This window comes from Cavia porcellus, unplaced genomic scaffold (genome assembly GCF_034190915.1).
Source record: "Cavia porcellus strain 051 isolate PalLab524CR breed Dunkin Hartley unplaced genomic scaffold, mCavPor4.1 scaffold_22, whole genome shotgun sequence".
Classification (NCBI taxonomy): Eukaryota; Metazoa; Chordata; class Mammalia; order Rodentia; family Caviidae; genus Cavia; species Cavia porcellus.
Genome location: NW_026947505.1, coordinates 38,666,272 through 38,810,450, shown reverse-complemented (window position 1 = coordinate 38,810,450; position 144,179 = coordinate 38,666,272). Strand labels below are relative to the sequence as shown.

Genomic DNA, 144,179 nt, shown 5'->3' with positions numbered 1-144,179 from the left:
CAGGAGCTGCACTCCCTATAACATCGTTAACTAAAACATCCACTTCTGTGACTCAGATTCTAATCTTTCCAGCTCACTTCTTCTAGTACTATACCAGTAAGACTTTACTTGAGACTTCCAGCTCATCTCTGCTCCTCTCTTTTCAATGTCCCTCTCTCCATTTATTTCCAAATTCTGTCCTCACTCAGCAATACTATATTATTCCCTTGAGTACTTCATTGGTACTCTTGTCCATCAATCTCACCATTGTATTCTCTAAGTAAATCTGTGATTTGGGTTAAATATAAATCTATTCACTGTATACCTATTTCTGGCCCACTGAATGTGACCTGGGAAAATGAGCTAATGCTGTTGGTGGTGAGAAGACTGTCTAACTCTAAATGTCTCCTCGCAAGTGTTAAGTGAACCCTCAGCCTGAATTTTCTCACTTCCTCTCCAGGTGCCTCTTTACCTCCCTTAGTGTCTGGAAGCTGCTATCATTTTCAATCTTAGCAGAGGACTTAATTCCCCTCACTGAAAAACCAGGATGTAGAGAAGTTCCCAGGTTTTCTTTACCATCAGTTTGACTGTCCTGTATTTATATCAAAGAGATTGTTTGGTAATGTATAATTCTAATCCAGCCAGTTAGTCTGGCCAGTCCTGGAAGCTGCCTTTGATTTTTCTCTTGCTCTCACAATTAACATTCACCCAGGACATTCAGGTTAGCAGATACCTACAAATAAACTTTCAAATCCAAAATTTTTACCTCCTGTGCTACTGCTGATCTAAGCACTTTGAGACTCACTTGAGCTTTGATTTAAACTCCTGGATGGTTGAAATTCAGTTTGCTTCTCATGAACTCTGGTATACTAGTAGTGCCTTAACGTTTCTTTTAGGGCTTGTGCAGGAAGCCTTGTGGTCTTTAGGTCCCTGCCTTCCTGTTCTGTTACCCTAAAGTCACCTCTAGTCTATTACTCCTGGAGTGCTTCACCAGCAGGTTCATATCCAGCAGAACCATGAGGAAAAAGGCTGGTGGCCAGAATTCCTGGTCCATGCGTGTGTCCCTCTCTATCAAATTTTCAGGAATCCATAATTACTTCTGATAATGTCCCCCTGCAACTTTTTCCTGAATACAGACTAATAAATTGTCTACTTTCCAAAAAACATCTCATATTCCTTCCTCTTACTAGATAAGATAGGAGAGGTTGTGGAGAGATCATCATCAGTGCTCAGTACATATCTGTACTGGCCTTATTGCTTCTAAAGACATTTCTCTCCAGCCCACCTCCATGCAGCAGATACACAGAAGGACACTCTATCATGGAAGTTGAACATATTACTCCCCTCCTTACACGATTAAATAGCTTCCCATCACATGTCAAGCCACAGTCCTTACCATGTCCTTTGCAGTTTTGCACTACCTGGCCTCAGTAACCTTTACCTAGCCCCAGCTCTGGGTCTTCCCTGTGCTGCATTTGCAGTTGTACTATTTCTTAGTCATAGCAAATGTACCCATATCTGACCTTTTTCCTTGTTCATTTTTGTGCATAAAAATCTCCCCTTTTTCTCATTTCCCTTTGCCTCTTTTTAGTCCTATTCCTGCTAATCTGTTCCCTGTTTTGCCATCTCTTGCACACATACCCAGAAATCACATCCTCTCCATGATCTTATCAGGTGCCATCTTTTCTCTCATCCACACCACACAATGAAGTGTTTGCTTTCTAATTGTCCTCTGTTGTCCTTATCAACACAATACTCTGTAAAGCAGGCCTGTCTGTCATGTTCACTGTCCTATTCCAGTCCACAGACCACAGTAGTACCTAAAAAGAAATCTGTAGAGTGAAAGAATGATTGAATTTAAATGTTGATGCACTGTTTTACTTTATACAAAAGATGGTCAAAATATATCATGGATGTTTAATTTTTAATTACAATAAAAGATACATGGCCATTAATCCCTGTTGAAATGCTCCCCTTAGATTCAAACACACTTACCCCATATTGTTCTTGCAATTTTCTGAAACATTTCTGGAAGTATGATATGAAATACAGGGAATGCTTCTGCTGAGTGCCAGCCGATTGAAAGCACTGTAAAATCATTTAAATGTGTTCTCTTTGCCTTACTCGCCAGGTCTGACACTGCACGACTCCTGGATTTTCTCTGAAGTGAAAATGGTCGTTGTAAGATAAACATTTCAAATCAGTTCAGGAATAGATATGAGAGTGCAGCTAAAGGTACTCAGGAAACAGGACTTCCAGAACTTTAACAGAAAGTGGCAAGAACCATGGGATAACTATGTTTGAAGTTAGAGGGATTGTTTTGAGGGTGATTAGTTGAAATATGTCTTTTACTATAATAAAGTTTCAACAATTTAAATATTCTCCACTTCGTTCAATATCTTGTAAAGTCTAAAAAATAAAAGAACATCAAAGGAAAAACTTAAACATGCCATTGTTACTATCCTTATGATGCATGACAGCATTCATAATGTCCTATACAGGGAAACAGAAATCTTTGCAAATTTCACCTCAATTGATGTCTTTCCTTGCAAAGTTGAGGTTTAAGATATGAAAGGGTGCGAGGTCATTTATGAGTCTATTTGTATGTAATGAATTTCTATACATGAATAAAACTCTAGTTTTTTGAAGTATACTGTTGAATATGTGTCAGTAGAACACATATTTTATATTTTAACTATAAACTACATGCTGTTTTATATAAATATGCAGTTTGTTTTCCTATAGGATGATGTTTAACGTTGTTTCATATTTGTATAAAAAACTTGTAAAATTTAAGAATACTGAGAATAAAATTGAACTATTAATGTTGTAGCTTTTCAAAAAATAACTCAATTGAATTAGTAGCCACAAAGAATAAGCAATAAGCAAAATGTAACACAGGCAAAAAAAAAAAAAAAAGAACAATATTCATCAACAACAGACAAATCCTTGAATTCCTGAAATTAGCAACATCTAACAAATTTCAGGGCATGTAAAAATCTGCAAACATACACACAGTCTGAGTTCCCAGTAAATTTATGTAAAATCATTGACCTGTATCCAAGGGTGGCCCCTTTAACACACTCAATGCAGGTGCCATCAGATAAGAACATTGTACTATTTTATTAAAGTGTATTTAATTGAAAACTCAATAACCCTCACACATCCTTAATCAGGGACGACATCCTGGGAGGTATTTACATGAGTGATCTTAAAACTCTGGCTTTTGACTTGTTAGTGAGATCTTTTGCAAATAGATTTTTCAGGATCCTGTTTATTCTCCTCTTAACAGAATTCTTGTCAACAACCTCTTTGTTGCCTCCATATTTTTGACTATATTAAGTATGCGAGAGTTGTCTTCCTCTCTCCCTTTAAATTGGAAAAGTACCCCCTGGAGTTATTGGTGTCCCGAGTATTTTCTGGATGGACTCTGAATTGCTGACTATATTCCTTGGGAACTGCAGACTCCTGGGGCAGCGAGGGGCTCCCTGTTAGTGCTGTGAATTCTGTCTCCCCTCTCTTCTTATTTCCCAAAGTGTTACTCTGGGAGAATTCTCTGAAATTATGTATCCAAGAGACAATAATCTTGTTTTCAAAAATAATATGATTCCAAACAACATGTACAAAACAAAGAGAATGACCCCTAACCGCAGACTGGGGCATGCACTGTTTACTTCAGGGTTGCTGTCATCTTTCAGCGGTTACTCAGCCCATTCCCCTGTAATATGTGAGAGCCTGTAATTTGGAATGGTTGAGCAGAGCCTTGATTTATCTTCATTTACTTAACTTGAAGTGTATTGAGAATACACAGGCTAATATTTAAGGGCAATGTTTTTAGTAGACGTGCTCTTAGGTGGTCCAGTCACTTACTAATTCTGAACATTATTGCTTGTGCAAGGATGCTGGCAGGTAAGAGTTTCAGATGCAGCACCCCCAGCAAGCTGCTTCCTCTAGCTCTATCCTCCCTGAAGTGGGGAGAGGGTGCTGCTGCATGGGCTGCTTCATCTTGCAGATAAAGGGCAGTGAGGTATCGTTATAACCACTTCCACGGAAAGACGCATCTGACCTTTTCCAGGGTGCAGAGCATCAAACCACACTTCCCACCGCCCAAACAGGAGAGATCTTTTGTCTAGCTGTTTGTTGATCTGCTTGCTTTACTCTGAGCCTCTCTGGCCTTGCTGTCTACACAGGTGGTGGCTCCTGCGTAAACCCAGGGCTGATCAGAATCCAGTTCTGTTATGCACCCACATCAATATGCTCTTATTCTTCACAGGGGAAGTGCAATAAGGAAAAGAAAAAAATCACATGAAATCAGAGGTGTACTTTAATGGAAGAGCAACAGAAAGAGTATCAGGCCATTTAGGGCCAACCGAGGAAAGAACTAGTCACTTAGATTCCAATGAGAATAACTGAGTATGGTCCCTGGAGTTGTTCAGTGAACAGTCTGGTTAACTGCATGTGTTGGTCCAGACTGGAGCAGAGATTTTGCTGGAGGAACGCTGCTGAAAGTTCATAATTCATAAGGAAAGTAAGGAAGACGGCAGAATTAATAGGAATTAAGCAAGTTAGGAGGGGGAAGAGACATATATCAGATGGAGCCAACCTATTTGAAATTTCACAGCCAGGAAGTTCTCGGTTATCAGTGGTGTAACTATGCAGTAGATATGAGTCCTTCAGCAAAAAACTACACTATTGTAAAAGCAGGTTGATATCCTGGGGTGGGGGACTGTAATTATCATGAAAGTGTTAGAGGAAGGCAAGCCACTCTCATGGGAAGGAAAAAACTGCTATTGGGGTTTCTAGAATTCTTTATGAAGAGGACACAGTACCAGAAAGAGTATCTCTGATGAGTTGTTCAATCTTGAAGCACATGCTCACACATCTAACAGCATACGCATAGCGTGCGCGCACACACACACATCCACAAAACATGCCCCCATGCTCACCTATATAAGACACATAATGAGGGAACAGATTCCAACCCAGAGATGCTCCTCAGCAGTGCAGCTGAGTGCTTTGGGTTACAGGGCATTAAGTGAGCTTCTGGATGAGGGTGGCAGGTTCTGGGTTCTGTCCCTGCTTGCCTACCACTGGTGGTTTAATTGGAGGAGGGGATTATGTGTAGTTGATTTTCAGAATATGTAGAGAACTGTGATTTCTAAAGCATTTTGTCCTGGGGAGGGATTTGAAAGGAGGAGCCTAGCTGGGGCAGGGGACATTAGGGCTGTGTCCCTCATGGCAGGAACCTACTAATTAATGGGAGGTCAGAGTGCATTTTGTGCCTTGAGCATCCTTGCCCTCTATATTACATAATGCATAAGAATCTCCTTGTGAAGTGTATTTAGAGAGAGCAAGATGTCTAACACATACGAGGGATGGTGACAGGGAGAGGTGGGGACAGGTAGTGAGGACAGATTGTAAAAAGCTAGGTGAACTGTTTAAATTGTTCCTACACACATTGCACTTTACTGCAGGACATTTATTTTAAAATTAAATAAAGCTTGCATATATGAGAGTGTCAAGCACCCACATGCCAGCACTCAGCTGAAGAAAGCTCAGGAGCTCTGTAGCCCCCATCTGCTGGTATTTCCCCATCTGCTCATTGAAAGAGGGGGGAGGGAGAGAGATAGAGAGAGAGAGGATTGTCATGTGTGTTTAGTCAGCTTTCCCATTGCTGAGACATAGTACCTGACACCTAGAACTAAAGGAGAAGTCTAACTTAGCTTAAAGTTTTGGGGAGGGTCTGTCCATGGTCATTTGGCTCTAAGGTAGGAACATAAAGGAAGACAGTGAGAGTGGAACAAAGATGCTTCTTGCATGGTACCAAGGAAGTAAGATTGAGGAACAGGGCCAGAGAGGAATGGTTGAGGGGCCATATATAGTACTCAGAGTCATACCTCTGTGATCTACACAGTCATATCCAAAGTGGTGTATCCCTGAGCCCATACATTAGATATGATTACCTAGCATACTGTCCTACGGTGTCAGCCTTCCATGAAGAAGATTCATTAGGAAGTCAGATGTCAGGCATGCTTTTGAAGGATGCATAGGCCTGAAAGAGGCCCAAGAGATCAACAGTATTGATGGATGCAAGGTTAGTGGGGGCCAGTGATCTCAAAAGGAGGGGTGGAGCTACAGAGCAGTTCATTGTTGTCTTGCATGGAGATTGGAAGTGAAGGAGAGAGATAAGGGTATGGCTACTTGGGTCTCAATCTTAGGTAAATGGGTGAATGAGAGTGCCAATTAAATTGGGAGATATATGCAAAATGGCAGGTTTCAGATATGCAAAAATAATGAAACTAGATTTATATTTTTGATTTTGAGGTGAATGTGGGATTTATTAACATAAATATAGATTTGAGAGTCATATGCTTTCAGGAACAATAATAGTAATAATTTTAAAAATGGCCAGTAGTTACGCAAGCAATATTCTTAGTATTGTGCATAAATCAATTCATTGCCTCTGCACAAAGAGGTACTATTTTTACCAATCTTTGAGTTACAAAAATTGAGGCTGAGGTTTTTCAGGACTTGCCTAAGGTTACACAGCTATGTGCCGGGAGGCTATTCTGTGTTCAGAGGGGCAAGATGATACATGTTGAATATTAGGAGAGAAAGGATTTGTTTTTGATGGAAATAAGAAATAAAAAAGAAGCAGGAGGAGGATAAAATTTTGGAGAATGCTTGTGTTTATGATAATGTACGGCTATCAGGACCTGATTCACACTTAGGGGCTGATGGAAGAAGGAGAAGGCTGTGGAAGAGAGCGGCAAGTGGGAAGCATGTGTTGTTTAGACCGGAAGCCGAGCCCATCTGCTCCAGCATCCCATGCCTTTGCCAACAAAGGTCAGCAATGATAGGGACCGTACAATCTCTCATTGCTCCCGTAGATACCTCCTTAAATCCTGAATCAGAATACTGGTGGGAAACTCTTCTGAGTGAGTCCAGGAAGCATGGAGAGGGCAATGAAAACCTCAGTTCCTCACAGCTAGGACACCTCTCCACGTGGCTTAATTCAACCAAAGCATAAGCACACTGAGCACTTTTGTTCATCCATTCCTCATTGCATGTCATTTCAAAGGTGGTATGACTTTGGGGTAGAGAGTTGAAAAAGACTTCCTTTTTTCTTGGGGCATTTGTTGTCTAGTTTGAGAGTTTAGAACATTTGGCTCCTAATAAACAATGTAATACTATTAAGTATTTCCTCCACCACCAATCAGTGGACTAAGCCTGATAAAAGGAATACACAGGAAAATTTTTAAATTATCTTTCTAAATTAAGAGAAGCACAGCTGCAAGTCACTGCATGGAGAGATGGCAATGTATGCAAAATTTTCACAAATGACAAGGACATTCTAATTTTGGAATAAAAGAACCCAGTGTCCAAATATGCAGAGGTTGGAATGACTATGGGGTAAGGTCTCAGTCCCAGGTCCTTTTATCTTCTCCAGAGTTTGTATTGGGTAGAACTTTGATTCTAGTCAAACTACATCCCGATTTTTTGCAGATTTATCTTTTAAAAATTTCAATTGATTTCTTAGAATTAATAAAATAAACTTATGGCAATTGTGGAGAGAATGAATTCGTAACTCTTGTCTAATGAGCAAGGTTCTCTTTTCCAGGGAAAAAGGATCCTGAATCCCTTTAGTCTTGGCAGACACAAGCAAACCCAGGAAGGGCCTGAAACTTGTTTGAAGAACATGTTGTCAGAGAGATGACAGGGTTTAGTAGTGAAATGGGAAAGCACAGGTGCCCAGATTTGGTTCTATCCTGGGGGGATTTAAAATCTATTTCTAATTGATGCTACAGTGTAGAAGAAATACTATGCTTGTGCTTACTACGAGCAGCAGAGCTGATTTACGTGAGGCAGCTTGTCATCCCAGGATGAGTTCTAAAATATATTAAAATTTCAGCCAAAAAGCCTAGACAAAATATCAATAGCTAACATTTATATTATTTCATTTCACCTCATACCCATCCTAAGAAGGTACTCTTGTTATCCAGGATGTAACTAAGGATGCAGCTATACTTTGGTTTTTAAATGGCCCCCAAGGCATATTTATTAAAGGTGTAGTCCCAAGTTTGGGGCTATTAGAGTGGTGGAAACCTGAAGAAGTAAGGCCTAGCAGGAGGACCGTGTGCTTTTGAATGAAATTGTGGAACTCAAGTCTCTTTCACTTGTTCTGTTTTGCTTTCCGGCCATGAGATAAACCGTCTTGCTCTGTCATGCACTGCTGCCGTGGTGGTTCTGCCTCACCATAAGATCAAGCTGGGGAGCTAACTGATGCTGGACCAAAGCCTCTAAACCATGAGCCAAAATGAGACTTTCCTCATTGTAAGGTGAATATCACAGGCCTTTGTTATAGTAACAGAAGCTGACTAGCACACAGGTCCCTAGGATTAAAAAACTATCCAAGTTCTCAAAGCAGCCTCTGTGTGAACATATGATCTCACTTAATGTACTCTATAACCTATCTATCAATTCCTGTCAACCAGTCAGAGTTCTACATAAAACCTGTGAAATATTCCTGTCTGCATAACCAGATATATTTCCAGAACTTTAGGCTCTCAGCTCCATAGTGTCAGACCTTGTCCTACTCATTGATCTTCAATCCCATGTCCTAGCTGTGAGCTTTCCCTGTAACTCAGAACTCAGTTGATATTGATGAAATGGATGGATAGGTAGATGAATGATGAATGGATGAAAAGAGTGGATCTGACTGCATTTTCTACTGTTAGTCCGCAAGCAAAAATATAATGGAAAAATAAGCAGGAATTTGGGAAATGAAAGCATAAGAAAAAGCTCTATATTCCACAAAGGTATCTTTTAATAGAGCACATATTTTTTTAAATATTTGAAGGAACAAGAATCATTGAAATACTTAGCGTTCAACTTCATTGTGGAGAGTGGAGGGGATCCCTAAACTAGCACCCTAAACTAGCTTTTAATTGGAAGTGAGAAAAAAGCAAATAAAGAAAATTCAGCAGTATGAACACCTGAATCATACAGCAAAAAAGTACTCAATTAGGGAATTATACGATATAATAATAATAAGTACACTGAATAGAAACAAATGACACTACAGAATATTTTGTTTAGTAGATGTTTGTCCAATTGAATTTTATAAGGCTTAATAAAATAGGTCTGTGTTTTAGTTTTAGTTCTATATTGTTCAAGTTTTCTTATCTCATGAAGAACACCACATATAATATTTATGAGTGTCAGCAAAACCAAAGAAGATGAGAATTATCTTGTCATTTTTGTCCATAATTTTTTATCTCCTATTTTGAAGATCCTGCTTCTCAAGTTCCAATCTCTAGCTCATTATCTTAGAGATAATGTGTTGTTTACTGAGGCGAGCAGCTCTGTCCTCAAGGCAAGGCATTCCTGATTTTGGAAAGGTCATGCATCTGTGCTCAAGAGCTTGAACTTGGACAGCATACATCTCATTAAAGTTGTGCACAGCTGCAAAGGAAACTGTGCTGCTTCTGCAGGGGAGAGGAGGCAGCACCACACAGTGCACTTTTAAACTTTTCACAGGTGTGCATGATGGATTCCAGCCTCCTCTAGGGCATGACCTTGGCTTGGGGACTTCACTGGTCTACCTCTCTGGCCTCCAAGAATACTACAGAAGCAAAGTGTGGAACTGTAGGGAGACAGAAAGCCTCCCACTGCTGCCCAACAGAGGTCCTGCTGGCTCAAGGAGGGAGTGAGAAATCTGAATGAGCCTCCCTTTGAGATGAGCACAGCCAGCACCTGTGGTGATATTGTGGTGATATCCAAAACACACCCTATCTATAACACCTAATTTAGGAAACATTCATCATAAGTCTACCAGGTGACTGTGATGTACCATAAATCCAGTAATATCCTGAGGTAAAATGGGCAGGAGAAGAGGGCATAGTATACAAAGGAAGGATCCTTAAAACAAAGCACACAAAGAAAGAAAAAACCTGAAACAGTGAGTGTGAGGAGCTGTTTCTGAGCTGGGAGGGAGCTGCAAAGTGCACCTACCCTGTGGAGGCGCAGTGCACGCTCATACACTGCTCAGTCACTAAAGCATTTATTCTTTCAGTGCACAAGAGGCACATATTCAGTCATGATAAAATCACATAAGATTTACTGTACTTAGTTCTGTGGGAATTATTTCAAGGCAGACTTGTACAATTATAAACTGGGGAATTTATTTTATTGGGGAATTGTGACTCTTAGGCATAAAAGTCATATTGCCAAATAAAGTTATGCTTTATGATATGTTAATACCAGACTGTGGGAATTTCCTGTCCCAAATGTGGAAGTAATTCACATTTAAGAAGTACAGAAACTAATATTTATTTAGTTATATCTCCATTCTCTAGGCCAGATTTACTAAATGAACACAAACTGGTGCCTTTTCTCCTTATCTGATTGTCAAATGAATCAATAATTATTCCAGATACAGACAGAGATTTGGGATATAGAGGCCAGTGGTCCTTTTAAAAATTGAACTTTTATTTCTTTTTCTATCTTTTATTTCTTTTTATAAGCCATTGGTAATGTATTCAACTCAAGAAATAATTTTAGATTTTTAGTTTTATGAACAAAATTGAAATTCTTTCACATCTCCAGTGCCTCATGTTGTAGACTGCTCCTGAGTTGGCTACTCCAATTTTGCCTACCAAATTTTATCTTTCCATACTCAAACTTTGATTTAAAATTTGCTAACTTTTAGTATCTGTTCCAGATTAATTTTAATGTAATTGTGTTTATACATATTACATAGGATAAAAATATGATCGATGGAATATTTATAATTAACAATTTACGATTACTGGCTAGAGTATAAACCAGAATTATTACTATTTGTGCTATGTTTAGTAGCCCAATTTATTTCACTGCATTGTGAGAGCTGTATAATAAGAATATACACATTCATTTCTCTATCCAATCAAGTAGAGAACCTGAAAAGTAGAAAATACTCAGTAAAAAAGAAAAAAATAAAACATACAATTAAAAACAATCTGGATGTAAGATTGGAGTTTATGTTATCATCATTGTAAGTTTAGGTTGCCAATTTTGTATTTTTGCGTTATATTCAAAAATTTTTTGCGTAGATTATATTCTTAGTTTTTATTCGTATTACTTTTGAGATTAGTGATCTAGTCATCATAGAATCACTTCACTGAATATTTTACTGACAAAAGCATGAAGCTTCATAAGGCCAGGACTATGACATTACAGGACATAGAAGGTAGTAGTTTGTGAGGTTTAGAATATTCTTGGAAGAAAATATGAGTATTTGTTAGGGACAGGAATGCTTTCTAAAATAATCTAGTAAGATAACTCTGTGGGGTGTGTGCATGTATCTCTCTGTGTTCCTTCTTTTATTCACATATCTGTTGATAGATGAATTTAGCCTGTATTTAGGTCTCCTGAAGTCATCTAGATCTAGATTAAAATTCTTCCTCTGTTTTTTGGTCAATGCCTGTGTTTTCTTCAATACTTGTAGGATAAGTCAAGATAGCAAATTATCTTAACAGCCCTATAGACATCATTATTTAGTTTAGTAAATAACTGAATGAAGAAACAAAGCTGATATCCTTGAAATGCATGAGAATGCATGAAGATAAGTGCTTATATGGTAAAGAAGCAAAAGCATTCCAAAACTTTCCCTGGTTTAACATAACTAAATACTGGTTTCTTTTAAATAAACTGGGTGAGCATATCTATTTTAAAGCCAAACAGGGCTTCTAAAATACTTTCACACTCATTGGTTATTAAGGTTTCTAAAGATCTAAATGCTCATAACATTCTAAGCCTATGATATTCTACAAGGCTTTAAATTCCTCTGACATTTAATGGTATTTTCTGTGGTGTTAGAACTGTGTTCTACACAAACTGCATTACAGAATATTTGATTTTTCTCCAGGGTAAAAAGGTGGCAATAATGAACTCCAGAAAAGAAAATCCAGTTCAAGTGGATTTTAAATATGCAAGTTAAAAATAGACTGTGTATCCTTAAGATGTTAGATGATACTTAATCAACAGTAATTGTATTTCTAGGAAAGTGTGCCCTTTGAGTACAGTGTGCAGACTTCCTGCCATTAGCCTGGATGTCACACACAGGATTGTGGTGGCCTCTGAATGGGCATATCTGAACTGCTTTTAAATCATTGGGAGTCAAAGGTCATTCCAAGTGTCATTGAAAAGATAATGTCCTACATATTGTCAATAAATTCTTTGATATGATTTATTACTTGGAGTCAAGTGTTAATTAGATGGTGGCTGGTTGTGAATAGATAATCTTCCCCTTTTCTTAATGCTGACAGATAAAAATGGCAATATTTGTTGAAATGAAGGAAGCTTCTTACTCCTAATGAGTGTTTGGAATTCACTAATTGTTCTTTTTTTCTTCTTTCTTTTTCTCTAGAAATTGGCAGTCATTATGAAAAACGGAGAAATGATTCCAAACTGAATGGACAGCAGTGAACTTTTCTACCCTCAGATCCTGTCGGGACACCTGTCACAGTTGAGGTGTGCCATATCCTTTGTCCTAATCTTTTATGCAGGGAGTTATTCCCTAGTTGTGGGCTCCTAGTGCTCATCCGTACTATTGGCCCTATCTTTTGCCCTTTTAAAAGAAGGCAATCTAAACTGATAGTCTAAAATGTATTGTTTCAATGTACATGTATTATTATTCTCCCGTTTGTCAGACCTTTTAAGAATATCTGTGGCATATTATATAAAATAAGTGAATTTGAATTCAGGCATTTGTGAACTGATCCTATTCATCTGTTTCATGGCATAAAATTATACCTTCACTGAATTTTTATAGATTATGTGAGGTTACAAACATTATGAAAACAGTAAATCAGAAACTATTAATGAATGTAGGAATGATGATTACTTAACAAGTATAGAACTAATGGTACTTATTCTGGTATCAGTAATCAGCCAGAGGATGGACTGGGGCAAAAAGAAGTTTTTTCCTAGTGATACAAAAACAATATCTTGTGGGTGATCATTGCTAAAAAACTAGCTCTGAGTTAAGAAAATCTGGATTTTTTAAAATGACATTGGTTTTTTTTTTAATACTAAGTTTTAAAGAAGATATAACTTTTAGGTATTCAGTGGATGCCATACTTGAATGTATTTAAAAAAAATCATCTGTTGGGACTTAGCTTGATAGTATTAAGAGGTGAAGCCTTCTGGAGGTGACTGCATTCTGGGCACAAAGCCTTAAGAAAGAGGCCAGAGGGAGTGGGTTTGATCCTTCTGCTCTTATATCTTCCACTAGGTGAGAACTCAGCAACACTGCACCATTTGGGGCATTGAAATCAGGCATCACTGGATTAGAACTTACCACACTTCTATCTTGAACTTCCCAGTCTCCAATATTTTGTTACACCAACATGAACAGACTAAGACAATGGATAGATGTAGCTTTATCTAATAGCTGATTTCATTATTTCTGGAGCCCATTTCCCTTACTGCAAGGCTGACTTTTTCTTTTTGAGAGTCTTACATGCTATTTTTTTTCCCTTAAATCTAGGGTACTTTGTTAAGTGCCTGCATCAAACCTGAATGCTTAATGCTCAGTGTTGGGAAAAACAGGAGGTTTACTCAAAGTTTAGTTTTAGTTTTTAAATGAAAGCATGGGTTCTGTTGAAAGGAGATAATGTGGCCTCTGTAGTGATTGCACTGACTCTAGGTGACCACTCCCATATTTCTTCCCCACCAGACCCTTCCCCATTCTCTGTGTGTCAGACTTGATGAGGGGAAGTGCTGTAGGCTGGGTTGTATCTAGATCGCTCCCATGATCTCAAACTGTCACTGCATTTCTAATGTCTTTCCAAGACATATTTCAGGTTGTTTATGTTTGAGGGAGGTCTCAGCCTCAGAACAAGTGATTACAACCTTTCTGCAGGGGGAGCCCAGCCTCATGACCAGCGCTACCACAAGGTTAGTGTTTCCCAACTGTTCTATGACAACTTGTTGCTCAGAGATCTATGGATCCTTTCTAGTGGATGACTCCAGAGGCCACATTCCAACAAGGAAGAGGACCAGGGTTTCCCACAGGGCTCATTAGTCCTCTGTGTAAATGGAACTGCACCTTCTTGAGGTCCTGGAAACTATGGGAGTTTCCCTTCAATTTAGGACCTTTTTCTAAGTCTTCAAATTCTTTCCTATAATTTCTTCCAAGAAAAATAGTTTCCTAACCAAATGGTCCAGTTATGCGATTTTATTCCAGAATAAAGAATATGTTTTCACAGATTTGCCAGTAGAATTAGAAGATGCCTGTAGATTTTCTTGCTGCATGATTTTGCAAATCTAATTCTTTAGGCAATTGTACATGTATATATTTTACTAAAAGTAAGTGTGCTTTCCAGAATGTTGTCTAATATGTAAACATTTTATATAAAGTCTTTAGCTAATATGTAAGACTTTGAAGAATTATGGAGCATTTGGGTTTCACTAATTATAAACAGCAAAATAATGAAAATTTAAATAAATCTTAGAATTTTCAGATTCAATAAAATAAAATACTAAGTAAGACACAATTAGCAAAGTGTTTAATGAAACACTAAGAAAAGTGAGGAAATCAGATAATTAAATATGAACATATTAATATATTTTTAAACACATTTCAAGCAGATTTTTCATTTGTACTAATAGTGTTTGAATACAGGCTGATTGATTTTACATGCTAGTTACTAGTAAGGTTGGCTAGTTATCACACGTTTTACAATACTTCTTCACATGCCTTAAGTTCCTTTCTTCTTGGAATATTTAATAATATTTTTACTTTAAACTTGTATATAAATTATAAAACTGTGTTTACTAACGGGATACCATGTAATTTTTTTTTTGTCTTTTTCTTTTTTATCGGTACCAGGGATCGAACTCAAATGACCATACATTTGCAAGGCAGGCGCTTCTGCCGCTGAGTGAGATCCCCAGCCCCTACCATCTGATTTTTTTGATGTATGTGTATATTGTGTAATGCTGACATGAGGTTAAACTAATCTATATCCTCCAACATGTATTATTTCCTTATGATGAACACATCTACAATCTTTTTGCTAGCTTTTTGAAAATTACAATGTTTTGCTATCTATAATCACCCTTCTGTGCAATGCCATACCAAAGTTCCTTTATTCTTTATATAACCCTAATTTAGTATCTATTGACCACTCTCCCCCTCTCTACACTTTTCGGTTTCTGGTCCCCATTAGTCTACTCGTTATGTTCTTGTTCTCATCATCTTTATTATTTGGCAAGAACATCAGGAGATCTGGTACAGTACAATGTGTGATTTTAAAGATGTATCTTCCATTATTAAAATGATGAGGACATTTCCAAGAAAACAAAATGTTCAGATAGATAGGACTTAAAATTTTTGTGTATTTTTTGGAAGTAAGTGGAAAAATAAATTTAGGAAAAGGGAAATCTTTATACTTTATATTTTTGTTAATACAATGACTTTATATTACTGTTATCTCAAATTAAAATACATGCATTTTATTTGGTATTTGATTCAAAAGTCTTTCATTTGATAGAAAAAGTGTTATGTAACTACATAAAGTCTACTTTGTAGGTTTCAAGACTGTGGCATTAACATAAGAGTTTAGTAACATGGGAGTCAAAATGAATGCTATGTCTTTTGTTTTTCTAGCATCAAGAAGGTTAGGTTCTAACAGGAGAGAGGAGAGGTACATGTGTAACAGTGACACTCTAACGTACATTTAAGGTAGTTTACAGCTAAACACAGTATTAGAGAAATGCCCCCAGATGAGCAGCCCTGTGAGTCAGGAAGGAAAGTCCTAACTAGCTGGAGAACAGGAGGGATCTGATCTATGCTTGGGAAAGTGGGCAGCTTGGTCACAGATAGAGATGTAGCAAAGTCGCTGTGTGTAGAGCGAATAGTTGAAGCTTAAGACTTCCAGAGGGAAAGAGCACTCATCAGGCCACTGACATGGACTGTTCTTGGACAACAAAAGCCTGAAAGTAAGTGGCGTGACTTTAGAGCAGTGTTTGAGAATGGATTAAGTTAGATTAACCAGAAAATTAGAAATCCAAGACATGCAACTTTGAGGGCTAACATATTGTCACTTTAAAATATAAAGTGGAAAATTCGAACAATGTGAAACTTTTTCTTCATACAAAAAATTACTAAAAATATTGCATAAAGGTACCTAAGGGTAAGTTGATAAGATGTATATGAAACAAATGAATTTCTAGTTTAGACTTTATTCTTGTCTCCAAATATCTTATTATATACATGAAAATATTTGTAAATCCCAAAAAATCAGAAATTCAAAGCAAGTACTTCTTGTTCCAAGAGCCTTCTATAAGGATACTTGACTTGTATTACATGAGGAGGCTACTTTATGTTGACCCCACTATAGGACTCAAGAGGAATGTAACCTTTTGTTGTAAAGTGTTAACTAATAAACCTGTTCACTTTTGCAGGTCTAAGTGTTGTAGTTTTTCAACTCAGTGTCCAAGAGAAAGAGCAGCTATAGATAGTAAGTGACAAAACAGTGTGACTGTGTTCCTTTGTTTAGAAAGCCAGGGTTTGGCCTGTGGACTGTATTTGCTGATCCCTGATTTAGCTTATCCACATGATGTGAGTTTTAATCTGATAGTAGAGAGGAACTAGGCTTGGAATTACAGATGCATGGATTTTAATTCTAGCTTCTACCCCAGCAGCTGCTTTATGAGAAAAGGTATATGGTGATGTGTGTCAAGGCTCCAAATACTTCAGTATTCAGTAGTCAGCTCATGGAAGGTTCTTTCCTTTACTTAGTGTCAAAGAGCTCTGTAGTCCTTAAATTGGTCTTCCTTCGTTTTCCCTGTCTCCTTCCAACCATCAGATGGGATCAAATGCTCCTTATGTCTATTCTGTCTTGCAAAATTTGTCTAGATTCTTTAACTCCTTTGATCTTCCTTGGCGTCTTACAGCACTTAGAGTCTTTGCTGTATGAATGAGTATCTGTTTGCTTCTTACATGGAAATGAGAATTGTGGCTTCCCTGAGGAAAATAAGCAACCCAGATCTCTTTTAGTCTGTGTCTACTTACTGGTGGGTATCATGAATCCTTGTTCATTCAGAAAATATTTTCTTAGCATCTGCTAAAAGCTGTGTGACATGTAACTTCTAAAATGATATGACAAAGAAAGAACTAGGAGAAGAGATCTATTTCAAAGGAGATGAAAATCAATTTCTTAGGCATGCAAAGGAATATAAATTTAAGCTGAGAAAGGGTGAACATTTATTGTAAGAATAAATTCTTCTAAAAAAGTGAAATAACCTGTTTCTTTCAGAGATCTACTCTTAAAGCAAGATATTGATAAGAATTGTCTTCAAAGGCTAGCCTTTCTAAGCTTTAGTTAGATTTTGATTTTAATATTGTAGCATGATTACTCTTCACTGTCTGCATAAAAAGTGACAAAAACAAGGATTACCTTTTCTGACCTAGAGCTCTATTGTGACAATTTATTACATGCTAAGGCAATCAGCATAAGAAGAAATACAAAGCTTGGAATGTGGGGCAGAAGTGCCAAAGCCATTGTGGACAGGGCAAATCATCTTCAGCCTCAGCTTTTGCTGAGAGCTGTGCAATTGTTGAGACTATGTGGTATGTCACATAGGCTGCAGCTCTTTCCACACGATCAAAAGTGCCACTATTTTAGAGCTTGCCAGGTGTCCAAAACATAGGATGCATTTAATGCAATCTTTCTGTATAATGTAATCAGGAAACCTGAGGAGTCTTTTGCTCTATCAGGGAACAATCAAGGGTAGTTAAAAGCAGTCAAGTTATTTTACTGTGTATAACTGTTCAGACTTGGGAAGGCCTTGGGGAACTCTATATGGGTTTAATGAATCATAGATTTTATAATCTGTCCAACAGGTATTTTAAATAACACTTGCTTTTCCTTTCATGTCCTATGCAAAATGAGGTAAGTGGTTTTGAAAATTGTTACTTAGAAAGACAAAGGGAAGAGTCATGATGTCAGCCTTTAAATTGGTCCAAAGAGATGCTAAAGGCAAGCACTGTCATTTCTGGAAGTCACGAGGGAACAAGAGAGATGAGGCTGTAGGACAAATGCCGTTCTGTGTAGGACAGAATCCATAATACAGGGCAAGCGCTAAGAGGCCTGTAAATAGACTTTCCTTCATTATCAGGCAGCTTGAACTCTGGACTTCACCACTCTGGGTCTTTTAATGGGTTCCCAGGAGAATATCCTCTTGGTTGACCAAAAGCCGGAGGTAACATGAATTCTCTGGAGGTCTTATTTAATCTCTCTGTGTGATGCAGAGAAATCCATAGGCATCACCAGGGAAACTAAGATATTTGCAAGTTTCCACCAGACAGTCAGATTTCAGAGGAAACTAATTGGTGTTTCTGAATAATGCTGAAGAAAGAGAACAATCACTAGGAATGTGGGGAACTTGTCGCAGACTCCTGTAGCATCAAGGCCTGCAGAAAGCAGAGTTCACTTTTGGTATTGATTAGGACCAAGCTTTATAAAAAGGAAAGAAAGTTTTGGGGAAAAGTTCCATTTTTCATCGAGAGGTGTTTTAGGAAATGTTAATATGGAAATGCTAAGACGGTGACACTAGTCACAGTAGTGAATTTGTGCATATTCTTGCTTTTTCTCAAAATCTGATTATCAAAACCATCCCCAAATTTGAAGCTAAATTTTTCTCTTAGGAATAAATCAAATTAATGTCAAACAGAATCGATGCAGAATGTATTGAAAAAGAAGAGAGGGATACATTTTAATTAGGTACTTACTGTGTGAAAGGCTCAGACAGATGATATATTTCCTGAGCTTAATAAAGGAGTTGTCAATGATCAAGTTATTAAACTGAGCTTTCAATATAGAAATGTGCTCTTACCATAAGCCAGGGAGAACGATGTCTGTGTCTTATAAGGACTGGGTAAATCTGATTGTAGGTCCTTGATGCTATACAGCCTTCTGTCTACCTCCCTCAAGGTCACATAGGCCATGACCCAAGGTCAAGCAGAGGTACAGTTTGGCAGTAGGATTCAGAAATTGCCACTCTGAAGATGAATAGACTTTTGCTAAGTGTTGTTAGCTTTACTCAGAAGGAAAGCCAAGGGACTAGAAACTGTGAACAGATAGAAACATGTAATAAAAATCTACTTTGGGAAAATTAACTCCTTGTTCAGCAAGTGATTTTAATGTGGCTCAGGTTGTTCTTATACAATATCCCTTACAGATAAAGGTAGATAAAGACTTTAAGAAGACAGTCAGGTGAAATCCTTCAGAAAGATTAATAATGACATACCAAGATATTTCAAACTCTATAGGGTAAAGAATAATAGAAAAATAAAAGATAGATGATTCAAGAAGTTTGTCTCTTATGTCCTGGAAAGATAACAATCTATTTAAAAGATGGGAACTAGATTTCACAGTGGGCCCATAGAATGGCAGAGACAGAGCATAAGTCTCTTGGAAATAAATGTATCAGACCTCTCCACATACAACAGAGAACCAGGCCCACTTTGCTCTGTGGCACGTGGCTGTAGCATGAAAATTATTTTGTGTTATTTTTATCTATCTATCTATCTATCTATCTATCTATCTATCTATCTATCTATTATCTATCTATCTATCTATCTATATCTGTCTGTCTATCTATCTATCTATCTATCTATCTTATCTATCACCTATCTATCTAATCTATTATCTATCTATCCACCTCCCTACCTATATATCTCTATCTGAAACAGGGTATAAATCCTTAAATTGCATAGACTAGGCTTAAGTTTGTAAAACTTCAACTTAACCCTCTAGCATGCTGTGGTTACAGATCTGTGCCACTAAGTTTGGATTACTTACACGTTTAGGTTTTAGATGAAACAAATTAGTGTGCTTCCTCAGAATGTACTTCTGTGATAGCGTTGGTAAGAGTGGTTTTAGGTGGAGTCATGGGTGACAGAGCCCATGCCTGTTTCACCCTGGGGCAGTTTCTGGGTTGAGGCTTCTCAGTTGTTTTTCCTGGCTCGGGCTGAAAGGTAAGGATTTTGATCAAGTGCCATAGGTCTGTGAACACAAAAGTCTAAACTGAGTTCTCCTTACCTCACATTGACGCTGCAGAGGACACACCAGAGGGTGCCTGGAAGGTCATGCTGGTGCTGATCTGCAGATAGACACTAAGGATGTAGTGGAAGCACAGATAGCAGTATCAGGCTGTATGCATAATATCTAGTCCTTACCTTTCTTTGCAGTGATGCTGAGATGCCAGGTCATGGCTAGTTGGAGCTGCTTATGCTGGGGGGCAGTTTTGGATGTTCTTTAAGGTGCCAATGTGTCACAGAACATGATCACAGATGGCATTCCTAACCATATAAAAATTATCCCTTACTATAAGATATTCCCTCCCTTTTACCATTTTCTGAGTACTGGGAGGTACTTAGGAAATGCTGTCTTGAAGAAGTGATATTGAGCAAAGATCTGAAAGAAGCCATGTGAACATCTGAAGTGATGCCTTCCAAAGAGGGACAGTGAGAGCATGTGCTCTGGACAGGAGAGACCTGTATGCTATGCCAGGGAAGAGACCTAGCAACCAGGAGAGATGGCAGGAAGGTGTGTCCATAAAGTTATAAAGGCTCATCCATAAAGGATTTAAAAGTATTGGCAAGGATTGGGATGAGAGGAAGCCATGAGATTTACAATAGAGTAATATGATTTGATTGATTTTACAGACTTTTTCTGTCTAGCACCTTGGGAAGATGCTACAGAACAGAACCAGTCAGAGGCTGGGAAACCAAATAAATACAGCGCTGGAAGGTAGTGATTTCAGTTTCAGTTGAAACTGGCTAGAATAGCGTAATATGAGATTTTGGAACAAATCAGCAGAGATGATCCTTGCTGAACCTTTCTGATATGTCCAAGTGCAGAGGTCCCCTGAAGGCCTTGATTCTGCGAGCTGAATCCAGAGTGTGTGGAGTCGAGAAATTAGAGCTGGAAAAGGGGATACACCTCTGCAGAGGTGTTGGAGAGACTAAGAGAGGGACATGGTCAGCACACTGCCCTGTGCAGTTGTGTAGCTCAAAGTCTGGACCCAGCATCCCTTGCACTTGATTGTAATCTTGATCATTCACTTATTTCTTTAAACCTTCATTTCTTTAAACCAAAGTGGGGACATCAACAGTTACAAATTTATTTGACAGTTGAGAAGGTAAAACAATAGATGTGAAATAGATGTAGCATATTTTCATCACTATTTATTTTTTATTCTACTTCCCTGATTGAATTTCTAAATTGGTGTTTCTCAGTGTTCTTTTTATGAGTCACCTCCATTAGGATAAATATGTAAAAACTTAAGAAAATTAGACCCCCCAAAATAGCGAGTTAAAAATGCTCAAGTGATACAGATATTTCACAGGATAAAAAGCACAAATGAATGACAAATACATGAAGAAATGTTCAAGGTTGCTGACCATTAAAGAGATATGCAGTAACACAGCACTGAGATTTCATCATACCCTAGAAAGACTAAGACACTAAATAATAACATCAGAAGACACTAAATAATAACAAATGCTGGAGAGGCTGTGAGGGGGGGAAAGGAATCCTTCTATACTGTTGGTAGGAATGTAAACTAGTATAACGACTATGGAAATCAATTTGGAGATTCCACAAAAAGACTAAAAATAAAGATTCCATTTGATCCAGCTAATTTCCTTCCAAGTATCTTCCCCAAAGAATTAAAGATATCATATACTAATAATGTATGCATACTCAAGTTTATAGCAACACAATTTATAAAAGTTTAATCTTGGCCATGGCCCAAATGTCCATAAACAGATGAATGGATAAAGAAAATGTGATATTTATAAACAATGGAGTAATACTCTGCAACATAGAAAGATGTACTTGAGTCATCTGTTTGAAAATGGATACACCTTGAAACAATATTGTTAAGTAAAATAAATCAGATAAATGAACTAAAAAATCACACAATTTCTTTTATATGAGAAATACAGAGTAAAGATAAAGAGCAAAATTGAAGATAGGTAATAAAAATAAGGAGATAGTTTATTCTCAAAGGGGAAGGGAATTAGGTGGAGGATGGGGAGGGAGAGAATGGGTAAGGGTCGGGGAAACAAGATGGGGTGCGCTATGTCCATGTACGAGCTCCACACAAAGATTGTAAACATTATCTACTGCAAGTGTGCAGCAAAACTAACTAACTAACTAACTAAGATTTTAAAAATAAGGGGACCAAGATATGGGGAGAGGAAGAAGGGAGAGAAAGGAAAGGGGATGAAAAAGAGAAATTAAGATGTGTATTATGTATCAACTACCACTGAGGAATATAAGTATTGTGTACTACACAAATGTACTAATAAACTAAAATAAAACAGACAAATAAAATGCAGACTTACATCAAGAGGGGGAAGAGGAAATGAGAACTGTTGAAAAGCTCCATAGGAGTCTCAAGTTTGCAAAAGACTACAAGTTTCAATTGATCTCTGTTTTCTTCAGTAATTTCTAAATGTTTTCTCCAGTCACCTCATGTTCTTGTACCAAATAACTCTTTCAAACACAGAATGCAGCACATTGGTTATAAACAGGATAAAGAGCATAGAATCTACACCCATGCTGACCCTTGTTAATCCCTTTATCCACTACACCTGTAGAAAGCTTCTATCTATAGCAACCAATTACTGTAATTTTCCAGAGACCAGTGGTTTTCTCTGTCAATCATACTATATCATTACATAATGTGCTTCTTATTACCCAGGAAGAACTGTGATGCAGAGATGAGAAACACATATATATCACATTTTTACTCTTCTAATGACTGATTTGAAGCCAACTGCATCATTTATTCTTGTTTCAATTTTCTCATTTTAAAGTATAGTTAACATAAACATCTCTTAATAATATTAAGCAATTTATTTTATTATACACACACACACACACACACACACACACACACAATTTTCTTGCTAGTAAAAGCCTGATATTTTCTTCTGAAGAATTCTTCTTCCTTTTATCTGAGTGTGTCCTGCCAGGGCTGAGGTGGCCAGGAAGGATGGCGAAGGACTTAGATAATGGTCTTTATTCCCAAAACTGCATTAAGATGTAATCTCACAAAGGACAATAACTGAGGTAAGGAACTTTTCCCCTTAAAATATTTCTGTAATGTTTAAAGCAACAGAGAATAAGATTCTTTTTGCAATATGTAGAACATGGTAAATTTAAGTAAGAAGTGCTAAAAAGATAAAAGTTTAATAACAATAGGTAAGTTAAATAGGACATATAGAATTTACTATATACATGAAAGAGCTAAAACATTCTACAGTTGATCTGGTAAGAATATACATTTGTTAAACATGTAAAAGAAATTAGTTTATTTGATAGCTGTGCTTTAAGTTTGAGAAATAAATTTGTAGGTCAAAACTTCTTTAAAGAATTTTCTATCATGTTTTAGTGCCCCAAAAGCAAAAATCTAGATCAGGAATAAAGTCATCCGGCATGGTGGCACCCATTGGTAACCCCCGCACTCTGGAAGTCTGAGTCTGAAGGATCCCAGCCTAGGCAAATTAGCAAAATCCTATCATAAAATTTAAAAAGCATAAGGGAATGTAGCTTAATGCAAAGACCTTGAGTTTAACCCCCAGCATTGCAAAAACAAAACAAACAAACGAATAAACAAAAAATTGACCTATTATAGAAAAAATCAACAATTTTATAATTTATTTTTTTATCAGTGCATAACATTTGTAGCCAAAGATTGTGTGTGCATATGTGCCTGTGTTGTATATAAAGCAATAGTTATTTCCCTGTAATGACTGGTACAGTGGAAAGTTTAGAATTATAACATTTTGTACTGTGAAGATGGAGAGGAAAAGTCTTGTGGTCAGTGAGCAGGGAGGCAGGAAAGTATCTGCATATTTATTATGAGATAAAATATACCAGATAGGTGGTCACTGGAGAGTTCACTGCCTTTACTCCAAAATACAAGCCCTGGCTTCTGGGAAGGAGGTGAACCCCACTATTGTGAGTCTGGGATAGCTGGGGTGGAGCTACCACTTTTGCCAGAGAGCCTAAGGACCTGCAGGCCAAGGAAGGAACCTATGAACCTCAGAGCTGCACTGACTCATGCTTCTATTTTTCCATTTAAATTAGTTACTTTTCCTGTCAATCATTATTTTCCAGAGTCCCTCCGGGATGCTGACAGGCTCAGTATTTTTAGCTCCTTTGTGGGATTAATATGTTTGTTTTTGGCTCCAATAAAGCCATTCTTACAAATTCTGACATAAACAAAAGCTTCAGTAGTTGAGAAAAGTCTTATGGATTTAATAAGGCACTTTAACTAATTTTCTCTTTCTCGTAGGGCCCTGAAGAGCTTTTTTTAGACTATAAACACTTTAAAAAGCTTTGCTCCCAAGGATCTTCATATCAACAATATTTAACTATTCTCGTCAGGATCATGGATACTTCTGACTTTCAATTTTCAGAAATGGTTGAAAACAGAAAATCACCAAAGAAGGGTACATAATCATTAAGAGATGAAGAAATTTTGGGAAAACTCTTTTTTTTCTCTTAAATTTACCATTTCTGAAGAAAATTACTTTTAGCACACCTTTTTGAAAAATCTGATAAAACATTACTAGTGAGATAGTTACTATTTTGGGAGAGAAATTACAATCAAATGAACTCAACTGGTACTTCTAATATTAAGAAATTCCAAAAGCAAATTTCTGTGGGTAGATCTATCTTTACAAATTGTAAGGCTTAATAAAAAATAAGACATAGGGCTTGTCCAGAAAGCAAAGGGAAAGCACCATTAAAAGTGTTGCAGTAATAAATTTTTCTGGTTAAAATGTTATATTATTTATAATGAGGAACACTGACATATGAGGAACAATATATAAAATGTAAAAATGCTTTCAGCGTCAAAATTTGTATACTAAATAACTGTACTGTATTCATGTAATACCTTGATTAATTGTACTATTTTTATAGCTTGCTTTTCTGGAAGTTCATTAATTAGATAATTGAACTGTATATTTCTAGTAACTTCATTTTCAATTAATATGGTTGGAAGCAATATTATCAATTATTCTTGGCAAATGCATGATCACAAATAATTATTGACTTTTTAATTTTGAAAAGGATAGTTTTACTGTTGCAACTGCTAAGAATATCTATTAAGCTTTTAAAACATAAGAATAAGCTTGTAGTCAACTATTTAAATATATAAATTTTAATAGATTTATACTTGATTGTCAGTGAACAATTTTTCTAAAAAATTTATCTCTGTATGTGAGTATTGTAGAAATCTGAATTCAAACTGTAAATTTATAAAATTTTAAAATTTTTTTCTGAAATTTTGTATAAATTCTGTGATTTGTCTATAGTTAACTTTGACTGCATTTTGTTTCTACACAAATAAACATTTATATTTCTTCTTAATAATTGTTTTGTTTCATTGAAATTTCAAGTGAACATAGTGTTGTTTTCCATCACCTGTGAAAATCTTTAATTTGAATTTCTAAGCAAGTTATTTGCAGATTTATTTCATTAGATATCTATGTTGTAATGTTGCATCACTTTTCAAAGACAGCTTCTGAATTTATTAGAGTTCTGATAACTTTCACATATTTTTCATGGCAACACTCATGCATATAATGTTATTATTTTGTAATAGTTTACTGACAAATTTTGCAGCCAGAAAGCTGGCAATTCTCTTGTGGAGCTCAGGCTGGGAAACAGGTGGGGCCTTAGTAAATACAGTCTCGTAAGGGAGGTGCAGCCAGTCCACACATTTCTGAGTTTCATCATGCACACAGCGCATCTCTTTTCTCTGGCATTGGCTGCTGCAACTGCCACCTCTGCTACTAACCTGGGCTCAGCACCTACCTTTTCCATTCCATGAGGCCTCATGTCATTCAGAGAGCTCCTAGTTGGGCACCTGCCTAGTCTGTGAGAGGAACATGTACATGCAGAGACCCACCTGGAATGTAGCCTCCTGGGTGCATCTCAATTCACTGTGCATTCTCTACATTTCAACAGCTTTACTTCCAAAGTTCAAGTTCAAAGCTAAGACTAGTTCAAGACTAGAATGCAAAGTGTTCTAGTCAAAGAATCCCATGCTACTGTACTAAAGGTACATCCATAAAGCCAGCTCCTGCTGTCAACATTACCAGAGAGAGTATAGCAATTTAACTTATTGGAAAAACAATTCTTAACATTCAGGTGAAACATTTAGAGTGCTTGAATGGAAATTATGCAAAGAGTTTTGGAAGAACAGCTACATCAAGAGTTTAATTCAGACTAATGACCTAGGAGCTACTGATTGGTGTGACATATGGTGGATTTTTGGTTTTGTGTAGACCACAATCATAATGTACTATCAACATTTTTCTTTGAGTTTTGAAGGGACTTAGTAATTAAAGGCACTTGTGGTGTAACATGAGACCAAAAGTCTTCAAAAATATTAGCTGTCCTCCTTTAATAGTTCATAGTTGCCTTTCCTTTACCTTCGTTGAAAGCAAATAGTTTAGCTTTACAGTAGCACATTCAATTTAGTTTTTTATAAATGTAGTCTTTCTAAATTCATATTATTGATTTTCATATTTATTCATCAGACTGAAGTTACAAGTTCAGTTACTATTATCACCAGGTTTCAGAAAAAAGACAATTGATTTCTTCTAAAGTCAAGGCTGACCTGGAGAGAACATTGTATGGCCATAAGCATTCACATATCTTAATGACACCTGGCTTACGTTAGGATTTGAGAACATAGGTCTGGTGAGCTGGTGGAATGGAAGTTGGTTAAGAGCAATTCCATCATGGGAGTTTGTCCACTGTGAGACTCCAAAGTTTATCTCTCAATGTGTTTTTAGAAGATCTGTGCCCAATAGCTTTCATAGATGATCATTTTTACTTCAACAGTGAAGTTACTGGGATAAGAATGGTTTTCCTGACTTTGGTGACTAATACATTATTTCTTTTTGCTCTTTCTCATTGTGCTTTGATGACTTACTACTTTATCCAAGGAGAGGTGACTTCTCTTTTGAAGAATGCTCAGTGACATGTAGCTTTATCCTGCACGTGTGTCTGTTTGAAGACTTTATTATAAAAAGGATAATGTGGTGGTTGTATTGCCTGCATATATTTTAGCTGAATAGATCACAGGCTCTTGCCTTCTAGACAGTCTAACTTTATTCTTGGATCAGATAATCAGGTCAGTATTTATACACCATTGTTCTAATTCATCGTTCAGCGGTTGTTAGAAAATGATGTTCTGGTGCTGTTGGCATAAGTCGGTGAAGAAATGTTGGCAACATATTTCAAAACTGTTGTAGAGATATTTTTGAAGATGTGGTCATTATAAATTTCATCAATATTCCCTAAAAGAGTTCCAACTTGAATTCATTTATGATCCTACTACCAGAAAATAGTTTGGCTTATTTTAAGCAGTGATTGTTTTGCTCTTCCCATGGTAGCGCACTGAGCCACTTCTGTAGTCTTCTCATCACCGAGAAGTCATGCAAATATGATCTCACTTGCTTTGTTTTTTTTTTCTAGTTATGTCCTTCCTTTATCCTTGTCTGTAGCTGTTTTCATAAACTCATTATAATTTATTTAATAATATAAATAATTTTAAACCAGTTTTGTATTACACTGTAACTAAAACCCATGCACACATATTCTATTAAAAGCTCATTTTTGTGTTCTTACTTCCCCTGCCCATGCTCAGTTGTTACAGTCAAGGTGTTCCTCGATCCTCAGAGACGAACCTGTACTCCTGCTGTTGTGACTATACTTTTCTTTGTCAGATGGTGCCCATCTGAAACAGGGTCTTTCAAGCACTCTTCTCATGATGCTGAGAAGGAATATTTACGAAGGAGCAATAGTCTCAGTTCACAGAACCTGAAGTATTAGTGTCATAAGATGCTGTGCAGGCTCAGCTCTCTGGGGCCCCCAAAAATCTGGCCCAGTGTCATGATAAAAGATCCATTTTCCTGGGAGAAATGAAATGTGTCAGACACAGCTTCTCTTCCTATTTACTACACCCGTGGTGTTATTAGGATAGCAACTGAGGTTTCATGACAAGGTCAGGGCCCCATTCAGGCCATGTCTCTTGATGGAGTTCAAAGGCTGTGACATGGAGTCTCCTTTCAGTCTGGAGATGTTCTTGCTGGGTTACATGTGGCTGTGCAAAGTGTCATCTGCATATTATGGATAATGCTTTGGAAAGAAAAACTTTTTGGATCATCAACTACTAGAAGCCCACTGGGGACATATACTAAATTTTCCACTTTCACTTGCATGCGGGCTTTGTGCTGTATATTGCTGCACAAAGTTTTAAAACCTTGAGGTCAGATGTGAAAGGACAAGTCATTTGAACTTGGGAAGCTTTCCTCCAAAAGAAGGAGAAATCATTGGAAGGTACCAGATACATTCTCCAAAGAGCAGAAAGTTGAGTGGAAGGAGAGTAAGGTAGAAAAAGGTGAAATTGTTGATTCTCTGAAGACCCTGATTTGGTATGTCACCAAAACAAAACTGTTAAGTAAATTGGTACAGGAAGTGGAGAAATGAGATCTATTCAAAAGGATGCTTTGGGGGTTTTTTGCTGAGTTTTTTTTACAAGGTCTTATTATAGGCTTCCATGGGACCATCATAAGAGGTAGCAATAAAAATAAAAAGCATAGTAGGCTTGGAATTGGGGTTGTGCGCCATTCATGAGAAGGTGGCTGTTTCAAAGTCCTGTCTAAATTTACCACTAAAGCAAGAAAAGTTATTCTGACCTTTGGTGTGTATATTCAACAAGGCAAAGTTCACCAGTGTATCTGCAATCTGGGAGAAGAAAACTGCAGACACTGACAGGCCACGGTCATTACACAGTTGTGGTCATTACACAGGGTGCAAATGTGAGAGTGTAGTGGGCACCGGCGTCCCGGTGCATAAGGGGATGCTACTCAACTGGGGCCTGTGGGCCCGTCTTTTCTGAGGTGGAGGAGGTTTTGATAAGACTTGGACTCGAACCTCCTCTAAGTTCAAATGGCTTTAACAGTGAGGTGGGTAGGGTTTGCGAGAGTGTGAGGTAATGCAGTGTGCTCAGGTCTCAGAAGCTAAGCCTCAGCAATGATCTATGTCTATGCGGCTGGAGACCTAAGAGAAAGGTGAAATCTTTAGATGAGTAGAGAAGGCAGAAAGCTACACATGAGCTAGATGAGCTGGATGCCAGAACCATGGATTAACTTTCTCTCTGTTTTTTTTTTTTTTTTTTTGTTTTTGTTTTTTCCTATTGAAAGTTTTAGTATTCTCACTGGACTTTTTTTCAAAAAAAAATAATAAAATTAATTTCCATCGTCTTGTGATTTTAAGTGCAAATTATTCCAGCTTACATGTAATACATGAGGGATTTTCTTTTATGAAAAATGAAGGTACTTTGTAATGTTTTAGCTTATCCTGAACACAATATTACTAATTATCCCCCAACTTTTTGTATTTTTCTCAGACTTAAGATGCCTATTTTTTACTTGAATTTTGTATTATAGTATTTTTGTTTTTTCTTTTAAAATGATGTTTAAATAAAAAGATCCTAAAGAAACATGTACTGATTTGTCCTCAGTGATCTGACTAGAAGAGAGTGTGGCGGTTGTCTCTCACATCCCTGCATTTCATGACCAATCTTATTTGGACATGCATTGTTTTAATATTCAGAAGAAATTAACAGGTATCCTTTGATAATTTTGTAAGTGACCATTCTTCAAGTATCTTTTTCAATATTATTAAGCTGTCTGCTTCCTATAGGGCACACACATCTGCATTGTAAACAAATCTGTAAGAAATTGAATTTTGTGGTTTTGTGGTTTATTTTTACTTTGTATAAGTACTATTGTGCCTATAGTTCCTGAGATCCTGTATCAGAATCATCTAAGATATGGCCTAGCTTGCTTCACTGCCTGTATTCAAATCCCAAGGAGCTAAGCTATATAAATTTCTATTTTCCATCCCTTTTGCATTTGTATTTCTTATATGGTTTACAAAGATATGAACAGTTCTTTTGATAGATGGATAGATTCAGGTATCTAAAATATTGGGGATTGCTTTTGCTATCTTTACTTTATTGAGTCTTAAAAGTCAGTTTCAAATGGGGTGAAAAGGAGAGTAACCACTTAGCTATAGTGCTTTACTCTCCACATGGTGATGTTTATAAGATCTCATGGTATGCTTTAGCTGGTCTCTGATGTACTGAATGCATCTTAGGTGAGGATGTTTTGTTCCACTGTTGGTTGTAGTTGGTAGGTTCAACAGTTATGCTAAAATCTTAGTGTTAGAAACTTGTCAACAGAGCCAATAAAAGTGGTCCTTTGCCTACTAACAAGGAAATTTGCTGGCTATTACGTAAAGGGATTCCTACTCATTCAAAATCATGTGGAATTTTATACCTGAAATTTCCGTATAAATTTCATTTTAAATTTTAAATTAAAAATTAAAGGCCAAAAAAAAATATTCTTCAATATATTAGAATGATTGTATATTAGAGACAAAAAGCTTATAAATTATTTAGTCAATTTCCTTATTTTATATTTTTAAGTAAAATTTGAGTTCTAAGTAAATGGGGGAACTTCCACAAAACATTCAGTGAATTTATTAAAATATTCAGAGATTAAAGATGTTTTCCTGATACAAATTTTTCCAAAAAAAGTAATTTCCTGCATACTGCATTTGGAATCTTTTGAAGATACATTTTCATTTTCAAGATTATAATGATATTGTTTTCCCTTAGAAATATTGTTTTAGCTTTTTTACTTAGGTCTGTGATTTTCTCAGTTTAAGATTTATGTGGCACTAGAAAGACTTAATACTGTTTTTCTTCTAATTAATAGGTTGCTACTTACTTACAATATCTTTCTTTCCCACTGAACTGCTGTGGAGCCTGTCTAGAACTGGTGACTGCCCATGCTTGAGACTAAAGGTTCTATCACTCTGGTCTATTTTTCTCTTCTTATCCTCTCATCATACTGCATTGATATCACAGTTATATGGTTTCCAGCTTTATTTTTTTTTTTTTATCAGCATTGGCTTGGCTATTCTTGTCTATTCTAATTTTCAAGAAATTTTAAAATCAGCTTGCCAATTTCTACTAAATAAATCTTCTAGGATTTTGATTAGGATTGCATTAAGTTGTTGGATTCAGGGACTCACATTTTTTCCTTCTTTCTTAATTACTTGCTTTGCATCATAATTAGCTGTCTATCATAAATGATATGTTGCACATCTAATGGTGGGTTATTATGCATTAGCCTGTCCATCTGCTTGGATGTGATTTAAAGAATCATTTTTAGCTTCACTGAAATATTCTTGACAAAAATGAATATATTTAAATTGTACAAGGTAATATTTTGATATCAGTATATAATGAAAATGATTGTTAAAATAAAGCTAAATTATCATATCCATCTCTTTATATAGTTACAGTTTCTGAGTGTGTGTGATTGTGTATTTGGTGAAAACATTAAGATCAATTCTTTTAGCAAATTTTGAGTATAAAATGAAATCTTATTAACTGTAGTTATTATGCTGCACATTAGATCTCCAAAACTTGTTTATTTTGCATATCTGAAGCTTTATACTCTCTTAATGGTACCGATTAATCTGATCTATGGATATGATATTTCCTTCCACTTATTTAAATAATATTTATTTCTTGTAGCTATGTTAAGTGTGGCTCAATGTAGTTGCACGAACATTTTCATTGTATTTATTTAATATTTGATGCAATTGTAAATCATATTTAAAATTTATTTTCTATAGTTGCTATATAGAAATAAATTGGTTTTTCAAATATTGACTTTTAGTTCAATATCATGAATCTACTTGCTGTATTTATTAAATCATTTGTAGATTCTTTTTCTTGTCTACATATACACATGCCATTTATAAACATTGACTGGTTTGCTTCTCTTTTTTTCACTTATGAGCTCTTATACTTCCTTTTTTTCTGCTGCTGGTTAGGATGTCAGTACAATATTAAATCTAAATGATGATGATAGACACCCTTTTCTTGTTTGGGACTGTGGCTCAATATTTTACTATTGAGTATAGTGAAAGCTTAGGGCTGTCTTTGTAAATATCTTCTCTCAGATAACAGAAATATTCATTTTCTCTTAGTTTGCTGATTTGAAAACAAAATCTCAAATAAATGTTGACTTTTATCAAGTGTTTTGATAGATTTCGATTAATTAAAATTAAGACGGTCCACTGATCAAATACATCATTAAAGTGTACAAAGACGAGTCATTGGCAGACACCATGTATTTACAATACATCTACCAGAGAAAAGGCAAAAGATATAACACCATAAAATGGGAAGAACAAGTTGAAAAAACTTTCAGTGACCCAAACTGACAGATATATATATATGTTTGTTTATTTGTCTTGTTTTTGTTTTTTGTGACAGTGTCTTACTGTATAGTTCCTTAACTCACTATGTAGCTATGTAGCCCAGGATGGCCTTGAATTTATGGCAATTCTCCTGCCCCAGCCTCCTGAGTGCCGGAGTTACAGGCATGTGCCACTACAACTGGCTTAAATTTGGTATAATTTGAACAACAAAATTTGTATTCTTAGATTATGCCGCAAATCAGATTAAACATTCATAAGTCTATTCCAATATAAATAAAAGCTAAATTAAAAATAGATAATATGGGACAGATATCCTTTGAAGAAGAATTGCAAATGATTTTTGTAGATACTTCTTCTCCAGGAAATCGTACTCTATTCTTCTGTCTATGAGTCTGTCATCACAGAATAGAGGGAGCTGAAGGGACCCAGCCTTGGCAACGTAGAAAAGCAATAGAGGAGCCCATTCACACCACCTTCAGCAAGTGATCAAGGCTTATCCCCTGTGCAAAGTCAAGCTGACTCCATGTCCCTTCTGGCTGGTTCAGGCTCTTTCTTCTGGTCCTCTGTTGAGAGCCACCTCCAGAGATAAGGATGGAATCATAACAAACAGGTAGTTCAAGAGGCACAGTTAGGATTTTGAGCTCTGTTCATAAGTCACCAGGAAGGTATGTATTTAGAATAATCCAAACTGAGATGTTTGCAGGAGCATGAGACTTGGAGATAGGTGAGGAAGCCTGGTGTTCCAGGCAGGGGCCATGGCTGGAGTGACACTGGGGAAGATCACACACTTAGGGAGCCCTCTTGTGCTTTATTAAGCATCAAATAAAAGGTGCTCATGCAGGCTAGATACAAATGTGTGCTGAAGAAAAAATATTCAAATATGGTTTCCCAAATTACTATGTTTTAAGTGCCAATTACACATCAATGGAAGCAATATTGCTGTGAGGCCATGTTTTCCATATTGCTGTAATATCCATTACTGCCTAAGTAAGCAATGCTACTGTAGAAAGTCATTTTCTCTGTACACATTCCATAATGAAGTGACTCTTAGATGGGATTGCCTAGTTGATTTATGACTACACCTAGGTGACAGGAATTCTCCCACTGGAGGGCTTTTACAATTTATCAAGTTTTGTTGACCTAGGGAAGGGTAATTACTTTTCTGGAATTGATGTGATATGGAAAACAAGACAAGCACCAGGAATATGAGCAATGACCAATTTTTTTCCTCTGAATTAAACTGTAACATATTTACTGTATGTAGAAGAGACATTCAATAATTTAAGTAGATAGTTTGTGTAACATCTTCATCTTCAAATCCCCAAACACATAGATATACAGATATAAATATAGAGATAGAGATAAATGTAGATACGGATATAGATGATACAAATGTGGGTAGATATAGATATATTCCCCATGTATGTACTGGCCAGGAGCTGGGGCACATGTTAGTCAAAGAATGTGCTTTTGTAAGTAGCCTCACACAAAGTTGTCTCCTAGAACTTATAAATCAGTGCCTGCCTCACTGGCTTAAAAAACACAAAAATAATGAAGATCACAAATGTTAACCTTTTAAACACTGATGTTGTTTAAAAATTTTTGTAGTAGAAAAACAGCTTTTCTACTCATCAGTCATAAATTTTTATAGTTTTCTGTGGTAGTAAGATGTGAAAATGCTTAGCCTTTAAAAGAGATGGGAACCCAAGGTTGCTGCTTTCACGTACTGTACTCAAAATGCAACCATGTGGGAGATAGGGCTGATGTAGTTTAGAAAATAATTCACGGGAGGGCTGGGAATTTAGTTCAGTGGCATAAGTGCCTGCTTGGCAAGCGCAAGGTTGTGAGTTCAATCCCCAGTACCACAAAACAAACAAACAAACAACAACAAAAATAAAACCACAGGAACTGGTGATAAGAAGGCAAACTTAGATTCACCATAAAATATGAATGTCCTTAGTAATTATAGCTGTCCAATAATACAATAGTTTTGTCTTGTGTTTGTTTTTTGAAAAGTAGTGAGTAACCACATTTGAGTAGAGGCTCAGTTTGTTGTCAGAGAAGAGCAGGAGTGATTCCTACAGGAAGGGAAGGTTGGAGTAGGTTACCCAGGAAATCACTTAAGACTAGACTTTTCGGATGGGTGACACATAATACCAGTAAGTCACAGTTCTAGCTAATATTTACATTTTTGATACCTAATAAAATTTATTAAATGAATGAATGCCTTTATATAACTCATATGATGCATTTCTTAGAGAAAACAAAACAAAATGAACATTTCTAAATATCCTGAACCACATATTAGAATTGTCCACTTCCAAATGTCCCTCTTTATCCCATCAACAGAAAAATCATATATATTTTTAAGAATTTGGGTGAGGTGTAAGACAGTTAAGCCAAATTAAAATAAATAGTTGCTCCTTGATCTCTTTGGAGTCTCTCTGATTCCTTTGTCCTCACCTCTGATGTCCCTCGTTGATGCCTTTCTGTTTTAGTACTAATTTTTGTCTCTGTCCTACTTCTTAGCTCAGTAATTAGCTCAGAAATTGTCATGTGATCCAGGCTAAGTCCTCCATCAGACCTTCCCTAAAATATTTCTAATGGGGCTAGACTCTGAATTTCTCTTTTCCTCATAGTTTCCTAAGCTGAGGCATACTAGCTTAGGCCATCTTCTCTTTTTTTTAGAAGAGTCTTTCTGCATGTTGAAACAGAAATGAGACCAGCTGAGATATAATAACTAGTGAGTCTCAGTCCTCGGATTCCAAATGTAAGACCTAGAGCTATCTTGGTTCACATATCTCTTTTGTATTGTTCAATATTTTCATCATTGGGACAAAATATACAACACCCACAAATTAAAGAAATACATGTTTGCTGTTGCTCATAGTTTCAGGGATTCAGTCAATGGTCAGCTAGATTCATAACGGTGGAAAGGCATGGGAGAGCAAAGCTGTTCTCTTCATGGCATCTGCGAAGTAGAAGAGGATTACAGATCAGAGAGGAAGTGGCCAGGGACCAGATATAGTACCCAAGTTCACATCTCTATTGTATACCCAGGCACACCCAGAAATGTGTGTGTTTGCTAATCCTGAAGGCTCTCAAGCCAATCAAACTGTCATTCAGTTTAACCATCATATCTTCCTCAAGATATATCATTATCACACCTCTCATTTTGCCCTTCAAACTAGCCCAAGGTGGACTTCAGAAATATTTTTCCTTGATAGTACAGAAACTGAAAGTAGAAAGTAAAACTAATACTCATTGAATACTAAATGAGGTAATCTTAAGGACCTCTTGGAACAGTGCACATATTCAAGAATTTTATGTTTTTCAGTAAAAGTGACCAGTATGAATGCTATGGATGACCCACGTAACGAAGACTAGTGACCATAAATATCTTTGAAAACAAATACATGCTATGATAAAGAATAAATTTAGTGAGCAATTTATAGGGGAACAACTAGAAATGAAAAGTTAAAGTAACACCAAATTTTTATATTTATTATGATGACTTTAATAATGGAAAATTAGGGAAATCAGTTGTGAATAGTGGTGATCAGCAGAGGTGATTGTGTGATACTCAATTTAGACCTAATAAATTTCAAGGTAACAATAGAATGTCTAAATTGAAATGAAAATGAATTCTGCATAGAATTGACTTGAGAAATAAAGAGTGCAAGTTACAGGTTTTGAAATTATTCTGTTCCATTGATTTAAAATTATTTTACTGAGGACCTATTGGATTCTGGGAACTGTATTAGGAACTAACAATGTATGTGCCTTTGCTTTATGAAATTATGTTTGGATATATAGAATGTGTACTAACTACATCAGGAGGCCATCAAAAGCTTGGAAATAAAGTCTCGGATGGCACTAGACTGCAAGAGACCACATGAGGAGGCGCCTACCCCTGTCCTGAAGATTAAGATTTATGCAGTACTTAAGTGCATTTTGAGAAGACTTGGATCCATTGTATGTCTCTGTCAAGTGATTCAATTTAGTTCTGTCATATCAGGAAGAATTTTCAGGCACCTTTTACCTTAGATCCTAATGCAGTATCCTTCTCGCTTATCTACATGAAGGGTAGGAGACCCTGTGTCTCCCAGTGTATATGCACATTTCTTGTCCCACAAGGTAATACATCTTGAAATACTGGCTTTCTGAATATCCATTACCTACCTTAGTTACATAAGGTTGACCTATGCCTATGAGACTATCTCAAAATTATCTAGATTTTGAATCTTCCAGAGACTGAGTTAGTCTATGTGACTTATAGCCACATAAACTCCTTACTTTACAATTTAACTTGACATGATCTTGAAGAGGAGATGCCAGAGGTACATGCTTTGGAAACAACAAGAATTTTACTTGGACTTTATGGTTCTAAATTCATAAGTTGTCCTTCAACTTTTATTTTAATCTGAGCAAAGATTTTTTAAAAAGATTAATAAACCTAGAGGTATAGTTAGGCAACAAAGATATTGTTAGGTCAAAGCTGGAAATCACATTGCTTTATTCAGAATCAGAAGCTGTTCAGTACAAAACTCCTCATTCGTTCTTTGTGTTAGAGCTCTAAATTCTAAATTATTTTTCAATAGCTATATATTTTCAATAGCTATAGACATATGTATATATAGCTTTTTTCAGTTCTAATAATACTTATGAATTTATTTATTTATTTGTGTATTTATTTCTAGAATAATTTACTTGTGGTTTCCTTGATATAGTTCACCAATACTAAAAGGTAATGGTGACATATTTATAATTCACCAAATTTAACTTGCTAGATTGTTGATACCTGAAGAAATTTCATAATTCGTAACAATTATTATTAACTATTTTCCAAAGAATCAAATTTCATAGTATCATAATAGTTATTATTAACTCTTTTCTAAAGAGTCAAATACAAATATCTCAGAGTTATTGATTTGGGGTCATGGAACTGAGAGTGATTATTTCAAGAAAATTTATTCATAATACAATATGTAACTGCATCAAGCTACTTGCTCTAGGAAAACATGAGTAAATTGATTTGCAAGTAAAACAGTGCATAGAATTAATATTAGTGCCATTTTTATACTTTTAATATTCCAGTGTTGTTTTAGATACCACTCTTGAATGCTAAAATACACTCTTGAATGTATAAAATAAATTAATGGTAAAGATGAATTATAATAATTGAATAAATGTGTGACTGTTACTTCATTGTTTAAGGTAAGTTAATTTTTAATTTCTAGAAAGAGCATATATACTTATAGGACGAAATTTCTTGCATGAATTAAAATACATAAAATAAGGACTTCATACAAGAATGCTATTCTTTTATTTTAAATATGTATTTAAATGTATTTTAAATATGTTGCATTTTAAATATGTTTTTTGGGCATATGTATTCATGTTTTCACCTTTTAATGTGGATACTTGGGAATACATTGTTTGAATTCACAAAATTGAAATTGTAATTGTTATTCAGCCTTTATGAATCAGATTTATATGGAAGCACTGACTACGTAGAATTATAAGACTCAAAATCCTTGAAATCTCAGGCACTTTGTTGCTTCCAGTTGGTTAGTTTGTTTCTGATAGGACTTTTTATAGAGTTCAGGATCGATTTTCATATCATGAAACTTTTAGTAAATATTCATAAATATACAGTACAAAAGCGGAACTGGACAAAGTGTCATAGGATAGCATTTTCGGCTTTGGGAAGTTGAGGCAAGATGATTGCATGCTTGAGATCAGCTTGAACAACTTAAAATTTTAAAAGAGAGTTTTGATATAGCTCAGTGATAAAGCATTTATGTAGCATGCATAAGATCCTAGGTTCTGTCCCTAGTAATATAGGGGAGGTGGAGAGGAAGAGAGAGAGACAGAGAGAGAGACAGAGAGACAGAGAGAGAGAGAGAGAGAGAGAGAGAGAGAGAGAGAGAGAGAGAGAGAGAGAAGAATAGAGAGAAAACAAAGAGAAAAACAGAGAAAGCAGATATACAGAGAAAACATAGAGGGAAAACAGATGAGAGAGAAAGACACACACACACACACACACACACACAGAGAGAGAGAGAGAGAAAGAGAGAGAGAGAGAGAGAGAGAGAGAGAGAGAGAGAGAACAGACAGAGAAAGAACAATGGCAAACATATATCTTCATTTATATTTAACTTGTGGACATGTGCTGAGTTTATTTTGGGTTTCTAAGGAAAGGCATGGAATCAAATACAAATCAACGAGAAAATGAGTTTATTCTGTATTTTGACTATGACTTAAAATACTAAATATTTTTATATGCTCCATGCTTTGTATGACTAAAGATTTTTTTTGAGACTTTGTTTATTTGTGAGACCTACTTCTGGTCAACCATATTGTATCTCAAATAGTTTGTACTGATTTGGCTCCACCAGCTTGTCCTATGTTTTTCCCCAATACTTCGTGTTATCAAGCTTTCTATTTTTTCCAAATTTTTTGATAATGAAATAGATTTTAGTTATGGATTTAATTTTTATTTTCCTGATTAACACTGTGATTGAATCTTGTGTGAGATATGTTTGGCCACTCATTTTTCCATTTCTATAATGCATATTCATTTTTTAAGGCTAGTTTTGCAATGGTTAATTTGAGTTTTTCTTATTAATTGGCAACACATTTTTCTTTTTTTTGTAACATAGATTCTCTATGCTATATCTTCATCTATTTTAAGTATCAAAATTACCAGTTTTCAGTCTATGTTTTGCCTTTTCATTTTATGGTATTTTTTAATGATGAGAAGATTTTTCATTTTAATAAAGGCACAATTATCCATCCATTTTGTTTTCCTGGGTCATGTTTAAGAAGATCTCTACAAACTAGAGGTCATGAGATGTCCTTGCATTTTTTCCTAAACAATTTAATAGACACCTCATTATTTTTCAATATAAGTAGCTATTCATCACACTCTTCACTTTTTCTCCAAAGATTTATATGTACTCTGTTGTGAAATGTTTGTACAAATGTGAGTGTTTCTGAATTCACTGTGTTTATCTTTGTCTTAATCCTTTGCTGTTTCAATTACCACCACCTCACCATACACCTTGATTTCTACCACTTCTCTAAGTATTTGCAGTTAAATTGTTGATTTAATAAAATTTCTAGAATAGTAGTTATTTCCACTTTGTTCTTCAACAGAGCTTTGGAAATTCTTGGACATTTATAATTTGTTATAAATTTTAGAAATATCTTGTGAAGTTTGTAAAAACCCTGCTGGAAAATTAGTGTAAATATATATATATATATATATATATTTGAATTTTGATTAAAATTTTTGACATGTCTTTTGTTGTACTTAGAGCTTCAATATTTATTTTTAAATGCCTTGTAATGCTGTATCTGTAGGTTACTTATCATGTCTTTGGGAACGATCATATTTTATAAAATTCATGGCTATTTAATATTAGTGTTGATTGAATATTTTATTTCATTAAATTAACTAATTTGCTTGTTTAAGCTTATTTTGGCATGGATCTTAAAGAGAATTCTTGTAACTTTTCAGTTACTCAACACATTTTCAGATAGAGATTGTCATACCAACAAACAAAAGCAGTAAAAGTCCTGGACTTCACACAGTTGACATTTTACAAAGATAAAGAACAGAGACAAAAACTAATTAATATGATAAGTAAATAAACATATTGCCTGCTATTATAGAAAGTGTAAGTTTCATGGGGGAAAATATGCAAAGAAAGGACCTTCAAGCCTGGAGCATCTTTTAACCTAGGCAATTTTGATATAGACTGAAGATGGTATCTAGATTTAGAAAGACTATGAGAGTGATCCTAGAATTGTAAGGGAGAGGTGCTGCAGCTCTGAAGAGGGGCAGAGGGTGGTGGTCAGTGAATCAGGTCTGGGAATGTTTCAAAGTCATACTCAGAGGTTTCCGGGCAGAATGTCAGATCTGAGAGGAGTGGAGAACACCTGAGGCTGGAAGGAAGCGCCAACTGTCAGCTGGGTAGGGAGCTTCCATTCTGAAAATGGGCATCAGGAATTTGGCTCTGAAAACTTAGCTTTTGGGTGATTTTCACATATTAGCAATAGTATCAGCTCTGTTTTTTTTTTTTCTGGTAGCTTTCAAAAGAGTTGGGTAATTCCTTCCAGTTCCTCATGCTAAAACATATGTGAAGTACACCATAGTCATTGACTGTTCCACCATTTATAAGTGACACTTCTGAGTGTCACTCAGAAGTTTGAACTGGTCCAGGGGTCCCCAAGTCCTTGAGATTTGCCTTGTATGGTTGACTTTTGAATCCCCGTCATCTCACTGAAGCTTCTTTCCTTCTGCCTCTCCCGCTCCTCAAGGATTTCCTTTAGCAAGAATCTGCTGGTAAACTCAATTTTGACTTTGTAAATATATCTTTACTTTGCCCTCGTGCTCAAAAGATATGGAAATCTAAGCTAGCAATCAATTTCTATCTGTGCGTCGAAGATATTAATTATGCTGCCTTCTGGCTTTTGATCTACTGCTGTGAGATCATCAGCCTGGCTGCTGTTATTTCATAGATATCAGTCTTCTTGTTTCTTTGCTGTTCAGCAGTTTCACAGCAATAATGATGATTTTTATTTATGTCAGCTGGCACTCATTGAGCTGGATGGAAGAATGGCTACGCTTCAACAATTTTGGAAGGGTTTTAGCCAGTCTTTATTTTCTGAATATTCTCATCTTTAGCACATATTTTTCTCCTTCTGAAACCATAGTTGGAGACACGCTAAAATGCTGTACTTTCTTGTGACATAATCTTTTTTATTGTGTTTCTGATTTTCTTTTCACTTGTGCTTGGACTGTGGATGATTTCTTCAGCTTTGTCTGCAAGTTCATTAATTTTTCATTTTCTCCAATCTACTTTTTATTTCACTAACTTATTTTTAATATCATCTATAGGAGATGTTTTTTTTGAATGATGTTTTTAAATAAATTCATGGTACTGTTTTAGGTCTTCGGGATTTTGTTGAGACATATGAAACATAATACATTTATATTCTGATAATTAATTGGTAACCATTTTTCTGTTTACTATTTTAGCTAGCTCTCATATGTGGTACATTTGCTTCCTTCTAAGTTTTATATTTGTTTAAATGTCAACCATTCATTTTTCTCTGTACTGCATGTGGAAGTACTTTCATGCCTGATTACTGTCAGCTAGGAGGATTTGAATTTGTTCCTGGTGCTTTGCAGCATTCTATGGGTAGCTACAGATTCTTTTGTAGTTCTTGCTTATTTCTATGTCTGCTTTCATTTTAATTGTGACCTGTGCCAACTTCTTCTGTAGTAACTTGGCAGTGTGAAGCAATGTTGTCATGTGTTTGTTTGTCTGTATATTCTGTATATCTATCTATCTATCTATCTATCTATCTATCTACCTATCTCTTGTGTCTTCCAGCTTTTTAATTCTTTCAATAAAACAGTCAAGGTCATCCAGCGTATCTAATCTGCCAATAATGAAAGTCCAATTTCACATTTTAGTAAAATAAATTGAGATTATCATGTCCATTTTATAGTAGTCATAATAAACTACATATTTTGAATATTGGCTTAAATTTTACATTGAGATACGTATTTCCATTCTTATATTCAGTGTAATATTTTATTACTTAAACTGTAAACTGTCTATATCCTATTATACCCAGTTATTATATTTTCTACTTCTGATATACATTTTATTTCTTTAAAATTGTATTTCAATAGATTTAAACTTTAGAGTTTGTGAATGGTTCTTCAGTAATGATAACTCTTAAGGATTTGAGTTGTGTGTTTGAGGAAGGAATTTTATATTATTTTTCTGTGGCTTTTTTCTATAACTATATAAGCATGCTTTTTAAACATCCAGATGGACCATTGTAATTTTATTTATTTCATTTACTTATTTATTTTTTATTTTGAAGGTAGTAAAATACAACAGAACAAGACAGAACAAAGTCAACTGAGACAATCCAGTGAAATTAGTACAGAACTTCACAGCAGGATACCAGGATAACAGTAATAGGTACCATAGTATACCTCATTATCTTCACAATAGTTGTCCAATCAATTAGATATAGTGAAATAAAACAAAAAACAGAGCATTATAAAACCTATCAAGACAGAATATTGAAAAGAGCAAAGCAATTAATCAGAACAAAGTAAAACAGTGAAAACAATATTTACCTTCAAAGAGATGGTAGAAGGAAATTGCCCTTATTTGCTATATTACATACGGTCATCCTCCTAAGAGATGCTCAGAGCTCAGACTGGCTCCTTGTTTTTAAGGGGTGGGGTGTGGGGACAGGAGGGAGGATGGGATGTTTGATTTGTGCCAGTAGGCTCAGGGCTGCTTTTTACTTAGTGCCCTAAGTTCCAACATGGCTACATCTCAGGAGATGCTGACTGGTTCTCTTCCTGGCTCGCCCGCTGCTTGCTCGAACCCCATTGTAATTTTAAACAGGAGGGATTTTTCTTGCAACATCCACTCAGTACTGAATGATAGTATTTGTTGAGAAAGAATATTTTAAGGCAACAAAATTCACAGAACTAGAAATCAAAATCTTAATTTCTTTTAACTTCAGAATACTGAGTCACCAAAGTAGTACTTATCAAAAAAGAACTACTCTGGAGGCATCATATTGTATCACTCTATGACATTAAAATACATTTTAAAGCTAAATTAACCAAACAACATGATACAGACGTAAAAAACAGACATGTAAATGGAAGGAACAGTATAAAAACCCCAGGAATATATCTACACATTTGCAACAAAGTGATTTTCAATAAATGTGTTAAGAATATCCAGTGGAAAAGGAAAGTCTTTTTAAATACTGAGAAAACTACATATCAATATGTAAAGTAATATTAAACCCCTCTCCCACTGTTACAAAATAAACTCAAAGTGTATTAAAGACATAAATGTAAAGCCAGAAATTATCAAACTATCAGAATAAAACACAGAAGAAAAGCTCCATGACATTGATCTGGGCAATTATTATTTTTGACATGACTCTAAAAGTACAGGCAACAAAAGCAGAAATAGGTAAATACTATTACAGTGAATTAAAAAGGTTCTACACAGCAAAGGAAATAATCAACAGAGTAATAAGGCAATGTATAGAATGGGTTAAAATATTTATGGACTGAAAATAACAAAGCCTTAATGCCCAGACTATAAAAGCTCAACCCATTAGCAATGAAATAACTCAATTATAACATTCACAAAAGACTTGAATATTTGATTCCAGAGAAGGCATCCAAATGGTCATCTGTATGTGAAAGAATGCTCTTGAGATTCAGTCACTTCCTAAAAGACTCCCACCTCTGAAAACTGCTGCTCTGGGAACCAAACCTTCAACACATGAGAATTTGGGGAACATTCTTCATCTAAACTATAACAAATGTGCACAATTTTATCCATCAGCTTAGAAAATAAGATCCGTACATCCACTGGAAAAAGCTGTAAGAAATTGGTCTATTCAGTGTCTTGATGGAAGACAAAGAAAGTAAAGATAGTTTCCTTTTAAGATAAGAATGAGAGGGTTGAGGATTTTGCTCAGGCAAAATTGCTTGCTTGGCAAATGTGAGGTCATGAGTTTAATTCTCAGTACTAAAAAAAAGTTAAGAAAGAAACTTATCAAGCAGATATAAGTGTGGTATACCTGAGCCAACTAAAGTTTTCATTGAGCATAGTCAAAGCTAAAGATATCTCATTTTGATATCATATCATTTTGATAAACATGCTTAGAGTATTCAATAGGATACTACACATCAAGAAAAATGGTAAGACCTGCATTATTCCTGTCCTCCATGGTAAACACAGAGACTATCTTTCTCCTTGTCTTATTGTCTATTATATAATATATATTACATTCTATTAAATTCTATTGTATAATAAGTTACTGTGGAGGACTGGAATACTACAAGTCTTGTTACCATTTTTCTTTCCTGTAAAAATAGGAAAATCAGAGCAAGTTAGACTATCCCCATATTGTTTATATTGAAGGAAATGCTATAGTTTCTTTGTGTTTAATGGTGCTTGCATAATAAATGATAAACACTGACAGTGAAGTCTTGCTTTAATATAAAGACTTGGCATTGTTTGAGGAAGAGCCATACTTCTCCACCATTCCTTCAGCAAGGATTTTGATACTGAAATATAGTAGGGGTTGGATTGCAGAGAGGGCAGGCTGAGGAAGGGGTAACGAGCAAGGGAAAACTGCCCAACGGAGACAATGTCCAAATAGCTAGGATCTGGTTGGCCTTTGGAGGATCCTTCAAGTCCATTGTTGTTAGACATTTCTAGAATGTCTAGCATTATGAAGTCACTGTTACAAATATTTAAGTAAAGGAGAGAAATAAGAGGTATGTGTGCTAGCATCTCATTTTTGCTTGTCTTTACTAAAAACATAACATTGAAAGGGATATAAAAGGACTCCATACCTTACATTAAAGTATATGAAGTTAAAGGCAATCAATATTAACACGTGTTCAGAGGTGAATCTCATGTTAATGTGCCCCAAGCTTGATGAAGTATGACCCATTTCATATCAAACAGGGAGGCAACTCGAGATGCTCAGGTAAAACATTATTTGTTATGGAACATGGTAGGGCCTGGAAGATGCGCATCAAGACCCTTGGGAAGGTCATAGCATTCCCCGGGGAAGCTTAGTTTCTGATTCTCACCTCACTCCTGCTTGTCTACACTAAGCATGGAGAAGGCAGAGATTTGGCCTCTCTATTGGTAGAGGCACAAAGCACGCATCTGTCAGCTGTTGCCTGCGGGTCGCAGAAACAGACCAGAGGTTCAGGGAGGTGACCTCAAGCCTCTGCGGGCTACTTTGTCACACAGATTCACTCTAGGTTGTGCTCATAAGTTCCTCTCATGTTCGTGTTATTTCAAAGATCATAGTGAAGAGGAATTTATATAAGACTAACTTTATCTGAAGCCTCCTAAATACGTCATAAAAACAACATGTGCTCTCCAGAAGGAATCTCTCCAGGAAATAGCTTTGCCCAGCCAAACAGTTACAACTGTGCTCAAAACAGTATGCTCCTCAGGGCAGAGAGGACTCCTGGCTAAGTACGGCTCTGTTTATGATATTTCTCTTTGAGTGCTTATAGTGCCAAGTAAGTGCTGGATAATAATTATAGGTGTTCAATGTCTTTTCCAGATACCTCTTCCATGGGCCATGGTGGAAAATGGGCCAGTCATCATTTCACTTTCCTGCAGTTCTATTTTAAGCAAATTAGAAGTGGTCCAGGATGGTAATAATCTACATGTGTTTTGATTATATCAGCATGTATTTTCAAAATCGGCATAAGACTAACTGGTATAAGACCCCTTGGGCTTTATGTAACATTTTAGGATGGTAGCTTCATGATGTTCATTTCTCTTTGTGTTTATTATGTTGACCACACACATGTATATATGTGCACTCACCCACATTTTATTTAAGTATATGTCTGTGTGAATATATGTAATTGAATTATCTTATAAAATCTAAAGCTTAATAATATTTTGAATTTATTTCAGAACTTCATGCAAGTTAAGCACCAAACTCACAAGTGCTTTTAAGAATATAAATAGATGAGTAACAAGAAAAACGATTAAGAAGGAAGGTTCGGTCTTCCTTAGAGTGGAACACCACCTAGAAATGTGGAAACAATGATTAAGCTGGAATGCTAGCATTTTACATCCAACAAAACAGAAATTGGATGAGACAAGAAGCATCAATAGATGGCAAATCTAGAGGGAAGTTTGATGAAGAGCCTAAAAGTATCTCCTACCACCCACCTATTCATTTGAAAAATATAATACTGCAGGGAAAAAGTTGAATAGCATTTTAATCGAGTGATCAAAATTAACCTCACTGATGAGGAACAGATGGACAGCGTGTTTTTGTAGATGTGATTCCCTGATAAGGAACTTGTATCTTCTCTGTTACATTTTGTCTGGGAATGCAAATCCAAGATCCATTCAGAGTAAAGAAAAACTCAATCCAAGGAGCCATCCAGTGAAAAAAAGGATGAGGGTACTGCATTCTCCAAAAGTGGCAAGGTGGTAAAGGGAAAACATTGAGGAAATGTTCTAGATTGAAGGGGACCAAACTCAGGTGACATTGGGTTAGTTAGATCCTGCCTTGGAGCAGCTAACAGACGTTGTAAAAGATGTGGCTGGATCAGCTGTGAAGTTGGAATACGGATGGTCCATGAGATTAGCAGGATGTACCAACAGATCCTAAAGTGAATGTACTATGGTGATTTAAGAAGTTTCCTGTTATGAATCAATACAAATTGGACTGTTTAAAGGTAAAATTATACCCTACATAAAATTAAGCCATTTTTATTGCTTCTATCATTTATCTATCTATCTAGACCCATTATCAGGGATTCTATTTCTAACACATAAAATCTGAGTTAAGTAAATATTTGTTGGTTGGTTTCTTGAGAAATACAGGGAATATTGTGAAGAGTAAAGTCCTAAGAGGAAAATAGCATTTTTCTTTCCAAAATACTGTTAATAATTATACAATTATTTTACAATGGATTATGTTCCCTTTTTCCATTCTTTACTCTTTTTAACATCTTGATTTGGGTAAAACAAGCTATAACTGGCAAGTCTCCTAGGGCCTGGCCCTGCAATTTCAGGTCTGTCTCTAGGCTCAAGCATCCAGTGGTAGGTTACCGAACACAGTCTGTGATATGGATCTTATTTTCAAATGCAGATGCCCAGACCACAAATAGAAAAGATGTTCCTGTCTTCCGTTCTTTTCAGGATTCCTCTCTCTCTTGCCTTTGCCAAATGTACATTTATCTTACTTCCTTAGCATTTTCTATTCCACATTCCTCAATGTCCTGGTGATTTTGTGTAACACAAGCCTTAACTGATCAAGAAATACAATTAAATGCTATGTCCCTGCATCCCTGGTACAGGTCTCTGTTTCATGCTAATGCTCCAACCGTGCCTGACTACACACAGATGTTTCCAAAGCTGCCATTTCCTTAATCAAAAGGACCACGGATGTCAACGCATCAAGAACACTTTCCTTCACATTCCTTTGAGTGACATCCCCCAGTCATCCACAAAAGAGATGACAAATTGTGTTGGGGGACATTTTGGAGAGTGAACAGAATGACTAGTGAGTTAATAAGCAGACAAATGAAACTTGTGTCTAGAGTGAAAACATTTTGAGCACATCCACAGATTGCTGGTGTACCAAAAAAGAGCCAGCGCATAGTTGGAGTGATTCATACACTAATGTGAACAGAGGTTTTAATTTCATGGTTTAAAATAAAATGACCCTAATATAATTACTAAAGCTTATTAATTTATTTGTTCTGGGTCAGTAACCCTTTACTGGCTGCCAGGGCTTTCTGCACTGGGGCGGTGAGGATTAGCACTTTCTGTCTGGAATACTTTGACTCTTCCATGCAAGCAGTAAGAAATAACCAACAAACTGCTTGTTTTAATCATTGTACCTTATTAAGAACCACTTGACATCTAATTTTTAAAGAATTAGCTTAATTTTGCAGAAGAAGTAATATGAAAGCAATGCTGATTAACTTATGGTCATGCAGCATCAGTCAGCTGATATTTTTAAAAATGACATTGTGTGGTTCCCCTAGGTATAGGAGACAAGCAGTTACAGAAGGGACTTTGCCTCTGTTAGTAAGGTACAGGCAAAAATAGGGTGTTAAGGTAGATCATGGAGAGGTTCAAATTCCTTATGATGAATATGATCATTATGTATATCTAAAATGTACCAAACAATTAATTTTAAAAACAAATAAAAGGAAAATAGATTTTAAAAGCACAGCACCAGAATGAGACTAAAAGAAATATAAATTTGTATTTCTTTCCAGAGAAAATATTTGTCCTTTAATAGTTTTGGCGAGAAACATATACTATTACATAAAATTGGTACACCAAACACGAAAAATTTGTCTTTTGTTTCCTGGAATGAATTTTTGATCCAAGTCACTTAGATGTTTTTTGCTTTAAAAGAACTATTGAGGGAAAGTGATTTTCCAAGGTCCAGGAAACTCAGGCCTTAGAATTAGAAATATTAGACATTATTAGACTTTAATTTTCTTTTCTTGTTGCCTTTTAAAAATGTAGGTATACCATAAAAATGCAGAAATGTATAATGACTTGTGCTGAATTTAGACCCTTTACTGATGTAATTGAGGCTGTAAGTAATCAAATCTATCATAATATTCCTCTTAAAAATTCATAGTGCTATAGTCTCAAATCAACTCTTGAGGCCACATTTATGTAAAGGCTTGTTTATGCTTGCTTTACAAGCGTACATGAAAAGGAAAATATTAAGCAATATGTAAGTAAGTGGGTATGGCATTTTTATCTTACCATAATGCACAAAATATTATTGATCATTTTGTGATTTAAAAAAATGGTCTGCATGTATTTTGGGGGGAGGGTCTGGAGTGTGTTCCCATTCTAATACATTCAGCATGGTCCTACTTACAAACTTGCTTCCATCTCTTTGTGGGTAAGAGTGAGGGAACTAGTTTCAGGTGTTTCTCTCCTTGAGTGGTGTTTTGAGTTTGTGCAAAATGGCATTTGCATAGCTGGTCTTTCTGCTGTATTCATGGATACCCCTCTAAAGCAGTGTCAAGCATCTCTCTGGGGTATTGGACACGAGCCAGAGGAGAACAATCAACTCCCACATTTGAAGGCCTCAGAATCCAGGGGATGGGGTGGTAACTTCAAATTGCAGCACTGACTCCTGGGTAGCTCAGACCCTGAGCCAGCCCAGGCCTGACCCTGTCACCAAGCAAACCTCTTTCAATTTGTGGGCCTCTGCTCACAGTCTCGTCTCCTTTACCTCACTGGCTGCCTGCTTCTACTAGTGGATCCAAGATCTAGTCCACTACACAAGGGCTCTAATCTGGAAGGATGTAGCAGGTGAATGTCGTGGATTTTCTTTTTGTTATTAAGTTTATCGGTATATTTTAAGTACACATAACGATCAAGTCCATCACAAGGCAGTTTACCTGCACATGATACATATTGATTTTCCCTTTTGCCCATTCTTGTACCTTCTCTCAATCTCTCCCCTTTCACAAATGAGTGTCCATTTTTTTCTTTCTTCTTTCATTCTTTTTTCTTTTATCTTCCTTCCTTTCCTCCTCCCCTCTCCCTAGATCCCCTTCCCATTTGAACATTTTCTTCCCATTTTACAATATCTGGTACATTTATGTCTTTATTTACACTTCAGCATTTACATGTGTAGGTCCCATGTATTTCACTTAAAAGCATGGTTCCTTTGTGTTGCATGTATTAGTTGAGGAGAAGATGTGTAGCTCCTGCTGCTTCCACCACAACACAGGGTTTTGAAGGACAGGGCTGCTTTTCTGAATTCTGTTCAGGTACCAGAAAGAAAATGGCAACTTCATCTTGGAACAGAAGCTCAAGAAAGTACATAGAAGATTTTTACTATAAACCATAATACACATAGCAACTAGTCTACAAAACAGTATCATTTTCAAGATTCCTATGTGGAAAAGCTTTTTGGTTAAATGAAATAGCTGCTCTTCTCTTTCACTGGATCTAGGCTTTGAGACACAGTGCCAACATTTTTCTTTTAATAGACTGGCGCTGGTATTATTTACAGACTAAAAATGACCTTGTGAAGAATTCCCCAGTCATAGCCATTGGTTCAGGATCCTGGTCAAATTCAACATCCTAATCATGTGCTGAAGAGCTAGGGGAATCTACAGAATGCTTCCAGACTCACCTGACCGTCAGCATCACCAGGTGTGCTTCTTAAATGTGTGAATACTCTCCCTCCCTTGGGCTATTACATCCATATGCCAAGTAACACAGATTCAGGGCTAGTGAATCAATGTTTTCTGAACTTCAGAGAAAATTGTAGATTTGCATGCAGTTGTAAGAAATAGAGTAGTCCTTTACATCAGTCTCCTGGCTTTCCCCAACAACAGTGCCTCTCATAGCTATGCTAAAATCACAACCTGGAAACTGATTATGGTGCAACCCATTGTTCTCATCTATATTTCAAACAGCTTTATATGCATCCTGTGTCTACACTGATGTGTGTACTTGCACATGTGTATGTGTGTGTATGTAATTCTATATAACTATCACATGTGAGGTTCTGTATATCCTCAGGGTAATGAAGACACAGAAAGGGCTCTCCTACCACACTTTGTGAGATACACACACCTCTCCCTTCCCCCCTTCCTGCCCCTTCTATAATTTTGACATATCAAGAATGTTCTACATATGAAATAATACATTATGTAATATTTGTGGACTGATGTTTTTCACTCAGCATAGTTCTCTGGAGATTTATCCAGGTCACTGTCTGTATCAATAGTTTTCTTCTTTTTATTGCTGAGTAACATTCCATGGTATGTACTTATCTGATTGCTAAACACATGGTTTGTGTACATTTTGTATGAACATAGGTGTCCATTTCTTTGAAATAACTATCTAGGATTTTGTAGGTGATGTGTCTTGAATGTTTAGTTTTTAAGAAATTATAAATTTGTTTCCTGGAGTAGTGGATTTTTGCATTCCTACCAATAATGTATAAATTATATACTTTCTCAAATAAATTTTGGTCTATACCTTCTCAAATAAATTTTAGAATTAGTTTGTCTATAACTACAAAAACTTTGACAGAATGTCATTTAAAAATTCTTCATGAAATCTTTAGGTCAACATGAGAGAACTGACATCATCATCCTGTGTTGTTCTAGTCCAAAGGTGGTGTAGATAGTACCTTCACTCATTTGTGTCTTCTTTGATTCTTTTAAGCAATCCAATTTTTGGCATATCTTATACATTTTTAAAAGTTTAAACCTAAAATTTTAATTTTCTTTGGAGATGTTATTATAATTTTAACTTTCACCATGTTTGTTTTTAGCATACAGTAATGGGGTCAGTTTTTATAGTTTGATCTTAGATCCCATGAATCTGATGAATCCAAGGTAATTTCTAATAATTTATAGGTTTATTTAGATATTACACATAGACAAATGTCTTCTGCAATTAAAAAGAATTTCATATTTTTATTTTATGCTGCCTCTTTCTCTTTTTAAAATTACTGTACTGGCAAGAACTTCAAAACCTCTATTGAATTCAAGTGCTGAGTGTATACATTTTGCTACTCTGCTGGAACCTTTGTCTTGCAGATCCCATGGCTGGAAAATGAAAGTCCAACTTCCTTGATGGTTTGAGAGCAGTGGCACAGCGAGTTCATTCCTGCTTCTGGTTTTTGGTTCCCTTGTCTATGAATTTCTCCAGGAGAGGCAACCTCATGTAGAAGTAGTTTCTCTTTGTAAAGCAATAGGTGTTCAAGTGTGTTCTGTTTTAATTGCTACATGGATAGCAGCAAAGCTGTCTAGGTTGATACAGTTAGAATGACCATAAACAGAACCAACTGGTAGGAATGAGCTGTGTGAGGATGTAGGGTTTGCTTTTCATCTACAGAGCCCCATGCAGCACAAATGTCAATTGACCAGAGAATTCTAACAAGAGGAGGGTGGAAGGCTGCAAGCTCTGAGATTTCAGGTGTTTTGCAGAGCTAAAGTACTTGGGGCCATCAACCCAGAAAGCTCATCCATGTTTTAAGATTCTCTGCATTTTCCCAATGAAGACTCTACCTCTATAAGACCTGATGTGACCAGGTAGTTAACCCTCTAGAACCCTTCAGCTCAGGCTTGTGGCCTGAATTCTGCCTCCTCCAAAGCTTCAGAGCCTCTTAGTAGTGGCCATATAGGCCCTGGTGCTCTCATACCTAACCTTGAATCATCATGGCTGTCTTCCATTTACTTATCAGCTTTCTGTAGGACATTGTAACTATTTAGCAAGCAATAGCCTACTCCACAGTATTTGTAGGTACTATACCTTCCATATTTTTGAAGTTCTTGACTCATATTATGAGACCTTTCCTTCCTCCAGGACCTTTCCACAGGTCCCTACATGGTGACTGTATATATCCAGGCTGCCTTGAGGCGCTATGCAGATCTCACATTCAACCAGGTCAGGTCTTCCTTGTCAGGCATAAGTGATCTGGCTTCCAAAAAACATCAGCTTTCTGACTCTTTATTTGATCATGTCTGTCTTAGCAACAGCTACTCAATCCTGGTCCTCCAAGAAGCAGAACTTTTAGAAAAATTAGACTTGTATAATTTCCCTTTGGATGCTATACTAAATACCCCAGATTGGGTAACTTAAACAGAAATCTATTGTTTCATAGTTCTAGAGACTCAAAGTCAGAGGCCATGGTTTCTGGGAAGGTCACTTTCTGCTAAATATGGTGCAGGATGGTCCATGTCAAGTTTTGCTTGTAGGTAGCCATCTTCTCCTTTTGTCTTTTTATATCTCTTTGCATAAGTCACCTTGCATAAGTCTGTCACCAAATTTTCCCTTTAGATAAGAACACAGTCTTTTAGTGTCAACCTTAATGACATTTAATTTGATTATCCCTTTAAAGTTTATATCTCTAAATAAGGATACAATTTGAAATACTGGGAATCAGGCATCTCATGCAGAAATCTGGGCAAGACAGATTCAGCTTTACAACACACAAGAAGTTAGTGGGTAAATGTCTGTGAAATAAAAAGGGGAAGGAAACGAGAGTCAGCAGGGAGTGCCTTCAGATGTGACAAAGTTCTGTGATTTATTTGTGGAAATAAAGAATAAAGAGCTTGAGACAACCATGCAATTGTGAGAATATCTTGGCCAGGGCACTGCCACAATGGTTCCTGAGCAGAGGTTACTCATGCAAGAAATCCCAAGGTGGAAAATTGAAAGTTGTGAGACTGAAAATGAAGTCACTCTCATCAACCCCAGACTAACAACAAAGCATCAGCAAACTCAGAAGACTGGAGCGCGATAGATAGATATATAGAGAGGCGTGAGTGTGCCTATTAGTAAGAACAATCGCAGAAGACTGTCGGATCTACAGCCTTACACAACGGACATTGTAATTTCATACAAAATTCACTTCTACAAGGATATCTGTCTAGCAGTGGTTCAAGCTTTTACAGGTACCTCTCTTTGCTACAATTATTCCTGATGGCAACGATTACTGTGCCGAAGTCTATTATAATGCCTCTCATTTTTACATTTAAAAAATTCTCCTTGCCTCAATCTTTTGGAATATGCACATGTATTCCTACTATAAAGTTACTCTATCCCCCTAATAAACATCATATTCTTGGGCAATGTCTCTGTGATTTCTGTGTATGTTAATGGGAAGACATACATGTCTAGGCTGTAGCTCTACTATGAGTACCAACCACTGGCTGGAGAAACCTAGAGAACACAGATCTTGGGCTAAAGGAATCTACAAATGATAAAGCCCTCGCTGTGACTGGTGGAACAATATGAGTGAGATTGGGGAAAGAGTGAGGCCAGGACACTTTGAGGCTTCCTGAGTAGAAAACATTCTGAAGGGTAAGAATGAGAAGCCAGTGAAGGTCTGGACCTGTAGTAAAACTAGTATTTCAGAAAAAATTATCTGCCAGAGGAGTGGAATGCCAGCCAGGAAGCCAGTTTGGATGATATTATAGTAATTCAGATGGGTCTTGCTGAGGAAATTGGGTTAGTGTGGTGGCAGTAATAAAGAATAGCAGGAAAGGAGCAGTTGTTTGAGATCATTGTAAGGAATAAAGGTGACTGCTCAGGATAAATGTGATCTATGAGTTAAAAATAACTTTAAGGATTTGCATATGGGAGAATGGGGAAATTGGTTCCATTAACTCAGAGGAAGCCCCAAATTGGTTTTATGACAAGAAAAATGGAGAGGGTTGCATTTATTGGTTCATATTTCTGAAAAGTGTTAGAGTAGATCCGGGCAGGCTCATTCAGGGACTACTAAAATGTTCCCTAGCACTGTGCTCTTCCTGCCCCTCTGCTTGGCTCCCCATGTCAGCTTCTTTCCCACCCCAAGTACAGAAATGAAATGGCTGTCAGTAAGGTCCACACTACGGTGATATCTAGCAGGCTTAACAGCAACAACAAAAGCAGCAAGGTTGACAACAAAAACAAGTTATTTTTCAAAGATGTCTAATGCAGGCTGATACATTGTATCATCTTGAGAAGTTTCAAAGTTTAACTAAGTGACTCAGTAGGGAGCCAGGGTTCTACTTTGTAAGCATTCTGAACCTGTGCGAGAGGAGGGCATGGAGATGGTGTGAGTTCTACATCTGTCCTAGGGCCAGTGTGCAGCCTGCTTACAATATAAAGGAAGGAAAAAAGGATTGTTGTTTCTTTTTTGCTCTTGTTGCTTTTGCTGTCTTCTGCCACAATAAAGTGTTGCTCCCTTCCCATGCCATGGAGTCAGCTGATTACAGACTGAAACCTCCACAAACTGTGAGCCAAATAAATCTTTCTTTCTCTAACTTTGGATGTCAAGTATTTTGTCTCAGCAATAAGAGAAAAATAACAAATGCAACGGCCAAGAAATTCTTAAAAGACCTATTTGGACCAAATGGCTAGTATTCCTAAAATAGTTATGAATTTAAGAAGCTTTTGTTGCATTCACTGACAACACATGTATCATGTGGACATTATGAATAGTTTATCTAAAATTCATGGATCAAGGGTGCAGAGAGCTGTAGTCCTCTAAAGGAATTCAGGGGAGTCACAAGAAGGAAAAGGTAGCAAGTTGCCACATACAAAGGTAAAACCAAATAGGGAGCAAGAAAATTGAGTTGGAAATTAAGAAAGGGAAGTGATTTTAGAACTGAAAGGACTGGGATGTTGGTTAAGAAATCTGTGTGTAAAGTAATGAAATATGACTTTAGGGTAGCAGATTTCGGATAGGATTTTTCTGATTCAGAATTTCTGCTGAAGGCCTAGAACAGAACACACCAGAAAATAAACACTCACATTCCAAAGAGAGAATCTAAACACAAATGGAGAACTTGCAGAAAAGAATGCTCTGTGACTTTTGTCCTGAGAAGCTCACAAGAGGGGAAACCAGATAAGCAGAGGTTAAGGTGACGAAGAACCTCCAAATTCTAGCCAATGATGTGGAGTAAGACATTTGAGAATACCTTATTCAAAGATAACTGGTGTCACCATGTGCTTAGAACTTTACCAAACCATAGAATGCCAAGACTGGGTGATGTTGGCAGGTTGTTGGGGATTTAAAAGAGGTCCCAGAGTTAGAGGGATGCATAAAACTAGCTCCTGGACCTCATATCAAAATGTGTGCATGAGACTCTGGCTGAAACTGACCTTGAATCCAGAATGGGGCTGAGGATTGGGAGGGAAAACAATTTCTTCTGGCCAAAGACACAGCACAGAAGATGGCTGGCGTGCTGGCCTCTGGACAGATGTGCCTGAGAGAACTACCTGTTACTGTGAGAGTCTTGGGGTAACAGCCTAGAACTCACAGCCAGGCCAGCCAGGGATGGTGGGGGACAGGAGAAGTGTCTGCAGTGAGTGCATTTCCTGGGTGGAGTATATTCTATTGAGACCCTTGAAAGTGGCTCTAGAACTTCTACAGATGTCCCTGAGGAGTCCACTGTCATGTAACTGTTAAACCTGAGTTTCAGAAACACTGAATACATTGCTGTTTCCCAGGAAAAGAAGATATGAACTGCTCAAGAAATTCAAGTTGTGTTCTAAACTAGGGCAGACATTTTAATACACGGAAACAATTGTTCTCCCATTTGGTTGTGATTGAAAAGCAATGAGATCTGCTCCATCCAAAGACCAAGAATGATTCACATGTGAAGGTTATGTATGAAGACACATGACAGGAGACACATGACATCATTTCCTGTGAGAATACCATGAAGCCAAGCTGCTGCATATACCTGCAGCTCTATGGTATACATTTAGGACTACACCATTTCTACATACCCAGTATCACCCTCTAGACCTGCCTCCAAATTCATATCCTTATAAATCAGCTTTCTTTCTTTCTTTCTTTCTTTCTTTCTTTCTTTCTTTCTTTCTTTCTTTCTTTCTTCCTTCCTTCCTTCCTTCTTTTTGATCCTTCAAGTCAGCCACAGCTGGCAATGGTCTCCATAAGGTGATGCCATTTTCTTGAGAGGATTTGTCTTTGATCATTGGTGTTAAAATTTCTTAGGGACTTTGAATTCAGTGTGATTATGTCTCTTTCATGGAGAACAGAGTGTGAGTGTTCAGTCCACAGCTGATCAACTGTCTTGGAAGTGGGCTCAGGAAAATATCAGAGGAACTGACCCTGGTCCCAATGATATAGGAGAATGAAACTGTCAGCCTGCTATATGACCGGTATGAATTTGTGTTCTCTAATGTCAAAGAATTGTAGGAATAATGGAGGTTAAGAGCAGAATGTGTTTATTGAGAGACAGAAAGTTTCTGTCAGGAAGAGAGACAGACAGACAGGATCCCAAGTGGGTTGCCAAAGAATCTATCTTTCTAGAGACTTCTATAGAGTAAAATCATGAACTGAGAGGTCTAAGATGGAGAAGACATGGAATCTTGCAAGGTAGTCATGGTATGGGACAAAACTATAGTCAATCAATAAGATTAATTGCACAGCTAAAATGATTAATTTGGAATGAATGGGAGGCAAGTCACATAGCAAGGAGGCATGCACAAATAGTAGTGACTCTTCCTGCAGAGGGGTTAGGACAGTGACTCTTGACTTCCTTAGGGTGATAGAGACTTATGTAGCATATCAATTCCTGATGCTTATCCTTAGGAAGTATGTGGGTGCGTTCAATGTATGTTTCATCTTGAGGCCTAACCCACAGTGGAGGTGTCAGTCTCCTGCACAGTTACAAGGAATACACAGTCCGTTTCAAGGGTCCAGCCCTGTCTGACTGCCTATAATATTTCCATCTAACTCAGTTTCCTATAACACCAAGAGTTAGCAGAAGTCTCCTACAGATCCGAGGATAGACACTGCCTAGCAGGCGGCCTGGGGTACAGCAAGAGAGGGTGAGTCCACATCAGCCTTACCTGCTGGCCCTGACTTCTATGGGAGCATTTGTTTGGGCTTCTTAGGGATCACTCTATCAGATTGCTTACTATCTGTTTTTTGATGGAATAGACATAAAACTTGTTAGAGAAATGACATTCTTTTGTTCTTCTGGGGTTCAGGGTGAGGCTGCATTTTGTAGGAGGTGAGTGCTATCGTCACAAATATCTTTGGGTATTTATCATTCACTGTTGCGAGCTGATGTTTCACAGCTTGACACCTTGGAGATAGTCTCTGTAGCATGTGACAAAAGCTGGAGGGCACTAGGCATCCTGGGCATGTGTCACTGTGTTGCAGCTCTATCGCCACAGAGGTCAGCATCCCTGTGGGACTTTTCCTCTCCTCCTCTTTTTCTCTTTCCCTGAGGGACAGGCAGACTTTTGAAAGCTTCTTCTGAACTGTAATAGGATGCGTTTTCTTAATAACAGCTTTTACTCTTTTTCTCCTGTCGTCCATCAGGCTGTCCCACTCCTATGGACCAAGGGCAGAGTGCAGGTCCGCTTAGAAGCCTTCAATGCAGGGGATTACACACTGGCTTCTCAAAGGCCCCGTTTGTTCTTGCGGGTCCCTTGGGTTTTATTCCCTCTTTGCCTCCATTCCCACCCAGCACCGGCTCAGAGCAGGGCCAACCTGGCTTCATTTCACTCTCATTCTTGCCCTCCCTTTCAACTCTTTTCTACTTTTTATGCAAAAAATGAAAGTGTGGAAAGCCGGCGTTGCCATGGTAGTAACACCGCTGCAGGCCTGCAGTGGATTTGAGCCCTGCACAGAGAAAAAAGTACTGGCCTCAAAGAAGCCTGAGGAAGAGGGAGAAAGGAACAAATGAAAACAGGGCAACTGCCTCCGAAGCGGAGGGCAGGGAAAGGCAGGGCAAAGCCTGAAAATGCATTTGCGGTGACATCACTGCCTTTCCCACAGAGGCCATTGACACAGAGGCCCGGTGCCCATTCACTACCCCAAAGCCTCTCTCCAGGCCACGGAGCCACCCCTCCGTTTCCTGAATGGCTTTTTTTGTTGGAAAACAGTGGAGCGGTTCTGAAGGCCTGCATAAATGACCGAGTAATTCATTGCTGTTGCCAGGAAGTCTGAGCCACTTGTGAGCTGACAATAGTGAACCTTATCTCCCGCCCATGTTGGAAGTTCCAGCTGCAGTCCCCGAATTCTAATCAAGGCTTTACTCCTGCCTTGGAGGTTATGGTAATATTTTATCCATTTTTTTTTCCACTAAGACAGTCACTGCTGCTATTGATCACTGGAGAGGCAAGTCCCAAGGACTGAGGTTGGTGGGCATGTTGGGGTGGTGGTGTACAAAGTCAGAGGAAGGACAGAATGTGGGTGCTGTGAGCTTGGTGGGGTTTGTCGTTTCCTATGACTCTAAACTGACCAAGGGGAAAAAAGAGAAAAATTTCACCCCGACCCACAAATCCCTGAACCAGCAAGATGACTTTAGGAAAATTTCCATGTTTTAAACACTGCTTCCCTTGTCTCCTTTTTAGCAGGAGGACTGGCAGCCAAGGCCGGTAGTGTGCTCAATGCTAGCGTGTGGCTGTTAGCTTTCTTTCTCTTATTACTGCCCATAGGCAAATGCCGGTGTGTAAGTCGTGATCAAATTATAAAGTGAAGGCTTAAATTTTTAAAAAGCATCCTGGTCACAGATACATTGCTATTAATCCCTGTCAAAATTCTCCCCCTTGACTCATGCAGATTTATCACATAGTCCTTGCCACTTTCTTTTAAACATATCTTTTAACATTTTAGTTATTTATTTTTATTAGTACATAATTGTGATATACAATTAATACATTTGTCATGGAGAGTTGGCACATACACAAACTCTATTTTAACCCTTTTCGCTGCCACTTACTAAAGCAGTTCTGCAAGTCCTCTTTCACCCTTTGTTTTCATTAGTTGCAAATACATGCTGATTGTGGCTGCAGAGTCCCAGCCAATGAAAAGGCGGTCTCATGAAAACATTATGGTGTGTCCTCCTTCACTTCATTCATCACACCTGGCCTTGTGTGATTTGGGGCTCTTCCTCAACTTCAAACATTTTGAATCAATGCAAAGTACTGAGTCAGAGACAATGAAACTAAAGTTTTCACAGAGAAAACTTCACAACCTGCTTCTGAAAGATGCAAAAATGATGGAATAAGTTGTTCAAGTGAAGGCATTTTGAGAGGGGTTAATGGTAATTTACTTAACAATCTTTCCAAATCTAAACATTCATAGTCTTTTTCAATGATACCTCATATTGTTAGCACTTTCCTATCCCAGGTCTACCAATAATTGCTTTAAAATATGGTTTTCAGCTAAGTGAAAAGTTGAATTGTTAACTCTAACTTATAGATTCTGGGAACAGACCCCCAAACAGTGCCAGGGCAAAAAAATCAAGGCCATTGGCCTCAGAAGGACAATTTCTAATGACTAGTTACAGTGATGACACACATTTTCTAAAGAGGTATTTTAAAGAACTTACAATGGGCAGGTGTGTTGATGTTTGTTCCCATGACAATTCTCAGAGGTAGGTAGTTTTCCATTTTGAATCAGCCTAAACTAATGCTTAGGAATGTACCATTTGCTCCATTGAAGAGCCTAGTTTCTCTGAACACTAAAGTCCATGTTCCTGTTTCTCATGATCTCAGCTTCTCCTGAAAGAAGAGTAAAAATAAGTGCGTAGAAAGAGAATAAGAATCTCTGGGAGGGAAGGATGATGGCATGTGCTGGATGTGTGACCTTCCTCTGTTTCCCTGAAACAAGTCAAGTAAACCTAGCAATTTACCTTCTCATGACAGAGGATGTCAAACTATGAAATCATCTGTAGGAGCAAAAATAAGCCCAACTTCAACAGTACTTCTGTCATCCAGCCCTGTATGCTCCTGGGTTAGCAAGGTTTAAGGGACTCCATGAAAAGACAGAAGATGGGGATCACTGTACAGAAGCAAAGGAAGCATCATCTGCTCAGAGAGACATCTAACAGTAGATCCTCATAGAGCCTCAGCCAAGGAATGGATTTGGATGGTGACTACACAGCCTCCAAGATGAGCTCCTTTAGGAGGAGAGTGGTGTAGATCGAGAATGGATGGAACCTGCTGGGATATGACAGTGAGAAGGAGGAAAAGGACAAGAGGGGAACCGGGGAGTCTGCAGAGGTGAAAGCAGAGCACATATACACAGCTGTTGAGGTCCTTCCTCCACCCACAACAAGAAAATCACCCAAAAGGGGACAGATGGACAGAAAGCACCCCTGAAGAAGTCTTACCCATGTGACAACAGGAGAAGGTCATACAGATCATAGGGAACCCCTGGATGAAAACAGAAAACATGGATCAACATACACAAGCAGACAAAAATTCCCTGAGAAAAAAATCAGTCAGGAAACAAGAAAATCGGAGGACAAAAGTTGGGACAAAATGAAAAGGTTCAGTCAAGCATTTTGAAGATAAAGAGATAATGCCTTTGATGAAAAATTTAAAAATTAGAATCAAGAGGAGAATGGAACAAATAGATATAAATAAGATTAATAGAATCCAGGGGAAAAAGTCAAAGACAATGAATGGATGATCCAGAAAAAGTTGAGGTTGCATTAATAAATGAAAATAATTTTAAACTAATAATAGAAAATTTAGCTAATTTAATCAATAAAAAGTGGGAGCAAAATTTTGCAAAATAAAATATGACAAGGAGTATATATACACAGGAAATGCAGAAAATTACAGGCTACTTGTGCATTTTTAGGTAAAGACTTGATGAAGTGGGTAATTTCCTAGTAAAATATAGTTTACCAAAATTTATACTGGCAGATGTAGGAAGCTTACACAAGTTCCACAGTAAAAATAGAATACATAGCAAGTACTTCTTTCCACCCAAATGTCACAGTAAACAGTGAAAGGAATTTCTACACATCTTTGGAGAATAAATAGTTCCAGCATTATACAAATTGTTTCAGAATATAGAAAATGAAGACAATATGTTCATAAATAATTCATATATCATTATAAGGGAAATTAGAAACTAATTTCATTTATTAGTAGTGAGGGAAAAATCCAAAATAACTTGACATGACTGCTTGGGGTTTTATGACAGAATTCAATGACAGTAGAATATCAGGAAATGTTACTAATAGAGTCCATCATATAATTGGATTTAAGAAGAAAATAATATTAGTATTTCCACAGATACAAAGTATAGTATTGACAAAATCCAACTCCATTCTATAGAAAATCTCTTAGAAAAATAGAACTGGAAAGGAGAAAATTATTATTTTTTTTTTTGGTACCAGGGATCGAACTCACAACCTCGTGTTTGCCAAGCAAGCACTTATGCCACTGAACTAAACCCCAGGCCAAAAATTCTTTAATACAATAATAATTAAAAAGATAGTAAATTAAGAAACTATCAAGAAAATTCCAGAATTCTGGATATTGTAATAATGTCTGTCTCAATTCCAGAATCCGTCTTAATTGAGAAACTTAGAGTTATTCATTTTACAATCAGGGGTAACATTGTCATAATCTTTACTACTATTTAAAATTGTTCTGAGAGATTGAGCAATGTAATTGGACTAGAGAAAAGAATATAAAGCAAAGAGATTGGAAGATCCATTGAATTTTTTCAGGTGACATGACAGTATGCCTGGAGAATCTTAAGAAAATTAATGGTAAAATTATTTTAATTACAAAACAATTATCAAGATACAAAATTAAAATGCAAAGTTCAGTGTTCTTTACACTCACAAATAAGCAATTAGAAGATAAAACAAAAGTCCCAATTATGGTTATAATACAACAAAAAATACATAAAAATAAACTAAAAAAGAATTGCTTAAAACCTACTCAAGAAAACCAGAGAACATCTCAGGAAGACTCAATGGAAGATAAATGTGTTTTTGATATCATCAAAATGACAACTTCCCTCAAAGTTAATTTCTAAATTCAGTGTATACTCAACACATATACACATGCAGGGAAGAAAGATGAGGAGGGGGCGGGAGCTGATACTATAGTTTACAGGTAAATATATTTATTCAGAAATTCCACTTCTAGGAATATACTCTAAAAATGTATCCAAAATAATGCAGCAAGCACATGATTATTTGCTGTGTTTGTTTATAATTGCAAAATATTGCTACTCACCTACATGTCTGTGTATAATCATTTGATTTTGTAAGTTAAACATACCACAGAGTGCAGTGCACTTAGAAGAAGGAATAGGACAGGGATCTAAGAGCTGATAAGGGATTTCTTTTGGGATGTATTGCTAAGTCAAAAAGCTAAGTGTAGGAAAGAAGAGGAGATAATGAAAGGCACAGTGTGATCATCTCTTCAAATGTTAAAGCAGCCCAGTTCAGCCAGACACCAATCAGGATTGCCACCTCTGTGAAGAAGGACAGATAGAAAAGATATAGGAAGCAAGTAACTTTTGTACAATAGAGATTTGGTACTGTGTCTCCGTTCCAAATACTCCAACAAGTTATAATAAGGATCTGAGGAAATAGTACTGAAAGGAAACTAACAAATGAATGTGAGTGTATTAAGGGAAATAAGATAGCCACTTTGGAGTGGGGAAGGAGGTATTCAGGTAGTGCAGTAACAGAGGTAGTTGACTATGTGCTCTTGGCCTTGGGCCCGGACAGGAAAAGCACTGATCACAGATGCTCAATTCTTTTCAATTGGTTACGTTTGTATTATGGAAGGTAGAGGTCAATTCTGAAAGTGTTTCACACCTAAAACATGACTGACAGAGTAAAGAATTTAATTGATTCTGGAAACGGTTTGTCTTACTGTTAAGAATGAAAAATGCATAAATATGTTCTATAATACATCATGTGAAGAATACAGTCTATCTATCTATCTATCTATCTATCTATCTATCTATCTATCATCTATCTAGTGATGTCTTGCTACTACAGGAATTCAGAAAAATTAGAAATTTATTTAAGTCTCTTGCCCCAAAATAGATCAGCCTTATAAATGTCTCTATCTGCTGCCTTAAAGAGTGCATCAATTCCATCAATTCTACTGAGCCTGATTCACATTTGAGTTGAGTCTTGGTGTCATTTTTAGAATCTTCGAATTCTAGAAGTGAATTTTCTGTCTCTTTTCTAAAATGTTGGAAAGGATTACCTGTTTCTGAAAAGCAAATATTGAGCAGTGCCTCATGTCACTGGAAAGTCACTGGACATATAAAAAAAGGGTAGCTGCCTTTTTCCAGTATCATAGAAACCTGGGCAGTGGAGAGGTCTCACCAGGAAGTCCATGCCTTCACTCCTGGTGCACAGCTGTGGGTCTCTACATGGAGAAAAGATCTCCATAATTGAAATGGTCATGTTTTAAGAGAAGTTCTTTCAGTATGACTATGAATTGAGCAAGAAGCATCTTCCTGAATAGTTAAATCATTCCACAAATTCATATTAATGAAAAATTCTGAACACATAACTGAACACAGAATTTGCAAGAGTTGTCACTATTTGAAACCAAAGAGGTACTCGACTTCAACATTCCTCTAAAATAAGAAATACAGTCTGACTTATTTCCCTCTTATAAAAGTAGACTAGTGATTAATGACCAAAATAAGAGACAATACCTTTTTTGTGTCCTCCCCAATGACCTCATAATACCTGCTATATCTCACCATATTTTAAGGGTTTGTGTGAAACTGCACATTGGTGTTTATGGCTTGTGGCCAGCAATATGGAGCAAGTGATTGGCTTACATGACTGCCAAACATTATCTGATCCAAAATCAAGAGCCGATTAGCTCTTTCTGCTGAATCCCAATTCCTAAATTGGAGTTCTTGTTTAGCCTAGAGATCTAAATGATTTTTAGTACTAAAATCCTAGCAATGCTTACAGAATAGTTTACAGAAGGTTTCCTGCAGTGTATGCAAGGTAAGTACAGCAGTGACCGTGTCACAGTTCCTCAAAATATGGGGACAATTTGTTAACTTTTAAATCTGATGTAGATCATCACATTTGTCTTGGAGCCCACATACAGAGATATGAACGGGTACATTTATACTTACTCAACAGCAAGGGAGAAGGTTCTTTAGAGTAGAATGGAGAAATCTGCTGAAATTTTTAATTTTGGTCAAGAAACAATCTCACCATGTAGCTCTTATGAGAGACATTATGGAAGGGAAAAAGCCCTCGGAAAGTCACAGGCTGTGTCCAAAAGGTGCTTTAACACTGTTCTTGTCTTCTTGCTTTATCCTTCCTTTATTCTCCTGGGATGTCTTAGGGCTTTGTCTGCTGTTACCAAAGTTTTTCTTTCTTTTAAACTCCTTTTCTCCATCTACTTTCGAGATTTTCTATCTTTCTAGATTTTTAAAAATTTATTTAGCTTTATTGACTTTTTCCTTTTGTTGTTTAACTTTCTGCTTTGGAATCTAGTCGTACAAACTGAGTTCTTAATAATACTCATGCTAGTAACAAAAAGTTCCGCATATTTGATTTTGCTTTATTCCTGAGAAACATCCTTTTCCAAAATTACTGATCCTATGAAATTGCAAAACTGGAATCTGTGGAACACACAAACCTACACAGTATGTATATGTTTAATCTCATGTAGTATAATAGATAATAATGTACATTCACCATAAAATGGCAAACGGATATTTTTTGAAGGATGAATATAAATCATCGAAAAGATGTGGGGTGTCATAAATTCCATGTGGGATACTTAGGAGATAATAGAGATGGGCTGTATGAAGTGAGGTACAGAAGGAACGTGAATGAAGTAATTAGAGGAAAACTACACATTATTTTAATTGACAGAAACTGAAATGAGCAAAGCCTAAAAATATTTGCTCTTCTGTGATCATGACATAGTTAAATCTAGAGCTTCAGTGCTAGAGCTGGCCTTGAGCTCTTAATAGTTCTACAGCGTTTACAAGCATGGGTTCCTCTTAGATTCAGCCATTCATATACGTTCAGTGTCCCTGCTGATAGTCGGAAAGGGGAGCTTGGTTGAGGCATCTATTTCCTATCAACTTCTAAGCCCAGTGCTGAGCCTCCCTGCTGAGTCTGGTGGCTCTTTACCTTTTAGGAATCTTTTCTGGACAGTCTTCCTCAGGACTCCTGCATACTTCCTGCTCCCTGGACAGAAAACACTCAAAGGAACAGTGCTGGTCCTTACGGGGCTGCTGTTTCCTCCCAGACCACTAAGCACTCTTTCCCATGGCAGATACTGAAGAAAATATGAGCCCAACCAAACAAAAACTACCCAGTGGTCACACACATGTATGGGGTAAGGGGATTGGGGAATTTAAATTCACACAATTTTAATGACCAAAGAATGAACACTTGAAACGATTGAGCTAGAATCAGTCTGCTTCAGAGGACAATCCAATGTAAGAGTATAGGTTGTTTCTGTAATTTGACCCAGTGACTCTGGACAAGTTAAATTTTCTAAATCCCAGATGCCTCATGTATTTAATGGTGATATCTTAATGGCTGTCAAAGAGATTAAGTGAGATGACTCATATTAAAAGCTCCACTCAGTGGTTGGCACACAGCAAAATGCTTATCATCCAAAATAGTCATTAATAATTATCCTGCTTTGCCTACAAGAAATGATGATGCTTTAAGGATATAAAAGATTCATGCCGAGTGTCTCAAGGGCCATGGTATTTCAGGAAACTCTCTGGAGAGAATTGTAGAGAGCAGACTCCTTGTTGAGCTATTGATCTACACAGTACACCAGGGAATGCAGTGGGTTGTATCAATAACTGATTCAACTTGACATATTTTTAGTGTCTTCAATGTAGAGTCGTGTGCTGTTCTGGTAAAATTGGTTAAGAGCTTTTTTTCCTTTCCTACTAAAAGAAATTCTATACTTTTCTACAACAAAAACTTTTGGATTGTGTTGCAGGTTTCAATTCTAATCTAGGTTGTTTGGAATGTGTAGACAGAGCCTCAAAAGTTATCAAATAAATGAAAAAGAAGACAGATAGCTTAGGATGGGGAGCAATGTCATGTCTAACACCTTTGACAGTAGTGCTAATCTTACATCCAACCCTAAAGGAATATGTATGGACTCACTTGGGAGATGTAGCTGTGAATTTCTAAGTGCCAGTGGAACTGCTTGGAAGGTCAGGGGTGTCTGCAAGTGCATGCAGTATAGCAAGAAAGATTCATGGACCCTTATCTTCAATTGTGTTCGCACTGTCAAAAATACCAGCATCCAGGACAGCTGGCACAAAACCAGACCCCTGACATCACTGTTGACTGTGAAGAACACCACGCACATATGGAATGAAAGGCACCACTTCCCGGGCCATCTACTATTCCTCTGTAGCCATTCAGATGCCGATGACATCTAATGTTAAATAATAACAATGATGAATGGAAGTTGTGACGTTTCTTTCTGGCTTCTGATTTGTTCTCTTCCTTCCTTACCTTTTGTCTCCTTCATTTTAAAGCTTGAAAGGACAGGCAGATAGGAAAGGTGCAGGAGAGGCCCATGAGGTGGCCCGCATGAGTCACAACTGAGGCGTGTGAGGGCGTACCAACTGACCGCATGAAGGAGGCTTCCAGGTACTGCAGAAAGCTCCATTCAGATGAATACAGAGTGTAGAAAGAAAGCTGCCCCTGGGTAAAAGAAGCACAAACAGAATGAGAAAGTGGTGCTTCTCAGACTCACAGGGAGACCTCTGCAGGAAAGCTGGGAAACATAGTACGCATGAAAGGAAAGCAGGGAAAAGGATTTTGGCCAGAGCAATACAAAACAATTAAGCGTGAAAAGACTAAAAGCAGGAGCACAGGGCAGGTTTTGCTGAGGGCAGTGTTGGTCCAGGAATGTGAAACAATCCACACAGGGACCTGGGAGCAGGGCCCAGAGCCCAGGAGCCTGGAAATCAGCAATTTCGGGGCTTTCATTCAGTCCCAGCTTATCTCTTAATTCTCCAACAACAGAACTTAATTTTTAATCTCTGTGTTTTATTGTCTCTCGGGAATGAGTACTTTCTTCTACATTGAATTCTTGTTTTAAAATAATTTGTTATTTGTTAAAGTGAGGTGGTCAATGTGCCCCAAAATTGGGCAACATGATTAGCCTTATTTGAGAGAGAGTATTATGAACGGTGGGCATGATATTTGTGGATTCTGAGGCTCCCTTTTCTTATATTCCCCTCTTTAACCACGCATCAGACAATATTACAAAGTTTAACCATGCATCAGACAACATTACAAAGTGTGGGCAAAACATATAGGGAAAATGTATTACTATTAAAGACATATGGCCATTAATTCCCATCAAAATATTGCCTCTTGGTTCAAACACACTTACCCTGTCATACTGAATATTTTTGAAGCAAATCTGGAAATCCTTTATCTGAGTCTCTTCAGTTGTGCTGTTGTGGCTGCCTCCATGTCATGAACTGAATCAAAATGTTCGCCTTTTGTGGTCATTTGGACTTTGGAGAAGAGGCAGAAGTTACCAGCGATGTTGAATAAGTCCGAGGAGAATACACTGTGATGTTTTTATGAGCCTGGTTTTCTGTTGGATGACAGCTGACAGCAGTGTTTACCATATGTGTCTTCCTTTTTTGATCTCTTTCAATCTTTTTTTTACTAGTGTGCATTTGCTGTAAATAATGATTCATCAGAGGGATTATTATCTGTACATAGTACGTCTTAATTCTATAGTAAATCTTTCTCTTTTCTTTTTTCAAAATGCGATTGACAGAGACAGAAAGAAATGGTTGATAATTTTCTTATTCTCTCTCCCTCTTCCTGTGACTGTTTTTCTCTGAAAACCACAATGGAAAAAATTAGAGAAGATTAAGTGTGTGGCGCTTCCTCTAAAGACAGACTCCCTATTAGTGGTAGCACTGTAGGAAGCAGACAAGTGGTAAAGTAAATAAATAAATAAAACCAAGCCAAACATCTCATTTTTCACTTTCCTGTTTTGCTCCCTTCTTGATTCTCTGTACCAGTGTTTGCTATGACTATGGTTCTTAAAACTCTATTCTAGTTGCCTGTAAACTGATAATCTATCAGGGAAAACACTTTGAAAATGAAAGCATGATTTTCCTCTTGCAAAAGTATTTCACTGTTGTCTCATTTCTCAGCTCCCTAGTCCTTTGCTTCAGCTATGGGCTCGGCTCTCTTCTCAGATGATTTGTCTGTATTAACAGAGGGTTGTATTGAAGAAGCTGATTTTGCTGATCTACCAAATATCGTCACAAATAAAACACATATGTCACTCCAACTTTGTCTTGTCAGTCAGACACATGGGACAGAGTTTGCCTGAGGGGACAAAGCCTTGGAAGCCAGGGGGTTAAACTCATTTTTAATTTGCCCACAGATGGATGCACCCAGTTTTTCTTTTATCTGAGAAGCCTACATCCATACGACTGCAATAACAAATATTCAGGAAGCTGCATTCACTGTGAAATTTAACAAAGGGAATTAGCCACAGTACGTGAACAGTAACTTTAAATAGCAGAAGTGACAAAAAGAGCTGTGGCTGATAAAAGAAAACCAGTAATTACCATATTAGTACCCTTTCCACATTAAGTTTCTAAACTATATTAAAAGGTTGCTCCCAATTCTACCCTTTCTTTCTCCTATCAAAATACAGCAAAATAAAAATATAATAGAGAAAAATTGCTTTTCTGAATCATTTGTACAAAACAGCAAATCAGTATAGACTAACGCAATTACTAATTATAAAAATTAGCTTGAAAATATTTTTTAAATATCTGAAAATATTTTTATGGGGACCTTTTACTGAGTTAGCCTTGAGAGAGAAAGAATAACAAATCTCATTTATTTTTTGTCTTAGCCTTCATCCAGGAGGAATGGACTATAGCTTTTTCTCTTTAATATTTAATCTAAATTTTATTAATTTTTTTGAAATGAAAAGATAATGAGTCTAATTTATGCTCCCCTCAAGGAATGCTCTAAAGCTTTGCTTGTGTGATATAAGGCTCACATAAAGGGTTGTATTATCTTAAACTCTCTTTATTATCATTTTAGTTTGGCTGTATTTTTCTTTATAAGCTCTAAAAAGCATTGATCGGAAACTAGTACTTACACTGAAACTACCCTGCAGTGCAAGCATGCTGTAGAAGGAAAAGCTGAAAAATAGAAGAGCTGGCTTCATTTTACTTCTAACCACCCAGCGGTAGAGAAAGTGGCAGGGACACCCCAAGAATGCTTTTCCACTGGGGCCTTGATGATTCAGTGCACTGAGTTCTCAGTACTACTATACTTCACTTGTTCACCTGCTGAACTGTTCTCATTCTTAGCTAAACTTGTTATAAAGGCCAAGCATCATCATTTAAGTATCCTGGTTCAGGTGGAGTGAAAACTGATGGAAAACTAGGAATGTTTAGAAAATTAATCTCTTACAGGAGACATGTAGATCTACCAGCTTTTGAGTCTATCAAGTGGAGATAAAGTAGACTTTAGCTGCATAATTCTGCCCTTCTGCATAAGGGCAGAACTTAGATCAAAAGGTGGAAGTTGCATAAAGTTTCAGGACAAACTATTACCATCCAGTGTAAGAATGTTATTGCAAATGCTGGTATCTTCTCAGAAAAGGAAATAGGTTTCCTGTGAAGTAGGAAAAGTTTGGTTCCTAACAAAGTTCCAAAGACATGGATTGGTGGTAGCTTGTCTGTGATGCTACTGTAAAAGGCTATGCATGGGTCAACCCCACACTAGATGATCACCTGGCAGAGATGCTATCTGTTCACTGAAGTGCAGCCTCTTCCAACCATGGTAAAAAGTAGTCACTGAAAATTGGAACCTTGCCTGGAACTCCACTTCTCAGTCTTCTTTGTGTATACCTGGAGTTGCTGACTATCTCTGACTGTAAAGATATTGAACAGGAACAATGTCTTTCCTGTGCCACAGTAGTTAGGAGGTTTTCTTTATCTGTAGCCTTCCTTTCTGTATCTGTGCTTCAGAAGTTGAGGTATCTGAAGCCCTCAGAGAGGATGCTCCCCTGAAAAGGAAGGTGAGTCAGACCTTGAAAGCTTCCTACACACCAAGAACACACGCACTGAATGGACACACAAGCCAGCATTAAACCAATATAACTTCAGCCTCTATTTCATTTCTACAATGGCCAGCATTACCGATCTAAGACTATATTAGCCAAACCTGTTTCAAAATATAAAAATATTGTTGGTCTAAATACCCATGGGTTATTTTTATGATTTATGTGTTTCATAGGAATTCTAGAAACTTCTGTATTCAGACAGTGATTTCCTCTAGGGCAAATGGTTCTGAATCTGTTCTGCTTCACCTCCTCATTAAGAGTATTTGTTCCTGGCACTTTAGTCAAACCTTCTCAAACACTTAACAGAAGGTGCAACTTCACGTGACTAATTCTATACTTCATTTGCTTTTGGAACTGTTTATATGGTAGCTGTCGTTCTTGGGAAGTGCTGGGGACATTCAATCAGGGACTATTTTGAGAGATAAGGTAATAATCAACTTAATGAATGCTAAAAGGAACTGAGATGTAATTTCTTTGTTATACTACACATATATTAACCAGAAGCCAGAATCTAGAGCTTTCCCTAAACAATGGCTCAGAGTATTTGCCCTATCTGACTTCCCAAGGCACCCACAGACATGGTCTGTAAAACTGGATTTCTCCTGTGCACATATCATTCATTTAAGAACACTTACTTTCCATGTAACGTGGAGGCCAGAAACATGATTGCAACCAAAATAGAATTGATAGTGAAGATATATAACCTTGGCAAAGTATTCGCATCACTTTGCTCCGTAGTCATTAAGTATTAATGTACTAAAGTTGTTTAGGTTGAAAATATTGGGCCATCTTTTTTAGACAGAGGCCTGAGGCAACAAAAGGTTAATCCTTTGTCAGTGACCATGTCAATCTATGACAAAACTCAGTTCAGAAGTGGACGTGTTTATTTCCCGCGCTGAGCTCAGTTGGACTCAGAGAATGTTAGTGCTAAAAGATCAAGCCTTCATCTCAAGCCAAATTCCTACAGAGGGAGGGGAAGCGACGGACAGCCAGCTTGTTTTTCTGTTGTGTGCTTAGTCTAATCCGTACATACACAGAGATCCATATTTAGAACATGGTTGTGAAGAGAGTTTTGCATCCAAAGTAGCTTATGCTCTTTAATAGAAAAATAATGAGCACGAGCAGGGACATTTATCCCACGTTATGATCAAGGGCTTTCATTCTCTTTGCTGCCACAAATCTGTGAGGAAAGAATCTGCCTACTCTGGAAATTGACACTGTCTGTCAAGGACACAAAGTGTTTGCATTTGTCTGTGAGAGGGGGCAGTCCTATTGGCAGACAGAAGTATAACTCATTTGGGGCCTTGATGGGTCAATACTGTCAATGTGGTTTTGAGTTTACATTCAGCTTTTCTTTGACCAAAGAGATGGCTATACTGTATAATTAAGGCTTGGAAAATAGAGGCAGTACCTTTCCTTAGATAAAGGATGACTGGGGGTAGTAGCAAAAGGAGCTAAATGGGGTGACCTCATGGTTCTTCTCTCCTGCTGGCATAAGGCCAGAAGGTGGCTCCGAGCTGGACTGCTTGCTTCTCTAGCCATATGTACTGCTAACTCAAAATGAGTGTAATTCAAAGGCTCCGTGTATTCAGCGTAGCCTGCCTCTTAGAAGAGCCCAGGAATTCTGAGTTGGTGGCCTTGAGAGTCCATATATGACTTATTGTCAGGCTCCAGTTCACTAGCTGTTCTGATGGCACACCATAGCTGCCACCTGAACAGCAGCCCTGATGACATGCAGCCTGAGTCTGTGTCTCTGAGTCTGTGTCGTTAGTGTTTGGATATGTGTCTCTGTGTGACTGCCTACAGCTGAGGCTGCAGGTCCCTGTAAGAGCCAGAGCACTGTGGAAAGATCTCTCTCCTCTATATTAAGATGATGCCAACGTGGTTCCCAGGCATGTAAATGTGTGAACGTGTAATGTAACTGTTGTAACAGTGGTTCCTGATTTTCTCCTCAACTCTGGTGACCTGAGTACTTGTGGACACCCATTCCCCTGGTGCCCCCTAGTGGCCTGTGACCCCCCACCAGATCTGGTTTCTTGTTCCATGGTGTGTGCCTGAGGATCCCAGACAAACTCATTTTTCAGAACTCGTCATATTCTGGGGGCCTTGGAAATGCCCCTGACAGGCATCAGTGTCTTTTGTTTTGAGGTGCAGCACCCCAAAGGACCAAGGTTCTGGGTGATCTGGAGGAAATACTTTGCAATTCTTTGCATTTCTGCCAGGGACCTCACTGGGCTGCCTGTTATAGTTGCTTGGCCTGGAGGGAAGCCAGGAAGCTAGCTGGAGGGGAGCAGGCCCAGTCTCCCGCAACAGGTTCCTTCCAGCCCCCGATCCATCCACTTCTGCTGTGTGACATCAGCTCGACATCTCAGAGATTGTTTCAATACATTCGAATCATAGCTCTCAAACAACCATAAGAAACCCACTGGCACCATTAAAATTAACCAAAAACAACCACCATCACCTTTCCAAAACCGAGCTAGGAATATGAGAGTTCTGGAACCCTTCTTGTGCTGAGAATTAAAATTTTCTTAATTGTACTTTTCCTCTTGAATTCTATTCTTATTATCAAGAAACAGAGATTTCCTTATGCATGTAAGATATGACTCAAGGAATCTTTGTTATGTCTGTAACAAGGACATGAGAAAGAGCAGTTTGGGGGGAATAAATGTGAGGGTTCTTCTTTCAGTCTTGACCTAGAGTCAGGATCCATGGTTTCCTGGACCACTGTGTGGTCTGCAGCATGTCCACAGTCATCTGTCCCAGACTGTCTTCACTTGCAAAATTTTCCTAGCTGGGAGCAGATGGGCGCCTTGACTAAGATAATGCTTGAAACTTCTGTGAACCCTACCCAAGAGATGGTAAGTGGATCAATGCATACTTACCTAGCATGGATGAGGCCCTGAGTTCGATTCCCAGCATAGCTACAATAATAGGTAGATAAATAACATATAAAAATAGTTCTATAAAAATAAATAAAAGAATACCACTTGATATTTCTCAGTGTGAGTTGGTATGATTAATGTTAAGAAAGCATACAAGACACTCTCCTGTGACCTTTAGTTTTGGCACATTTATGCTTCAGGATTTTGCCAAAGCTGCACTATTTGGGTTTCCGAAACTTAGGAAAAGGCAGTGCTGTTTTGCCGAGTCCTTACGGCCAAGTGCCTGCCCTCGGTGTGTTCATGGCTGATGCAACTGTTGGAAATCAGAGGCTCAGGCACTGGATGCCTATGGAGTGGCGTCAAGGAGGTGTGTTATTTGTAGATGGCTGATTCAATTCTGACCAGCGTGATCTCAGGAGGCTTTTAAGTGGCCAGTGCGAGATGTGAAGCCCAGTTCCTAGAGGACAGGTGTCCACCCGAGAATGTTGGTGCTGGTTTTGGAAAGTGTTGCGGAGAGACCAAGCCTTAGATTAACCAAGGACCTGAAGATTTCACCCCCAGGGCAGGGCCCAGTATGCAGGAAGTGGTCTCAGAATTGAAAGGCAGGAACTGGCTATGAATTGCTGGCTAGAACAAACACAGGTTGATGGTTTCTAAAGCTTGTTAATCTCTGATATTTCACAAAAGTTAAATGTAGTTGTGAAAGAATGGGAAATACATGTTTAAATGAAACTATGACATTGACTTTGGCACCTGTGATGCCATGTTGAACATTCAGCTTGCCCTTCTAAAAGGAGCCTGTGCCCGTAAAGTTATAAACAGGATGTATTTCAATAGGGGCGCATCAATTTTCCTGAGTTCCTCAGCTCAAGGACCGATGAAGGCTGTGTGCTCCCTCTTTCTTTTGCCTATTCTGTGCATTTGCCTTTGGCTCCACCCTTTACTTCTGAAGGCTCAGGATTTCAGACTTTACCCAATGCATAAATACACTGACTTGTCTCTTTCAAGGAGACTATTGTACAGAGAAGTCAGACTTGGAGGAAATTGTTGCTAAATTTGTCTGAGGGGGAAGAGCATCTTGTCTAGTTGATAGGAGGTGGAATGTTATAGTTGTTTCCTAAAAGACTCTTGTCATCCTTGTACCTTTGTTCAAAGGAAGAAATTCATAAAAAGGAATGAGAAATATTCCAGTGACTATTTTCTTCTCCACTGCTGATGCTGACATGGATCCAAATATATTTAAAGGTAAGCCAGTTTGGGGTCAGGGCTGTGAGTTGCAAAGCATTGAGAATAATTCCTACCAACAGAGACTGGGCTACAAAAGCACAAAACCTAAGGATGTCAATGAGAATTTCCAAGTTGACCTGTGTCCTCCACAGATGATCAGTGTACTTGGACTGCCCTGCTGCCCCTCATCCCATACCTCTCAGCCCAGCAAGGCGCTATTCTTCCTGAAGAAGGATTTCCTGCTTGCTGCCTGGCAGGGCTGCTGGCACACTCGTTTTCTCTGACTTCTGTTTTGGGAGATTGTTGTCCTTGTGATTGTTGCTAGTTTGGCACACTGCTAGAGATGGGGCGCCCAAGAACTGTGGTGCTTCTTAGTCATTGTGTCTCCCAAATAAGGCCCTGTGGCTACTGAAACACCTCATGAAAAGAGCACTAAAATTTGCGATGTGACATAAATAACCAGAGAGGAGCCAGCCAGGAAGCTGTGTTAATCATGGCTTTGATGTCGCATGAGATCCTGGATTGTTAGGGCCTCGTGCTTCCGAGAGCCTCTCTGGACTCAGCCAACACTGCGTGGCAGAGGGCTAAATCCCATTTCCCACTCTTCTCCTGGAGTGGTGACAGCTGTCTGCCCTTGATTCAGAGGAAAGCCATTTCTGTGGCTCTGTCCTGGCTGAACTCTGGAGCCTTTTGTGTCCTCTCTGCCCAGAGGCACAGGCTGAGACCGCCTGGCTTTCCCCAGGTTCTTGTGTTCTGGCCCATTGGCAAATGGGTAACATCCTATTTTTAATCTCAGCTAACCTACACTCTAGTTGGCCATGTTGGGAAATGGGAAGTTTACCCTGACTTGTGTAACAAGGAGCAGGAGGAACATGACCCCCTTGTCTAGCAGAGCTCACAGGAGGAAGGCATTATCATCATTAGGGCACACTGGCATCACCTCCAGAATGACGGTCCACTTAGAAGCACAAGATTCTATCCTGAATTGCAACTACTCAATCTGAAAGTTCATAGGCTTGTTAAGAGCCCACCTTCCTCGATCCTACGGCTACGTGGACATTATCACAGAGCATGGAAAATGCCAGCGACTGCCTCCTCTTCCTAGTGACTGGGAAACCACTCCCCAGTATGACCTCAGGACTGCCCTCTCCAAGTTCCACTGTTGACCTGGCTCTAGCTCTCAGCTCCTGGGTGCAGCAGCGCCCTCTTGTGGTCAGAACAGCTTTGAGAGACTACTCTTCGCAGAAGAATTTAAAACTTAAATGTTTTAAATATTTACCCAATTTTGTATATTTCTTTAATATCTTGAGTGAAAAGTGTTAGTTATGAGTTTGAAAATATGAGAGAGAAACATGAGGTAGTTTGTCCCCCACTGTTATCATTATCATGATTACTATATTAAAATACCAATGGGCCAATGCTAGAATCTTGACTAAATTTTCTTACGACATCCTTTTGCATTGTTTGGTCAATGTTTAGAAAACATTACAAGCTTCCCTATAGATAAAATTTAAAGGCTGAGCCTTATGTAAACTAGGTATTAAGCTTTAGACTCTTATATGTTCTTCATAAATTTAGGTCCCCCTCTCCCATCAATATCTTCTGTCCATGTCACAAGAAGGTCCTTGCCACCTCAGTCTTTCCTGGAAGCTTCTGCTCTTTAAATCTTCTGGAGTTTGCAATTTATGCTCTTTTGCCTTTTTTATATTTACAAACAACTTCTCCGTGGTTCTCCAGTAGACTGTCCTTCCCGAACATGTTCTCCTTGGAATACAGTAATGGTGATTACAGTGCCACTGTGACTGCGTGTGACCCTTCACTACCCATCAGGCACCAGCTCAGCTCTCCATGTGTGGCAGAGTGGAGTCCTCACAAGAATGTAATAACATTCACTTTACAACATTACTCCTGTGATTGGTTGCAGCAGCATACGATTAAAGCTGAAAGAGGGGATGAGGCTGTCCTGAGTGTGGGCAGTGAGAGGAGGCCAAAGTGACCTGAAGACATGGCCTGAGCAGAACGTATGTCTCACCCTGGCCACACACAAACATGCAGATGCACCCATGATGATTGTGAACTGAGTACACTTTTCACATGCTCTTTTTGGGAAGTCAGTGATCCTCATGCACAGGAAATTGCTGCCTCTGAATAGCAAGGAACCCACCCAAATGCAGTAGCTTCCACAAACAGACTTTGGTTGACTGTTGCACTAGACAGGGTTGTGGTGTGCTCTGCCCAGGATCCTGCTCTCAGTCCCACAGCATAGACTTGGACATCCTTCTGCTCACCTTGTAGCTATTGGAGAACAAAGGTTCAAGTCAGAAACTCCCACAGGGCAGACAATATTGTGAGGGAAGAGCAGAAAATGGATCTTCCATGCAGTAGGCAGGACTTGTCCAGAGTTTTAAGAAAGAGCTTTCCCTGGTCCCAATGCTTCATGTCACATGGTCAAGTGATTGTCAAGCGTGGTCTCCATCAACTGTGGAACCAGGCAGAAGTCACTGACCCAAGGAACAGAGATTTATTTATTACACTAAGGTTTGTCACTGACAGGTATGTAATATATGATATTATAGGACTAGTGTTTATTTAAAATCTGAGCTGGATGTGAGTACATACACCAGTCATCCCAGGACTCTGGGAGGTTAAAGCCCAGACTGGGTAATTCAGGAAACCTGCAAGATCCTGGCTGAAAAGAAAAAAAGAAAAGGATGGAGATGTATGTTAGTGGGAAGGCATTAGGTTCAATCCCCAGGTGTGAATAAAATATAGAAATAACCTAACACATTCTTCAGGGAAGCTCATACATTTACCAGTTTATCTGGTGTCAACTTTAAGGCATATCAAACTCCTGCTTCTCGCATCCTTAAATTTCAAGATCTATCTTGGGCTTCCTCTTGCACATTGTGTGACCCATCTGAACTTTTTGTGCCCAGATGCCCCCTCTTGGTAGAGGCACCTTAGATTTTTGCAACACATCTTTAATTGGAATCATTATGTGCTTTCCTCCCACAAAAAGTGTGAGGTCTGGGGTGTGGGACCATATAGAGGTACTCAGTATCCGCAAGGCAACTTGTCCTCTCTGAATGAAGGAAGGAGGGAGCAGTTTGGGAAGCAGGAGGAGGGTGGCCTCTGACTTAGTCATGCCTACTCTGCTGCCCCTGGCTGTGGACCTGTGTCTGTCTCTCCAAATGTGTAGAAATTGGGAGATGATAATGGCCCCCATACCTTGTTCTCGCCACCACAGCAAAGGGCTGGACATTTCTGTCCTAACAATTCTAGTAGGTATGGGCTTGAGATCAGGGTGTGGATAGCACTGGGTGCTCACAAAGTCTCTCTGTTTGGACTATGTCTCTTTATGTTGTGGATCTTTTGTCCACATTTATGCTCAGAATACCAGTCAGACTGGAAGACACGCTCCATGACCTCAGCCAGCCATAGCTGTGGTGAGCATTTAAATTTTAAAAAGTACTTTACAATAAGAAGCACAATTCCATTAATTCCCCTCAAAATACTACCCTTCTTGATGAACACACTTGTCCTATCCTTCTTGTCATTTTCTGAAAGCAGATCTAGAAGACATGTTAAATGAATGTCTTTAGCTGTGCTGTCATGGCTACCTCAATGTCTTGTTTAAAAATGGTTACTTTTCATGGACATTTTGATGTTGAGGAAAAGCCATAAATTGCACAGTATCAGATCTGGTGAATTAGATGAATGAGGATGTACCGTAATGCTTTTACAAGCTTGCTTTTGTGTTGGATGACACTGGTCTCAGCATCTATAATACTTGTGCTTACCTCTCACAAAGAGGATTCCAAGACTACTTCAGAAAATGCTAAGAACGGTGGAATGACTGTGTTTGAAGTGGGGGGAGAATATTTTGAGTGTGATTAATGACTAGGTGTCTTTTGCTCTATTCTTTTTCAAAGTTAACCACACATTGTGTATTTTGATCAGTCCATGTAACCTCTTTAAAAAGCCTACCTCACATAGAGTCACATTCTGAGGCACTAGGGTTTGGGCTTCTTCACATAATTTGGAGAGTGCGCATAGTTCAGCGCCCAACACTGCCTCATAGAGTCTCTTCAGGTACACTCGATGGAATGCTTGAGAAGTTCTCAGTGTTTTCTATGAGCCAGACAAGGAACTGCAAAGTCACCTGCTTGTGCTAGCAATGGAAAGAGGCTCATTGTACTGTGTGGACTTGGCCTGTGCTGCAGGAGGGAGAGCACAGATGGCGGCCACTGTGTGCAGGGCAGGGCTTGACTTGGCCTAGGCAATTGCCCATCTATCTTCTGCCCTGTGTATGCATAGCCTGTGAGCACATGCTGGCTCTTTTTCACTTAACTATGCTTCTTGTCACCTCAAATGATGGTATTTTTGTGACCTGGAACAACTCTTACCTTTCTTATGCATATTCTTCCAGCTGGTGTTGAGTTTAACATCTGTATGCTGGGTTAAAAGGAAGGAAATGAAACAGTGAATGCTGTTTCCTCTCAGTTGGAGGATGCAGAGGGCAAGGCAGGCAAGGGGTGGGGAGCCTGACTTCACTACCTGCCCTGGGGAACAGCAAAGGAGGAGCTGGGGAGACCAAAACCCAGTGTGAGTCTGTTCTCTGCCCAGAACAGCTCCAGACACCACCCAAATGCCATCATTTCTGTCATCCCTTGGGTCCTCCTAATGCTGATGGCAGTTTTAGGGATAATTATTCACCTTTCCAAGATAGCGTCACTCTCCGCAGTGAGATACCTTGGGAGATGGGGGTATGTGTATCACTGGAGGTGTCTTCTTCAACTTGTCATCCTCTTGCTTCAGCCCTCCAAACTGCTGGAAGTGCCTGGCTCAATATTCTACTTAACAGTACTTGGATGGTGGAAAGAGTAAGCCACATAGACAGTTCCAGAGAGACAGAGAGAAGCAGGCAGAGGTGGCCACAGCACAGCACTGTCACAGAGGAGCATGGAGTTACTCATAACTGCTACCAGAGAAAGTAGAATATGAAAGAAGAGATGTAGAGGGTCTTGGAGGGCATCAAATGTGCCTGGAAGAGACAGGGATAATGGCAGACAGAAGGTCGGAAGCTGAACCATGAATATCTCTTCTGGCTTATCTGTGGGAGGGGTGCTGAAGATGGGGGAGAGGAGTGTACAGGATCCAGTTAACTGGCTACAGCAATGGTCAGGGACAGGAGACTTTGCAGCTAGAAAGAAGTGATGAGAGAGGTGCTCCTGGTCTGCCAGCCACAGGCAGTGTTCACAGGGAAGAGATCTATTGGGTCAGTCTTGCTTGAGCTGACAGCAGAATTCCCATAGAGACTTGGGCACTGCCATGTCCTTCTTCCTGGCCTGGGCCTCACCTAGCAGAGGAGCTACCTGAGGGAAGGCATCAGGTCTAAAGCAATCTTGGGCTTGCCACAGATGTCTTCTCATCCTAACACTCCAGAATGCCCTACCCAGGTATCTTTTGCCAAACCTAAGGGCAGCAGTCTAATTTACACATGTGAGTTGCTTCTGCTTCTGGGTTAAATCATATTGGGTTATTTACACTGGTGACATAGATGTTGTTCCAGGTCAACAAGTTTTCACGTCACATGGTGAATTATTCTGGATTTTGATCTCACTTTAAATTTTAAAATGTCTTTTCTATGTATTACTATTTTCCCTGACTGTAAAACTTTATTTTAGTTTTTCCCACCTTATGAAATTAAACTATACTGAGGGCTAAATAATCTTCTTATGATGCCAAAGAGTGAATTTAGATCCCACAACAAAGACAATAAATATGGAACATATGAAATGTGTCTGTCTTCAAAACCATAGAAAGACACAGAATTTCTGTAATACTGTCACTCCTAATGTCATGAAAGAATAACTGTATTCTAAAAATGCAGATGAGCGAGCAGGGTCCTTTTATCTTCTTTTTCTTATTACATCCATCTCTTTGTTCTTTCCTTGCTTTTTCTATTTTTTGAAGTCAATTTTTCATGTGCTATAACATAAATGAAATTCTGAAATAGACTCTAGGATTTTGATGAGCCCTTATGCCTTCTAAGATATGCAGTTTATTCACTTATATGTCATTGCTTTGCTGTGATACAATTGATATGCAGATTTGAGTTGCACACATTAGTATGTACACCCTGGTAAGTGGCCATCTTCACACATCAGTGATGATCTCTTCAAGATCAAGACACTAACCATATTCATCATCTCTAAGAATGCCACGTGTTTTTTTGTTGTTTGCTGTTGTACTGGGAACACTTAATGTGAGATCCGTTCTCTTAACATCCCTAAGTTCACAATACAGTGTTTTAACTGTAGGCCATATGTTATATGGTAGATCTCAAGAACTTCTTTGTCTTGAAAAATAAAAACTTCATGACCACTGAGCAACAATCCTCCACTTACCCTTGACCTAGCCCAAACACCGACTGTTCTATGGGACTGGTGATTTAAAGTGACATGTATAGTGATTCATACAGTATTTGTCCTTTTGAAAATATTATAGCAACTAGATATTTTGTCAAAATTCCCCAAGTTATTTCCCCAGGGATACATCAGTTATCATTTCATTCTCTGGCTTTCCTCTAGTCATAGACACAAATTCCTCCCCAAGATGCTTATCCTTGGCTCCTTTTCTTACTTTTACCTCATCCATGTATGCAGCCAGCTCTCCATTGGCATTTGTGAATTGTATCTGAATACATTCTCCAAACCCAGGTGCTATAAAATAATGGTCAGTCATAGTGAGGATAAAATTTCACCTGTTTTCATGCCTTCCAGAAGCTTTGCATACACACAGATAATCTTAGCTACATACACAATTGTATTGTCTCAGCTTCATCGTAAACCACGTTAAGATGTCTAAAGGTTACTTTAGGGTCTGTAATTACCTGGAAGTGCTGTAGGTCCCAAGAGTTTAACTTCTTCAGAACCTTCATTCTTAAATTTTGAGTTCCTTATGCATGTTGGCACTCTGTAGTTACCACTCAGCCTGACTGGAAAATGTAATGGATTGTCCTACAGCTGGTCCAGAGATTCAGTGTTTTCCAAAGCACTCATAAAAATATCCCTATTTTTGATCCATTTAACATTAAAGTGGTTTGTGTGCCAGTGAAAGAAAAATTTCTGAACAGAATTTGTTGAAGATTAAACATCAAATTATAAGGATGGATGCAATTTTGAAAAAGAAGAGTCAGTGAGAAACTATTTTGTATTTGCTTGGAAGTTTAAAGGAGAATTTAAAATCATATGAAGGTCCCAAGGCACCATTAATAGCCTATTTCATGTGTTTGATTCTTGCAAAGTAAAGATATTATGTTACAGAGTCTCCTAAAATTAAAGAGATGTGGATAAAAAAATCACATGTGATTTACACGTTCTTTAGTTTTTCCATAAACTTTGTTTTTTAAGCCTTGGAGCTTTTCTGTTATTTTCTTGCTTGTATTGGTGTCCAGAGATTTGCCTACATTTTAACTTGTGAAAACATTTTCCCCCTTAGTCCAAAAAGTAAACCAAATGAGCAGATACTCGTATTTTTTTTACCTCCAAAATTTTTAAGATAAATTCCCTTTCTCTCTAGTCTCACAGTTTATTACATCAAAGACAGATAAATTGGGGGAAGATGTTCCTGAGGAATCTCACTTGCCTTTTACTAAAGGTCTGGACACTGACACTCCTGTGTGGAGACCAACTGTCCCTTGCCTGGGGTTCTTGCTTCAGCCTCCTCCTATTTCTTGATTTTCCATTTCACTTTGGAGGATTAGCCTTGTGCTGGACCTCTGCTGCATTTCTACTACCATGGGGGAAATCCCAAGTGTGAGAAGAACCCTAGTGTATTTGCCAGCATCATTCTGTCATGTGTCTCTGTAGATCAGCTTTGCTCAGAAATGTCACGTCACTTCTGCATCGAAAACTTCCTTGTTTATTGATGATGTCTGTGTTCATTTTATCTGAGTCTAGAGAATTTCCAAGTTGGGCAAAGAAAATGATGAGAGAAACAATACCAGAAGCTGAAGCAGTGTGGTTAAACAATAGAGGAAGTATATATTTTTTAAAAAATCTCAAATCAGGCATTGAAGAGAATTTACTCTGGACTATCTTATTTAGCTTATATTTTTGATCCCAAAAGAGTCAGTCTGTTTTGCGTTGCTATCACAGAATTCCATGAGTAACTTAGAAAGGAAAGAAATGCATTGTTCATGGTTCTGGGTTCAGTAAGTCCAATGTCAAAATGCTGGCAATGGGCAAGGCCTTTATGCTGTCATCCTATGATAGAAAATAGAAGAATAAAGAAACACAGGAGATGGAAAGCAAGGGAGAAATAAACTCACTTTTGTAACAAACCTGCTTGCATGATAATTTACCCATTACTTCAGTAATGGAACTGATTCATGGGTGAAGGCAGAGCTCTGATGACCTGGTGAACTTTGTAACGGAGATGAAGTTTCCAACACAGGGGACACCCTCAAACCATAGAAGATGCTGCTTCAGGTCTAGGCTTTGCCACTCACAAGACATGAAGCCATGATGAGATATTTACTTACCCTTAGCCTCTGTTATATTTTATACCTAAATGTCCCCCCAATGCCTCATGTACTCAGAGGCAGAGCATATGGAAGGTGATTGGTTGATGCAGGCACTAGAACTGGCTTGATGTCAGTAGAGTCTGGTTGGTAGAGGCAGATGAGTGAGAGTATGACCTGCAAAGGTTTACCTCCCTCCCTGACTCTGCCTGTCTCTTCTTTCTGCTTCCTAGATGTTATGACATGAGCAGCTTCCTCATCAGACCCTTAGGCCATGCTGTATCTGCCTGGAACCTGCTGACTACTCAAGGACTGAAACTTCTCAAACTTGAGCCAAAAATAAGCCTTTTTCCCTTTAAGTTGAGGGTATCAGATATTTTGTTCTAGTGACAAAAAAGTGACTGACACAGCCTCTTCTGACCAACTGTGCACTGGAATCTTAATGTCTGCTCATCTAGACATAATGCAGATCAAAGCAGCTGGTGCACAGAAAACCAAATTGTGAAGCGCAATAGACATTCAAGCTCCAAAATCATTATTTTCATTACTATTATGGCCAAATTATAGAAAAATTATTCAGCAAAGCTGTTACAAATACATATTTGCTTGTTAAAAATTACTTTCCCCTGGTCATCATTATTTCATTATTTCTAACAACTTTTATTTGCACATGTATGTGTCTACTATATGCTCTGCATTATGGTAAATGCTAGGGACAAAAGGTTTTAAAATGTAAAATACATTTGGGTGCCTAAGAGAATATCATGACCTATTGCAAAAGACAGATGTATAAACAGATGGTTATTACAAAAGATGATAGCATTAGGGCTAAAAGTGGAAGATTATGTATTTACTCTAGTGTCTTATCTTTACCTGGCAGACATGGGACTTCTGTAGTACATAATTGTAATATGCTGCATTTGTGATACTCTTTAATATTTGCATACCTATGAGGTTTCAAAAGTATTCTTCTACTTCAATTTGAATTTTTCCTTTTTAATTCAAGAAACATTTGTTTAGTGCCATAAATGTGCCCAGCATTGTAGCAGCGGTTTGGAAACATGTAGAGGATTTTCTTCCTTTAATTAATCCCCACTCTTTTCTCACATGAAAAAAGTAACATATTAAGGATACTATTGGTTGAATTGTAGTTCTAGCTCATAATCTAGACTTTCAAAGAGGAAAAGTGCCACAAACCTGAATGTAGAGTCTGTTGAAGGCTTAGAACAAAGAACCAAAGTGGATCAGGGGAGTTGCTCTAAGAGAGACCTCTTGTCTAGCATGCTTAATGACATAGGTTTAATCTCCAGCACTGAAAAAAAATATCAAAATGGATAGATTACGACTATTTTACAAAACTGCCATCACCAGTCCCACCTTTACCTCTACCACTGTCTACAGTAGCTACCTATGATTTGAGCTTGCTGTACAAATTTTCTCTCACAATGGTCCTTCAGGATAGGTATGAACCTCATTTTATAGCCAAGAAAAAAGACTCAGAGAGAAAAATGGTTGGTTCAGAGAGCAAGATTCAGAGCTGGAACTTGTTCCAAGATGTTTCAACCTCCAGTTTTCCCACACTCAAATTTACACGCGAGCACTCTAAGTCTTAATGGAGTATTAGTTGTGTGTCTGGTGCGGGACTGGTGTTGAGGGTAGGAGTGGGGAATATAGAGGAGAGGGAGCAAAGGGATGGAGAATAAACTCAGAAGTGAAAATCCAGTAGCAAGAATGAAGAAGGGAGGTGTTCAAGGGCAAGTGCTCTGGACCTTGGGGATATTGAGATGAGTTTTTAATATACTCTCATATCTGACTTAGAATGTTCAAGTAGTTTGCTAAAGATGTAGATGATGTGCCTATCAAAAGTATAAACACTACTGAGTCCAGCACAAACATATTGCAAGTCAGAGCCAGGGTTTTCTAACAGATCCAACATGTAGAAAATGTACCAAATCTTTCCTGGTGTTAGAAAAAAAAAGTCACCTGCAAAATAACAGAGAAGAGACATGGCTAAATATCCAGATGTATGAGGCTTTGGCAGCCCCTTGCCTTCCATGGTTAATGGTGTAGCTCAACAATAAGGTTCTGTGAGTTAACCACAGTGTATAAAGGTAGGTACTGAGCAGAGTTAAATGCTAGTGTGGTTTACAACTACAGTGTCCCCTAGAATTCTCATGTGTATGGAAGATGACTTAATCATTGGAGCACTGCAGTCATCTATGGATTAATTCAGTAATGAGTTCACAGATGAATGTGTTGTTAGGAGGTGTGGTCTGGTTGGCAGAGGCAGGCCACTGGGGGTATTACCTGGAAGGGCTATTCCCTTTTATTGTCTGCCTGTGTGTTGCTGCTATGATGTGAGCAGTTTATTTTTCCAGGACCTTCTACTATGCCCTTTTTGCTTTGGAGCCAGCCTACTCTGTACTAAAACCTTCAAAAACTGTGAGCTAATATAAACTTCTCCTCCTTTATGTTGTGTTTTGTTCCAGTGTTGAAGAAAGTGACTAAGACAAGTACATTCAGAGATGGCCTGCTGTTTGATCAGGGAACTAAATGTCACCATGCATGGGACAGGTGGTGATGACTAGGACTCTGTATCTGCAGAGGAGACCACTTAACAGAGATGACAGCTGTTCTGAAACCCAGAAAAGGCCACCATGGGGAAGATGGATGGGAATCATTCCAAGGGCTCCAAAGGGCAGAGCTGGTTTCAATGGGGAAGATTGCGGAGAATTGCTTTCAATTCATTATGGAGAAGATGAGTGTTCCAGCAATTAAAGCTGCCCTGTGACTGAATGGGCTGCCTCACATGGCCTTAATGAGAACTGCGGCTGACTTGAGAAAATTTAATTACCAGGCAATGCTCAAGTGCTCAACTCTACTTTCATTTCTCTCTTAATGAATTAAAAGTAATCTTGAACTACGTAACTCACTGTATTGTTACGTGATAGTGGTTTCTTATATTGATGATGGATTTTCATATTGTTTTTAAGGCAGAAATAAAGATTTTTTGATCAATTTATGCACAATGGTATTGTATGTTTGTCCTGAGGAGGCACCAAAATGTAGATGTGGAAACAAAAATGTCATCATTGCTAAGAACTTCTTGTTTTTGAGGAAAGTTAATATCAAGACTGGTGATGATGAGGTTTCTGACACCAATTTTAATCTATCATGCTGTAATTATTGACTTGTATTTCTCTATCACTAGACTCATTATCTTGAGGACAAAGGCTTAATTAATGTCCTTTACACTGTTATGCATTGGGCCAGAGAAACTATGCAATTAAGATATTTTGTATAAAATAAATGAGCAAATGATTTACTACAAATGTTCCATAAATCAGTAAATATTTTTATGTATGTATGTACATATGTATGTATGTGTTGAGGAGGTTGTAAATTGACATATATTATGAACCTAAATTATTCTCATGTCTCAGACTATACAATTATGTCCTCCAAATCCATTCTAACCCTTCCCTACGGAACGCATTCCAACTAACATAGAAATGCTGATGGAAGTGCAAAAAGCATGGGAATGAAGAGACAAAGCAAGAAAGAGAATGCTGTAGAAATTGTGAACTTGTACTGGGCCACACTAGTGTAGAATTGGGTTGGCTGGAAGCACTGGGGAAGGCCTTGATGGTTCACATGGGATGAGCAAGGCTACATCTCTGATAGGCTGAGGTTTCTAGAGCAGTTCCAGAGACCTGGATCACAGTTGGGGTAAGGTGAGACTGAAGATGGAGAAAAGATTTGATGGACATTGCGAGAGTCCCAAGAGCACAGGGAATTAGAGTATCGGTTATGAAAAATATGAAATCGCTATACACATGCCTTGATTTATCAGTGTGGCTTGCCAAGCGGAGAGGTACATAAATGAAACAAGTAAATCTGTGTGAAGCTATTTGTTCTGAAGAAATCAGAAATAAACCTTCCTCTACTCCTTGGCCTCCAGTCCACTTTTGCTGTTACAAATAGCGAGAACTAATCCAACATTTCTAAAATTTTGCAATCATAGGATGCTAATAATAGAAGCAATTTCAAGAATATCTGCTCCACTTCCCTGAGGCAACACACAAAAGTTAAATATCTATAGATTGTTAGAAATGGAGGCAAGACTGATTGCAAGCCCTGCTGCTTGGGTTAGACCTTGTCACCCATCAATGACCTGCTGCTCCCTGTCCTTAATGTCCAGCTGGGTGAATGGCAAGTAAATTCTAGCATTCTAGACTCTGTGCACCATCTGGGTATGTGGCAGAGCTGAACCAAGACAGACCAAGACTAGGCAGGGCTGGCAAAGAAAGTCCTAGAAGGAGGGGAAGAGGAAGGGTCTTCCCGAAGTAGAAGGGACCACTGGCTGACGAGGACTTTCTGTGGCACTCCACATGCTATGGCTTGCTTCAGCCTCATAGCCAGCTCCTAGGGCCAATCTTTTTCCATCAAATATTCCAGCACAATGTTAAGGATAAGAGAAATTGACTGTGCACACAGTTACTGAAGGTAAATCTCTTAGTCTGTTAGTGCTGCTGTGACAAGACACCATAAGCTAGGTTGTTTATTAATAAGAAAAGTTTAAATCTCACAGTTCTGGATGCTGCAAATACAAGATCAAAAGACTAGATTTGGAGTCTGGTCAGGACCCAAATTTTGGCTCAAAGATGGTATTGTCTTTGGCTAACTTCACACAGTGGAAGGGAGAAGGGAACCTTTAGAGTTTATTTTATAAATCAGTAATCCCATTCATGACATTTCATTCCCATACTCTTCTTTGAAAGCCTTCTCTTACCATCACCCCAGGGATTAGATTTGATATATAAGTTTGAGGGGACATGAACATTCAGTCTGCAGTGCCACACGTGTATTTCCTGGTCCCAACACAGGTGTACTTTGTTTTTAGTGTTAGAGTAGAAATCACACAAATCTAAGTCACTCCTGATACATGTATGTTCTATCAACACTTTGACTTTGATTTCCTGAGGAGTAAGGAGGGATGGAAAGGAAAGAGCTGAAGGTTACTCAATTTTCCTTTGTTTTTCTGGCACTGTTTTTGCAATGGACCCATGGCTGATACAAGGAGGTAACATTAGTAGGAAAAGATCTGTGCTGTTCCTGGTTGCTCTGTTTCTTGACCTTCTTTCTTTTTTCAGTTAAAGCATATTCTGGTTGGAAAGCAAACTGTGGCTTCAAGGAATTGTGAGCATGAGACAACACAGTATTGTGCCTGGGTTCTCTGCATCACAGGGTCTCTGGAAGTCTGTGCTCCTAAGGTATAGACAATGCATAGGATAAGGGGTAACAGGGAGCTGCCACAGCTTGGCATGTGAATTGTTCATTTTTGTTCATGAGTAGATTTACCTCATAGAATACAAGTTTGAAGGTTAAAATTGTCAAGGGTGTCAAGATCTGTATAGCGGCTGAGCTGTTTGGGGTACTTGGTCCTACGGGGTTATGGAAGTGATAGGCATATGAAACACCTCTTCCCTCCCTGAACTACCCTACACCACCAGAGCCAATGAATCATGTCCTCTCTCTCTCTCTGTCTCTGTCTCTGTTTCTATCTCTCTGTCTGTCTGTCTGTCTCTCTCTGTGTTTCATTCTCCTTTTCTCTCTCTGATTGAAGCCAGGCCTTTGCACAGAGAATCATCTCCAGTTCTTTTTGTATTTTGAGACAGGATCTTTATAAATTTCCCAGGTTGGGCTTGAATTTGATTTCTTCTACTTTAAACTTTCAGAGTGCAGAGACTGTGGATGTGTGCCATTATGCCTGGTAATTTCTCATCTTAGTTGCACCCAAATCTTCCCCTTCTCGTTCAACACTTGTTTCTCATCTTTGGCTTGGAGCCACTTTGTCTTCTATTTTCCATGGTCTTGCATGGATCTCACAGCAGCTTTCACTGATACCTGGAATTGTCACATTTTCTAGAAGCTTTCTCAGTCTCCTTTATAAAACAGTAATGGCAGCAATTGACACACAAAAAAGACTGGTTTCCAGTCCTTGTATCTCTGTTCACCCTGTATCTCTGAGGGCCAAGCACTTCAGCAGAACTCTACTCAGCCACTCCTTTCTATTTCTTAAATCTCTATGCTATCCTGAAAGTAATGTAAGTAACTTAAAGATAATGGAAGAAGACTGAGAAGCTTGATCTTTTTTCTCTTTCATACCCTCACAAAGTCACACTCCTTAATTCTGGATCTCACTCTGTAGCTGTCTTGATCCAGCCTCCATGAGAGAGTGACAGAGTCTACCTGACCAACATCCACTGCTAATTCCTTGGAAACTTCACCATCCAAGTGGCCTTATTGTGGGGGTCCTTTGAGACTGCTTTCTGTCATAGACTCATATATCATGATGGTCAAGACACTCAGGGAGGGTCTGACCTTGGAGGAATAGGTTAGGGTCCTAAATATCACGAAAGGATGAACTCAGAGATGAGATGGTGGCTTCATGGAAATAGTAAGAACTCCCATGGTGGAAGACATTAGCGGTCACCAAGCCAACACCTGAAGACTGTGATTTGCCCCACCACATGGACACTTGTGTTACCCAAATGGAGGAGCTGGGCCAACACATGATCATGAATTTTCTATCGTGTCTGACCTCTGTTCATAGATTCCTCAGTCATCTGCAAGATGGGCTCTTCCAGTGGTCTATGAACATGCTGAGTCTTATCATGAGCTCAGGTAACACATCGGGCTTTTACAAGAAGACAGCTTGGCCCTTCAAGTGCAGAGTGGAAATCTGTTGGGAGCCACCACATTGCCGAGCCGCCGCATATAGCGATCATGCGGCCTGTGGTAAAGAGTAAAGCCTGAGTTAGATTACCCCTCCCATCGAGCACGTTAGTTTCCTGCTTACCGCGTAAACAACCCGCTCAATAATATGTTAGCCAATCAGCTTGCCTTGCTTACTTTAATATGATTGGACACTGTATCCGTATATATACTGGTGCCACCCCTGGGGGGAAGTAGAAGCCCGGAAGGAGCGGCGGAGAGCGGACCGGTAGAGGCTTCGGAGCGAAGCACGGAAGGAGCCGCGGGGAGCGGACCAGAGGAGGCTTCGCCTGGGAGTGATCCCAGGGCAGGCTGTACGGAGAGAAAATAAAAGAAAAGGTTGTCCACTGCCAGACTTTGTCGTGTGTCCTTCCTGCCGGCCGGGAGCGACATCGACATTTGGAGGCCCGCATGGGGAACAACTGATCACCCCCGAGACGTGGTAGTGGACAACGTTCCTTGATACAGCACTGCGAGACAGGTGAGCAGGGGATAAACCTGGGCCCTGGGTGGCGCGCACCTATAGGGTTTTTAGACTCCCCTCAGGCTCACGCGTAAGTGGCGGATTTTTGGGCCTCACGCGGTGAGTAACATATTAAATATGGGTAACGTACCGAGTAACGACACCCAGCCCTTGGTACAGGTCCTCCGGAAGCTCTTAAAGTCCAGAGACCTCAAGGTGGGACGCAAAACGCTGGAGAGCTTTTTTGAGGAGATTGATAGTTTCGCTCCCTGGTTCTTGCCCACAGGGCACTTAAACCTGCCCTCGTGGGAGAAGTTGGGCAGGGATCTTTCTCTAGCGGAAAGGGAGGGCGGGGCTTCGGTCTTCGCTCGGCCACTGTGGGAAATGATATATGCATGCTTGAAGAGCGAGGGTGGTTGCAGGGAAGGTTCTCAAGAGCTCATTAAAGTGCGTAGGGCATTCGAACAGGCCCAGTCAGGGAGCTCCCGGGAGGGGTCCGTCAAAGGAGACAAAGATATAAAGGAGGAAGACGGGGCTCAGGCCTCGGAGTCATCTGACTCCGAGAACGAGGAAGGCTTAGACAACGATGAGACCAAGGAGCCTAGATGCCAAGAGGATAGGCCGCTCGATAAGGAGTCGCAGGGTTCTTTCCCAGCGTTGCGCCGCGAATTGCGCTCCGCTCAACTTGGTCTGCGGAGGAGTAGAGAGCTCCTGAGCGCCCCCTGGCGCGAGAGGGAGGCGAAGCCTTCCGCCCCACCTTGGGGGCTGTTCCCGGAAGCGATCCCTCGCCACGAGGCGGCCGCGTGGGAGCTCCCTCCCCTTTCGCCAGAACAGGAAGTGATGCACGGGCCCCCATTTTCTGCCCAATCACGGCCGCCGTCTTATGCTCCGCCGCCGGCGGGTCGGTATTTTTACAGGCGGCTTTGGCAGGGGGGACGTTTGTCTCATGAGGTACATCCACCACCTGGGATAGATAGTGGCCCCTACGGGATATTTCCTGTACAAGTAGCTATGGGCCAGGGACGTAATGCATGGGAGCCTTTTGAGATAAAGCAGATTAGAGAACTTAAAAATGCAGTTACAACCTTTGGGCCGACTGCGCCTTACACCATTGCCATGCTGGAGAACCTGTCTTCTGGGCCCCTCACCCCCGTGGACTGGATTCAGCTGGCAAAGGCGTGTCTGCCCTCGGGTAGTTACCTGGATTGGCGAGCCTGGTACGCAGAGTTCTCTGCAGAGCAGGCTGAGAGAAACGCCAGTTGGGGAAACCGGGGGTGGAACAAGGAAATGCTTATGGGAGAAGGTCGGCACGCTGATGATCAGACTCAGTTCCCCGGCGCTGTCTATGAACAAATCAATGCCATAGGGCTCCGCGCCTGGAAGCAGGTAAGTGGTGCCGGAACAGCCTCCTTGTGTCTTTCAAAAATAATTCAGGGTACCACAGAGCCATTTGTTGACTTTGTGGCCCGAATGCAAGATGCTGCCGATAAAATATTTTCTGATCCGGGAGTGGCTCGACCGCTGGTAAGGCAGCTGATTTTCGAGCAATGTACAAAGGAGTGCAAGGCAGCGATAGCCCCTCATAAGAACAAGGACCTCAACACCTGGATTAGGATATGCAGAGAGATAGGGGGGCCGCTCTCCAACTCGGGAGTGGCTGCTCTCCTGGCCGCGGCTGTACAGCAGAGGGGACCTCGCGGGTCAGGAGGGGAATGTAAGGCCAGAGGGTGTTTTGCTTGCGGGGAGCCAGGACACATTAAACGTCACTGCCCAAACAATGCAGATGCTAGGCCCCGTCCTAGGAATGAAGAACCATATGTTTGTGGGCGATGCAAGAAGGGATCACACAAAGCTGAGGAGTGTAGGTCGGTCTTTGATGCTCAGGGCAACCGTATTTGTGGACGAGATGCTAGAGAGCCAAAAAACGGCCAGAGGGGGCCCCCCTCACAGGCGGGCCCCCGCCCCAGAGACAGGACAGCTCAGGATGGCAGCCTTCAACAAGGGCCACCCCTGGGTCAGCAGGTGTGGACCTCAGTGTCGCCTCCAGACTTATATTAGTGCCTGACATGGGTGTTCAAGTGGTTGAAACCACCTTTAAGGGACCGTTACCCGAAAATTCCGTGGGTCTGGTGATCGGGAGATCCTCCACGGCCCTTCGGGGTCTCACAGTAGTCCCGGGGGTCATAGACTCAGACTACACAGGACATATTAAAATTATGGTTCAATCTCTTGTGGGTACTATGGTAATCAATAAAGGAGACAAGATAGCGCAGCTCTTGCTGCTCCCCAGTCTCCACAAGAGATTTCCCTCAAAGCAGAAAATTAGAGAAAGTCAAGGTTTCGGTTCCTCAGGGGAAGTCTTCGAGGGACTCCATATGACACTTGATAAAAGGCCCATGCTCTCACTTAAGGTCAATGGCAAGAATATAACAGGGCTCCTAGATACAGGAGCTGACCGTTCCATTATCTCCAAAAAGGATTGGCCTTCCAACTGGCCCACCAACACTGCAGATAACACGCTGCAGGGCCTGGGGATGGTGTCAGCTCCTCAGGTTAGTGCTTCAACCCTGCTCTGGTGCGATGAGGAGGGTCATCAGGGCCATTTCCAACCATTTGTGTTGCAGTTGCCAGTGTCTCTATGGGGAAGGGACATCCTCACTCAGATGGATGTCACGCTTACGTCAAACTGCTCCCCCCAGGCTAAGGATATACTCAGGAACCAGGGATATACCCCCGGCAAAGGCTTGGGCAATGCCCTACAGGGTCGGACATCCCCAATACCAGTAGAGAACAAAAAAGGTAGGCAAGGGCTGGGTTTTTCTTAGGGGCCGCTGAAGAAGCTCTCCTACCCACTTCGATCAAAATCACCTGGAAATCAAATGATCCGGTCTGGGTACCTCAGTGGCCCCTGCCTAAGGAGAAGCTATTAGCCTTGTCAGAAATAGTCAGTGCACAACTTAGATTAGGACACATTAAGCCGTCGACCTCCCCATGGAACACCCCCATTTTTATAATTAAGAAAAAGTCTGGCAAGTGGAGGCTGCTCCATGATCTAAGGGCGGTCAACGCGCAGATGCAATCCCTGGGGGCGGTCCAGAGGGGGCTGCCAGCTCTCTCAGCCATCCCTCAGTCTTGGCCGATTTATGTTATAGATCTTAGAGACTGTTTCTTCTCAATCCCCCTGCATCCAGAGGACACCCATAGGTTCGCCTTTACTTTACCCACCATTAACCAAGAAAGCCCTGATCTCAGATATGAGTGGATAACGCTGCCCCAAGGTATGGCCAACAGTCCCACTATGTGTCAGATTTACCTTGATTCCCTACTGGCCCCCCTACGGAAATCCTTTCCCAAGATAAGATGTGTGCATTACATGGACGACCTTTTGCTCAGCGGCAGGGACCCAGACATGCTAAATAATATGCTCGGCCAGTTGGTCGAGGCCCTGAGACAAGCCAATCTGCATGTTGCCCCCGACAAGATTCAGGGAGGAGAAATGGTGACCTACTTAGGCGCGAGAATCTCCCCTATGCTAGTCTCTCCGCAGAAGGTCACCATTAGGACGGATGGCGTTAGGACCCTAAATGACATGCAAAAGCTATTGGGAGACATTAATTGGATTAGGCCATATTTACATATACCAAATTCAGATCTCAAACCCCTGTTCGACCTTCTGAAGGGAGACCCAGATATAGCCTCCCACAGGAGGCTCACTCCTGAGGCAAGAGCTGCCTTACAGAGAGTGGAGGAAGCCTTAGGTGGGGCTACCTTACACAGAATTGAACCAGGGCGACCCTTTGATGTCTGTTTGCTACAGACTAGTCTACAGCCCACAGTGGTGATTTGGCAGAAAGGACCACTACTGTGGATACACCCTAAGGTCTCACCTGCAAAAGTCATAGAGCATTACCCGGAGGCAGTCGCTTCATTGGCCCTTGAAGCGCATGATAGAGCTGTCCAACATTTTGGCTCAGGACCACAAGCCATCCGAGTACCCTATACCGCCAGCCAGATCAAGACCCTGGCTGCCTGCATAGATACTTGGGCCGTTTTGAGATGTGTTTTCCATGGGGATATAAACAATCAATACCCTAAAGACCCTATCTTGTCATTTGTTACTCAGCACCCTGTAATTTTTCCAAAGGTTACTGCCTCTGAGCCATTAGTCCCAGCAACTACAATATATACAGATGGCTCCAAGACGGGGATAGGCGCCTATGTGATCCTAGGCAAGCCCCCGGTTACCATACAATTTGAACCTGATCAGCCTCAGGTGGTGGAACTGCAGATCGTTAAAATGATTCTTGAACGGTTCTCAGGAGCCATTAACATTGTCTCCGATTCTAGGTATGTGGTCAATGCTATGCAAGTGCTTGAGACTGCCGGTTTAATTAGATCCACTTCCACAGTGGCTGGGCTGTTCCTGTCTATCCAGACATTGCTCCAGAACAGACACCATAAGGTCTTCACCACCCACATAAGAGCACATACATCCCTGCCAGGGCCTATGGCACAGGGGAATGCGGCTGCTGACACTGCCACTCGCCCGTTATGGATTTTTACCTTACTAACACCAATCGAGCGAGCCCGTGCCTTCCATGATAAGTTTCATGTCAATGCCAGGACACTAGCAAACCATTTCCATGTTTCCAGAGCAGATGCATGAGATATCGTGCGACTATGTGGCTCCTGTGCCACATACAAACCTGCCATACCGATGGGAGTAAACCCTCGAGGTTTGATCCCTGGTGATGTTTGGCAGATGGACATCACACATATACAGGAGTTTGGGACTCTTAAATATGTTCATGTTTCCACAGACACCTGTTCTCACGTCATATTTGCAACAGCAGAAACAGGTGAAAAAGTGTCTAATGTGATCAATCATTGCCTGGCGGCTTGGGCCACATGGGGCAAACCAAAAATATTAAAGACTGATAATGGACCAGCCTATATAGGCAAAGCCTTCAATGAGTTCTGCAAAATGATGGAGGTTCAATTAAAACATGGTATCCCATACAATCCCCAAGGTCAAGGAATCATCAAAAGAGCCCATAGAAGTCTCAAAGCAATTCTAGCTAAACAAAAAGGGGGAGTAGGCCAAGGCCTGGCCCCAAAGGCACGATTATCCATGGCACTATTCACACACAATTTTTTAAATTTAAATAATGATAATTGCTCCCCAGCTGTGGAGCACTGCAACCCTTCCCCCAACCATAAAGGGTGGGTGAAGTGGAAAGATGTCCTGACAGGACAATGGATGGGCCCGGATCCAGTGGTCAGCTGGAACCGAGGTGTGGTTTGTGTCTTCCCACAGGAACCGGGACGAGAACCACTGTGGGTACCGGAGAGACTGACACGGGCGACAAAGCCCTCGACTGAAGATCAGACCTGCCCTACCGGAGATCCATCACAGACCAACCAACAAGATGAATAGAAATAGCGGTAGCCCGAAATGGACAAGAAGATCCTCAGGCATATGCATGGCTCACTCGCCTAGCCTACGACCGAGTCTAGGGACGCTGAGCTTCCCACACTCCTCCTCTAAAAAATTATGATATAGCAGGGTAGATGAGTCAATGACGGGTAAGAGCATGCCTCCCCAGCATGACTCAACCTAAGACAGGCTCTACCCCATACCGCACGAAAGCCGCTGAATTACTAGGTTCCGCCCGAACCAAATGTCGCCCCGGGGGGATCATGCGGAGCGACATGAGTGTATGCCTGTGTGCATCCAGGTTCCGTCCGGTTCCTTCCTGGCCCTGAAAAAAGGACGAGGGCCTCGGGGCCTCGGCAGACTCGGGGACGGCCGACCCGGGCCGACGCCGAGAGCCCTTGGTGGGCCTCCTATCAGGGCATAGGCCTCTACACTCAATTCAGGACGGGCTGCGATGCGTAGACTTATTTAAAATAAAAAAGGGGGAGATGTTGGGAGCCACCACATTGCCGAGCCGCCGCATATAGCGATCATGCGGCCTGTGGTAAAGAGTAAAGCCTGAGTTAGATTACCCCTCCCATCGAGCACGTTAGTTTCCTGCTTACCGCGTAAACAACCCGCTCAATAATATGTTAGCCAATCAGCTTGCCTTGCTTACTTTAATATGATTGGACACTGTATCCGTATATATACTGGTGCCACCCCTGGGGGGAAGTAGAAGCCCGGAAGGAGCCGCGGAGAGCGGACCGGTAGAGGCTTCGGAGCGAAGCCCGGAAGGAGCCGCGGAGAGCGGACCGGTAGAGGCTTCGGAGCGAAGCACGGAAGGAGCCGCGGGGAGCGGACCAGAGGAGGCTTCGGCTGGGAGCGATCCCAGGGCAGGCTGTACGGAGAGAAAATAAAAGAAAAGGTTGTCCACTGCCAGACTTTGTCGTGTGTCCTTCCTGCCGGCCGGGAGCGACATCGACAGAAATCCTGGGCATTGGTTGTGACTAGACAGCTGATCCACATTTTTCCTTATAACACATCAGCATTTTTTAAGATCCACTTTCAGCTTTATTCTATACAATCTTAATTCTGATCAATACTTCATTTCTTACACTGCTACATGATTCCCAGCCAACTTAATGCTTACTTTGTTTTACAATATGTGATTCTTTGGATTTCAGAAGAATAGAAGCTTTCTCTAACATTCTTTCCCATAAAATAGTTTCTTCTGCAGCATAAAACGGTCAAGTAGTTGCATATATTTTTAATCTTACTACTCTGGGAAGCAGAGGTAGAAATATCACAAGTTTAGGGTCAGTTGGGGCAATCAAATAATTTGGCAAGTCCCCCTTTTAAATAAAATGGCTGGTCATGTAGCTCTTTGTAAAGGCTCTGGGTTCAATTTCTAGCATTGCAAATAAATAAATAAATAACCTTTTCACTAAAGAAAGTTACATCTTGTGTATGTTTGGATTTTAATCAGTGTCATCTGAGTTTTCAATATCAGAAAATATTGAGATAGCACATTTGATTAGATTGGGATTTGTTCAGACAATCTACGATTTTAAATTATTAAAACTCTTCCCCTGATCTTATCTTTTTTAAAAAAATTTATTTTGAAAGTAATAAAAATGCAACAGCACAAGACAGAACAAAGCCAATTGAGACAATGCAGTGAAACTGGTACAGGATTTCACAGTAGGATACTGGGATAGTAGTAATAGGTACTATGGTATATCTCATTAGCATCACAATAGTTGTTCAGTCAATTAGATACAGCAAAATCAAACCAAAAACAGAATATTATAAAACCAATTGAGAGTAATGAATAGAGCAAAAAAAGCCATAACAAAAACAAAACAGTGAAAACAGCCTTGGACTTAAAACAGAAGATAGGAGGAAGTCCTCCATATTTGCTATACTACATATGGTCATCCTCCCAAGAGATGCTGAGACATCTATCCCCAGTAGCTATGGGGGGGGGGAGTGAGAAGGCTGTTTAATTTTCAGCCCTTGAGCTGGTAGGCTCACAGGATTGAATGGTTCTCCGGGCTCACTGTGGGGCGCTAATCAAGAAGGCGGGTGAATAAGCTGCTTGAGTCCCACCATGGCTGGTCTTGGGAGCGCTGGTTCTCATGGCCCTCTCTGGGGGCACTTAACCAAAAGGACCCTGACCTTATCTTATAAGGTTTTGTTAGTAAAAAACAAAATTGACTTTTTTTTTTTATAGCCACTGGCAAACTAGTTTTTGTAAAAGGTGTTTTTTTTTTTTTTTTTTTTTTTTTTGCTTGTTTGTTTATATGGCACTAGGAGTTAAACCCAGGACCTTCACAGTGAACTACCAAGTCTTCTATAGTTTGAGACAGGGTCTCACACCATAAAAAGTTTTAAAATGCCCGGACTGGGCTACAACTTGCAGTCCTCTTGCCTTAGCCTCCCAGATTTCTGGGATTTCAGGTGTGTACAAAGTTTGTTTCTTAATCACACTTTAAATTTACGTTTGAGCATTTGCTCTACTTAGTAAATGAAGGGCCTGGACAGTCCCTGAGGACATGCCTCAAAAGAACTAGTACTTGCTTTGAATACAGAAGTCTGAAAAAGGATTCAAGAAATATAACAGCAGAGAATTCCCTCATTCTTTCTTATCAGTGTTTGTTTCTCACATTAACCAACCAGATGAACTCTAAATGCAGATATTGGAGAGGGTGACCCAGAGTTTCTTCTCCTTTTAGCCCCTTCTTCTTAATAGTAAGTAAGGAAATGCTAGGATGGTGGACAGAACTTGTGCACTTGAAGAAGTGAAATAAAAACTGGTGAGTTAGTTTACGCAGTACTCATGGCTCTGTCAGGAACAGAACACAGTCATGCATACAGGATACCAAACGGTAAGGGGTGATTTCACTGACTGCTTACAAGGTAAATGGTCTTAGAGTTTCATTCAAAACTGGCACTGTATGATGTAAACATGAGTGGTGAAATCAATGCTAACATTGCAAGATTTTAATTTTAATTTTTGGCAGTCATTAAAGACAAGTACAATAATACCATGCCTACTTGAGAGAGGGCAACACATCACAGAAGCAGCCTTCAGTATCATTCACAGCACCTTCTTTCCAGTCTTTTTTCATTTTTATTCTGCATGCATGTAGGGATGATGTCACCATTCATCAGGGAATATTGGCTTCTTCCTGCAAAACCATGCTGTGACTCATTCTATAGTGGCCCTTCTTAGGTCTGCTGTGTTTGCATTATCTTAGCCTTGTTCTGAATCCCTAAAAGAGAAAACAACTGTTAGTTGCCTTTAAGCTAGTGGTGTTGTGGGAGAACATGGCAGACAAATAATAGCAGCCATGGAGGCTCTCTGAGATTACCAGCTTAGAATCCAAGAGTGGTGCTGTGTGAGGAGTCCTAAGCAAGGGGAGATGTACCCTGCTGACCCAGGAATGAACTAAGCTGAGAGAAACCAACTGGAAATGAAATCCTGATGGTATAACAGGAACAGATAAAATCTCAGCATGGAAGCTGGAGCCCGCGCCACTGGAAGCCACGATTTGAATTTCCTCCTGCTGCTGCTGCATCCCAATTGGCAAGGCAGGGGGAGAGACGCTCGAAAGCTCTGAGAGCGGGAATCAGCAAACCAAACAGCATTGAGAATGGGACTGGCAGGGAGCCTTGCATTGACCTGTGGTGAGTGAGAGAAATGGGGACCCTTTCATAGACTAGGAGGCTCCAATAGAGGACATTCTGGGACTGGGCAGACTAGCCAGAACAGGATGCTGCAGTAACTTCAGTCACATATTCCCCTCTGAAGCAGGATTGATGGGGAGTGCTTGACCTGGGTGACACCATGGACTAAGATCCAGTAGGCTAGGCCAAACCAGGTCCCTGCACCTGGCAGTGCACCCTAGCAGTGAAGCCTTCTCTAGGTTGATCTGGAGGGATGGGCCCAGCAGAGGCTGCTCAGGTCTGTGTCTCCCTAGTACACTGCAGTGGGCAAGAACACCTAGCCGGTGGATTCAAAAAAACTGTAACAGACAAAGAGAAAAAAAAATCTGGGCCTCCTACATACGCTTGTATGGAAGGAACAAAAGGTATGGGAAGAGGGAGCAACAACGAAAGGGTCCTCAGTCCCCAATCCTGAGAATACTGATCCAGGAAAGGTAAATGCAAAAGAGAATGAAGACAGAAAACATGCATTATCAGACACAGCACCAACAGACATAAAGCGATATCTCTAGAGCCTCATAGACAAGTTCAAAAATGAAGTATTTAATGAAATAAAGCAAGAAATAAGTAGAATAGTTAGAGAAATGCTAAGCACCACCCAGGAAAAAAACAGATGGTAGAATGGAAGAATAGAAAAAAAGGGGAGAATTGTTTGATGGAGAAAATAGAAAAAACATAGAATATATGAAGCAGGTTCAAAGAGATTACCAGGAAACTAAAAACTCTATTGAAAACTGGCATAACAGCTTGAAAGGAACTAAGGATAGATTATCAGAACAGGAGGACAGATTTGTAAGGTAGGAGCATGAAATGAAAAACTTCTTAAAAGTAACAAGAAAACAAACAGCAATAATACAAAGGCTAGAAGATGATAAGAGGATCTATAACTTAAGAATTAAGAACATAAAAGTAGAAGTAGGGACACAAACAAATGAACTACAAAAGCTATTCACAGAAATAATCCAGGAGAATTTCCCTAATTTAGCAAAAGGTAAAGATACTCAGATGTATGCGGCATACAGGACGCCAGTGACCTACAACCCAAACAGAGCTACACCCAGGCATATAATAATCAAAATTCCAGAAATCCAATATAAGAACAGAATATTAAAAGCCATCAGAGACAAGAAACAGATCACTTACAAGAGAACACCCATCAGAATTACAGCAGACTTCTCAGCACAAACCATCAAATCACAAAGAGCATGGGGGGAAATAATTCAATCTTTGAAAGATAATAACCTCCAGCCAAGATTGATATATCCTGCACAACTGTCCCTAGAAATTGATGGAAAAACAAGGTGCTTCCAGGTAAAGAGGAACTAGGGGAATTTGCAGCTACCAATTCAACTCTACAGAGAATATTGCAGGATATTCTAAAAATGAAAAATACCAAGATTCCAGAAACAGTGGCAGAGAGGCCACAATAAATGGAGCAGAAAGCAAAATGAAGAAGACAAACTGACAACTAATGACAGAAAAGGAGCTCAACAGAAATGAGGCAGAGAAGGTTGGATGGTAGGAACAGCCATTTTGGAGAAAACAAGACATCATAATCGCTAGTGCTGATTTAATATCATCTTGTTTTGAAGTCCCATCAAGCTCTTGTTCTTCTGTCTCCATTGGTTTTAACCTGTTGTATCTTATTGGACTTTCTTATATGTGATAATATAAACAAAAACTTTTATAGAGAAGGAGATTATACAGAAACCATTGTTCATTTTCTGTTAGTTGATTCTAAATACCCTGTAATACTGTCATTCTCTTGAATGGTTTTACATTGTCTTGATATGTTTGATGCTACAGTATATGAGGTTATACCCAAAGATTTTAAGGAAAGAGACACTATGATAACTACTTTTATGTCGAGATTATCTTGTGGTGAAACACCATTTTGCTTAAATGGCTATGTTTTGACCTGTGCTTTTTTGTTGTTAGGCCCTCTTTTTAAATCTCAATCTCCTTTTTATTATCTACTTTTTCATTTTTATCCTTTTAATTAAGGGGAAAAATAAACAAAAAATAGCAGGATATATTATAGTAACCCACATTGATTTCCTATTAACTTGATTTGAAACCCTGTATTGCTCTCACCATCTTGTTTTGACTGATTTTCCTCTATTCTGTTTTGCTTGATAGTACCAAGTTCGAAAGTATAGGCAACAACTATGAAGACAATAAGATTCATTATGATGCCCATTCTGTTGACTATTATCTTCTTTTGAAGTCCTCTAATGTCTCCAGTGTTTTGGTTTTATTGGTCTTGTTCTTTACTGTTTTGTTCAATTTTATTATAACTGATGATATAGGCAATTCTTTTTAAGATAGCAAGAGGCAGTAATGGTAACCATTGTTGATCACCTTGTATTTTGTTTTTACATTATTATGTCCATCCTTTTGATTTGACTGACTCTGTCCTATTATGCCACATTTGGTTTTACTTTCTTCAAAAAAAAGTAATTGTGTAATTGTCATTGTACAAAAGAGAGGAAAAGAAAGTGCTCTAAAGGACATAACTGCATGTATATTTAAGTGTATAAGATAGGTGACTATATTACCGAGTTTTATTGGATCATTGAACAGAACTGTTTGCAGCTTCACTATTTGAACGTCCACTCTATATGCTTTAATTTTGTAACTTGAACAATTTCTAAGATGAAAATATATAATCTATTAACTAGTGATTTCCTACTGTTTATTTTTTCTGAAATTATATATAACTTGTACCCTTTTTCTGTTTTTTTTTTCTTTTTTCTTCTTAAATAAAATTAAAAAAAAAAAAAGCTAGTGGTGTTGTGGGAAGAGATCCTGAGACAGGGCAGGACACCTGTATTTCAGATCCCACTCTGCTTATAGTTTGTTCAATCCTTGGGATATTTGTTCTACCTTTGGGAAATTTTCCCATCTGTAAATTCATGACCATTATCAATTTTAAGATAGCAATTTAAGAGTTTGGTGCGTACCTAAATATCAAGCATTGGAAAGTGTCTTTTCTTCCCTAAGCCAGGATCTTGGTAAACTTAGTAAACTGATCATGCCAGAATGTTATCAGGTACCCAGGTCTAGAGTGCCATCCTGAATCTTGCCCATGCAGACTTCTCAAGTCTATATTGTCCATCATTAGCTTTCTGATTTGAAAAAAAGGGGAAGGGTATTTGAGGTTACACCTAGTTATTTCATTTTACTCATTGAATATTTAACCATTGCATTCAGAAGTCCTTAATTTAAAAATACATGTACATGCATCTGACATCTAACTGTTCTACCTTTTCTTTGGTAGAAGAGGTCTACTCTTGGTGAAGACAGGGAACTGGATATATATATATATATATATATATATATATATATATATATATATATATATATATACATATATATATATATATATATATATACATGTATATATATATATATTTTTTTTTACAGTACCCACAAGTTTGAGACCCCATTGTTACTCTTACCTCACCTAAAGGGGAACCTCTCACAGATGGTGACTCAAGGCTGTGATCCTATCCCTGACCTTTGCAATCATGCATCTTTGTGCCTCTATTCTGCTTCCAGCCCCAATCCCCAGAATGCATTTGCCATTTTCAAAACAAAGATCAATACTTAAGCTTTACACAAATTTCAATTTAGCACTTTTGAGCATTTCCATGAACTAAGAGATAAACTTGTTAAGAACAGAAGAAAACAACATTAGTTTGTTGACATAAATTGTTTCTCAGCTGGAAGTTTAGACAAAATAATCACATGGTTTTTACTTGTAGTTATATTTTCTCAAATCAATTATTCCCATGATTTTTCTACAAAAGTAGTTTACTGTGACTATTGGTTGTTAGCGCACCAGATAATTGTTTTCTATATTAATGATATGAGGTTTGACTTCTTTTAAAATATTGTACAATCTTCTGCAATAGGAGCATTAACTGATCTTCAGCTGAGCATAATCCTCCTCTGGTGTCATCTTCTTAACTGAGAAGGGCTTTTTTAATGCAGCAAGAAGAAAAAAAGAAATATTGCTTTTATTTATTTAGGCTAACATAAGTGGGATAAAAAGGACCTAAAACAAATGAGAGGTCATTCTCAAGTCTGCATTCTTGTGGTAAGAGCTGAAAAAACAAAGCAGAAGAAATTCACTGACGTAAACATTGAAGAGGGAAAGAAAGCCATGGGTTGGTTGCTGGGTATGAAGTGCATTTTGTTTTAGTTTTGCCTCCATCCTACCTGAAGATTCCTTGGAGGGAGAGGAAAAGGGAGATGTCGGAAGTCTCTTGTCTACCACCATGGTTCTGTAGTTTGGAATTAGTGATGCCTCTGCTTCACCGTGGACTGGTCACCTGATTTATCTCCTTGGGAAAATTCTTCCCCAGGAGTTCCATCTATCACCTGCCATTGACTTTTCCCAGTACAAATTTAAAATGCTCTTTCTTAGACATCTTGCCACTGGATTGTTTTTCTCCTCTTGGGTCATCCTTGATCCTGTGATTGACAGAGCTCCTACCTGACCTTGCTCAGTCTACTTTGTGCCCCTTGTGGTTTGGTTTGTCTTGTGTTTGCCTGATGCCTCAAGAGAAAGAAACCAATAAAACAATGCTCGCTTCAAAGCTTGCTTCTTTGTACCTCTGGAATGAGTTTAGAATTAGGGCTCATTTGTTTTATTTGGGTAAATCAGGACATCTGTTGGGAGAAGCAGAGTCATGATGCCTTATGTGGCTGTTGTGGACATATTTCTGTCTCAGGGAGAGTGACACAAGACAGTGTACCTTGGTACACTCTGCCATTTGTTTTTCTTTCTGATGATCAATCTATTTCCTTCTGATGAATGGCCATTATAAGCAGAGTTAACACAGGAATAATTTATGTGATAAATTGTTACTAGGGAAAGTGGTCTATGATGCTGAAAGTCTTAAAAAGCAGGAAATTACCTACTTGATTTATGAAAACTATGATTACTGTGATTTAATCATTTTGGCAGAGCACCTAGCTATTGTATTTGAATGTGTCTAAATGAATGTCCAAATTAATCAGAATTATTCTAGTCCTTAATTCACAGAAAAGCTAGTGCCAATATCCTCGTCTCTCCTCTTTTAAAGATTTGTGAAATTTTTCTGTATTGAAGATCTTGAAGATTCTCTAAGATGAGGTGCAATAAAAAGTATGAGCACATGCCTAAAGCCTGGCACAGGCTGAGGTAGGAAGTTTGCAAGCAAACAGTCATGATCAATTTCCACTTAGGTGTCCCTAAGATAATGAAAAGATGCTTTCTTGTGTAGCTACTTGCAAAGGCAACTCACATATATGCAATTTTGTGAATAAGAGCAAAGACAGTGAGTGCTAATCTTTGTTTTCAACATTTGGAGGGACGCTATAATCCTCCCTCCATCTTTTTTCTTTTTGTGTGTGTGTGGGTGTCATTCTCTCTACTTTCACCATTCCACAACAAATTGCTAACTGATGAACCTAATGAGAAGAAACTCTATTTTATTAAAATACATTTTGACCAGAGAATAAATTTGAGTAATGGGAACTACAAACCTATTTAGGAAGTTAAGACTAAATAAAATTAATTGAAACTGCCAGGGTCTTCCAGGGTTGCCCCTGCTGCTATTTGGGCCCTAGTAAAGAAATGATTCGGAGCAGGGTGGACGTGGCAAGGGGATGTCCAAGTCTCCCCAGATCTCTGTAGCCCAGAAGGCTGTTTGCATCATTGAAAGTGCTAACACATTGGCCATCACTGCTGTAGAGCATTGTACTCTTGTAGCTGTGACTGTAAAGCATTCCATAGCCACATTTGCCTTTTTCTTTTAAACAGTTTAAGTGACTTCTCCATAACTATAAGACAATTCACATATTTGGCTAACAGATGAACTGGATATGTAGGTTATTTTTTTCAACCCTAATTTTCATATTTTTTGCTAATGCAAATTTTCTAGTGTTTTGTTTTAAGCTTTTGGAAGAGGCATTTTTCCAGTAGAAAAAAATGCACACTAAGCTTTATTATTTGGAATCTAATAAAGACCTTGTAACATTAAGAACTGTGAAATGCACACAGTTTCTTGTGAGAATAAAGATCTTTAAAAAAACTTTACAATTACAAGTGAATATCATTTTATGTCCTTTTCATATTATGTTTTAGGCTTTTATTTTAGAACCACTTTCTATTTTAAAATTTTTGAATTCTTCAGATCTATACTTTTGCTTTTATTAAACGTTTTATTTATCAACAACATATAACTCAGTATTTTAAATAGTTTTATTTAAATACGACCATATGACCAGCGCAGCCCCCCAATGAGACAGAGGACGCTCTTGTTGGTTAACAGGTAACTGCCGTTTTATTGACGGGGGCTCTGGCTTATATATTCGGCCGTGACCAATCACAGGCCGTCATGAGGTCAGCACGGGGCGAGCACGGAGTGTGCACAGGGAGGCTAGTTAGGAAAGGGACATAGCGCATTGTGGAAGCTGACATGGTTCTTAGTCCCGGGCATGGTATAGTATGTTGAGCACCTGTGCCCAACATCTCCCCCTTTCTTTATAACTGACGCAGGGTCTCCAGGGGTCGGTGCCCCTCGTGAGGTGTGACGCTGCAGTCATGACAGTGCCTCACTACTCGTTGGTGCTCTTTTGGAGGGGGCGGGAGTATTATTTTATGAGCCCAACCCGCATGCTCATCGACTTGGAGACCGGGGTGTCTCCTGGCCAAGGACGACACCCCCTGCGATGCTTTGCTCCACACCTGCGTCACAGCATGGCGAGCCATGCTGCCGGGCTTTGACCGGATTCTACAACCAGCAATGCTTGTTTGATAATTACTTTGTCCCTATTCCTTTTTCTGCGAATCTGACAGAGCAGAAGTAGACTGCCAAATGCGGCAAGTGTAGTCATGGTAGCCAGAGCCCCTATTCCTGCCCATTCCTTTTATGAAATAGAAAGCTTTATGGATCCAATTGGAGAGTATTGCGCACGAGCTGGATCACAGGAAACTCGTCTGGGTCTGCCATAACTGGAATCGGTATGAACTGGGGTACCTGCATAACCACAGCTGAAAGTGTACTGTTATCCCAACATTGTGACACATAACAGGTTGCCGTGGAGCAATTTAGAAAAGAGCCCAGGTGTGCCAGCTGATGCAGCTGTAAGCTGAGTAAAGGTGTGGCTCCTGGAAGGGGTTTCCCATTAATTTTATGCAAACACTTCTCAGCTGTGGCCAAATCTGCAAATTCTACAGACTGGCCGCCAGTCCTGAGTTGGTTAATGATCCCCCGATCTCCCGACAGAGTTTCATCCATGCCTCAAGGGGTCTATTTTGTATCGTTTTATTTTCAGTCCCTTTTCTCTCAGTAAGTCACTCAAAGCAATTAACAGCGGCTGACTGGCAGTGTTACCCATGTTAAGGGGAGTTTCAAGAGTTTCTTTTTGTTTTCCTTTTTTTTTTTTTTTTTTGTTCTTTCAGGGACAGCTTAATCCCCGTGCCCCTTTACGGCGCCCCCAAAACCGGCCTCTTTATGGCCCCCGGAACTCTCTTTACGAGTTCTTCAACCCTTGCAATGCGTCCGCCCAAGGTTGCCCGATAGCCCCCGCTATCCGGCCAGGCAGCCCCCGCTGCCTGTTGTGTAGCCCCCGCTACCAACGTTGAGCAGTTTAACCTGTCAGCCCCCGCCCACTGCGTAGCCCCCTCTATCGGCGCTTGAGGGTTTTACCTGTTATCGTCTCCGTTCTGTCGGAGAGAGGGTCTTGTTCCCCGTACGGGCCACCAGTTGACCGGCGCAGCCCCTCAATGAGACAGGGGACGCTCTTGTTGGTAACAGGTAACTGCCTTTTTATTTACGCGGGCTCTGGCTTATATATTCGGCCATGACCAATCACAGACCATCATGAGGTCAGCACGGGGCGAGCACGGAGTGTGCATGGGGAGGCTAGTTAGGAAAGGGACATAGCGCATTGTGGAAACCGACGTGGTTCTTAGTCCCAGGTGGGGTATTGTATGTTGAGCACCTGCGCCCAACAACCATATTAAAGATACTAACAATGAAAAAACAGTCACACTTGTGGAGACTATAAAAATAGATAATTCACTAATTTTATTAATTGTGGTTCCTGGCAATGGACTGTAAGTATTTTTTTTTTTTTTGTCTTTTTCGTTTTTATCGGTACCAGGGATTGAACTCACGCCTGCCTGCTTGCAAGGTAGGTGCTTATGCCGCTGAGCTAAAACCCCAGCCCCTGACTGTAAATATTTTTCAAGTCTGCAATTTATAGCCATGTAAAGTTTTTAAGAGACATTTTATGCGGCTTTGGACATTGGTTGCTTGAAATTTGGGAGGTCCAAAGTGTTACGTTCTCAACACAAAATACTCATTGATTTTAGAAACTTACTGTGATGAAATAATGCAAAATACATCAATATTTTTTCTATTCATTACAAATTGAAATAATAACTATTCTGATGCATTTGGTTAAATAAAACACATTAGTTTAACAAAATTTTAACATGGTTTTGATATTTTTAAGTGACAACTGTGCTTCACATTAAATATCTGGTAGGTAGTATTTTTTCTTGACCTTCATTTCTTCTTCATTCCTAACCAACATATGGCTTGATGTCTCGTCTTTCTGGTGAGTGTCTACCATGCATGAGATTGGGAGCTACTGTGTTGTGCATTTGAATAATTCATGATGCTAGTGGTGTTTAAGTGACCAGATAGCCTGTCCATCCATCATATCAGAAAATGGACCATCTATGATTGGTAGTCATGACTAGGGAGAATCATTCTGATGGAGAAGTTGCCATTTATATTGTACATTTATATTGGGCTTAGGGAAAGTGTATTTATTAAAAGTGGGCATGCTCAGAGATTTCGTGTGGTTTAATTTCAATAATATTTCAGCTCACAATTATTACAATCTGTAGTTTTAATTAAGTCTCCTGCACTTATGGGGAAGCCACCCAATCATGAGAGATTGCTGAACAGGGACAGAAGAAAGTTCGGCTTTTGTACACTGGGGAAATGTGCCTGGCATCACTGTAACATGTAATGACAGCATATTAAAAATTAGTCACATGCTGCTGCATATTATTTTATTATTTATTATTCTTCTGGGTGATTCCATAAAGAGACAGCCCTATGCATTTATTTTTTTTAGAGTCTAGACAGAATCTTAGGGATTCAACAAATTTCATGAACAGGAATATTCTTCAATATTGAAGCCACTCAGTTTTTGTTCTCAAAAGGATTTAGTTTTAACTAAGTGATAAGCTGTTTAAATCACATCTTTTCCAAATTAGTTACACTGTAGCTAATGCATTTTTTAAGCCCAGACCTCTCAATTTATTTAACACTCGTTGATTCTTAGGACATTCTCTTCAGAATTTAATGTTCATTTAGCTAACTTTTGGGAATTTTGTGCAATATTATGCTTGTGTATTTTCTGAAAGCAACACATTTTGTAAAATAATTATAATATTTAAAATAAAGCCAGCTTGATGCAAAACTACTTATACTATTTTTTGTGGAGAAAAGATTAACTACAAGAGATAAACAATATATAATGCTATCTATACATCTTTTTCATTTTAGCATTAAAATACGTTTTTGAAAAGTTAAAAAGGTAATTAAATACAAAAGTTTATGCTTTTCTAAAGTGGATTTACAGATGTTGATATCCTCATTAGAGACGATATGATAATATTCTTTCTCTGGGTACCACTTTAACTGCTGAGATTTCAAAAATAATAATAAATTGGGATTGAGGACTTCTACTTGGGACTTACAGGAGAGGCATAATTTCCCATGAGAAGCAGAAAACTCAGAAAAATATACCAACCATCTGACTGAAGGTATAGAAAAGTTTTTGAGTACCCAAGTCTTGAGAAGTTGCCTCCCAGAAGCATATTAGTTTTCACAAACCCATGTTTCCCCAGGGCATGCGCCATCTGTAGACCAAAGGATGTTTCTGAGAATCCAGTCTGTCTTGGTTGAAGATAGCAAATAAGAGACAAACACGCAGAGAATTTTACAACTTGTTATGTTTGAGATAAAAATGTAAAAGAGATGTATCTAAAGGACCAGAACCTTCAGATTATAGAAAGATTGAGCTGACATCCTTCTTGCTTTCCCCTTGACTGATGTCAAACTTAACAACAAATAAGCATATTATCAGTTGTCTAAACTATGAGCAGAGTTTTCCTGGACTTATTGTAAGCCTAATAAGAAAGATTGACCAGCAAGACTCATTATTGAGTGAGAGTCATTGTCCAGATCTTGTTGAGGATGCTGAAAAACTGTACCCCAGACTGGGAGATGGTCAGAGAGGGAAAAATTTGCAAAGAAAGATCTATCTGATGTCGTCAATCTTAGTCAGACTACGAGCTATTCTGTTTGCTTGGAGGAGTTATGTGTAGGAAAAAAGACTGTATGACAGTATAATTTTTATATGTAGGTATATGTATTTGGGGTATCAAAAATAATATAACAGAAGAAATAAGGTTGTTATGTACGACACATTTATAAAACTACTAAATTCACAGGTTCAAGAAACTCTGTGTTCTCCAATATGAATAATTATAATGTCTAATGATAATATGAGGGAGGGAAGGAGGTAAGGAGGGAAAGAGAAAAAGAAGGAGAGAGGGAGGAAGGGATGAGAGAGCAAGAGAGAGAGACAGAGAGATGGAGAGAGAGAGAGAAAGAGAGAGAGAGAGACAGAGAGACAGAGACAGAGAGAGATGGAGAGAGAGACACGAGAGAGAGAGCGAGAGCGAGAGTGAGAGAGAGAGAGAGTTAAAATGTGACCATGAGGGAAATATCTAACCTCAAAGAAGCAAAGCTTAACAACTGACTTTTTATTAAAGATAATGTTTGTGATAAGACAATTGAAAGATATCTATAAAATGGTAAAACTATTTACTACTTATATTTTATTTTTATCAAAATTAAAGTGAAAAAAATTATTAAATAAACATTGACTAAAATAATAATATATTTTAAATATCTATTCTCAGCTGGTGGTGGAGGTGCCACTCACTTGTAGAATGATTATCTAGTTGGCGCAAGGCCCTGGATTTGATTCTCAAAACTGGACAAAAAAATTCTGTTTCCTCAAAAGCATAGATTCAAAATGCACAGAGTAAAAATGAATAGAACCAAGAAAAAAAGAAATATGTAGTCATAATAACCAGCTAGTAATAAAAGCTGACAAAAATAGTGAAGACAAGGAACATTTGCTCAGTATAATTAACAAACTACAGATCAGCATTTCAGCCCCTACATTAAGCCCCTATCTAACACAATGCACATTTCTTTTCATATAGAATATCACCCAAACTGACCCACTGCTGTGTCATAAAGTATATATCAAATTATGAAAATTATTCTGAATATATGTTCTGACTACAGTGGAATTAAAGTAGAACCAAACAGTATAAACATAACAAAGTTCTTAATGATCTCGGATAATACATTGTTAAATAAGTGAAGGGCAAAATATGCACAGTGGAAAACTTAAGAGAGTTTGAAAAAATGCAAAATAATATTACATATAAACAGTGAGATGTTGCTGAAGGATTCAGAGGCGTATTTATTGATATTATTAAAACCATTTAATTTTTAAAGTCTGAATATTTATGCTATGGTCATCTTAAAGAGTTAGAAAAATGATAGCAAACAAAAATAAATGGAAAAAATAATGAGTCAAGAGCAAGTCTTCATGGATAATATGAAGAGTAGAGGAAATCAACAATCCAAAATTTATTTTTTAAATATTTTTAAAAAAGCAAAACAGAAAAAAGGATAGAAATAATACGAAATTTCAAAAAAAGAGAATTAACAGTAGTCAATATATTGCATATTGTTGTCTTAAAAGTTGTTCAGGTTACAAAATCTAGACATAAAAGTAATCAGTCAAAAAATGATAACACTAACTGTTGTTTTGGTGAACTAACAGATTAGTAGTATAGGTTATCTATCTAGCAAATATATACATACATACATACATTTATATGTGTTTACCAACTTATGTATAATATTTTCCTTGCTTCTTTTTTCTTTTCTGCTATCCTAGTTGTTCTGTCTTTTTGAACCCTTTCCCTTTCATTATTACAATATCTATTGTATATTTAGGATCTTATTACTCTTTTAGCTTTTTATTTAACAATAAAAATACTTCAGTTTTTAAAAGATTCTAAAAGAATGTAAAAATCTTTTTGTTAATAAACTGGAAAATTGAAATGAGAAACACAAATTTCTAGGATACTATAACCAAGGCGAGTCATGAAGTTATTTTTTTTTTTGATTCTGCATTCTTAAAATTAATTTAAATATGTAACTTAAATCTCTTATAAAGCAATGTCTAAGCCCAATTAAATTTAAACTTATACTGAAGATCCTAGACAATGAAATAAGAAAATGCAAAAATAATTAAAGTCATAAGGATAACAAAGTTTAAAGTTTATAAGACAACTTTGTTTACAGTGAATATGATGTTAACATACAAAAATTGACCTATGTGCATATCTGTCATAAAAAATGTTTGAAATACTATTTAAAATGTCACCCTCCCAAAATTAAACAAGTATTGGAGGACCCCAAGCAGACTGATGAGAGGATAGATGAGCCCTCCTTCCACTCAGAGAACCCCAGGTGGGCCTGTGAAACCCCCAGTGAAACAATAGGGCCCCATTTGAGGCAAACACCAAGGACAGGTGAGACTGACAGCCTGGAAAAATCTGAAGGAGCAGTAACAATACAAGCTAAGGGTTGGTTCATGTCAATACTCTTAGGCTAGTCAGCCCAGGAAGGATGCAGGAGTCACCCAAATAGTCCCATAGGAGAAATTCAGGTGACTGGCCCCTCCTCTACACTGTGGGACCTGACAAATGCATGAATGCCAGCCACACAGTAGGACCCTCACTGTGATGCACATAATGGACAGGCAAGGCTAGCAAGACTGAAAAGACCAACATATGAACCAAGTGATGAAAATGACAAAGTGAAAAAGCAAAATGCAATTTAGATCTCCAGCACATCTACAAGTACAGGAGACATCAACATAAAGACCTTGGGAGACAAACACCTGAAGTTTTTGAAAAGACAAAAGTGAAGCAAAGAAACAAATCCACGAGGCTATAGAGGAAATTACATCAGAAATAATCTCTCAGATAAAAAAGGAAATGACTACTTTAATGAAAGAATTGCTCAACATTGCTAGAGAAGACATAGATAAAAAATACAGGAGTCCAGGAAAGTGATAAAACCTTGAATGAACAATACAAGAAAGACTCAGAATACATGAAACAGATTCAAACAGATGTCCAGGATATTAAAAATTCCACTGAAATATAGCAAAACCTCTTGAAAGAACTGAAAATAAACTTTTAGACCTTGAAGGTAGGATTGCAGCTAGTGATAATGGAAGGAAAGATCTCTTAAAAATAACAAAGGACTATAAAAAACAATCCAGCAACTTGAAGACAATGGAAAGAAAAGCAGTATAAGACTGATAGGTATCAATGAAAAAACAGGAGTCAACACAAAGGACATAATAAAATAAAATTATTTGCAGAAGAAATAACAGAAAATTTCCCAAGCATGGGAATAGAATTTGACATACATGTAAGTGAGGCTTTTAGTATTCCAAACATCCATAACCAAATATACCCAGATGGATAATAATCAAAATCCCAGATATTCGGTACAAAAACAAAATATTAAAAACTGCTAGAGAAAAGAAACAGATCACTTATAAAGGAAAGTCTATTAGAGTTATGGCTGACTTCTCAACACAAATTCACAAATTAAAAAGAGCTTGGAGTAAAGTATTTCAAGCCCTGAAAAAAACAACTTTCAACCCAGGTAGATACCCTGAAAAACTGTCTTTCAAAATTGGTGGAGGAACAAGATACTTCCATGGCAAAGAAGAGCTGAAGAAATTTATATATACCAAACCAACCTTAGAAAGAGCACTGAAAAATATTCTAGATAGAGTAAAAATGAACACAGTTCTCACAACAATGGTACAAACAAACCACCAGGCAGAGTAAGCAATTAAACAGAGGAGAAAAGTAGGGAACCAGCAGCAGGAATATAATATGACAAAGATAAGCCAATGCATATCACTTATAACCATTAATGTAAATTGTTTCCATTCATCAAATAAAAGAAATAGATTGGCAAAATGGATCAAGAAACAAAATTGAACAACATGCTGTATATAAGAAACACATTTAACTCAAAAAGAATGTCATAGTTTGAAAACCAAAGAACCAAAAACAATACTCCATGAAACAGGAACACGGGAAAAAACAGGGGTAGCTATTCTGTTTTCAGAGAATGTGCACTTCAAACCAAAAATGATCAAAAGAGATAAAGAAAGTCACCACATACTGATTAGGGAAAAAATTCAAGAGGAAGAGAACATTCTCAAGTATTTATGCACCAAATATGGGTGCACCCAACTAAATAAGACAAATACTGATAGACACAAAAAATCAAATAAGCAATGACATAGTTGTAATGGGGGGCTTTAATACCCCAAAGTCACAAAGAGATGGATCAACTAAATAAATCCCACATGAACAAATGAACTTAATAGATGTTTGCAGAGTGTTGTACCCAATAATATCAGAATACACAATCTTATCAGCTCCACATAGGACATTCTCTAAAATAGATCATATACTAGTCCACAGAACATGCTAAAGTAAATGCAGAGGAATTAAAATTATCCTATGCTTATTATCTGATGATATTGTATGAAAATTAGAAATTAATGGTAAAAGAAACAGCAAAACTCTATAAACATATGGAAATTAAATCACACCCTATTGAACAACACCTGGGTCACAGATAAAATTAAAGAAGAAATTAAACAATATCTACAATTAAATGAAAATGCAGATAAAACATTCTGGGACCTCTGGGACACAATGAAAGCAGTCCTAAGTGATAAATACATAGTAGTGAATTTTAACATCAGGAAAACACAATGAACATAAATAAACAATCAAATGCTGTACCTCAAACTTCTAGAGAAAAACTAGGCACATATATATCACCATGCACTAAACTAAAATCAAATGGATGAAAAATCTAACTTTTAAAATAGGAATTCTAATCTGTTGTAGGAAAAATTAAGTAGATATCTTGAAGACATAGGGGAAGGCAAAGAGTTCATGAGCAAGACCCAAACTTCATGGAAAATACTTCAAATAATCAACAACTGGAATCTCATTTTATTAAAACAGTTTTTGCTCTTCAAAAGAAATCACCAATAAAGTGCAAAGAAAACCTACAGAAGGGGAAGAAATTTTGGTCAACTGTCCCTCACACAAAATGTATAAAAAACTGAAAAATATCCAACCTCCTCAATTCAAAAGCCCAATCCAAAAATGGGCAACTGAGATGACTGTGCACTTCTCAAATGAACAAATATGAATGGCAGATAAATATATGAAAAAATGTTCAACATCACTAGCAAATTAACACAACACTGAGATTCCATCTCACTCCAGAAGGAATGGCTGCTATCAAGAAATCAACCAATAACAAATGCTGGAGGGACTGCGGGGGAAGGGGAACTCTTCTCCAGTGTTGGGTGGAGTGTAGATTGGTACAGTTACTGTGGAAATCAGTGTGGAGAGTCCTCAAAAATCTAGGTTTGAAGGTCTCATTTGATCTAGCTATTCTTCATTTGGGATTTTTTTTTCCCCCTGAAGAATTGAAAACATCATACCATGCTATCTATGTACACCCGTGTTTATAGCAGCACAATTTGTAGTAGGTAACTTTTGGAAACATCTCAAATGTCCATCAACTGTGAAATGGATAAAAAGATGTGGTACTGTTATACAAAGGGGTACTACTAAGCTAAGGATAAACTCAAGGATAAAAATTGAAGGATAATTCAAGGCTTTTGTAGGTAAATGGATGCAACTTCTGACGATACTCATAAATGAAATAAATCACACCCACATGTGTAAACATCATATTGTCACCCTAGTGTAAAAACTGGAAGAGTAAATAAGATCCAAAATGTACAATAGATACTGTAAAGGTGAAAGAGGAAGAAACTGATCAAGAGGAAAGACCAACAGGGATGTGGGAAAGTAGAAAAAAAAGAGCAAAAAATAGTATAAATATATGCGATAGATAATTATATTGCTTATCTCTTAGTTCTTCAAGACTGATTTGTGCTTTCATCATTTGAGCATTTTTTCATGCCTATATCTTATAATCTGAGTAACTACTTCGAAGATAATAATACAAAGTATATTAACCATTGTTAATCACACATTATATTATTTTGAAATTCTGTATCATCATTGTTGTTCTATTGTCACTTTAAAATAAAAAATAAATGACAGGATTTAAAGTCTAGATTAAATGACTAAATTAAAGTTAATGAGTTATATGTATTCTACATTGAAAATTACAAATTTTTAGAAAAACTGAGAATCTGCACAAAGGAGAGAAACTACCACATTAGTGGATTTGAAGATAAGAATATTATTAAATAACTCTGTGGGTAAATGTAGATTTTTGGCTTTCTCTAATGAAAAGTATGCAGCTATGTGGAACCCTACTTCATCTTCACCTAGAGGTAGGCTACCGAGAAGCCTGTAAACAGGAGCAACATTATATTCAGAAAAAAATTAACTTCTACTGAAATGTCCATAGAATTATTGATATGAGTCAGGAAAGACACAAAAGAGTTTCAGTACAGAGTCAACAGGTTCCTGAGTTTTAATAATATTACTTCCCAATTGGGAAGATTTTTCATTTATCTACAATATATTCAAAGGACTATCTTTTGTACGCTAGCATCCATTGTCTTCAAGTACTAATAATGACCAACCCTTAATGTAGTACTTACTATGTGCCAGATGCCATCCTAATTTTGCCTTTAGTATATCAGCTTGCTTAAGCCCCCTCCAGATTCAGGAGGGTGATGACAGTAATATTGCCACTTCATAGGGGAGGAAACTGAGGGACTGAGGAGCAACTTTTGTATATACTCACCACCAGTACTTTGGCAGGCTAATTCTAAATTCTCTATTCTTAACCCCTTGGTCCCAGGGCATTTTCTTCACTGGAATTCTGATACCCATCATCTTCAACTAAAGTTAAAAGAAAATCTTTCTTTTAAGGATTTATGTATTAGCACACTGACTCAAAGAGTCTGGTTGTAAATATCTCATAATCTGAGTAACTACTCAAAAGCTTTTGTATTTTCATTACTGGAAATTCTGATTTAGCAAATGAGAATCTTTACTTTTATCTTTCCAAGGGGGATATGCAACATAAAATAAGCCAAACTTGACGAAATTATTCAAATTTCAGTAAAATACAAGAGAGACAAGAGCATAGTCTTTCATTATATGTTGTTACATTTGTTTTACCAAATGTGTTCGGCCTGATTGTGCTGAAAGACCAGGGTTGTAATAAAGCCCAAATGTCACAATTGACCAGGCAGTTTTAAAACATATACCTACAGATTCCATCTCTTTACATCTTGGAAGACTATAATGCTATGAGGATGTTTTGACTATAAGTTAAAAAAGCAGGAAAAAATTTGTAAATTTTAAATTAGATCTAAATAGAATTTTAAATTTCCACCAAAATTTGGTCCTGGTTGCTTTTTGTTTTGTGTGTTGAAGAAGAGGAAATGTGGCAGGCCTGGGTGCAACTGAAGGAGGAGGAGGAGGGGGAAGTTAACATAAGCCCGAAAGACCAAAGAAAAACTTCCCAGGTTCTTAAAATGGAAACAATTGTTTTACAATAATTTATTACTATTAAATGTCAAAGACAGGGCTCCTGAGATGACTTCAGCTTTGACATCTTATCTCATCCCTAAAGGATAAAAATGCACGAAGAGACACTGTGAAAAATTGAAAGTTATCATAAAAATTGGTACTTGAATATTTTAGTGTTAGACTCCAACTATAAATCTGATCTTTTCTTAAATTATATTTCATAATATGTCACTGTGACAGTAATAAGAAGGGAATTCATTTTTCCTTTGCACAGGATTGTGTATGTAGTAGCAATAGCATTAATAATGCAAATGGTTGGAGGTTTCTGAGGGTTTTCTATAGGTGAGGTAAGAGTTTTATATGTATCATGAATATGATTCCCCCATAAACATGATGAGGTCAATAGCATTATGTTACTCAGTTCAAATATTAGAATCTTGATGTGCCAAGATGCTTAAGATGTAAGTAGCATGACTGACTAGTAAACTGTTTTGTTAAAGATCAGAAGCCAAGAGTCTAGCTCAGATCAATAGCTATAATGGAGAGAGTAGGTTCATTTTGGTTTCGTAAACAGCCAAACAGTTCAGTGGTAAGAAGAGCTCTGGTTTTTTTATATGTGGATGATTCAGAAGCAAATTACCAAACTCTCCATTATAGGTAGAAACAGACACAGACTCAATGTATTTAAACTATCCATATGGTTTCAGGTAAAGAAAAGCAATTTGATTGAAGTCAAAACTATTTTTTAACAGATACATAGAAGGTTGATTAAAATGTTGTCCAATCAACTTCTCTTACATAAGATTGGTGCTTAAGGATGTTTAAAAATGCTTCATTTATATTATATTTTAAGACTGAGTAATGATAGAAAATAAGCCATAAGGGTCAAATTAAAACAATAAAGGGGGCTTGTTTTAATTAATATTATTGATTATCAATGGACATTATTTTTAATATATCAATGTATGTGATAATAAAAGAAATATATTAATATATTTAATATATTCATAAACAAATATATTAATGAAATGTAGCAATATATTAATAAAGGAAGAAAGTGGTATTGGCTTGCAGACAAAGTGACTCCTGAAGGTGTTTGCAAGGAAGCCTCCGATGACCTAGGACAGGATGAGGAGCAGGTACTGTGCACTCTGAGGTAAGTGGGCTGTGGTCTGGAAGGGTGTCTCTTTGCTTGTTTTGTTTGACTTCTCCTTCTATGGGGAAAAGCAACAGACTCTGGCTTCTTTCCTTTTGCCAAAATAAGGTAATTAAACTTTTAAAAAATATTCTAGAATTTGCTTTAATTTGACAACATTTCAAGAATAACTTTAGATTCTGTCTCAGTAGACCTTCAGTTGCAACCATTTCTCTCAGTTTTTCTCAAATTTGTTTCTTGGGTCTTTCTAACACTATGTTTTGTAAAGAAATGGTAGCATATAGCATTGAATATGAGTAAAACTGGGAAATAAAATATGATAAATAAAATTGTTTCCACTGTCAAATACAAAATTTTATTATACGTAGTTTCAAATGCTGTTCCTTCTTATACAAATGGCTTTATTTATACGAATTTCGTCAGTCAGTTCATTTAGAAGCCTCTTAACTTTGTGATCCTGAGTAGTGCTGAATTATCCATGCTGCCCTTGAATCTGACAACCTTCCTTGGGTCATTCTTAATTGGAAAAACTTTTAAAGGGCACTTAGGGAGATGAAAAGAAAATGTTTATATTCTGCACCCACATTTTAAGAGCAATTTAAAAAATAATATATTCATGCACTTGAACCTAATTTAATTACAGTATTTTCACCATGACAGTTTGGAAAATTATGAATGAACAACTCCATTTAATTATAAGTTGAATATTACTTCTCAGGATTCACAAATCATTAAAAGAGACATACTTTAAAATAACTCATCCTGAAGGCATATAGTATTACTATGAGAATTAATATATTAAGGGAAAATTAAGTTACATTATGTAAAGTTTGATATTAAACTTCCAGATTTCATAAGGTTACTAATGTTATAATATCATTGGGTAATGTTTCATGCATATTTGGTATGATTGATTATTTCAAACATATTTAGTCTAAAATTACAATACACTTAATAGTTAAGAATTTTAGGTTGGTTAATAAAGTTACAAAGGTTTTTGGAATTTCTAAAATCTTCTTGAAATCCATTCATATATTCATTTAAATTGACACATTCTTTTCTGATATGTATATTGTTTTATTTTCTTTAGCCTTTCCCCTCTAAGGATATATTTTAATTTAAAATTGTGACTATATGGCATTTAGTTAGTAAAAATGGATTCTATCATGGTCTGCTGAAGTTTTACAAAATGTTTCCAATTTAACATCTTCATGAATTCCATGTAAAGTGATTGTATTTTTCCTTGGAACTTGGTTCATGTCTTCTCTGCATTGTGACTTAAAAGTATTTTTCACATTTGATGAGTGTCTCTTTTAGCAATCTGCATTTCTGCACAATTCTCTTTTCTTTTAATTTTACCTTGATTCTGGTTTTCTGTCTCTGCTTGCTTTTCTGCTTCAGGTGGTGTAAAATGATACCTGGGCAGCCTCAATATATATAGCCCATGCAATGTCTTTGAAAATATACATGAAATTACAGAGGAATAATTCATTGTTGTGCTGAAACTGTGATCTACAGTCAACTGGGTGAGAATATCAAGAGGGGTGGTGGTGGTAGTGGGGATGGTGGTAGTTCCAGTAACTAAGGGCTGATGTCACTTATTTGAGGTATAGCCAAATTGTCATGCCCACTAAGAATAACCTTGAGAGAATTTAAGTTTTACTCCAAGCAAGTGTCTCACAGAAAAGCTGTAATATCTCTTGCCAGCCAGCAAAATGGTTGGGTTCTAACAATAGGTAAATTAGTGTTGTAAAAGAATCATCTTAGGAAATGCTTATAACAATATTGGCACAGAGTTCAAAACTTTCTATTTATGGATGAAACAATAGCTTAAATGATTGCATGATTTTTTTCTAAGGGCTCAGAATTTGGGGGTGGGAGGTTACCCTTTAAACAATTTCTACCAGGCTAATTTCAGTCCTCCACTTTCTACTGTCTGATTGCCCCCTAATCGAGAGGGAACATTCATGGGCAAACCAGAGTCCTCGTCCATTCTCTGTCCCAGAAGCTTCTTCCATTTCAGTTAAGAAGCTTTACTTCCAAGGAACAGCTGGACAAATGGCAGGGAGGTATGCATATGACAAAACTTACCTTGGAGCTCTGTCCCACAAACTCAAAATGCAGGTAAAAGGAGAGCTGATGAGGTTTCGGTAGCTGCATGTGGCCACAATGATACTTGAGATGACAGGAAAATAAATGATACAAGGAAACCAAAAATGTGAATTATGACCCAAATCAAAGTTAATTAAGTGCATAATAGACTTGGAAAGATACAGCTGATATCGAAGGAGAATTCCAAGGTTTCTCAAAATTCAGACAAAAAGAGAGAAGAGAGGGGAGAGGAGAAAAAAGTAGGTAATGGAGTAAGGAGAAGAGGAAGAGAAAATAAATAGTATCAAGATGTAAAATATGCAAGTACTAATTTCCCTCGCTGAATATATTTAACATGTATACTAATAATTTTTTTTTTTAAATTCAGGATAACTTGACAAAAGCAATAATCTCCCCAAATGACGGTAGGAAGTGTTCCAGAGGTGGAAAACGCCAAGGTAAAGAAAGCTGGATACAATTTTTATTAGTGTTGAAAAGAAAGTTGTGTCTCTTTCTTTCCAGCATATCTTGTGACTTTATAGGTATAAAGAAAAAAGTGTTACAGACACTCAAGAAGAAAACAATGAGCTCCCTCCAAATGGAAAAGGAGAAAGGCTGGCCTCCTTCTTCCTTACTGCATGAATATAAGAAGAGATTTCAAAGCATGCTGCACAGGTTTGTGGACAAAAATCCTTGAAATAGCATATATTTTTTTTTTACATTCTCAAGAGAAGGAAATAGAAACCTTTACGTCAGATATGCATGACTCTTGAAAATATTCAATATATATGCCAACCTCAGTGATCTGTGGAAGATAATCTTCAGGTAGCCAAGCAAAAAATATAAAAATTGAAAACACAAAAATAGGGCAGTCACTGTATAGAAAGAGTGGTCAATTTCCTTTTGAATTACCCATGCTTAATAAATGAGTTATGAAGATTAACCGCTGTAGAAATCCCGTAATTATACTGGAAATGCTGCAAGAAGTAGGAAAGATTTCTAGGATTATTATTGTTTTGACATATGCATAGATTTAGAGTGCAAACAAGTTGATCTTTAGGGTTTGATCACATTGTATTGTCTTCTATGGAGAACAATTAAATTCAGTGATAACAATGCTGTAGTGACATTCCTCACGCTTTTCTCTTTACTGGTTTACTGACATGCATATCTGGCTTTTTAAAAAAACATTATATGCACAGGGTGTGTGTATCAAAGGTTATCTATAAACTCAACAGACTCGTGTAAGGAGCGCACAGCTGTGAAGCTAACCAGGAACTGCATTTTGCAGAGATCTTGTCTTCCCGTTCAGGCCCCAGCCATCCTCCCTCCAAGACCCACTAATCCCTCTTGTTATTTCTAACTGTATTGATTAATTGCCTTGTGTTACATCATGGTTATCATTTGCATTTTCAATTTGACTGATAAGAGTTGAACATCTTTTCATTTGCTCATTGTTAATTTGAAAACACTTCTCAGAAGTTTGCTCAATGCATTTATTTATTTTATTGGGTTCCTTATATTTTTTCCTATAATTTTGCAGAAATTTTGTGCTAGTGAGTCTTGTCAAATGTATGTCCTGAATCTGTTTTCCACTCTGTTCCTTGTATTTTCATGCTCTGAGTGGTATCTTTCAACTAACAGAAATTTAATTTTAACATAGAAGAATGTATTAAGTCTTTTTCTCTTGTAAGCACCTATTTATGTCCCTCTTAAATTTTTTCCTGTGCGAAGGCCACAAAACCTTCCCTTGTATTTTCCTCTGAAAGCTTTATTGTGTACCTTTCCCAATTAGATCTGAAATCTATCAGAAATTGATTTTTTTTTGTATGATGTTCAAAGACACGCTATTTCCCACGAGGACAGCCCATCGATCCAGCACTCATTCAGAGGCAGCGGCTGTTACATTCTCCCATGCCACAAGGTGCCTTGTTGAAAATCAGATGCCTGTGTGCCCTGTCTCTTTCAGGCTCTTCTGTTATACTGACCCCTTTGTCTATCTTGACCTTTCTTTATTAAAGGTGAATTTCTCTTGCTTGTTCCTGAACTCCCTGCACATATGTGAGGTTGTGGAGAGGGAGGAATGTTTTGGAACTGAGAAGAAATGGCACTGAATTTGAGGTTTGTGGATGATGCTTTGTACATTTCAAGGAAATGTGGATATTTTAGATTTGAGTGGAATGCCTGATTTTAACTCTTAAGAATATGGTGTCAGGGTCAGAACTGATGAGACATAGTGGGGCATATGGCTATGTATTGTGTGGGGCATAGTGGCTATCTTCACTGGTTGTTCTCTACACAGGTGTGCAGAACACATGTCTGTTCCATGGGGTGGCTGGTGTCATGTGGGAGGGCTGTGACCATGGCCAATCCTCAATGGTTTCTCCCTGTGGTTTTGGAACACTGATGCAGCTGTTGATCATCTGATGGATGATGGCAGTACGAAAAGACATATGCTTTGGTTAAATTTCAGTAAAGTTGTCTTAGTGTTTATGACAGCAGGATGGTCAAAACAGAGCTTCCAGAGGCTATGTTTTCTGTTGGGCAAAGGCAGTAAAAACAAAATGCCAGTTTGATTTCTTCATCATCTATTATTTTGGATATTCTAAAGGTCTGTAAATTCCCTCCTTAATATTTCTCTCAATGATACTGGTTAAAGTTTTGCTTCTCACATGATTTATTAGAACCAGCATGATGCAGGCATTACTGAGAAGAGAGGTTGGTGTTTTCCCTGTGATCTATAGAGCAAGATCGTCATGGAGGGCATGGGACACTGTTTATGTGGCCCTAAAATGGCATTTTAGTAAATCAATTCATATTTATTTTAAAATGTTTAAAATATGGTTACTATATAGCTATATGCCTATTGATTAGATTTAATTAGATGGTTTAATTAGATATAGTGGCTGTGATCATTTGGCAGAAGCAATGAATAATTTGTAAAATAGAAGGAAGATGTGCTGTTAGGAACATACATACACAGTATAGTAGAAACATGTGCCATGTTAGTGGGATGTCTCTCTGCCTGTCTGTTTCTTTTTGTCTCTTCCTCTTTCCCCTCTCTCTCTCTTTTCATATATATATGTATATAATATACATATAATATATAATGTATATATTAAAAATATATGGAAAGTTTATAACAGTAAAAGATACATTGCCTTTAATATTTCTCAAAATACTCTCTTTTGGTTCAAATGTGTTTGTCCTATGATTCTTGTCACTATCTGCAGCAGTTCTGAAAGTCTTCTTTCCTAAGTTTCTTTTCATGAATGTCTCATTGTCCTGAATTGATTCAAAATGTTCACAATAATTTCTGTCAAATAGAACAATATGGTATATCCTTCCTTACCTTGTTCCCTGGATCTGGCATCAGGTTACTTCTGGATTTTCCCTACAGTCACAATGACCACGGAAGGTAAATGTTTTGATTCAATTCAGGACACTGAGGTAGCCATAGCAGTGTAGCTAGAGTTGGTTTAAAGGAGGACTTCCAGCACCAAGTGGCGAGAATCCTTGGGTAAATGTGTCCAGAGCCAGAAGGCCTATGGGGGGATTAATGGCGGTGTGTCTTTTATATCTTTCCCTGTAATATTTTTCTTTTCATTTAAACATTTATCGTGGTTTTCAATCACATATGAGTATGAGTGTGTGCTAAACTACAGGTGAGTGTACTTCGCTTTCTCCAGGCTTTGGGATTAAGGAAAAGAACTAAGGAGAAGCTGTGTTTCTGCTTTCATCAGAGATGGGTGGCAGGGTGCTGAATGGGGAGCAGGCCTGAGGAAGAGGAAGCTTTTTCGTCTTTTTTTAAAAAAAATTAGTATTTGAGATTGTAATACATTCTGTGTGAAAGTTTAAGATGTCTGTCTGTCTATCTGCCTCTCTCTATATATATCTGTGTATCTATTCATCCATTTATCTATAATCTTGGTCATTTCTCTCACCCTATTTTCTGCCTTCCTGCCTTCAGACCCCTGTCCATCTCTACAGAATACACCTCCCTGTTCCTTGACATGACTCTTTTAGCTTGCTCTTCATATTATTTACAATTTGGGTCTCTAATATTAGAGAAACCTCTGTCTCCTTTATTTTACTTAGCACTCTGATCTCAAGCTCCATCCATTTTCTAAGAAATAACTCCTATTTATCCTTCCTTCTGTCTGATAGTTACTCCATTGTGTTTTGGATGAGGTGGAGCTCAGAATGGAAGCTGGGTCCCTCACAAGGCAGGAGGCTGGTAGCAGCAGCAGCTGCAAGCGTTGATATTGGCCTATCTGCCCCACTCCCAGACTGGCAGGCCTTTACAGGGCTGCTTTCCTGGTTTAGGAAGACATACTGGCAAAAATGGCTTCAGAGAATTGCTCTGTCTCAAGTGCGATTCAGCACCTAGTGGATTTGTGGGGCACTGTTTATGCAATGGAAAAGCTGACATATTCCTTTACTTCAGAAAGTTTTAGATATTTCTCCTTCATTGCTGTGACTCAGAGAGAGGATTCAAGTGTTTGAATTTGCAGTTTCCAGCTGCCTTCCAGGGCAGGTGATCTAAGACAAAGTTTGCCTGTTGTGTCACCTGGAAAGCCTTTGACTATGGCCCTGAAAGAGTGACTTGAGCCAGGTGTGGTGCCGTAAGACTATCATCATCCAAATACTCTGGGATACTGAGGATTACAACTAAAACACAGCCTGAGCAAATTAGTGAGACCCTGTCTTAAAATGAAACCGGCTAAGTTTGTAGCTCAGTATAAAGGTCCTGGGTTCAACCCCTGGTACAACAATCGGTCAATGAATCGATAAATAAACAAACATTTGAAAAGGTCTCCAGGCTCCTTTTAACTGAAGGGAAAGGAATTTAACAAAAGTCAGATGTGCAGACAGAGGGGAAAAACCAGCGATGACCTGGAAAGTTGAGGCAGTTCAATCATTTCAGAAGTTTCATCCTTTGATATTTTTATTGAGTGAGGAAATAGCACTGAAATTTTATAACCATGACATTTGAAGTGGCATTGTGTAAAGTCAAATCTGTTTGGTGCTGGTTCTCACACTGTCGAACACTTTCTCAGGGTCTAGTATTAACTACTTTCCTAAAGATCCCCTTCCCCCCACTTTATATATTGATTATGAACAGTCCTGTTCAGGCATGTGGCCCTTCTCTTCTCCAGTACAAAAGATGCGAGGAGCTCCACTGTGGAGCAGAATCCCATTGCCAGGAGAGGAGCAGTCAGACAGCACAGTCTAGGGAGCCATGCAGGGTGGGGCTGAAGCCGAACTTCCTGCAGGACTCAACCCAGGGACAAAGGGACACTACCCTCCCTTCACAAGGCAGGATAGCCACTTCTGCCAAATTGTCACAGTTTGTGGATGGCTGCCAAAGTCCTGTTTCCCTCATAATAGGGATGTTTGTCTTTGGAAAACACTTTAAATTCTACTACTGCAATTTCCAGGGCATGAGAATATCCAGTCCTGGAAAAAGAATTAAAACACACACACACACACACACACACACACACACACACACACACACACACAAATGGTCCTTTTCTTTGCTGGCAATTCCCAAGCTAACTACCCCCAGCCTGGGGCTGGCTTTGATTTTAGCTCAGTGATTGTCTTTGATCCAAGCCAAGGGAACAAAAGCTGATTATCTCACCTTTAAATAGAAGGATTTTAGCAGAAACATTGAAAAGTCAGGGGAGAGAAGTAGGAAGCAGCCAGGACCCTCCCTCTCCTCACTATCCTGGGGCCACATCACCACCAAGTGGAGCAAGAAAAAGCACACAGGCCCATAGAAGTCACTTTTGCAAATACTGAAGATGGTCTTTATAACCCCTTGTATTTGCAGAAAACAGAGACTGTAATTAAACAGAGATATGAGTACACTGGTTGGGAGAAACTCCACTTCTTCACCTAACCACTTTTACACGTGTGGTGCATGTGTGATGTCACCTCAACAGCCAGGTCTGCACAAGTTGAATTTTCTCTCTGTCCTCTCACCTGGCAAAGTGTTCCCAACTTGCTCTCTCTGTGGTGCCAGCCTTTTTAAGTGCAGGGTCTTCACACATCAGGAACAACGCTGTGCGCTCAGAGAGGAGACTAAACCTTCCCGAGTTCATGGGCCTCTGATGTGACAGGAGTCACAGTTCATTCATCTTTAACCCTGGATTTCATTTCACTGTTGAATACTTCGGAACTTCCCTTTGTGAAGTTGGAAAACTCATTTTTGTATGTGCTTCAGGCTCTTCATCTGTCAAACAAAGTTGGTAAACGCCACCTTATAGAGATAAGTAGTATCTAACAAATTTTATTTTCATCTCTACATAATAAAGATATATTTTAAAAAATCTGTATATCTATACACACTTGGCTTCCAATTTAGGATTGAAAATATGTAAATTTGTCCCATGTATATTTAATAACCGTTAACCATTTACTAAGTATTATGTTTTACTGACAGTGCTAACTGATTTAAATATATTATCTCCTTTCAACTATTTAGCATTTATGTGAGGGAGATCTTATAATCCTAAATTTGAAGATAAGAAAATTGAGAACTTACACATTGATATAACTTTTTAAGGTCTACACAGGAAATGGTGGTCCTGATATTCAAATCCTAGGATTCCACAGATTGCTCACTTAATCATGACATTCTCCTTGAATAGAGAGAGGGTTATCATGGCAGGTGCAGTTTTATTCATTTATTAGTTGAATTTTATTAGTATAATAATTACATTCATTTTGGGGAAATAGTACATATACATATCACATCTTGTTCATTTTTTACTGTCTTCTCCTACTCTTCTTCATTTCCATTCCCCAGAACACTTATCCCAAATATCTATCTCTTTGTTTCCTATTATCTCCCCTTTAATTTACTCTTTAAGTTACTTATATTTTAGATTTCTCATAGAAGAGAAACCATATATTTAGTCTTCTGTGTGATTTACTTCACTTAGCATTATTGTGACAAGATCTACCCATTTTCCTACAAATGACTCAAATTTATCCTTATTTATGACTGAATGGTACTCCATCATTGCTATAACAGCACATTTTCTTTATATGTTCATCTGTTTATGGGCTTATAGGCAGTTTTCAGAAACTGGCTATTGTTAGCTGTGCTACTTGAGCATGCATGCATCACTATAATATGATGTCTTGAGTTCCTTCAGGAAGATAACCAGAAGAGGTATGGTTTAGTCAAATGGAATTTATAGTTTCAGATTTTTGAGAAATTTTCATACTGGTTGTAATGGTTTATATTATCATTGATAATGGAAAAGGATCCCTTTACCCAACAATCTTACCACCATTTCGAATTATTTTGGGTCCTTTATAATAACCATACTCGGTGGAGTAAGATGAAATCTTGGTGTTATTTTGATTTGCATTTCCTTAATGGTCAAGGATGTGAACATTTTTTCAGGTACAGTACTTTTGGGATATCTGTATTTCTTCTTTTGAGATGTAACCATTGTAAACATTCAAGTGCTTCTTTTCTGGATGATATTGCAATGGAAAACAAGATTCATCAGTAGCCAGTCCCCTAACTTATGGAGAAGGCTATTTTCACCTAAATAAAGCACTAGTCTTGTCTGTTAGGATTCTGTGTAGGAAATAAAACTGTACCTTAGACAGTCCTAAGCTTTGTGAGGAGAGAGCAGATAAATTCCTCAAATAGGGAAGCACCAAATTTCACGCAGGGTTATTTGGTAAAAAGACTTAAAAATTGACAAAATTACTCCAAATGCATCCAGAAAAGCCCAAGTTGTGAGATTCATGGAGGCATCATGATGAGCTCAGCTCTCCTGGGATGGTGTTGCTTTAAAATAGGGAAACACTCTTGTTGGGATTAAACCAATTTTGGTACTTTTTACATTTTCTTGATTCACTGTGTACCATTAAGGTTTTATGGAGCTTTGTTTATTTTAGGGGCAAAGCATTAAATTCAAATTGCAACTTGAATGAGATTAACTCAGTTCACTTCTCATTGTGGGAGTATCTCATTATGCACACTCAGATTTCTGATGTACATGGGAACCTAGACCTTAATGGCAGATGAAAAAGATGAGGTTGCTTCTGTTGCCCTAGAATATCTTTGTGTTAAAGATTCTTTTTAAAAACCTTTGTGTTTTATTTCTCATTGGAAGGGGCCTGAAAAGTATTAATGTTTATATATTTCTCCAAGTAATAAAATTGATAAAGAGTTCCTGTTAGCCCGAAGCCACAATTCAACATTTCACCATTGATCACTGTCCTTATATTTTCAGTGAAACCTGTGGTTGTGTCACACAGGATAAAAGCAGTGTTTGGAGCTCTGTCAGGGACACTCGCAAGTCCTGACTTGCAAGGAGTCTCAAACTCTGTTGTTTTTAACTTCTGACTCCTTTCTCCCCTTGCTATTTTTGTTACAGATTTTGAAGTAAAAGTACAATCTCTGTAGAAGTAGAAGTAGTCTTTATTTGTTATTTATTTGAATAAGAATTATATCACTCCATTTTCTTCCTGTTTTGTACAGACCAGTATTTTATAAGATGTTGAAAAGTGCAGAGGGAATCTTCTCGGCGAAAGGTTTTGTGTGATTCTCAGGTACCTCCCACATAGGCCAAGAGGGTTGTTTAGTGATTTCTTAATTGTAGTTCTCTGTGCTCATTGGCACTTGAGGCTATAGTTAATGTTTTCTAGGAATGTCATGTGTAAGCAGTTAAAACTGAAAGGCAGTATTTTAAAAATGAAAAATAGAATTTTTAATATGAATGGATTGAAATGATTTGGGCTTAAAAATTGCAATTTTAGGGGCTGGGGATTTAGCTTGGCGGCATAAGCGCTTGCCTTGTAAGCAGGCAGTCATGAGTTCGATCCCTGGTACCGATAAAAATGAAAAAGACAAAAAAAAATGCAATTTTAACTGATATTTTAATAATAATATGAATAATGTCTTTAAATCTGTGCACTTTTGTTTTGCAGGTATCCCTTACAGAATAAAATGTGATCAAATTTCTTAGTTCTATTCATTCCACACATATCCTCTTACTTACTTTGCTCATTGCTAAGACAAAATACCTGACACGCCAAGTCAAAGGAGAAAAGATTTATTTTGGTTCAGTTTGTATAGGTTTCAGCCCAGTATACTGGTTCCAGGCAGGGTGGCATGGCAGAGTGACATCACATAGAAGAAGCAGTCCATATTGTGGCAAACAGGAGGGAGTGAGCAAAAAGTGTTAGTAGCAAGATTTTTTTTCTTTCCTTATATTCCATTCAGGCTGTAAACTTATTGATTGGTGGCATCCACATTCAGGGTGGGGCTCCCATTATCCATACCCAAAACTATGTTAAACCCATTTATTTATCATACTTCCCTACCCCCAGTGCAGGGATCCTAGATCCAGCCACCTCTGAAAGCCTCACCTAATGGTGCATGAGGACATCTAGATATAAATAACAACATAAACAATGTTCACAATTTTATGCTTAGGACTATTTACTCCAAAAGTAATCCATACGGCATAATAATTTCTCTTAAAAAGGACATTACTTTTTGGCATTATCTATCAGGTTTTCACATAGGTACATTTAGGTTAAGTTCTAGAATGTCCAGGGGTAAATGTGAGTCCTTTCTCTTCCAAATGCTCAAGTTCCACTTGGGTGAGAAGTGATAAAATCAAGGAGAAATGGGCTGAATAGGGAATCCTACTTGTTGCTAGTTGTATCGTACCCACAGCAAATGTGGGTGATAGTATTCATTGTTTGTATTCATTCATTTATTTCTTCACCGAATATCTTTTTTGGATGTCTACAGAATGAGTTTTATTTTGAACTGATTGAGTTACATTTTAGAAAAGGGCTTGGGATATGGTTCAGTGGTAGAAGACTTACCTTACATGCATGAAGTGTTTAGAGGGATATATGGCAATACAAACTTTTTTAGTAAAGCTGGTTAGATTTTTATAATCCAACCTTGTGATGGACTTTTTGTTTTTGGTACTGAGTATCAAACTAATGACCTTGTACTTGCCAGTCAAGGCACTTACATCACAAAGCTAAGTTCCCAGCTGATTAGATTTTAAAAGGTTGGAATGAGACTGGAGATATTAACCTAGAAGGCACATCATTGAGATGTGGGAGTATCACTTGGGAAATGTGTATTGGTAGAAAGGAGTCAAGGAATCAGGTCCCAGAGATAACAGATTTTGAGTTTAATGAGGATGAACTATCTAAGAAGTCCAAGAAAGAGTAGTCACGTCCTAGGCTAGGATGTGGTATTATAAAGTCAAGTAAATAAATTATTTCATTGAAAACTAGTTTTCTCGACAAGACAGATTTGGAGGTATGGTAAGGTCTAATGTGCATGGGGTGGGTGTTATGGAGAAGAGAAATTGAAGATAGAAGATGGCTATCTTGGCTAGTCTGACTGTAAATGCAAAGAGAAGATAGTACAACAATTGGCTATGTAGAGGTTAAGAGAGATTTTCATATCATATTACATAACTTTGGGAAAAATCTAGTGAGAAGTGAATTGCTTAGGAGAGAGGAATGAAATCTAGTGTTTGCACAGAGGAGCAGTTGCCTGTCAACAGGGACAGGAATGAGGACCAGGAATTAAGTAAAGAAATTGTAATAGCAGCAAATGCACTGCTATGTGTGTGCCCCATGTTCCAGGCACAATGAATATGCCTTGAAAATATTAACTCCTTTCATTCTTGACAAGAGTCCCAGAAGATAGACATTATGATTCTTATTTTACAGAAGAGCAATTTAGTGAGAGATAACTAAGCACATTAATCTAGACTCTTTATGTAGTAGGGGTAGCACTGAAGTAGACATTTTAAGTTAAATCTAGACCCTTAAACCACTCCAGCATACTGACTGTGAAGACAGGACATGTAATGAAAGCATGCAAAAGTCTTTGGAGCTTCTATTTTTCATTCAAAAAACGAGGGATATGAGGAAGAATGAAAGAGCAGATGAATGATATTTGATGAGAGAAATAATGTATTTTTTTACAGCTTTCTTTTACTGCAACAAAAGACCTGAAGAAACTAACTTATAAAAAGGAAAGATTTATTCAGCTTATGGTTTTGGAGGATTCAATCCACTATTGATAGATTCAATTACTTTTAGGCCTTTGGAAAGATAATAATCATAATGAGAGACTGTAGGAAAGCCAATCACCTCACCTTATGGCCAAGAAGCAAAAAACAGGGGCTCCCCACTATCTGTGAGCCCATGCTCTGATGGCCAGAAGACCTTCCATTTGGTTCCACCCATTAAAGCTTCCACCACCTCCCAGTAGTGCCAAGCTGGGGACCGAGCCATTAACACCCAGCCCTTGGGGGATGTTCCAGATTCAAACTATAGCAAGTAGGAAATGTTACGCTGAAAGAGTGACAGGGTGAGAGGGATAGTGGGTAGGAGAATGTATATATATATATATGCAATTATTAAAGATCCATCTGTGATTTAAAATATATGTCACCATGGCAATGCATCTTTTACTAATTGTGTTCCATTGATGTTGTGCAGAAAAAGTTAAGTGGGCAATTTGGCTTAGCCATGCTTTAGAGAGAGAGAGAGAGAGAGAGAGAGAGAGAGAGAGAGAGAATTGGAAATGAGTTCAAGGAAGTGAATATAATAATTGCCTATGAAATTAAAGGTGAGTAAGAAAGTAAGGATACTAATAGCATGAAAGACATTTCGAGACAGGCTTGTAAATGTTGGTTAGAAAAACAGACCAAGGAGTGTGTGTTAAAACTGACCTAAAAATTCAGGTGGTGGAAAGCAGAGTAGGATGCTTGAGGTGTCAGTTGAAGAAGCTCTGCTGTTACTGTTAGGGCCTCGGCAGGGGGTGCATCGGAGAAGGAGTCTGCTGAGGTAGCGGAAGAATCATCTAGGTGGAAGCCATAGTCACTGAGAACCAAGGTGCAAACAGTGCCGTGGAAGTGAAACAAGCAGGGGACAGCTTTTTAAAGAAAGAGACAACTGGTGATCCCGAGGAGGAGCAGTGGGCGAGATCATCAATTACACAAGACCCAAAGCCAAAATTTGGGGTCGATGTCGCTGTTTTCTTTTGGGCACTGCTCCTCTGTATCTTTTATATGGCAAAACACAAATCTAGCAGAAGAAGAAAGGCTATTACCTGTTGTCTTGTTATGTTGGGGCTATTTTGCAGGATTCTACTTCATATATTGATTAACTATGTTCTAACTGGTATCTGTCACCATCTCAGATAATGCTCTTTATTTGAAAGTGGCTTCTAAAATGGTTTCTAGGAGTGCAGATTTTAAGTGTGGGTACTAGATCTCTGAGGAATTATGCACCAAGTCCTGGAAGACTTCAAGCTACTACCCATAACAACACAAAGGAGTTGAATCAGAGATAAAAAAGACACACATGGTTGCCAAACTCAGGGTAGGGGCAACACTTAATGGCAACCATGATTACAAACGGAGAACAAGGCATGAGAATCAGCAGTAGTTAATTCTGCAATATCAATCATGGAAATAAATCAGATTATTTGAGATTTTGAAGTTGTTTGAGCTAGAGATGGCAAGTAGGTTTCATTTTAGTATCTTGTTGCTAATATCTGTCCACATCTGTTAAAAATATTCTTAGATTAAGTCTTGTCTAATAGGATAGTATTGTGGGGGATTGATAATGTCCATCAATGATGGATTTTGCCTAAACTAATCCAAAGCTGGAATGCTTTTCTCTCTCTCCCTCTCTTTCTCTCCCTGTCTCCCTCCTTCCCTTTCCTTCTTGTTAATTTAAGGGGTTGAATAATCTAAATAGAAACTTGGTAAGAAAGTTGATGCAAAGAGTAAGATACTAACATTCACCAAATTGCTATATAATTCAGCAAGCAGTATAAGGACCTGGATCCATGCAGGACTTTACGGGAGTCGCAGGATCACAGATTGTCATGGCTATCTTCTAGAAGAAGCAATTAGGAGAAGGAGTTAGAGTAGAAACAACACTATGTAAGAATCAGGAGCAGCTGGGCACTATCCCATGGTCTGTCACTATCTGACATGTGTGACTATGAGGCTTATCTCAGAATTTGCTTTCAAATAGCAAAATGAGACATTTATGCTCAATCACTTCCATAATAATTTTCAGCTCTGAAAAATAAAACCAATAAATAAAAGAATAAATAAATAAATAACTCAAATTGTTAGAAAAACAAGCAAACAGAAAACAAGCATCAAGCTCTGCACAATGGTCATTTCTGTGTTTTTCTCTAATTCCTCATTATTTAGATCACAAAGCGAATGCAAATTCTTTTCTCTCTCATGCATCCATTACCCCTAGATTAACATGTTCATGTTTCTTTTTCATCATTGTGCTTTGTCTTCCTGCTTTGTTGAGTGGAAATGATTATGAACAAGTCCCCAAGTTCAAAACAAGTGAAACTTCCTCTGGGTCTATATGGTTTCAGAAACCTTTATTTACTATCCCACTTAGTCCTGTCAGCAAAACAGATATGATAGACACTATTATCCCTGTTGTACAGATAAAGTTCCAGAGGTTCAGATTTGTAAAGACACAATGCTGGAAAATGACAGATTGGAGAATAACTTCAAACTCTGATCTTGTTTGCAGCATAGTCTTCCTATGACCATGTGGGGCTCCTTCCACCAAACAAGAACTGCTATCCTGAACAGTTCCGAACTTAGTGTAAGTCCAAACTTAGCATGATTACTTTAGGAAGCCCTTTAATCTCCCCTGTCTACCATCTTAAATAAGAATTTGGTCTTATGTTAGGAAGCTAAGTGTTTCCCTGTGAATTCACTGTATTTTTCATACCAAAATCTACGAAATTGAATCACCTAGCTAACACTGAGATATGGAGGTTTCTTTAGCACAGAAAAATACTTTCTGCTCTAATGATTACTGTTGAAATACTTCTAAGAGTTAAGCTGCAAAATTTTTTTGTACATCATTTTAGGGGAAGCATTGCTGAGCAGAGATTCCTGGAAAGGCCAATCACTAGTGCTGCCCCATGCAAGGATCTCTGGAAGCTCTCCTTCAGGAAAGTGACTCAGGAAGCAAATGTAAATGATGATTGCTACAAAACTACAGAACTCCCCCAGGGCAATCTTTTCACCAAACAATTCTGGTTTTAGCAAAGTAAACTATGGAAGAAAAGTTGTTTATATTCCACATTTGAGTTTGCTACTGCAGGAAACAGCTCAAACTTCTCCATTTCGTCAGCATTAGGATTATAATTGGGTTAATTTCATTCATACACATAAACTACATGACTGTCTAGTTCTATCTTCGGGATTTGGAGACAGATTGTGTTAGGAGCACTTGGAGCAGTAAACAGCTCTTTCTCTGATTCTTCCTAGTGGTTTGCACATCAGTGAAAACTTTTTCTAATGGAGTAGCAAAGCAAGAACAAAGGAGAACTATAACAAGCCCTGCTCTGAAAGGTGCCACTGCAGGCTAAAGCAAATTCATTTCCAAATTCTGTTTTTGAGAATTGGCTTCAGTATTAGGAGTTTTAACATACATACCCTCTGTACCTTTTAGGAGAGAAAGACCAAAGTCGCTCCAGCTACATGGAAGCTATTATAAACGCAAGTCAGGCAAATCGTCCCTTCTGTTGCTAAGTTAGTAAAGACATAACTAGAAAGTAGAATTTCTTAAAATGGCTAGAAATAGCACTGCTCATTTTGTGCTTGACTTCTCAGGGTACATGATGCTCAGGCACCAAAGCAAACATCTTGTCCACAGCCTCTGGACAGCTGTGGAGGTAAAGCCTCTCAGGAAGCACCACACACATCGGGAAATTCCTCTCATCCCTGTGGGAAAAGCACATGCTTTTCTGTATGCTCTCTGATTGCTGCAAAGAGAGCTTAACAGAGATTTCATAATTGGCCCTGCTGGTCCATCAGTCAGTAATCTCCAGGAAGAATTCTGTTTCCTCTTTATTCATCTCTCTCCCTTGGACAGTGTGCAAAAAACATTCGAGTACAGTACCTGGAACATGGTAAAGAATGTTAACTACTACATATTTTTTTTAAAGTTTGGAGCCTGTTTTTTGATCCATAGTGCTGTTCAGGTTATCCTGCAACTGGGGGCAGAGGAAAGTCATGTGGCTATTCTTGATGAAGTTTAGATCTTCCTTCCTTGCTCAGCATTAGGTATAATGTTGCCCACGTGGAAGACACTTACATGATCTGAAGTGAGGAAAGGAATTCACTTTCACCTATCCCTTTGCTGGTCCCCTTTCCCAGACTTACAGATTTCTGGTGTATCTCTGAGAAGCCGCTGCCTTGCCCCTGCCTCTTCTGCTTAGATAACTTGATCATAGTTGCTATTGTTTATCCGGGATTCAAATGTGACATTGTTTTTGTTTGTTTTATTTTTCATCATCATAGATTACATTGGAGGAGTTGTGAGCCGTGAATAAACTGTTGGAGTCCATCTACTCTCATGTACTGGGGCTTTATCATTGCTACCTCAATCTCTTTTTCCTGTTCTTTTCCTGCAAAACATGACGGACTAAAATGTCAGAGTTCCCTCTTCAGCAAAAGCCAATGGGATATTCCCGTACTATGATGTAGGACCCATTTTTGAAGATGGACTAGTGGTACAAGATCCTTTTATATTGGCCCTTCATTCTGCATGGCCTGTGAATGCCTGCAGCTCAACAACCAGGATGCTGGGTTCCTGGTCCTGTGCCTGCCACTTTAGTGAGCACAGCTTACCACCTTAATTATGATTCCATCCTCTGAGAAGCGCTCCGCAGGATTCTAGCTTCCTTTGTCTTTGCATCTTCACTGTCACTAGTTTTGGAGAACACATAAAATTTAATAATAAATTCTGCCTCTGCATTTGGTTTGAAGTGAAGCAGATGCAAAAGACAGAAGTGGGGAAGGAAAAGAGTGCCACAGGATGTCTTTTTTTTCTTACTAATTCATTTCCCTAGGAAGAATCTTTCCCTGTTGCCAGGGGTCCTGGGGAGTTTCTGCAGTCTTTGCATCTGTACATGGGACTCTAAGAAATTTTGGTCAACATAATTTTCATGCAACCGTGTTATCTGGAAAAAGTTTCAGCGGTGGGATTTGAAAAGTACAGGTAACTGCAGGTGTGGTCCACCCATCTGCAGCTCAGGAAGCACCTTGGTGCGCATTAGAAATAGAGAGTTTTGATATGTTTGGTCTTTTCCAAGATGAACTGAGTCAGGATTTGTATGGTAACAACAGTCTATGCATGGTGTGTAGACTCTTTAACAACCACTGTTATGTTTTTATTAGTAGCTGCATAGGAACACAGTTACATTTAAAGTTATGAGAATATTTTCTGAATTAAAGTCATTTCTTAGGATCCTCAAAAGATTAGTTCAAGAATCCTTTAGGATATCAAAATCTGGACATGTCAAGCCTCTTATATAAAATTGCATAGTATTTGCATATAATCTACTCACATCCTCTTGTATATTTTAAATCATATCTAGATCACTTAAAATATCTAAGGTAAAGTAAATGTGATGTAAATAACTATTAAATTGTATGCATTGAAATACTGATGGGAAAAAGAAGTCTGAAAATATTCAGCATATACCCATTTTTTTCTCAGTAAATTTGATCTGCAATTGGTTGAATCTATGGGTGTGGAACCCATAGGTATATAGAAGTCATTTGTAGCAACCTGATATATGTGTCTCTCAGTAACTCTTGCTATCAATGTAGAAGTGTTTTGAAAAACTATGAGGTTAGTTACCAAATTCACCAAATACCATAAAGGAAAGCTTTCTGGGTATATTTCTAAATATAGTAAATATGAATTACAATCCTCATTTTAAAATTGGCACCTCTCATAACTACCCTAAAGAAATCCATTTCTAACAACCATGGACTATATAAAGGATACCGACTGTGTCTCAACAAAGTAAGACTGATAGAAGGCCCTTATGCCCTGTTGCAAGGGCATTAGGGGAATCATAGTACATAGGGAGGATCAGCAGAGAATCTCCTGACAAGCCTGAGTAGGCGACTTTGAAAAGAACACCAGAAACTTTCCAAGGGACAACTGGCATATGTCTTATTAAGCAGCTCTGGTTTGAGAAGACTCTGCACAGAAACAAATGTCTTTGTGTTTTTGGAAATACCAGTGGTCACTTTGTGGGCAGGGACACTGAGCTGCAGGGACCTTTAGAGGACCTTGATGCAGCCTTCTCATCTCCCTTCAGCACGCAAACTTTGTTTCTCACCCTCACACCACCTCTACCATCTGGATGCTATGGGAGTCATTAACCTCAGACCTTGGCCAGTGAGGCAGCACTGACTCCGTAACCCGGAAAGGACACATCCTTTGCTTACCTAATATTCCCTGTGGCTTCAAGCAAATAAACCATTCTTCATGGCTGGTCTTTGCCCTTAGCATAATGTTATCCTGATTTATACACAGGTCCCCATTCCATTGAGGGGAGCATAATACTGTGCTGTGTGAAACAATCCATACCTGTGCTATTTCTAGTCCATTTGTAAAACCATTTATAAGATGACTGGGGAGGAAAGGTGGTCTATTAGTGCCAGGTGATAATAATGATTGTGATGCTCATGAGTGATGGAAGATAACAGCCTCACAGTGGGGCAGAAGCAGCTTTCTTCAAATGCATTTCCATTGTTTCAAATGCTTTCTGACCAATGGATACTTAAACTTGTCTGATTACACATCCTAATCAACACTGAAAAATCACTTGGCGTAACAGGCATGGTGAGCATAGGCAGTGTGCTTCTGCTGTTTGTTCTACATTCATATGTATTGTGACATCAGAATCTATCAAAAGTGTAGCATGTGGTTCATTCAGATGCTCAGGAATGTCGGGTCCTAGGTTCCCCAGGTCATTAAGAGAACAGTTATAATATTACATGTCCTTTAAGTCATTTTATCTCATGTCTGAAAGATCACACATCTCTCGGTCACTTTGCATTGCTTGACAGATGTGGTCAAGAGGGGATGAAGGGGAACATTTAAACCAGAGACTGACACCAGCAGTGACCTTTTGTGAGCTTTGGTGATTTTTTTTTGTGTGTTAGTTGGTGCCTGAGCTTATTTCTTCCTTCCTTACATTTGTCTTCCCTTTTCAGTGCGATCTTTGGGGTTCACTTGCCTTACAATTTCCCTTCAGATGTAAGGGGAGTGGGAGCTAGTTAGTGTGAGGGGAAGAGGAAGGATTCTCCCACCTTGAAGTCATGTTGCCAAAATCCCATGGGAATAACTGAGGAAGTGATTTGAAGAATAGATCTACTCCCAGTGAAGAAGGTGCTTAGGACAGAGTTTAGTTTTCTCTGCCTGTGGCTTACAATATACAACTTTCACTCCCACAAGCAGTTAGTCAAAAATTATGCCTGTTCAAGGCAATGAGTTTAAGTTGTATTTTTACCAGAAGACTTTATATTTGTCTGTGAATATATCATAAAGTTTATAATCTGCCATAAATATTTTTGCCAGTGTACATTAAGGCAGATTTCACATCTTCCTCCCTGCAACTCCAAAGGAGCTTCTTTCAATTCTAACACATGAAAAAGGCTGTAATATGTACACACACACACACACACACACACACACACACACACACATACACACAGACACACACACGCGCACGCACAATTTTAGTCTGCTTTACACTGCCATACAAAGCACTATAGATTGTATAGTTTACGAATATGAGGGGCTTCCTTGGCTCACATTTCTGGAGGTTGGAAAGTCTATAAGTGAGGGGTATATTTGTTGAGGGTCAACCCATAACAAAGGGGCACTCCTGTGAGAGGGAGTAAGAGAGAGCCAAGCTCCCCTTTATTACAAGCCTACTATCCAGATAATGAACATGCTCCCAAGATAACATTAATCCTCACATTATGGTACATTTGTCCCTTAAATGTCCTCATTTGACTCTGTTGCATGGGGGTTAAATTTCTACAACATGTACTTTAGAGGAAGTGTTCAAAACAGCACATGCTATATATTCAGAGTACATACAAATGCCAATACAGTCTTAAACTTTTTAGTTAAAAATAAAGCAGAATTCAACTTCTGAGACTTTTAGTACACTGCAGGTATTTCAAGTTTTAAGATCATGTAAGTCCACACTTCCCTTTCTCCAGAGAAACACCAGTAAAAATACAGAAAGTGAACCGGCATGGAAAACATGTCCTTTCACCCTGCACTATTACAGTGCCTGTGATGTTCTTTTGCTTTTTGTCTTAACATGGACCTCTGAACCTCTCTTTACGTATTCCAATGTATGAATCAATTGGCCTCACTGTAGAGGTATCATCAGGATGATAAGAATATGTAGATACCTATTCCACCATTCCCTCAATTATCCATTCCTTATATCCCCACACTGCAAAGAGAACCATGCAGGCTTGTGGAGGAAAAATATACCAGAACAGTTTTGCAAAGATGGTGAAATGAGAAACGGGGTGAGTTTCTGTTTCCTGAGCATCTCTGATGCTTTGAGATTATACATAAAGATTTTAGTGAATTATCTCTTAACATGATGTCATTATTATAATTAATATTTAAAAGTTAATACACGTCCATGATAAACCAAAGAATACTAAAGACATATTATGAATTGTCTTTCAATTACTCAAGAATTTCCCTTTTCCAAAAAAGATTTACCAGTTTTTCAGCTATTCTTCTAACAATATTACAGGAGAAGCAAGCCTGTGCACAGATTATATATTAGTTTTTCCATGTCTTTTTTAAAGCAAAAAAGTAACATATTCGATACATCTTTCTGAACCTTACTTTTTTCCCACTTAATGTAGTCATGAACATTGCTTTTTGTCCATATATAAAACTACTTCATTATTTTGGATGGCCACTACTTTTAGCTAATTGCAGCAGCTGGGAGTTGATCAGAGAAACAAGACTACCCCTGAGTGACTCAAAACATGAAAGACAAAGAAATTTAGGTGTTTTGAAAATCTGCAGCCTTTGGGAATGTGTCAGCTCCAACACAGTGCTCAGTTGGAAGTTGATAGGACCAGCAGTTGACATAAAGTCAGGGGCAAGGACAGATAGAAAGGACATTTTAAGGTAAGATGAGAAACATTTCACTTACCATCTTTTTGTTGACTGTTTAGGGAACATGGAGGCTACCAAGCAGATGCCTTTACTGTGAAGCCAGACTTATACCTGGTCAGGATTTAGAGGCCGTACCGGAGCTGACTTCACATTTAGATGCTACCAAACCCACAAATTTGTGAGTAGTGTGTTCTTGCAATGCTCCATCACTTCTGTTCCCCAGGCTTCAGACTTAGAGAATACTTCATGCCCACCTCCATATCGTGTACCCTGAGTTTTCACTTCCAAACCTACAAAGGAAGAGTTTCTGAGATGTTAGCTCCAGGTAATCAGGTCTGTAGGGGCAGCCTCACCCTAGTCTTACCCTGATGGAAATTGAGGGCAACAAACTATATAATTAATACCATGGGAATGCCTCTCTGTACACTTGTGCATATATAACTGGAAAATTAATTTTTGGAGGTGGACTTGCTAGATCAGAAAATAGGTACAAATTTAATTTATTATATACTTTTTAAATTTTACTCCACAAAGTTGTACCAATTCCTATTCCTGTCAATGACGCCTGACAGTTCAGACATACTCATCAACAGGATGCATTATCCTACTCCTTGATTCTTTTTGATTGAACAGGAAAAAACAATAACAAAAAAATCTCAGTGTGGTTTTAATTTGTACTTTATACAAGATGTGTGTGACTTTTCAAAAAATGATAAATTCATTTGTATTTTTTCTTCCAACAGACTGTGTTTGTTGTTTTTCTATCACATTTATTTTTTAGTCCTTACACTGCTTAATAAGAGCTCACTACACGTTTGAAAGATTTTTCACTATATATATGTATATATATACATATATACATATATATATATATTTATCAGTTGATCTTGGTCTTTTGACCTTTTTTCTTGAAAGAGATTTACTTCTATATTATTACATTTATTGTATGTTGATTACATGAAAATTGTGCTTTCTGTTTTTTGTAAAAGATTGTTATCGACACTGTTTTTCACATAAACTTTGGAAAGATAATATGATTCCTATCTTGCTGATGAAGAGTGCAGGATTATAGGTCTTGATTCTGTTTTATGATGAAAATACATGCAGAATGTTCACACAAAAGGAATTTATTACAGAAATAGATGCTTTGTCTTTAGTCACTAAAAATACTACTCCTAACTTCAAACACAGTTATTCTATCATCCTTGCCATGTTCTTAAGCAGTAGTGGAGTTTCCTTCCTGAGTACCTTTGTGAAGTATGATCAAAAGCATGGTGAGTGATAGTGCCAACTACCATTAGTGGAACTATCATTCATCTTATTCATTGGATCTGGCACCACGTGGCTCCTGACTCTTCTGCAAAGTGGAAATGACCAGGGATGGGAGAAATTTTAAATCAGTTAAAAACATCAAAACAGCTGTGACATACTATAGAACCAATCAAATAATTACAGGATGATGAAGGCTTTTTAGGTCTTCAAGATCTGACATTAGGGAAGACAATAATAACTACCATAGTGTCTCTCATTCTCTTCATAGTAGCTGTCCTTATCTCTGCATATGCTGAAATTGAACTTGAGAGACTAGACTAATATCACTCTGATTAGTGAATAATAGGATTGCTAGATTTTATATCATTATAATACGGAATTAGCATTGGGTTTCTTAGTGTCTCTTCTTCAGAGTATCTGTTTATTATATCTTAATGTGTATGAAGATGGGGACAACTATTTGGAAGAAAGTAGAGATAATTAGATAAATAGTGAAGATCTCCAGTGGACTTGCTCTGAAATCTGTATTTCTTTAAGTTGTTTCTTTTTGAACTGTTTTGTTATGATTTGATATGTTTAATCTTACCCTCTTTAAGATAAAAAACAAGTGTGTAAGACTGATAACCATATTACTAAGCTTTTGTTAGATCATTGAGCAGAATTGTTGGCAATGTCACTATTTGAATGTCACTTTACATACTTTACTTTTGTAACCTGAACAACTATTTCTAAGATGACAATAAGTAACTTATCAACTGGTAATTTCTCACCGTTTATTTTTCTGTAATTCTGTATTATTTCTACCCTTTTTTTATCTCCATGTATTTATTTTTGTTTCTTTCTCTTTAAATAAAAAAAAAACAGCTGTGATAGAACAACTAATGACATTCATGAGAGAGGACTTTGAGAACTGCTTCTCAAAGTGGCAAGAATGATAGAATATGTGTATTCAACATGAAAGGGAGTGTTTTTGAGGGGAATTAGTGGCAGTGTGCCTTACTGCAATACTATTTTTAAATTAAACATTCAACATATTTTTCAATGACACTTTGTATACTGCACAAAGTCATACCTTAATGGTTATATGAATTGGACTCCTAACAGGAAGTGCATGGCACAGTCAGATTTCATATTTGAGGAATGTTTAATAAGGGTCCTATGTTTCAAAAGTGTGGGCTCAGTGCTGAAAAAAACATAGAATAGTATAGTTTCCAGAGTTTGTAATGGTGTGTGTAACCATTATCACCTCAAGGCTGAGAATAAAAAGAAGGAAATCCTAGAGGAAACTTCTGCAAGTTCTCTTTTCAGAAAAGATAGCCAGTAAAAAGGAGCTTTCTTCTTCAATGGCCAGCCAGACCACAGGCAGCCCTGCCTTTTCATCAGTAGCAATAAGTATAAATGTACTTTCTTCTCTTCCTCCCCAAAAGATTGTACTCAGTATTCCACAGTGGCTCAAGGGCTCAGGAAACCATTGGGGTTTGAGTAGTGATCCACTTTCCAGAGCCTGGAGCAGGCTGGAGACTGAACATAGGATTCTAAAGAGAAAGCAGGAAACAGCATGGTGATTCAACTGATAAGACATTGTGACCATAAAAGTAGCATGTTAGTGAGTGCGGAAGGAGTATTAAAATATTATGTGTGATAAAACTATGAAATAACATTCTAGATTCACCTTATGACTTATGAGAAAAATAAAAATTATCATTCTTTCAGAGTTGTGAAGAAGAAAGAAGAGATTAATGAAATTCATTAAGCATAAATAAAGTTCTCTGATTGACTGCACAATTTGTGAAGAAAAGGAGCTAAACAAGAGATGAATCAACCGGGTATTTGCACCACACTGTCAAAGGTACTGGTGCATGTGAATAATGGGGTATGCCACATTTAAGCAGTGAATACACTACAAGAATTAACAAATTAACCCAACTCATCATTTGAGAGGAAATCGCCTAACGCCAACACATTACATAGAAGAGTTATGGAAAACTGGTACTTAAATAAATATTGACGTTTATTTTCAGGTTAAGAGTCTGAGAATCAAACAAGAAGCTAAGACCTCCTGTGAGTTGGTGCCTTGTGCAGATTGCAAGTAAAGAGAACAAGAAGTCAAGACCTTCTATGAGTCAGTGCCATATGTGGGCTGGCTGTGGGGGAGCCAGATGCCAGCTCCTCCTGGTGTGAGGGAAGGAAGACAAGAAGAGCCAGTGTCCCCCGCCTCACCGCAAGCAACCAGCTGATCTGGAGAAACACAGACTCAGGATAGCGAATGAGGTAAAATACAACTTAATGCTTATAGTGTTTAGTGTTTCATTCACTTTGCAGGCCTAAAGCTGGTAGTCGAACTATCTATTAAGAGGTAGGATGACACTATGCAGTGGGCATATATGGGGAATCTCCTGCTGAAGGTGGTGGCCACTGTCAATTTCCTATTATCTTGTTTTGAAATCCTGTGTCACCTGACTTGTTTTGATTGGTTTTATCTGTTTTACTTTG

The 144,179-nt window shown here is 38.4% G+C and overlaps 2 long non-coding RNA genes across 3 annotated transcripts; one reads left to right on the top strand and one right to left on the bottom strand.

The window, feature by feature from the left end:
* Positions 1-32,610: 32,610 nt before the first annotated feature.
* LOC106026897 (uncharacterized) lies at positions 32,611-68,118 on the bottom strand. Of its 2 annotated transcripts, none has more exons than XR_001200493.3 (3): positions 67,622-68,118; positions 66,733-66,924; positions 32,611-35,343 (listed from the first exon to the last, which is right to left on the bottom strand). It is a non-coding gene; the product is annotated as an uncharacterized LOC106026897 (long non-coding RNA). The 2 variants fall into 2 exon arrangements; XR_001200494.3 differs by lacking the exon at positions 32,611-35,343 and adding an exon at positions 50,661-52,780.
* Positions 58,106-86,740, top strand: LOC106026898 (uncharacterized). The gene is made up of 3 exons (XR_002790340.2): positions 58,106-58,617; positions 74,386-74,475; positions 85,474-86,740. It is a non-coding gene; the product is annotated as an uncharacterized LOC106026898 (long non-coding RNA).
* The last annotated feature ends 57,439 nt before the right edge of the window (positions 86,741-144,179 follow it).